Source organism: Lissotriton vulgaris, unplaced genomic scaffold (assembly GCF_964263255.1).
Source record: "Lissotriton vulgaris unplaced genomic scaffold, aLisVul1.2 SCAFFOLD_377, whole genome shotgun sequence".
NCBI classification, from domain to species: domain Eukaryota; kingdom Metazoa; phylum Chordata; class Amphibia; order Caudata; family Salamandridae; genus Lissotriton; species Lissotriton vulgaris.
In genome coordinates this window covers 1,256,090-1,400,268 of record NW_028254531.1, presented here as the reverse complement: position 1 = coordinate 1,400,268, position 144,179 = coordinate 1,256,090, and positions in this window count along the sequence as shown.

The window sequence follows — 144,179 nt, the reverse complement described above, 5'->3', positions numbered from 1 at the left end:
TCAGGCCGTGAGGGCCACATCACCAGCCGACGTGTCCCTGGTCACCTCCTGTATTGCACTGTCCATTTCCGCACGGATAGTGGGCGAGTCAGGCCGCAGGGGTGGAGGTGAGGATCGTCACCTCCGAAGCGTCTGCCAGCCATCCCTAGTGCTGCATCGGCGGCGAGGTGTAGGAGCGTCTTTTTCTGTCACGGTGATCCCTAATACTCCGCAAGTGTCTTGGAGGGACCGAAGCTGATGGAGAGTCCCGTTCCAACGGAAAATGAGCCGGAAAGGGTGGCCCCAGGTGTACTGCGTGTCATGTTCTCGCAGGAAATCCGTAGCTATTTTGAATGTCTTGCGTTTCTGCAGTGTGTTCGCCAATAAATCCTGAAACAGGGCCACTGGGTGACCCCGGAAACGCAGGGCCTGCTGTCGACGTGCCTCTCGGAGAATCCATTCCCTTTGAGGGAAATCCGGCAGGAAGGCCAGGATATCCGGGGGAGGCGCCGAGGCTCTCCGTGGCGGGCCCACTCGGTGTGCTCTATCAATTCTCACAGGGAAGTCCCCAGATTCGCCCAGTATTTCTTGAAACAGGTCCCGCAGGTAGGCGGCCGTGTCCTCACCTTCTTCCTGGGACGGCACGCCCCGGACCCGGATGTTGTTGCGCCTGGACCTGTTCTCGAGATCTTCAGCGTGGGCCTGGAGATCGATCTGTTGATCTCTGAGCCGCAGGACCTCCTGCTGCAGGTGTGCAATCTCCTCATCGCGGGAGTGGCCGGCTTCCTCCACAGTGGACACTCTTTCTCCAAGGGAGTCGACCTCCCTTCTCACCTCACGGACCTCCCCGGCCACTTCCTGCTTCAGCGCTTGGAAGTCTTCCCTGAGGGAGCCGAACAGCGACTCCAGGAAAGATCTGGTCACTAGAGGTCCCCCCCCTCCGCGCCCGAGAGCTGTTCGAGGGGCTCGGGCAGGCTGGCCCCTATCCTGTCTCGAGGCGCCCCTGCCCAGCATTTCTGGCAAGGTGCGGTCTCCTTTCTTACCCCCTCTGTTGCCTGACATTGTGGAGGAGGGGATGTGCGGTAGGTGGGGTGACACTCACAAAGGTCTGCGTGATGTGGTAGTGCTAGGGGTTGAGGTGTTCTGCAAGGCCTGGGCATAGCGGCACTCCCACAGGTATCTCTTCACAGTCACACCCCGCTCAGCGTGCTCGCAGAATCACGGGAGCTTCGACTCAGGGGGCAATTTTGGTCCGTTCTCTGCAGTAAGGCGCCTCCCCCGTGTCATGGAACAGGAGTAGAGTTCCGACGTCGTTGAGGGCAGAGTAATCCTCCCCCTTCCTGCAGGCGAACCACCGCGTGCTCGGGCCACTAACCTCTCCTCCCGACAGTCAGGCAGCGCCACTCCCGCTGGAGTCAGGGTCGACCTCCACAGCACAATAGCGAGAGGGGATGCAAATCAGTCCCCCTCTCAGCGTTCGTCGGCCACTCCAATTACCACGCTTGGAGTACAGCGTTGAGGGGCGTCCCGTGTCCTCGAGGGGCGTCTTGGGGAGTCCCCGTTGCAGCTGCTGGGCTTCGGCCCTGTAAGGAGAGGGCACGCAAACAGGGGCCTACTTCCGGCCCGGGCTGCTGGCTCGCGTGATAACCCTGCGACACAGGCCCACAGGGTAGGGTCACTCGGGAGTCAGGCCAAGACGGGGGTCGATTGTCGCGCCCCCGGCCGTCGAGGTGTCCATAAGAGTTCCCTGGTCCCCACTCGTCTTCACCCTCCAGTTAGGCCGCCTGATAGGGAAGGTCTGGGGGCCGATGCACAGACACGGGCCTTCTAATCCCCCGATCCCCACTCTCGCGTAGCTGTCCTCCGCCGGCTCCTCCCCCGTCTCGCTCCCGCCGGAGCGCCGCACGTACCGCTCGATGCCTCCACCTTCGGGTCCCGCCAGTGGGTCGTGCTGGGTCCGCTGCCGACCCGCAGGTCACCACTGCTTCTCCGGTGCTGTACCCGGCCACTCCGGTGGGGAGCGGCCGCAGGCCCCTCGGATCTCCACTGGCTCCTCAGGCGTGTCTCGCTCAGGGGCCCTTCCGGCGCTGCGCCGCTGGTGTTGCGGGGCTTCTAGGGACTTTGGGCAGTGCCGTTGCTTACTCGGCTGCACCCGGTGTCGTTACCACTCGATCCGGGGGAGATCAGCGCTACAGACCAGTGCAGGAGCTCCTGGATCATGGGAGCTCACAGAGAGAGCGTCCTCTCAGCCCGCCATCTTGGCCACGCCTGGTTGGGTGTTTTAAAATGCTTATTTACACACACACAAAATATCAGCTGTGGGGAAGGCTCAGTAATGTTTATTTATTTAATTTTGCTGCACGATCCTTCATTTTCCCCCTTGACTTAATTAAGCTTAGATATCACAATTTACCAATTATGTTTGTGACACAATGCTGTTGAGGATGTCACTATTGTTCCTACTTTGGTGGCCTTTCTAGTGTGCAGTACTGTTGTTGCTGCTATAGCTGTATTTACAACTCTAATGCCAGCTGCTAATTATCTGCTTATACCCAATATTGTAATAGCCAATATTGCCGGTGTCTCTGCTCTAATCACCTCTGCTGCTGTTGTCCTAACCAGGGTGGCTGCTGTGATATTCACTATTTTACAGCAAGTCCCACCTTCCTAAAGTACAATTAAAACTATGTACAGTTATATGATTTGTTATAATACAAACAAAGCTCTGGGCACTAGCGCTAAGAAAATTAAAGCAAAAACATTCTCAACAGTAGTAAACAACGAGCATTAGCCTATTACAGCTTAACAAATATCTCTGCCAATCTCAGCGCGGCCACCATGACACTACAGCCAATCAAAGCAGCAGCTATGAAGCACTAGCCAATCACAGCGCTGCTACAGTAACCTATACTGCCACTGCAGTCTCTCTTTCTCTCCTTGCGCTTTCTCGCTCCAAAATAGCCCTTTCTTTGTAAAACCATCTCTAATATAATATGATCTCTCTAATACTCCTCGTCCATGCAATGCTACTTATCAATAAATCATATGCATCCCTCGTGGGACACCACAATCACACCCTTATCTATAAATTAATTTTGCCTATGACACAACGCTCGCCGCCAGCCGCTACAACATTTATCAGCTGTCACACTTATAGTGCAGCTATAGCGAGAGGGAAAATCATTTTCAAGACACTCATAAATATAAACAACTATTCGGCATTGGTAACGCGCCTCAGCCAATCACAGCGCGGCGGCCATGACGCACATAGCCGCTGCAGCTTCTAGCTCTCTCCTCGCGCTCCAAGCAGCCCCTCCTTTACAATATGTGCTCTCAATACAGCGTGCTTGCCACATGCATCAGCCTTGACACGCTTCTTCCTTTAAACAATAGCGCGATTGTAGCGAGGGAAACCAAAGCGGGGGCTTAGTTTTATATTCAAGTGTGTTCTCGTTATGTACTGGGGATCAGTTCATGCAGACAGCTGATCCACCAGGACGTGCTCTCTAATATGGAACAAACCACCTACTTAATTTAGCTGGACTACCCAATTTTTTCCTAAAAAAAGTCACTACACGGAGATGCTTGCAAAATACAAACAATTCGGCAGACAGTGGTGACGCGCATCAGCCAATCACGCACCACCACTTCTAAACATTGAAACGCTGTCAGCAAATCACAGCGCAGCTTTGCTTATGACACTACGGACGCCTCAGCCTATCACAGCGCGGCTTTGCTGTGATGCTTCGAACGCCTTAGCCAATCAGAGCGCGAAAGCTCTGACGTATACAGCCGCAGGCTCTCCCCACACGCTCTCTCTCTCAAAACAGCCCCTCCCTTAAAATTTTCGATCGGGACACTTTTGAATAGATTTAAATAGCGCACAATACTTTTAAATGTATTTAAATAGCGCAAAGCACTTTACAATGCTTTAAATAGCACGGAATTTACCCTGAAGGCTCCAAAACCCTTTACAATCACTTTTTAACACAATTAGTGACTACACAAAAACAAATCATTTGCCTGCTTCTCTAAAAAGGACAGTAGCTTTTCAGGCACACAGATTTTTACTCATTCACTTGAAATAGACGACGCTACTTCACTAGAATATTTTTCTACTACATTTACACATACATTCATACAAAGGAAATCCCTATTCATGCATACTTGTTTTTTTTCTCAGGACTCTAACGTCAAAAGTAAACCTCTTTCGCCAGTAAGAAAACGATGCTTATCTCTTCCTTAGGACTCTAACCTTAGAAGAAAAAGAATGCTTACCCTTCACACAAGCTCAGATATGCCTTTTACTCTTTTCACAGAGAGTTTTAAAACGGGCGCTTAGTCCCTATGCTCAAAGTTCAAATTTCTTAGACAATCCTCACTATCATACATACAGTTTATTCAACACACCTAGAACCCTAAACTTGTGTTGTACGTCCACAACACAGTGATATGCGGCGATATCACCTTTTGAAGCAGAACAAATGAACTGTGTAACCTGAAACTAGCGTCCTGATAACAGCATCACACTACTCTTGCCATGGCAAACCAGGAATTTTTCTCACTGCTGGAAAAACCCTTACAACTACATATAACAGTATGACAAAATTAAAAACTCAACATATGTTAGACATTTATCCTATGATTTATACTGACAAGTATGTAACATGTATGTCAAAAAACAACATACAACCGTACGAATGCTACCAAAAATTGATCCAGCGCTCCTACCAAAATTCTGCATAAATGATGTCACTATCTACGACCATACTTACCAATCAATACCAGGCCCATAAAATTACAGAGCAGCTGAATCATGAGGCGAATGAATCTAATATGTTGTTTTAAACTATCTACAATAAACAAGACCAGCTTGTCATTTTAAAAGTTTATTTAAACATATTTATGAAAAACTTAGGCTTTGGAACTTTATCAAACAAGAATTAGAAAATGTCATAAAGAGAAGTTTATTCAGCATTTATAAAGAGAGCTTAATTTAAGACATATTATTCATTAACAGAAATAAGTGAAAAAGAACATTTCCAAACCATAACTAATTCCCTGTCTCTACCCTCATCACCTGAAAACAAAGTCTTTTTAAAAATCTCCTTTCCTTACGTGAATTCATCGGTCAGCAGAACACGACCCTCTGGAATCAAGAAGCGTAGGCCAAAGCTCTGCTCCTTGAGCCAATTCTTATACCCTAAAACTAAGGCTAAACTAACTAATTTCACATTCCAACAGCTAAATTCTGGCTCCCAATTGGCTGAATCACCTCACGCCACAGTAAATTGTGACATCTTCCACCTCGAGTCCGGGCTTTTACACAAAGCCATTGTTCATGCACAGAGTCCTGGCGGCACTTCCTTAGGCTGCTACATTTTGTAGCAAAGATTGTTCATGTAGTGCACAAAAATGCTGCGACTCACATTCCTGACCTTGAGCCTGTCCGTTCTGAGCTTCTCGTGGCACATTAGCAAACCTCTCAACAGTCGCCTTTTGCAGTTCTTTTCAAAAACTTTTCACAGTAAAATTTTATAGGCTTCTCATCTTTTTCAAAATAAGTTTTCTCTCGTGGCTTTACATCAGTAGGCCTCTTTCAGAAAGCGTAAATTTTCGGTGCCACTTTTGCTTGCGTCAACGCGCCACTTTTAACTTGCGTCACTGCGCCACTTTTAGCTTGCGTCACTTTTTCAGAAAACTATTATTTAAACAAACACAAAAAAGCAATTAATTAAAGAATTGACATTTGTTCTGTTACCCACCCCCTTTGCTAAATGTTAACCCATTAAATATGTTACCTAGCAAAAGCACATTTAAGCAGCATATATTACCTTTGTTGTACCAATCCGATCTGGAACTGCATTTATCACAGAAAAGACAAGACAAAAGCACATTTAAAAAGCACATGCTATTATTTTTGACAGCAGCAGTTAGTATATGACAAAGACAATAGACAATAATTATTGTATTATTTCTTTTGCATTTTGCACAAATAAGCATAATGTTAATCCCATATGTTCATGTTGCACAGTTTATTCTAGGTTGATTTAATAACATGCAGCAAACATATTAGTTTTATTAAAACATCATGGAAGTCTGACTTCACAAGCCTAAACAAAATATTGTTCATTAACCCGCTCCATCACCACCAATAAGCCCTCTTTACATTTCATATCTCCTGCAAAATATTTTGTGTTGCTGGACCTGAAGGATGCATACTACCATATCCCGAGGTTTCAAACAAAAGGGGGAGAGAGAGAGTCAGTGGATTCAGTCTCCCTAGTTATGCGAATAAACAAAGTAGAATCCACTCAGAGTGGCGGTGATCCCTAAAGTGATGGGGAACACACAGTGTTGTTTAAATGCCCCTCACACACCAACAGGCCCCTTGGTGTCATGCTTCATCATCGGGGCCTTCGCACCCCTCTACGGGATGCGGTGTGCTACGACTCGCGAATACGCAGGAGCACTAGAAAGTGAACTATGTGAGGGGGTGTGTTACTAAAGTGTGAGTGAGGTGAGGTGAAAAAAGTGAATAGTTAAAAAATACCTGGCACGTGGGTGAAAAATAATTTTATTAAATCCCTGGCTGGTATTATTAAAAGAAGTGCAGGGTGGGGTTGTAAGAATACGTGTTAGGGTATTACAACCACTATAAAGGTGTCAACATGTTTCGGAGCGCGGGGGCTCCTTCTTCAGGACATGGATAAGCACTTACCCCCCCTTACTCACATGTAAATGTAAAAGTGTAAAAAATGATTACAACAATGTGTAATATACCTAACAATGTTATATATGTAGGTGGATGTAGTTGCGCCCAATTGGCGATAGATGAAAAACCTGTGGAAAGAAAGCACAATAAACACACTGGTCTACAGTGCACAGACCAAGGGAGAAGAAACTTCTCTAAGTACAACAAGGTAGACCCAAAAATAAGGGTCAGAGAACCCTGTAAAGAAAAAAAGGAAAAAATATATATATATGGACAAACACAGCACTTACAGACATACATACATAACATTGAAATACTCTCTGCTCAGATGGAAAGAGAGAGGGAGAAAAAACAGGTAATGTAAGGCTTACTTATAGTTCTCAAATATAAGACCTCATGAGCCTATGCGTGTTATTGGGGGATCCTTCCTTACTGCTCAGAAAAGAAACCTAAAAGACATTGATATATGGGATTCAGTTTGTTACAGGCACCGAAAGTACTAAAGCGCCAGAATAATGCTCCTTTTCATGACCCAAACTCACGGTTACTGCAATGGCTAGTTGCCTGCCTTCCCTCAACGCGGCTCCAATGAAGTGAGCGTAGGTCGCGTCAGTAACCCATTTATACTCTACCGATAGGTAATTAGTGGTGGTAGATAGGATAATGAGGCCCGGCGAATGCCCAAATACGGAGTCCATACTCCCAGGGAATCCGGTGCTGCGCGATCGGCTTACGCTATATAACGCGCATGCGCATCCCTGCCTTCTACTGCATTGATTGCGCATGCGCGGCAAACGATGTAACCGCACATGCGTGAGGAAGCGGCACTACGCCGCAGTGGGCAAAACGCATGTGGGAGAAATAGATGTACAGCGAGCATGCGCGCTGGAGCTAAAATAGGCTAACGATGAGCGAGGACACTAATATGGGACAAAAATCTAACAGGTGGTGCTAACACTATAAAGGGCTGGTGTGATAGGGAATTAATCCATATATTGGCCCAATGGGTACTTAAAAAAGAGCAGTGAGTCTGATGGTAGTGAGGGAGACTAGCTCAGTGGAGGCATTATATCCTAATGAAACAACAATATTGGTTATAAATAGCCCCATTAGCTGTGACCTTCCCATATCAAGCTAGATGGGTACTTAAAAAACATACTGTAACAATTGCCATCTTACCAAAAAAAGCCTAACTTTGACTTTTTCAAATGGGACAAACTGGGAACAACGTGCATTTACTAATTGCAACAGCAAGAATGTTGTATATTTGATCACGTGTCCTTGTGGAAAAGAATATGTGGGAATGACAACGAGACCAGTGAAAGTGAGACTCAATGAGCACAAAAGCAACATCAGGTGCAAAAAACTTACAACAAAAATGTCAGCCCACTTTATTGAACACCAACACTGTGTCAACGAGTTACAGTGGACAGTAATTGAACAACTGCCCTCAGAAGTAGGCCTTCTGGAAAAAGAACAGCGGTGGGTGTTCCGTCTTGGAACCGATACCACTGGGCTCAATGACTCCATTCCTTGGAACCTCTTAAGATAAACTGTATTTGGTCATCCCACTCTGAACTCTGCATCCAGCTTGATATGGGAAGGTCACATCTTATAAATAACTTTGGTATTTCATCAGGATATAATGCCTCCACAGAGTCAGTCTCACTGTTCTCTTTTTTTTTTTTTTTTTTTTTTTTTTAAGTACCCATCTAGCTTGATATGGGAAGGTCACAGCTAATGGGGCTATTTATAACCAATATTGTTGTTTCATTAGGATATAATGCCTCCACTGAGCTAGTCTCCCTCACTACCATCAGACTCACTGCTCTTTTTTAAGTACCCATTGGGCCAATATATGGATTAATTCCCTATCACACCAGCCCTTTATAGTGTTAGCACCACCTGTTAGATTTTTGTCCCACATTAGTGTCCTCGCTCATCGTTAGCCTATTTTAGCTCCAGCGCGCATGCTCGCTGTACATCTATTTCTCCCACATGCGTTTTGCCCACTGCGGCGTAGTGCCGCTTCCTCACGCATGCGCGGTTACATCGTTTGCCGCGCATGCGCAATCAATGCAGTAGAAGGCAGGGATGCGCATGCGCGTTATATAGCGTAAGCCGATCGCGCAGCACCGGATTCCCTGGGAGTACAGACTCCGTATTTGGGCATTCGCCGGGCCTCATTATCCTATCTACCACCACTAATTACCTATCGGTAGAGTATAAATGGGTTACTGACGCGACCTACGCTCACTTCATCGGAGCCGCGTTGAGGGAAGGCAGGCAACTAGCCATTGCAGTAACCGTGAGTTTGGGTCATGAAAAGGAGCATTATTCTGGCGCTTTAGTACTTTCGGTGCCTGTAACAAACTGAATCCCATATATCAATGTCTTTTAGGTTTCTTTTCTGAGCAGTAAGGAAGGATCCCCCAATAACACGCATAGGCTCATGAGGTCTTATATTTGAGAACTATAAGTAAGCCTTACATTACCTGTTTTTTCTCCCTCTCTCTTTCCATCTGAGCAGAGAGTATTTCAATGTTATGTATGTATGTATGTAAGTGCTGTGTTTGTCCATATATATATATTTTTTCCTTTTTTCTTTACAGGGTTCTCTGACCCTTATTTTTGGGTCTACCTTGTTGTACTTAGAGAAGTTTCTTCTCCCTTGGTCTGTGCACTGTAGACCAGTGTGTTTATTGTGCTTTCTTTCCACAGGTTTTTCATCTATCGCCAATTGGGCGCAACTACATCCACCTACATATATAACATTGTTAGGTATATTACACATTGTTGTAATCATTTTTTACACTTTTACATTTACATGTGAGTAAGGGGAGGGTAAGTGCTTATCCTTGTCCTGAAGAAGGAGCCCCCGCACTCCGAAACATGTTGACACCTTTATAGTGGTTGTAATACCCTAACACGTATTCTTACAACCCCACCCTGCACTTCTTTTAATAATACCAGCCAGGGATTTAATAAAATTATTTTTCACCCACGTGCCAGGTATTTTTTAACTATTCACTTTTTTCACCTCACCTCACTCACACTTTAGTAACACACCCCCTCACATAGTTCACTTTCTAGTGCTCCTGCGTATTCGCGAGTCGTAGCACGCCGCATCCCGTAGAGGGGTGCGAAGGCCCCGATGATGAAGCATGACACCAAGGGGCCTGTTGGTGTGTGAGGGGCATTTAAACAACACTGTGTGTTCCCCATCACTTTAGGGATCACCGCCACTCTGAGTGGATTCTACTTTGTTTATTCGCATAACTAGGGAGACTGAATCCACTGACTCTCTCTCTCCCCCTTTTGTTTGAAACCTTGTTAGAGACAGCGCACAGCTGTGGGAGCCCCTTCCCATTGTTATTTATCCACCTTTGGACTTACACAGACACTTACTCATACAAAACAGTACATTATCTTGAACCTTCCAGCTCTCCTCATTAACACCATGGAGGACGAACATGGATTGACCTATAGTGAGGATGACATTGACCGTATTCTAGCAGATGTCAATCCCTTTGAAGGCCTCAGCAACACTGACCCAGGCCCAGCTGTAGCAGACTGGGATGAATTGATGAATGCCCGTAAAACACAAATCAGAACAGCTCTACATGGCTTACTGATGAGGGAATACTTAAGAAACAAAATGGCCCCGCAGGGTTTATTGGTAAAAACTGAACCATTCATCTTCCAAGACGACCTTGTTTTTAAAAAAGCATGGTCACTCATTTCATGGCACTGCACCAGGGATTGGCTGGTGCTCATAGTCCAAACTGCCGCAAGAAAATCTGTGGAATTGAAAGTAGAGATCCAAAAACTGGAAGTTCAGTTAAAAGCTTTCATTTCACCAGCGGACATAAAGAAAGGTTTGGAAGAGATGAACCAGCAAATGAAAGAGTTTGAGGCAACCTTGAAACAAAGCAAATTTAACAAATTGAAAAAAGATAAAGATCGATTTACCCCTGAAAGAGCCTACCCATACACACGAGCAGACTATGTTATGAAAGACAATACAAGCGACACGGACAGTGTGAACTCTGATGGTAGTAACTCAAGCACAAGGTCAGGAGGCTTCCCACAAAGAAAGCAAAGAGGAGGGTTTCGACAACAAAGACCTCAATTCCCACGCCAGAGAGGCTGGCGAGGCTTTCAAGGACCTCAATTCAATCCTTATCAGACCCCTTTTCAATTCCCACAGTACCAGTTTGTCCCTCCACAAATGGGACAAATGTACCCCCAATGGGTTCCAGATCAAACCAATGCACCCCAGAATGCACAGTCTTTTTTATCCTGGGGCCAGGGATCCCGCAGGGGGAGGAACAAAAAGGGCAACAGCGTCAATTGGCAGCCCACAGAGGAGGCAGACCCACGGGTGTTGACGAGGAGCATGACGGCGAATCAAGCTTCAACGAGCAACAGGGGGACCTAGTTATTAATATAACCCCATGGCCCCTTACCGATTTGCAAAGAAAGGTACTCAACAAAGGCTTGGGATATGTCCCCACCAACAAACCAGACATTTTTTTTTTTTTTTTTTTTTACTGCATAAGGAAATGCAGGACTTCATCAGAACCATCAAGTTGAGGGCTTTTTTCAAAGATAAGGAACCACCTATAGAGACCTCAGACACAGGTTTAAAACCTAGGTCAACCTTCACACCGCTGGATCACCAACTCCCGGTCGAGGTATTGGCCTTTGAAAAAGCTATAATGCAAGAACTGAAATGTTTGGAAAATAAACACAGGGTGTTTCAGAATATGACCAGAATGGAGAATGAGGCAATTAAAGAATTGAGGTTTAATAAGAACCTTACCATAAAACCCGCTGACAAGGGTGGAGCAGTGGTTGTCCAAACCATCCCAGCCTATGACAAAGAATGCAGGAGACTTCTCTCCGATAATAGGAATTACCAAATCCTAACTGAAGACCCCACTGAGTCACTACGAGTACGAATAGGTGGCATGGTTGAAGAGGCTCTTGCACACGATTGGATAACCAAAAAAGAGTCTGAGTTTTTGACTCAGAAAAATCCACGCATCCCATATTTCTATACCATTCCCAAAGTGCATAAGAACCTCGAAAACCCTCCAGGACGCCCCATTGTGTCCGGTATTTCATCCATCTTGGAACCATTGTCCAAGTTTGCTGATGCCTTTTTGAGACCTCTCGTACAAGCCACTGACACGTATCTTAGAGATACAAAAGCAGTACTACAACTGTTACAAAACCAGACTTTTGATCCTACCTCTCAGATGCTCCTAAGCCTGGCTGTGGAGAGCCTCTATACGAGCCTCCCACATGATGAGACTTTACAAATTATTGAGGAGGTACTGCACTCTACAAATTGGGAATACCATACCCCTCGCAGTGTAGTGTTGGAGTGCATTTCACTGGCCCTCACAAAAAACTTTTTCGAGTATGAGGGCACCCTCTTTTGGCAGAGACATGGGACCAGTATGGGCAGTACTTTTGCCCCGAGCCTAGCCGGACTATATGTCCATCATCTGGAATCCACAAAGATCCTCCATCCAAACAATCCGTACAGGGCGAGGATCCGCACCTGGCGAAGGTATATTGACGACATTTTGGTTATCTGGGAAGGAGATGAGACCTCGGTATCTGAGTTCACTCATTGGCTTAACAACCAGAATGCATTTCTCAGATTTACACACCAAGTGTCAAACATGACCATGGTGTTCCTGGACTTGAGTATTTATCATGAGGCAGGCGTCCTAAAGACAGAGACCCACTTCAAACCGACGGCCAGGAATTGTCTCCTCAGATTTGACAGCTTCCACCCGCGTCATCTGAGGGAGAACTTACCTTATGGACAGTTCCTTCGCTTACGTCGGAACTGTAGTGACATTGCCAAATATAAAACTCAGGCTAAAGACCTCAGCATGAAACTAAGACAGAGAAAGTATCCGGACGCGGTGATCCAGAAAGCTATGAAAAGAGCTAGAAATAACAACCGTGAGGCCCTCCTGGAGGATAATCCACGGAGTGACAATCAAGGGGAGAGAACAGTATGTGTCACCACATACAGCCCAGTAACAAACCAAGTTACAAAATTGGTCAATAAGCATTGGCGCATACTGACAAGTGGCAGTCTATCACTGGAGAAGCCTCTGTTTGCACACAGAAGGGGCAGGAACTTGAGAGACATGCTTGTCCACACAAGACCAAGCCCAACAAAAACTGATCAGCCAAGACTGCAGGGCATACATGGCCACCACCCGTGTGGCAACTGTAACAATTGCCATCTTACCAAGAAAAAAAAGCCTAACTTTGACTTTTTCAAATGGGACAAACTGGGAACAACGTGCATTTACTAATTGCAACAGCAAGAATGTTGTATATTTGATCACGTGTCCTTGTGGAAAAGAATATGTGGGAATGACAACGAGACCAGTGAAAGTGAGACTCAATGAGCACAAAAGCAACATCAGGTGCAAAAAACTTACAACAAAAATGTCAGCCCACTTTATTGAACACCAACACTGTGTCAACGAGTTACAGTGGACAGTAATTGAACAACTGCCCTCAAAAGTAGGCCTTATGGACAAAAATGTCAGCCCACTTTATTGAACACCAACACTGTGTCAACGAGTTACAGTGGACAGTAATTGAACAACTGCCCTCAGAAGTAGGCCTTCTGGAAAAAGAACAGCGGTGGGTGTTCCGTCTTGGAACCGATACCACTGGGCTCAATGACTCCATTCCTTGGAACCTCTTAAGATAAACTGTATTTGGTCATCCCACTCTGAACTCTGCATCCAACTTGATATGGGAAGGTCACATCTTATAAATAACTTTGGTATTTCATCAGGATATAATGCCTCCACACAGTCAGTCTCACTGTTCTCGTTTTTTTTTTTTTAAGTACCCATCTAGCTTGATATGGGAAGGTCACAGCTAATGGGGCTATTTATAACCAATATTGTTGTTTCATTAGGATATAATGCCTCCACTGAGCTAGTCTCCCTCACTACCATCAGACTCACTGCTCTTTTTTAAGTACCCATTGGGCCAATATATGGATTAATTCCCTATCACACCAGCCCTTTATAGTGTTAGCGCCACCTGTTAGATTTTTGTCCCATATTAGTGTCCTCGCTCATCGTTAGCCTATTTTAGCTCCAGCGCGCATGCTCGCTGTACATCTATTTCTCCCACATGCGTTTTGCCCACTGTGGCGTAGTGCCGCTTCCTCACGCATGCGCGGTTACATTGTTTGCCGCGCATGCGCAATCAATGCAGTAGAAGGCAGGGATGCGCATGCACGTTATATAGCGTAAGCCGATCGCGCAGCACCGGATTCCCTGGGAGTACGGACTCCGTATTTGGGCATTCGCCGGGCCTCATTATCCTATCTACCACCACTAATTAGCTATCGGTAGAGTATAAATGGGTTACTGACGCGACCTACGCTCACTTCATCGGAGCCGCGTTGAGGGAAGGCAGGCAACTAGCCATTGCAGTAACCGTGAGTTTGGGTCATGAAAAGGAGCATTATTCTGGCGCTTTAGTACTTTTGGTGCCTGTAACAAACTGAATCCCATATATCAATGTCTTTTAGGTTTCTTTTCTGAGCAGTAAGGAAGGATCCCCCAATAACACGCATAGGCTCATGAGGTCTTATATTTGAGAACTATAAGTAAGCCTTACATTACCTGTTTTTTCTCCCTCTCTCTTTCCATCTGAGCAGAGAGTATTTCAATGTTATGTATGTATGTCTGTAAGTGCTGTGTTTGTCCATATATATATATTTTTTCCTTTTTTTCTTTACAGGGTTCTCTGACCCTTATTTTTGGGTCTACCTTGTTGTACCTAGAGAAGTTTCTTCTCCCTTAGTCTGTGCACTGTAGACCAGTGTGTTTATTGTGCTTTCTTTCCACAGGTTTTTCATCTATCGCCAATTGGGCGCAACTACATCCACCTACATATATAACATTGTTAGGTATATTACACATTGTTGTAATCATTTTTTACACTTTTACATTTACATGTGAGTAAGGGGAGGGTAAGTGCTTAGCCTTGTCCTGAAGAAGGAGCCCTCGCGCTCCGAAACATGTTGACACCTTTATAGTGGTTGTAATACCCTATCACGTATTCTTACAACCCCACCCTGCACTTCTTTTAATAATACCAGCCAGGGATTTAATAAAATTATTTTTCACCCACGTGCCAGGTATTTTTTAACTATTCACTTTTTTCACCTCACCTCACTCACACTTTAGTAACACACCCCCTCACATAGTTCACTTTCTAGTGCTCCTGCGTATTTGCGAGTCGTAGCACGCCGCATCCCGTAGAGGGGTGCGAAGGCCCCGATGATGAAGCATGACACCAAGGGTCCTGTTGGTGTGTGAGGGGCATTTAAACAACACTGTGTGTTCCCCATCACTTTAGGGATCACCGCCACTCTGAGTGGATTCTACTTTGTTTATTTACTACCATATCCCACCTCTCTTTGCCCACAAGCGCTTCTTGCGCTTTGCAAACCATTACCCGTTCTAGTTACTTCCATTTGGGATGGCGTCTTGCCCTGAATTTTATTAGGGTTCTTGTTCTGTTGGTTGCTCACTGGAATGCCAGATGTCAAAATGGTCCACCACTGATTGACTGAGACATTCCTACATCTTTTTCTTCAATCCTGTTAAAGATACTGGTGAAGTGCCAAGTTCACTGCACCTTATTTTGGGGCTGCAATTATTTGAGGAGAGAGAGGATTTACAAGCAAAGGATCAGCATCTTGGGGATGTTCTGGGAACCAGTCAATACTAGATATTGTTTCTCCCCTGAAATGTTCTTTGACACAGGTGCAGACTGGAAGCTAGAACTTAAATCACCTACAGGGCACTCTCAGGCTATCCGTGTCCATCTCAACATACAGGCTGCACTCCATTTCCGGGCTATTAGGCCTTATCAGGTAGTAACTGGAGGCGCTTCGAAAATCTTGCAGGCAAGATAATGCTGCTGCTTGTGACAGGTACTGAGATGCATCACCATCCGGGTGCACCAGTTTATTGCCATGCCACTCTCACTGGTGGAAAGGCACTGATTCCACCCAAGTGGCAGTTCAGCTAGCCTGCTAAAGGGGACCGCATTTCCACAACAAACATTGCTGCCACTCCATCAATGTGTAAGCTGTCTTTGATGCCATGGGCTGTTTCACTGATATGTATGCTGCCTTTGCTTGAAGCTCACATCACAGCTGAATATTCTTACAGTAAACATTTGCACATCACTTGGTTGCAGGGGATTTTGTTTACATGTGGTTTCTAGGTAAGTGAAAACCACCCCACACTGACAAAACATATCTGGGAGATGACATCTTAAACTTAGACATATCACAATAGAGATACATAATTTTAAATGCATGCATGTATATATTAGGCAGTATATCTTTAAGGGAATCGCTACTTAACAAACATCTCATGACTTTTTTGCAGGTCATGCTAGGTATGCCCTCTCTCCCCATCTCCTGATACCTTTGTTACATCCAGCTGTGCAGCCTAACGAGAGATGCAATAGGGCACACATGTACAAAGATGAGGCATCTTTGGACTCACTTTGGAATCCTTATTTTTTATTTTTTATTTTATGCAAAATAGAACGTACAAAAATAGCAGGACACAGTATCAAACACAGCAGGCAAGAGGAGGTAGGGAAAAACATAGAAGGCAAGAACACAATATCAAACACAGCAAGCAAGGAATGTACAAAAAAATAAATGAATAAATATTACGAATTTAAAATGACTGACGAACTTACTGGCGGGGTCTGACAATCCTTAGGTTGTGGTTTAGATTTCGTGACCATATGGGATCTGTGCCTGTACTCCCCAGATGTTGTGTGCAAGACTATTGTAGCCTGCTCTGTGTTGCACAACATCGACATACCATAGAGCTTGCATAAGACTGAACCCCTGAACTAGTGCCCCACACGGATTCCTGAGTGGAATACAGAACAGAGATGGGGATCCTGGTTTGCTAATTTTTCACCCGAGCAGCTGGTTTTGTTGATGCATCACAGTGATTGGATAGTGTCTAGTCAATTACGAATGGTAGATTTTGACACTTTAATATATACCATCCTGACATAATACTGTTGGATTAAAATGATGTCACAACCAGAGTAATAAGTGTAATGGACATATACAACCATAAAACATTACCTCCCTAAACATGTGTCAGAATATATTATATGACACTAAACATAGATTATTTGTTTTTTGGTCGTTTTATATAACGCGAACTCGCCTGAAGGCATCAAAGTGCTTTACATGAGCACCGGTTGTCTAACAGACGGGCACATTCATTGTTAAACACCGGGAGATTAAGTGCTTTCGAGAATCCCCGGATGGCTGGGCTCCCGCCAGACTCCAACGTGGCTCCCCAGTTTCAAGTCTGCCATTAAAGCCTTTAAGCCACATTATGCAATCCTGTGCAAACAGCATGAGTGAGACTCTATATTTATATTTAGAAAGTGTAAATGACCTGAACTGATTCATACTGGGCGAAAATAAGTGTGAATCGAAGAGCGTAAAACATCAAGATCAATATATGAAATTGACTCCTTGAAGCCCTGTAGCACCTCATGGTGCATTAAAGCTCTTCATATTCACATCTGGGAGGTTGAGAAATGTTGACCATGGTGATATAATTGACAGAAGGGAGGTTAATGAATTTTGATCCCGTTAAGTTTGTTATGTGAATTCATAGGACATAACTCGTAAGAACAGAGCGTGGCCTTGGGCAAAAATGCTTTCATTGAATGGAAATTCATCAAGGACCTTAATCAATTAAATGGATTCGTTGAAAATAACATTTTGTGCAAATTCTGGTCATTTCTAGAAGTGTTTCTTCTTCTAAACATAGGATTATCAGCAGGAAGTTTGACATATGCGTAACTGATGTGCAAGTGAGATGGAGAAAAAATATGCTGAGTTATATTTACAGATATATGAATCCTGCTAAATGTATGTTTGTTTTATAAAGCTGTCATTTTCTTTGTTTTTTTAGACTCTCTATTTGTTTTTAATAGGTGTAACTACAAATTGGTGTGCCTCATATTTTTTTTTATGTTTGAAAGCTTTATTGAAAAGCAAAAATGATAAACAACAATAGACATCAGCAAGGAGAGAAAATGCAAAAACAAAGTCTGAAGTAATGTCATTTCTAACGTCATAGCTGAGAAACAAAAGCATTTTATGGGATTTTAAGGCGATAGGGGAGGGGGAGGGAAGGGACGAGAGAACAATTCTAGAACAGAATAATATTATATAGAACAACGCATATAAAGCTATGAAAAGAAACAGACGACCATGCAAAATATACATTGTATAAAAAAGTTACTGATAGAGCGCGCAGGTCACCCGACTATAATTTTACCAATACTCACCAGGGCCCATAATCAATAACACATTTTCCAGTCAGGTAACCTATGCGCTGACTACCAGATATTTTATTCTACTAGGTCCTATACCATTGACTTACCAATCCTTGTCACTGGTACCTATAACCTATTGGATCAGGGAGTTAGCATAAAAGGTAAAATAACATTTGCACTCATATAATAACCACAGACGCGGGAAGTTTTAAAACTCTTTATCTAAATTTCATCAAAGGTCAATGATCCAAACATTGAAAGCAATAAGACTATCAATAATCAAAATCAGAAATAGTGTATAACTATGCAAAAGATATATTATGCCAATCATTTAGCAAAAGAATAACGGGAAGGTAAGAACAAGGAACAAGCTATTTAATTAAACTGACTTCGCACAATTTCTAAGGGTAGGAAAAAGAAGGAACATACTAAATATCACAGCTTTACGCAATTATCAAAGGTTGAGTAAAAATGGGAACATAATGTATAACAACGAAACCAAATTGACCATATAACTAAAGGGAAGGTAAAAATGGAATACACTATTAAATCCAATAAGCAAGTTTACTTACTTTAATGGGAGGGTGAAGAAAAAGGAAACATCTATGCAATCATGAAAAGTATTTTAGCATTCAACTACAAGGAGGGTAAGAAAGTGGAACACGCTATTAAACAGCAAAAACATGAATTTATCATTTATACAAGGAGGGTAAGAAAAAGGAACATATGCAATTAAACGTTAGCAAAATTAGGGAGGGTAAAAAAAAGGACGCAAATTATACTGACAATTACCCACACAGATTTATATTTACCTAGAATGGTGTGCAGACCAACCCTGGCTACGGGTTAGTTGAAAGGAAAGAAGAACTCCAAAAGGTTGCAGGGCCAGTAGGCCAGCAGGTGCAGATCAGAATCAGGATAGGAAAACCCTGATTTGGATCAGGACCGGACCATCAAAGGTTAAGACCAGCACCGCAGTTCAGTTGCAACGCCTGTGCTACTCCCTCTCTGCAGCTGATAGCCAGAACCCCGATTGGGTTATCAATTTTACAGACAAAGTGCTTCGCCAGCACTTCAGCTTCCCAGAACCCAGATTGGGTCAGCAAATCTTCTGACAGAGTGCTCCGCAGCCCTCTGCTTTTAGTCACCTATTGAGTGCGTTGGGTCAGTGACAGGTCAGCTATTCGGACACGTTGGAAAAATTAACTAGCTAAGCCTACTCTAGTTATACTATTTTTCAGGGCAGTGTACCAACCCCCAATGTTGCAAGTGTAAGGATCCCCAATTTCGATTGGACAGAAAAAGAGGACAGGTCATCACACCACCTAAATTCTGTTACTTCAGTGTTGAATATAAATTTTTCGTTCCCGCCCATCAATTTATTTTCACATGACATATTCCTTCCACCTAAAAATGGCAGTCCTATTGACAAATACATTGTATACAGTTTAGTCTTCTTCTAGCAGGGTCAGAAGTCATCTTCCCAGGTGCATCTTGGCTGTGACTGTCTTTTGGCTCAAATTCAATGATAGCGAGTTCAGTTCCTGGCCAGGCTGGGTCATGCGCATAAGGACTTCCAAAATGGAGTAACAGCACCTCCCAGGCCCAAAGAATACGATACATGAAAAGTAGAAGAGAAACAGTTTTAAAACACAGAATAAATGAATACACTGTATACCCTGTATTTCTACTCTGTATCCATTACTTTATAATAAACTATAGCATTAGGATTAGGCGGAACGAACAGCTTAGCTAAAGAACAGTGCAAGCTTCTCGCATGTGAGAACACAGAGCAGCCATATTAGCACTAGTGCGCAGATGCAACAGATTCCCTCCAAATAAAACTTTGTCATGTCACGTGAGTATGACAGACGCATGCGCAATAGAAACATTTGCATAGCAGCAGCCATATTAGATGCAAGCGTATTAAGGTTTATCAAACACATAAGCAAGCTTCTCTCGGACACCCGATGTCGATGTAAAAGGTGCAAAATTAGTAAAACAAACATGTTGGTTCACGAATACGAGCAAGTTGCTTCTTGTACGAATCCTTGCTCCATCATTACAATACAGTAAATTTGCAAAAAAACATCAATTTAGCAAAAAGGAGAGAGTATAGGTCCTTCAAGGGGGTTTAAAATTCTCTGAAGTGGTATGAGTGGGTACCTTACGAGCTAATTGGTTTAGGTGTGTGGTAAGAGGTAACCAATAAAGATCCACATTGCGTTTTGGCTTACAAGAAGAAGCAAAGGCAACATCAAGCCTGTGAAAGTGACATAAGGGTGCCGCTCATAGAGGTTGTTTCTGAATCCAGCTATAGACCCTGACTTTGGGGATATTTACTGCCAGCATCTCTGCTCGGAAGATTGGGCAGTAAGAGGGTCGGGACTGCGAGGACCAGCAGCCCAGAGAAAACACACAGCTGACTGCCTCTTCCCGCCCCCTTTCTAATTGCTTCATGGAGTACTTTACCTCTCGCGGCCCCCCGCTTCGCGGGAGCCGCTCGTAGAGGTTGTTTCTGAATCCAGCCATAGACCCTGACTTTGGTGATATTTACTGCCAGCATCTCTGCTTGGAAGATTGGGCAGTAAGAGGGTCGGGACTGCGAGGACCAGCAGCCCAGAGAAAACGCACAGCTGACTGCCTCTTCCGCCCCCCTGCCTAACTGCTTTGCGGAGTACTTTACCTCTCATGGCCCCCGCTTTGCGGGTGCCTCTCGTAGAGGTTGTTTCTGAATCCAGCCATAGACCCTGACTTTGGTGATATTTACAGCCAGCATCTCTGCTTGGAAGATTGGGCAGTAAGAGGGTCGGGACTGTGAGGATCATCAGCCCAGAGAAAACCCACAGCTGACTGCCTTTTCCCACCCCCTGCCTAATTGTATATAATAGATCCAGATCACCGCTACGCGGTACGCGTGCGGGAGCGCGCCGGGAGAAGCCCGGGTCAAGGGCAGGGCCGTCTGCGGCCATCCTAGGGCGATCAAGGCTGGGCTGGGCCGCCCACCTAACACCTTGAGCATTGAGGCCAAATTCTTTGTATCCTGCGATATTGTATAGAGCTTTTTTTACTTTTGTATACACCCTGTACATATCATTTGTATTCTATTTAGCATTCCCACTGTATTTATAAAAATGGCGATCCTCTCCAGCAAGGGAAGAAAGGTTACGCTATCTACCATGGGGAGGACTGCTACTGGTACACTCGATCATTTTATTAAGAGGGCCACAGTAGTATTGGAAAAAGAGATCGCATTAACAGAAAAACGACTCTTTGGACCTTCTATCTGGAAAGCGTTCATCACAGGGAGTAATAGGGTCTGCGGTTAGCCCAGTACAATCGCGGCCTAAAGAAGACCCTGTAGAACTGAGCCCGGGCATTTATCACTGAGGATAGGAGCAGATAGTTCTGTGGTGTGTTCCTCATTTAACTCTATTAACAGTAGTTCTCCTATTAGTACACCTATTAAAGGCACTACGAGAGTAGAACAAAAATCACCAACCTCCCTGAACCTACCCAGTGTAAAATTCAATTGTCGAACTTCCAGTTAATAAAGACGCTAAGGAGAAACCCTTACCAGGCAAAAGGAAAAGAGCAGGAGATCCCTAGAAAGGAAGATTAGCTAAAGTATCTAACACTTCTAAAAATACTAGATCAAATCCTATTTCTCCCCCCACTGAATATCTTCGCGCCCCATTAACCAACATCCCACACAAAAATCAGCTGCTCAATAAATGTGCTGCAAAATGCCCTAACGAGGGGCTTTTGGGACAAATAGAAAAAGTGGTGAAATCCTTGATGCTTCCCCTATTGGAGAGAAGCAAACTAATAAACGCAAAACTTGAGGAACTGGAGAAAATAGTAATAGCTAACTCTGGTAAGCTGGACAAGGTAGCGACAGGCATTGAGGACTCTACCTATGAAGGATCAGACTGCCGGGCCTCTGGGTGTCGCGGAATCAATATCAAATCTGAGCAAGGCGTAAGCAGTGGCACTGAGACCTAGAATGTTTTACCGCATGGCGAGACAGGTCTGGTATGGAGTACACTTACATGCAGTGAGAGGGCCCCGTTAGAAGATAAAGCCAAAAGCTCTTCCTGTAAAAATAATTTAACTAAGGGGAATGACGTACAAAAAGCGGCAGGGGACAGAGGTCTAATTGAAGGGAATGGTATTATCGAAGGTAAACAAATGGGGGGTAAAGTCTTGTTTCTCCCAATTATTAACCTACCCCCAGAATCTGTCCCATATGTAGTAGTACTGACAGGTGTTCCAGAGCTGGGCAAAGATAGTCATGAATCATTCACGGAATTAAAAAATAAAACCATGCATTGGCTCAATACCGCACTATATTCAAAGTAAAATATTGCTTGTACACAGAGTTAAATGGATCGGAAATTTAGGAAAGAACATCAAGAGAGACTGCGTGATTGTTAATATTCAAGACAAACGAGTGATACGTCATATATGTGCTGATTGGCCTGTTTCTTCTGATACTGACATACACCCTGTAAGATTAATGTATTTCTACCCCCCGGAAATGCCCAAGATAAGACATGGTCAATACAGAAATATTTGGGCTGAAAATTTTCAATCAAGTGGAGCAGGGAGAGAGTTTGGTTGTGGGGATCTTGGTCTGGAATTTGACTTTGTAACTAATAATCGTACTAGTGCCCTTGAAATGGTCGATTGACGCATCCCAATAATTGGGAAAGCGATGTTATCAGACACAGAATGGAGAAAAACAAAAGTTGGACAGCAAGCGGATAATAGACCAACCCTTGCATCTGGGGGGGACCAAAATGGATTCACTGTGGTAGGAGTTATTAAACCAAAGAATAACGTGAGATGTGTTAGGGCTAATACAAACACCCCCTGTAATCCGCTAGTACCTCTAAGGGACGATGGTACGAGAATAATACTGCTGGTAATCGATATAACAGCGAACCTTGTGAGCCTCCCGCTTCTAGCCACCGTCTTGAAGCAGGTAAAGTTGATAAGGTTATAAGTAGAACTACAAACAAGGGTGACATTATCACGTTTTCATCGTGGAATGTCGCAGGGCTATCTAACAAGTTTAAGGACCCTGGTTTTTTACCCTTGATATAAAATTTTGATATTATTTGCCTACAGGAATGCTGGGGCAGAGGACAGAGGCAGAGGGCATTCACATAAATGGCTTCCGTACTTTTCACACCCCTGCCGTATTGTCAGTAAGGGGCAGAAATAAAGGGGGCCTTTGTGTTCACATTTCTAACAAATTAAAAGTTACGGATGCCAAATTTAGAGCCGTCTCTGAATTCTACCAGCACTTGGAACTGAAAGTGGGAAAAAACCAAAATCATTCTACTAATGTGATTCATTTTTATAATAATATTCCAAAAGCAGAGTTGGGTAAAGTTTTAGAAGAAATTCTGCAAAGCCTAACAAATTTGGATGACAATGGGTTTGCGGGGAGATGCGTATTATGGATGGGTCATTTTAATTGCTCTTTGTGCCCTAATGGCAATACCGGTGCTTGCGGCCTGGTTAATATAAGAGGTGATCCCTGTACCCATATTTTGCAAACACCTACTGGGAATTGTTTTAATAATCTGTTATGCCATCTAGACTTGGGTTTCGCAAATGAACTTTGTACTCCACAAATTCCATTTGCACCAACTTTCAGCGGGAGAGGTTGTAACTCCCTGATAGACTTTGTACTAATTTCTAATAGTCACTCTCGCAATACTCTGAATTTTACTACAAGGGATATGTTGATGAGTGATCATTTCCCTATTAGTTTTTCATTTATTATTGTAGGAGGTAAAGGGATGAACTCTGAACTAATTGATAACCTACATAGCCACAGAATTCGTTTGGCTAGGAAAAATGGTTATTCCAATAAATGGAACAAAGTAGAGCCAGTCACCTTCTTCGAAACCCTGTTAAATTCTAAGTATAAAGAAATTAAAATATGCCTCACAGATAACGATGAGTTTACGGCAGTAACCATGGCCTTTTTAAGTATTACAGTAGAAATCTGTAATACCCTTACAGAGAGGAAGAAAAATAAAATACCCAAGGAGCACGGTTGGTTTAATGCATAGTGTAGTAAAACTCACTCGCATTTAAAGAGAACACTTAAGCGTATACCCAAAAGTACTGAGGAAGTAAACGACACTAGATCTATGTACTATACAGCGATAAAAAATCGTGAGAAGGAATTAAAGCAGGAGGCATGGGAGGCTCTACATCAAGCCTGCCAGACAAAAGATAACATAGAATTTTGGAAGGCGGTTAATGCCCCTTTTTTATAGACAGGAAAACTGATAGTATAGGAAGTGGCAATAGACGAGGGAACTTGGGTTAACCATTTCACAGAATTATATAAAAAAGATGCCCCACTAGTGAGTCTGAACAACGAAACTTTGGGGATGGAGGGGATTAGTGCCAAGGGATCGTTTCCGATAGCGATTGCCTTTTCACCTTCTGAAGTCGAACTTGCAATAGCAGAGAGTGCTGCAGGAAAAGCTGCGGGCCCGGATGGGGTTCCAGTAGACATATATAAACATAAAGTTAAGATATGGGCGCCCCTCTTGACAAATGTTTTAAATGCCTACAATTAAACTGGGTTCCCCATTATATGGGAAGAGGCTATCGTGGTCCCAATATTTAAGAAGGGCGACCACAATGACCCAAAATGTTACAGACCGATTTCATTGCTGGACTCCCTGATGAAGGTGGCAGGCAGGATTGTTTTAAATAGATTGCATACATGGGCAGACGAGGCAGGCAAACTTTCAAAATTTTCAATATGGGTTTAAAAAAGAACTGGGCACGGTTGAGCAAGGATTTAATTTAGCAATGCTTACAGGTAAATATGTGAGTGCAAAAAGGGACAAAGTATACTTGACATTTGTTGACTTAAGTTCGGCGTTCGACTGCTTGGACCATGACATTTTATGGGTTACATTACTGGATCTTGGTTTGGACGTAACTGTGGTAAACTTTATCAAAGAACTATATCGGGGGCTGGTGCAAAGGTACGGTACGGAAATAATGGTGAATGTACTACCAAATTCCCTATTAATAAAGGAGTACGGCAGGGATGCATACTTGTTCCACTTTTATTTAATTAATATATTAATAGTGTGGCATCCCACCTTATCACTGATAGACAGGACCACCCCCAAATTGGAGAACACCCAGTGTCCATTTTATTATACGCAGATGATGCGGTGATTATGTCCAGGACGCAGGAGGGTCTGCAGAGAACACTTACCACTTTTCACAACTACATGACTACAAGAGGTCTAAACATTAACATCAGTAAAACCTTTAGCATGTGCTGTACGACCTAGAAAAAATCACAGTGTAACATGTTCTTATCAAATTCAAAAATTGAGACAACGCACATGTTTTCTAATCTGGGAATTGTTTTTAATAAAAAGGGGACTTGGTGCTCAGCAGTTCAGTCACAGAAGTTAGCGTTTTCTTGTGCTATTGGAGCAGTAGGAAGCTTTGCTAATAGGTTGGGAGGATTCTCTGTGCACGTTCTGTGCACAGCTACATATGGTGCCGGAATCTGGGTGGTTGCGGACAGTCGCAATATCCGACTCTACGAAAACGCATTCCTTAGGTATCTCATAGCGGCCCCCAGGTCCACCTCCTCATGCGTGTGCCATAAAGAACTGGGCGCAGTTTACATCTCTGACCTTATTAAGGTTAGCCCAGTTCTGTTGTTTCACAAGGTATGGACGTCTGAGGAGACTGGACTTAATAGGGAGATAATTCAAGACTGTTTGAAATTACAGGGGGCACTGAGCTTAACTTGGCTGAAATATGCAAAGGATTTTTTGATAGATACTGGCCACCCCAAATTTTTTGATAACCCAACTAGCTTAGCTTCTATATCGAGGAAAAAACTGAAAGAATCCTGTCTCCATATTTTAGAAAATAAACGTTGGCGACAGGAGGGCAAAAAATCATCAGTCTTGGAGAATCAATTGATCCTACAAGGACAAGGCCTGCAGCAATATCTCGCTTTAATGCAAAGTAGCTATGCACGCATGTTATCAACTCGCTTCAGGGGGGGAAGTTTCTTTAGATTGCTAACCTTCCCAGAGGTCAATTTATGGTCGACAAACTTGACCGTGTGCCCATGTGATGCTATTTCTGTACAATCTACGTTACACTTTACCTTGTTCTGCAAATTTTATAGTCTCCGCAGAGAAAAATATTTAATATTTCTACTTAGAAAGTGGGGATCGAAACAGTGCAGACCAGCGCTTCTAAGATTGCAAATGCTAGAAGATGAAATGACCATGCATTTGATGTATATGTTTTAAAAAAACACAATTAGACATAGACTATCAATGAATTAATGAAATATTGCACAACTCATCTTTAACTGCATTGCCTTGGATTTTAACGTTAATATGGTCCATATGTTTTTAAATGGTTCTGGCTGTATATGTTTTTGCCCTTTCTCTAATGCACTTGAAAAATAGAATATTAAATAGCTGATTAATCCTGCCCGATATTGCACTTTAATACATTGCTTCCTTGCACTTTTGCGCTAAAGTTTTTATTTCTCTTGGTATCAAAATGTTCCTTTAAATGGTTAAGTATTTCAAGTTTTAAATGTATGTTTCTTTGTGCTTTTGTGATTTTCTTGTAAATGGAATCGAATAAAGCTATTTTGATTGATTGATTGATTGACATAAGGAATTACACCAATTTTGTATTGAAATGTTTATAAGTGATTTCCAGTTGGAAGAAATGTGTTGAAATGCGAGTGCAAGCATGAGATCATAAAGACCATGTGAGTGTGGAGGAAGATCTAAAGATTCTGAAAGACTGCCCAGAAAAAGATGAATGATTGAAAAAGGAATAGAAAATGTGAAAATGCAAGCAGGATAAGAACAAACTCTTTTCCAAAAAACGGATACAGCAGGACAGAGGAAGAATAGATGAAGGAGATCAGCATTAAAAGAACCACAGGTCCAGCATTTAGAATCGGAGGAAGAAGTAAAGCTGGATAGTGAAAGAGGAGAAAGAGAAAGTCTGTGATATAGAAAAAAAGGGGATTGAGTAGGAGAGGCAGAGCGAGAGACTTTCAAAGATCTGGACCAGAGTTTGTCCCAAAGAACAACAGGCCGCGTTCAATCAAAATCCTTTTCCCAAGAAAGTTCTACTTTAGTTTTGGCACGGTCTGGGTTAGGAGAGGAAAATAATTTATAAATTAGAGATGCTTTAGGAAGGATAGAAAGAACAACAAGAAGAGGGAATTGAGGAGTTGGCGAAGTCAAGGAAGGAAGAGAACAAGAACGATAAAGAATTAGCTCCATAAGGATAGTCAATTTTATGTAGAAAAGAGTGAGGACATTGGAACAGAAGTTGAAATTGGGGAAAAGACTGAGGTGCGGTACCGTCAAAGAGATGATTGAACCATATGATACCTCCTAATCACCAAGATGTCCAACAAATTGGCCTATTATGAAAAAGTATAAGAGAGTTATACCAAATGGGGATGTTTAGAAATGATTCCCGCAAGATGTCGTGCGAAAAGATCAGAGGTTTTAGAAGAGTAGAAGTATACTTAAACAGAGGAAGGGAAGTATAGGGAGTTTTGGTAGAGAATCCCAATATTTTCTCAAAGGAAAAGGGTAGTTTTGTTCAATATTGAGCCAAAGAGGAGAAAAGTGGGAAGGATCTGAAGAGAGCCATCTGGAAGCTTGTCGCAGAGAGATGGATTTATGGTAAATCCAAAAATCTGGAAAATTAACGCCACCATTCCATTTGAATTTGCGGAGAGCAACAAGAGAAATTCTAGCTTTTTTTTTCCAAAGGAATTTTAAGAGAGAGGAATCAATACGTTTGAAATAGAGAGCAGGGATATGAACAGGTAACATGGAAAATATATAAATAAGAATAGGGGCAACCATCATTTTGATAGAGTCGAGTCGACCCCACCAGGAGAGGAAAGGAGGATTCCAGGAGGAAAACAATTGATCAATTCGGGATAAAACTGCGGACATATTCAGTTTGATGGAAGAGGAAATTGAATTGGAAAACCATATACCAAGATATTTGATCTTTGTGCTGTTCCAAGCAAAGCAAGTCAAGGAGAACATATGGGGAAGACAAGTTTTGGGACAAGGGGAGAGAAAGAAGAATTACAGATAGGAAAAGAAAAAGGAAAAGAGAGAGAAGGAAAAGGAGATAAGATAGAAATAGGAAATGAGGAATGAAAAAGAGAAAGAGAAAGGAAGGATAATAAGAAGGAATAGGGATAGGAAAAAGGGATAAGAACTAAGTAACAGGTGAGTGAGAGTATACATATGTAGTAAAGGGTAACCAGTAAAAATCAGATGTAATCTTTTGATAAACAGATAATGGAGAAACATTGACTTTTCTATGTTCATCACAGATAAAATTCCACCATGTTGATATAGATAACTCAGAAGCAACCTTTCAACAGGAAAGTATAACCTTAAAAGCAAGTCCAATGAAAAGATCAGATAGCATAGGTTTAGGTGAAAGATACTCAAAGTCAGATGTTAAGGATCCAAGGAAAACATGTATTTGATAATTGGATATTACTTTGAAAGATCTTTGAACATTTGGACCAAATAGCTTTTCAGAAATTAAACACATGAGAACAATAGTAGAGCAAATGAGTTAAAATACCAGTAGAAGTCGAACAAGACCAACATGATGGAGAATACTTTGGAGCAAATTATTTGATAGATTTGATGGTAAGGCCTGCTCTACTATAAATAAAAATTAGAGATAGTGTGATATGAGCAGCCTTTGAAATTCTAAAACTTTAAAGCCATATTTTGGTAAATATATGAACAGGAAATGATATAGAGAGGTCAGTTGCCCATATCAATCCAGTAGACGTTTTCAATCTTACAGTAGTGAGGGACAATAAAATATTATAAAAATATGCAGCTTTGGGAATAGAATTGTGAGCAATGTTACCTAATGGAGTGAAGGGTGTGAGAGATGCAGTGTTAGAAGTAAAATTATCAGTTTCTTATCCGAGTAAATTTTATAACCCTAGACTAGGGAAAAAGCTTCACATTCGTAAAGTAAGGGGAAGACAGATGATTCTGGGTTGGAAAGAAACAAAAAGATATTGTCCGCATAAGCAGAAAGCTTTAATTGATCATTACCGTAGGGAAAACCAAGGATGGATATATTATTCCGAATGGAAGACAGAAACGGTTCAAGAGCTAGAATAAACAGAAGCGGGGAAAGAGGGCACCCTTGACATACACCTCTTTGAAGGTTAAAAGATGAGGAAAGTTGACCATTCACAAGTACTGAAGCTCTGGGTGCAGAGTATAAAAAAGATATAAGAGAAATAAATGTGGGGCCAAAACCGTGCCATCGTAAAGAGGCAAACAAGAAGGACTAATCCACTCTATCAAAGGCTTTTTCCGCATCAACAGAAATACCAGCTAAAAGAACTGAGAGAGAAGAGGCCTTATTCAAAACATGAAGAAAGAGCCTGGAGATATTGGAGGCGAGTCTACCCTTAACAAAACCACACTGCTCCTTACCAATAAGATGAGCCATAAAGGGATCTAAGCGTAGGGCAATGAATTTAGCAAATAGTGTATAATCTACTTTAACTAATGAGATTGGACGGTAGTTTTTACAGAATTTGGGATCACAGCCATCTTTAGGAATCAGGCAAATGATAACATCCTGAAAGGAGCCTTCAGCTTTGCCAGAGGAATAAAATGATTGAAAAAGTGACAGAAGTTTGGGTAATAATAGGTCAGAGAAGTGTAAATAAAATTCAACAGGAAAACCATCAGGACCTGTTGTTTTACCTTCAGTAAGGGTAGACAGAGCTGCAGAAAGTTCATGTAATGAGAGATCAAGTTCAAGAGCTGGAAAATTTAGATAGGAAATAGTAAGTCTGGGTAATTTCTCGAAGTAAGACTGAATAAGAGAGGGAGTAGTAGGAGATTCTGGAGTATATAGCTGTTGATAAAACAATTGGAATTGATCCAGTATATCTTTATCTATATGAAAAAGGGTATCATTAGAAGAATAAATGGAGTTGATAAGGGTGCGTTCTTTATGAGATTTAAGATAGTTAGCCAAGAGTTTACCAGATTTGTTACGACCACCATCGTAGCGTGCGCTACTTCGGAGAAGAATTGAAGATGCATTATCAGTAGTGAGTTTATTTAATTCAATTTTTGCTCATAGAAGCTCCGGTGACATACATTTATCTGAAGATGTGTAAAATTGATTTTCAATTGTTTTATATTTGCTAGAGAAAGTTTACGTTTCTGAAGAACCTGCTTCTTTTTCCTGGAAACAAAATCAATAATGAATCCCCTTGCAGTAGCTTTAAAGGAATCACAGAGGATATAAGAAGAAGTGTTAGGATCAGAATTAAGTTGAAAGAACTCATTAGTAAAAGAGCAAAAAGAGGAAGAAAAATTAGGTTCAGAGAGAAGAGTACAATTGAAACGCCAACGAGATGGTTTGGGATGAGGTGGGAGCAAATCAAGATCTGTTACAATGGGAGCATGGTCGGAAATAACTATAGGTTCGATTGAGGAAAAGAGTAGGTTTTGAGATAAGGATTGAAAAAGATAAATATAATCCAATCAAAAGAAAGAGGTATGAGGAGGAGAAAAGAAAGAATAGTCCAAAGAATCTGGATGTAAGAGTCTCCAAGAATGAGTAAGATGTGATTGTAAAATGGTGTCTAGAAATTGTTTATGGGATTTGTGAGGAATAAATCGAACTGTGGATTTGCGGTCAAGTAATGGGTCCATAGTCTGATTACAATCTCCACCTAAGAGGAATAAGTCATCTTTATGTTGAATGCATTTGCTCGTAATTGAGGGCCAAAAAGAGCAATTAGGTTGGGTAGGACCATAGACATTAAAAACAGTTAAAGGTGTTGAATTAATTAGTAGTTTAGCTAGGATCCATCTACCATCAGTATCTTTTTCTTCTGATAGAACCTCACATTTAAATTTTTTATGAAATAAAATGGCAACTCCATTTTTCTTGTTCTTAGAAGGGGAAAATAAGACTGTACCAACCCAATTTCTTTTTAATTTAAGGGATTCAAGCTCATTAAGGTGAGTTTCTTGTAGAAGGACTATATCAGGGGTATAAGAAGCTAAATGAGAGAGAACTCTCTGCTGTTTAATAGGATTAATAAAACCTTTTACATTCCAAGAAACAACTCTAAATGTTAATTGACGTGAGGTTGATAATATAAAAAAATGCAAAACGATATGTATACATCATATAGCCGAAAAAAGAGAAAAATAGGAAAAGAAAAGAAGCGCATGTAACAATTTCAAAAAGAGGATAGGGTTGAAAGAGGGGGGATAGAAAGAAGGTTGCAAGGAAATAGAATAAGAAGAAAAAAAAGAGACAGTGCATATCCAAGGGGACGACTGTAAAAAACATACCTGAAGGGAAGATACAAAAGGAAAGCTGGGTAGTGGTGACACTTAACAAGAAGGACCATATGAAGAGTAGGAATCCAACTACACCAGGACTTCAAAGACTACGGTGAGGGAGCCACATATGAAGTAGAGGGTAAACACCGTGAATCTATGTAAGGGAATGAAAAGAAGAAAAAAATGTCAACATAGAAGAAAACAGGAGGAATATGGTATCAGGTATGCAACAAATCCATAAAACTTATCATCAAAATATTGAAAAGTAGAGAATACATTTAAGTACAGAACACCAACAAGACCGTTGTGAAAAAAGACAAGAAGAAAACTGACAAATATTAACGACGAATTATTCAGCCAGTAGGAGAAGTGGAGGTATCCATGCCACCATTAGATTGAATATGGATAAAGTTCTTAAGTTCTCCAGGATCTTGAAAAGTCCATGTTTGATTTTGGTGGGTGACCTTGAAGGTGCATGGATGAAAAAAAACATATCGAGCTCCAAGGGAACGCAAAGACGGACGGAGAGATAAAAATTATTTTCTTCTTGATGCAGTGGCATTGGAAACATCTTGAGAGAGGAAGACTCTTTGACAAAGCCAGGAAACTTACCACTTAGATCTAGCCGCTGAAAGGACTGAGAGCAAATCCTTAAATTTTAAAAAGAGAATGATGACTCCGCGGGGTTTCGTTGAGGTGGTTGAGCCAGGACCAAGTCTATGGGCTCTTTGAATACTGAGAGAGGTAGTAGATGGCATGTCCAAAAGTTTTGTAGGAAGGATGTGAAAAAAGTCGCAGGGTCATCACCTTCCAGGGATCCTGGCAGGCCATAAATACGGAGATTATTTCTTCTATTTCTATTTCCTAGGTCCTCGGTATGCTGTTGAAGAGAGAGAACTGACTTTTCTAGGGAGGAGATGCGCTGAGAATTGGTTTGTATCTCCAATACCTGCTGGTCCACAGAAGTGATCCCGGTATCCATAGACGACCATTTCTCTTTCAAAAGTTGAATGTCTTTGTTAGTTTCCTCTATAAATGGACGCAATGCACGTATTTCCTCCAATATGGGTCCCATAGAGATAGGAGAGGAAGATTTGTCAGGAGAAGGGGGGTCGTGCTTCATGCATTTAGTCGTAGTAGGAGGAGAAGATTTGTTAGAAGTAGCTTGGGAAGCAGAAGACCGATTAGGCGCAGCTCCTGCCATTGATATTACAGCTGTAGAGGAATGTAAAGATGAAGAGGAAGAGACCTGGACCTCTGTAGAAGATACAAAAACGAATTTTGGCTTGTGCAATCGAACCATAGGAGACAAATGTCTTCCAAGACGTTGAAATGTAACAAGTTAGAGCCAAAACAACAACTTCATATAAGCGCAATATTACAAAATTGCAGATACTCAAAGCAAATTTGAAAAATCAATATGCACAAATGTAGTTCAGAAGCAGAGCCCATCCAAACCGATGCAATCCTGGCAAAACATCAGAAGGTAATGATATGAAGCGCAGAAAAACATCATATAGACTCTTAGATATGATAATGAGAAATGTTCCCAAAAAGACTCCAGAAGAAAGTATATTTAAAGCGCAGCATTCATGTTGGTCATCACAAGTGTGGGTTCGTAGGTAGGAGAACAGGTTTGTAGAAAACAGTAATTATTACAAAAATTGCAGACATACAGAGCAAATTTGAAAAGTCAATCTGCATAGATGCATTTCAGAAGCAGAGCATATCCAAAGCAATGTATTCCTGGCAAAACAGCAGAAGGTAATGATAAGAAGCGCTGAAAAACAGCATATAGACTATTGCTAAGATAATGAGGAATGACCCAAAAAGATTCCAGAAAAAAGTATATTGAAAGCGCATCATTCATGTTGGTCGACACAAATGTGGGTTCATAAGGTAGGAGAACAGGTCTGTGGAAACCAGTAATTATGGAGCTGAAAACCAAGCGTCTCTAAAATGGTGGCATTGTGAAGGAATTCGAATCATTCCCCTGTGAAGGCAGGAAGAGCTGCAGTGAAAAAGGACAACTCCTCCGCAGTAAATCACTGAAAACGTGATTAAAAAGCAGCGTCGGGAGTTCCTAGCATTTTGAAATGTGGCAGCTTAATGAGTGTCCATACATCAGAGGAGTCAGACGCGCGCGTCTGAAATGACGGCAGCGGCGTTCGTCATGAAGAGAACGAACCACCGCGATGTAATGCAAGCAGGCAGACGGTCGCTGAGAACAAAAGGGCATTCCGACACGTAGTGCAGGAGGCAGACATCGGGAAAAATGCCGGAGAGCGCATTTGAGGTGGAAAGACCGTTCCGGTGCAACAGAGGAAACACTCTAGGCGGCCATCTCGCTCGGCGCTGTAGCCACGCCCAATGGTGTGCATCATACTTGATTTTGCAGAAGACATGTAGAAATTATTAGTGGTGAATAAAACGGAGGCAACCATATAAGTCACCCAAATTGTACTTTGCCATTAGCCTTACACTGTACAAATTCAAATGAAATATTAATTATTGTATAGAGATAGTATCGACGATGGTGAGCTTTGTTAAAGACCTATACATGGGTCAATTTTATTACCTCATGTAATATTTTTGGATGTACCATGTTACAACGCATACCATTACAACTACCTACTGTTACAACGCGACCATTACAACGCATACCATTACAACGCATAGCGCTTTGAGGTGCTGGATAGTGGTAAGTATAATTTACTATTCTAACTCCAGTCCCCGTGGACCCTAGGGAAGGTGTTGGATAGTAAATTATACTTATTCCCTATCCTAGAGCGCCCCCCAGCGCAATGCATTGTAATGGTATGCGTTGTAAAAGTCGCGTTGTAACAGTATTGCGTTGTAACAAATGCGTTGTAACAGGTGTATACCAATATTTTTGGTTATGCTAAACACGTTTTCTTGTATGTCTATATCTATTGTAATTAATGTTTTAATACATTTATATATTGAGTATATGTGAGAAAATACGTTGTGGTTGCTTTGGATTACACAATGTTGTTCATGGTCAGTTTCAATCTTGATCACAATGAATATAGCTTTATTATTCAAAAGTGATTGTATGATGAGTCTTTCAACATATGCACCCATCATTTCTTTATTTTGGCTCCATTCTGTTTAAGCAGAGAAAGCTGATGAAGTAAGAGGAGAGCAGGAGCTGGGGCAAATATTGTTAAAGGTCTCTGCTGCTAGGCAGACTCAAGAAATTACTACCACTAGTGAGGAGGAGGTGCCAAGCACCAAAAGCGAGGGTCCACCTTTTTGGAGACTCCCATGCTTTGCTGCAAAAGGACTCCATGTGGAAGGCGTTGAGCACACTTTGGACAATTGGTATCATCCTGGCCCTTTAGGCGATCCAATAGTGGATCATAGGAGCAGGCCCCAATATATTCTGGGCCTGATGCCTCCCTCCTCACCACTCCAAAGGCCCCATATCAATGAGGCTTCCAGCTGCATACCCTGCCAAACCTCCTCTTTTAAGGGCAGCAGACGGAAGCAATCTCCTGAGACACCTGAAAGCCCCTAAGTGTTGACCACTCCTGCTCGGAATATATCACAATGGCTGCTTTCAAGGAGGTTATGAAAGAGATAGTCACTGCTCAATAGTGATACCACCAGATATGACGGAGCTAGGTGAGAAAATAGATGCTATCTGAGAGATGCTATTTGTCCAGTGTGAAGAACTATGTTCCCTTCAGACCCCTTTCGTTTTTTTTATTGCTATATAAAGTCAGACATGATCATAAAAAAGGTTGACCCACCCCCATATGAATTTAATGGGCTAGGGTTTAACCCAAACTCAGAACACTTAATTATAATATCTCAAATGTACAGGATGGTAAAAAAAAAGTATAAATAAACAGATAGGTGCATAACACCACATCAGATCTGTAATAATGCTAGCATAGCTATCAAGCATTAATATGTGAATCCCAGCTGACTCTAGCCTAAATATGGTCACATTTTCTAATAGACCGAGGCCCCCTTAATTTTGCCAATGCCGGGTCCAGCTCAAATATTTTCCAATTCTGACCCCCTTAATAACAGGTATGATGTCTCGCGTATCTTTCTATGTCAACATATCTGCTATTGTCATATGTCCCTGTTTGTCTATACAAACTTCTCCACCTCCACCCGACCCCAGTGCATCAATTTCCTATATAAGCCACCTGTTTCTATCTGAGGAGGACTTTTATATTGTGATGAATTTTTGACCCCGAAGACCACCAGGAACTTTTCCATAAACGCAGAACACCAATTCAAACTCTTCAACTTGATTGGGACAGTGTTTTTACTTATTATTTGAAAATGTGACTATTAATTTATGCTTTATCTTTATTTAGGACATTTATACTTTGATTTCGAACTGTTTAGGTTGACTATATTTATTTAATTTTCGTTTGTTAAACTTCCCCAGTCAAACAGACTTTGGCTTTGATATTCCTGTCATGATTTGTATAATTTCCCAACCCCCCTCGAGTTTATATTTTCTACCTGAACTCAGGAACTATTTTCTTTACATGCCCATTCCCCACTACTGACCCCAAAATCAATGTTTTAAAAAACGTATCCTTTTAAAAATAGAAATGTTAGTATAGAAAAATAATATGAGTGATCTGGAGAATATTTATTTTTAATTAAGTGACTATGATTTTTGTTGTATACAATTGTTTGACATTAGTGTGAAATGCCAACCAAGACAGAAATGTAGCACAAAGCATCAATCATACATTTTTCACAAGTAGCTTACATACCTACACATACATTAAAACATGCACAAGTTGATGTTTCCTGCAATTGTGATTTGATTTTTAAGACACTGACAAGAAACCTTTAAGGAAAGATATGTGGATGCGTAAAAAGTTAGGTTGAAAATGTGTTGGTAAGTATCTGTTAAGATTAAGGGTTGGGGTCTGATGTGTAAGCAACCTCAAATAATTTGAAGGAGCTGGGTCACCCAAATCCTCAGCTACAAAAAACAGCATCAGTTGGAGGAAAACAGTTGGTACACTGCGGCCTCAGCCATTTGTGTTCCCGACATCGCAAGCATTGCCACACTTGCCTTAACCACGTATATGTCGTCTAGTTGCTGGCTGGTGGAAGCAGGAAGAGGAAGGTTTGGGAGAGGACCTGACGGAGTGAGGTAAGAGGGGGTTTGACTGGGTGGAGGGTAGTTTGTATGGATTGGGGGGTAGGTTTCAGGGCTGGGGAGGTCAGGGTAGTTTTCAGGGCTGGGGGTCGGAATTTGTAGGGCTCAGGGCAGATGACAGAAAAGGGGCAGTTTTCAGGCAGAGGGGGCAGATAGGCTGGGGCAGGGGGAGGTGAGAGTCGGTTTTAGGGGTTTAGAGCTGGTTTTAGGCCTCAGGGAGGGGGAGGGGGCCAGAGTAGTTTTTACGGGCTGAGCTTTAGTGCTCAGGGCAGGGGAAAGAGAAGGGGCATTTCTGAGGCTGAGGGGACAGGTGGGTTGGGGCAGGGGAGGAGTTGGGGTAGGTTTTCGGTGGTGGGGGCTGGTTTTAAGGGCTCAGGGAGAGGGGCTGCAGTCAGAGTAGGTTTTAGGGGGCAGAGTTTTAGCACTAATGGAAGGGGACAAGAAAGGGCCAGTTTCAAGCCGAGGGGGCAGTTGGGCTGGGGTAGGGTGGAGGTGAGGGTCGGTTTTAGGGGTTTAGGGCTGGTTTTAGGACTCAGGGAGGTGGAAGGGGCCAGAGTAGTTATTACGGACTGAGCTTTAGTGCTCAGGCAGGGGAATGGAAAGGGGCATTTCTGAGGCTGAGGGGACAGGTGGGCGGGCTGGGGCAGGGGAGGTGTTGGTGTACATTTTAGGTGGTGGGGGCTAGTTTTAGGTCTCAGGTAGGGGGTTGGGGATCAGAGTAATTTTTTGGGGCTAGGCGATCAAGTTTTGAGGAACAGATGGGGGTTGGGTCGTTTATAGGGCTGTGTGGTAGAACAGACTGCAGGAGGAACGAATTTTAGGGCACAGAGCAGAGGGGCAGGAGTGTGATCTTTACCACACATGCCCCTGTACCAATCATGTCTTTCCCATGAAACTGTGTGGTAAAGGCATGCGTGGTAAAGACGCAGTCGTGGTTAAGACTGCGTGGTAAAGACGCAGTCATGGTTAAGACTGCGTGGTTGAGGCATGTGTTGTTGAGGCATGTGTTGTACCATCACACACCCCAGTTGGAGGTTGAGGTTGTAGTTGTGGCATTTAAGGAAGTAGGTATTTGGGTGTTGCAGGTGGGTTGTTGTCGGGATTTGTGGAATGTACACGTATATTTTTGTCAGAGTTAGGGATTGTGCAAGGGCTTTTTGTCAGGATTTGTGGGTGGTGTCAGCCTAACTGGTTCTGAGTTCCTACATATTGATATTGTCACTTATTTGTTTTCCCCTCTATCATCTCTATGGACATGGCATTTCGCATGCACTCTCCTTCCTTAACAAACAATGATGGGCCTTTTTGAACTTTGGCACGTCTTGGAAATATTTATCAATGTTGTCCAAGACATGGTAGATCTTCTCAATCAACAGAAATAATTCTGGTGGGCCATATTGTTATATACGCTTACAGCCATGTCACAGATTTCCCTCCACACAAATGACTGATGATAAAAAACATGCCTTCCCAGAGGACAGGTTTAGGACATGCCAACCTCTTTGCATTCTTGGCCATCTGACATGGCAAGTAGGTTGTCCATCACAGTTAGGGTTGACATCCAGGATGTTGTGTTTGGGGGGAATTGTTGAATGAGCGAAAGCTCATCTTCAACAGACGAGAATTAGAGAAGACGTCTCCCTCAGATGAATAAGAGAAGACTAGTGCTGCATCTGCATGGAAGCAGTGTGCAGAGGCCTCATCTGAGATGGCTAGTTGAAGACGAGTCCTGCATCGTTGGGACACACATCAGTGGTTGTTTAGCTAGTGCCTGGGGACATGCAATCCTCAGGAGAGTTATTGGAGAAAGACTGCTTCCTGGCTACATGTGGATTTGGAAAATGGATCCTGGGTAGGACCAACAATGTCCTCCACATCCTCCTCTTCAGCAGTGGTGGTTATTGGGATTGCACTTTGAAGAAGAATTGGATTTCCTCTTTTGAAGTGTCTTCCTTTTGGATGATGCATCATCCTTGAAAAGCTCTCTGTCCCCATGACATGCAAGAGGAAGATGAAATAAATTGAAAGTCAGACAATAAAGATTGTGTTATGGCCATCACTAGGCACATTTTATACTGGCTATCAGAAAAAGTCACTGTAGGAGAGTAGGGTCTGCTATCCTATGGTCACCCCAAATTTTTGCTTTTTGCTTCACTGGTTTCTGACTTAATGTGGCTGTGGGCCTGCTAATCAGACCCACAGCCTGCTGTTCTCTCTCTAAATTGATGCCAATGCACTTTAGGTGCATTACGAATTGGAACTGGTTCACCTTATGAGCCCCTGTAATAGTGCACCCTAGGTGCCCAGGGCATAGGTGTATCCAAGGCCTACCAGGGGCTGCAGCACATATTGTGCCACCCCTGGCCTGGCCTCCATCTTTGACACAACTGGCTGATCACTCAGCTGGGGTAAGTCGGTGTAACCACCTCTTACTTAGGTACAGTATGTCTGTGCCTAACCCTAAACTGGACACATATGTTCCTATCAGCCACTCCTAAGGAAGGCCTCATCAATCCTGGAGGCAGAGTGCTTGGAAATATGTGAGATGGTGCTCTAGCATGAGCTGAGCCTGTCTGCAGCTGTCGGGAACCACTCCCTAAGCTGTTCCGGGATATTGCCATACCATATACTCTTAAGTGCATTATAATCCTCGCGGTTAAATGCTATCTTTGGTTTGGCTTTATCAAAACATGTCGAGTAAGGTGTCATACGAATTGGAATACTATCCCCTCGCCAATTCTGGCGACGGGGATAGCATTCCACCCTTCTAGAGGGACACGACATGTGTGTAGCCTTAACCCCGGTTAAAGTTAAACAGAGCCTCAGCTTCACAAAATGGACGCTGCCACCACAGACACAAGTCTGGCCTCCTGCTGCTGACCGAAACTCGGCAGATGGTGGCCTGGACAAAGGGTTTCCTGCCTTGGGAGGTGCGAGCACCACCCCAGACAGGATTTTGTGTATTAGGTAGGACAGGGCTGAAAAGAATCAGACATGCCCGGGGCACACAAGGTGTCCCCGTGCATAGGCCAGTCCAAACCGGTTCTGGGGCCTTCCAGCCCCAGTCCTGGCGCGGAGCTGGACAAAGGAAAGGGGGTGTAACCGCCCCCCTTCCTGGTTCCTCCCAGAGGAGGGACCTAGTAGGTGATCCACCCCCAGTTTGGGAATAAGAGGGGGAGCAGTGCCATTGCACAGCAGATCATCCCGAAATCAACTTAAAACTAAGAAGAAGACTGGACTTCGACATTCTGCTGCACAGAAGACTGAAGAAGAATCTCCCTTGTGGCCAAGGAGTGACCACCCTGTGAACACAGGTAACAACCAGCGACTCGACGTCTGCTTTGCCGCCGCCTCCCGCCGGAGACCGAGCCCAGAGCCCGACAAGAACCAGACTCCCAGACCTCTCAGAGCCCGATCCACAGTCCCTGCGAAGAAGGGACCCGTGGAGGCACCGAGTGACGTGGGACCGGACCTCTTGGAAGACACTCGACAAGCTGACTGCGCAGCTTCTGAGGTATCCTCGATGTTGTGCTTTGGGGATTGAGAACCCCCACCACCGAGCAGCCCTTGCACCGAAGATCAGCCCTCCAGCATCTCCACGATCTGCGTGGGGCCCTTTTGCATTGTGCCACTTGACGCGCCATCCCGGCCACTAGCCACGCGGCCAGCGGCCATCTTGGTGACGAACCCGAAGATTTAAACAGCAGGTCTGATTGCTCCAGACCTACCCAAGCTCCTGTGAAAAGGAGCACCCGCTCTGACCTTGCTGGTCCGAGTGAACAGCATCTTTCCACTTCTGCGTGGCTTGCATTTGCCAAGGCCTGTTTGCTCCGATCAGGTCGCCGACACCGCCAACAGCGAGAAGCCTACGTGGGACAGCTCGTGACCGACTCCTGGACGTCCTCGACCCCGGGTATCCACGTGGCTGCAGAAAGAAGCTACCCGACAACGCCTGTTTGCACCCGACATCGCCTGGTTCCAATCTGGTTCCACGGTAGTCACTGGCTAGTGACTTTGAACACTGTCCCCTCTGCTTTCAGGTCTTCAACTCTTCTGATCCACCCTTGGATCCACCGGAACTCTTCTCATCGAGCCGCCTGCAGCATCTTCAGCTCCAAGCACCATCGACCAGCGTGACGAAACCCGACACATCTTCGACCCTGTGCACCCGCTTCCTGTGGGTGAGGTAACTCAGCTCCGCCAGTGCTCCTGCACTGGTACACATCCTAAGGGCCTGTGTTTTAAGTTTCAGCTCCGTAGGTCACTCGGAAGGTTCCTAACTTTCTAACTTTGTGCTTTTTACGCACCATAGACTTTGTATTGAGAAGTGCGTGCACTTTGAACACTGCACCCGAGTCCCGTGGGCCTTTCCCGACTTAGTTAACTCCAGTCTCGAATAGCTCCAGCGATTCCCAAGGCCCTAGGCCTCTTCACTTTCCTCTAGGTATCTCTTATACCACTTTTTTAGTATATGGTTTAGGTGGCCCCTAGGGCTCATCCATATTGTGCAACTTTTGTGTATTCTAAACTGTCTTGTGATTTTACGCTTGTGCTTCTGTGCTCATAAAGAGTCCAGGGGATTTTAATAGTTAATAAATCCATATATATTTTCAATATATATCTGTGTGGTGTCCCTTTCATTTGGTATTCAAGGGGGTTGTGTATGGTATAACAGCTGGCTTCACATGCCTTTCAGAGTTTAGCCTAAGACTGCTTTGTCCACGTTACCACTAGGATAACTGGTCTACGAGGTTGAATTACAACCATCATCATAAGGGTTGCTTGGCATGGTACAAAGTGATCACTAGAACTAGTGAGCATTATATACCAGGCCAACTTCTCACATTGGTGAGCAGCGGATTGGGATCTGAGCTTGCTGTTGTTTTACCATTACAATCTTTGAGATTATCATTTGAAAGATCATACAGGTACCTGCTAGGTACATATAAAACAAGACTAGTATACATAAGTTCTACTGAACTTAGTTGTTGTAGAGCAAAGGGAGTAGCACACCCTAGCTACAACTACTAGATAGGTTTAGTAGGTAAACACCAGTGTAGGTAGATTGCAACACATCCACCCACACTAGAGCAATGTCTGGAGCAGAGGGGTCCAGTGGACTTACTCCTGTTGAGAGTGACCCTCCAAGGGCACCATCCAAATTTGCTATTTTTTCCTTTAAGGAATTAAGACAGCTTTGTGTCTTAAGGGGTCTGAAGACAGGGCCTTCCCCTACTACAGACCACCTAAGAGAGCTCTTGGACCAGTCTGAGACTCTAAAGCCCTCTAAGGCAAACCCCACAGGGGATGCTGAAGGAGGCCATCCTTCAGAGGATGACACTGTAGACACCCCTACCCCTATCATCCTAGTAGATGAGGAAGCCTCCACCACTGGAGCTCCTCAAGTAGATGTAGAGGAAGAGGAAGAAGAAGAGGAGGAGGAGGTGGAAAGCAGTGAGTCAGATGATGACAGAGATAGTCAGGTGCTGGTCAGTAGACTGAACCAGGCTAACTTAAGTCAACTTGGGAATGAATCAGGTAACAACCCATTCAGACCCCCAGGTGGACTTAACCAGGGCCATAGGAGGAGAAGGCATCACTCAGGTGAATCCAATACCTCCCATGTCTCTAGAGGCTCTCATGGTCACTCCAGAAAGGAGATGACTAGCCCTCAGAGAAGGGAACATGAGGCCAAGATGAGAGAGGCTGAGCTTAGGATCCAGAGGCAAGAGTTAGAGGTTGCCCTGGCTAAGGAGAAACTTGCTAGAGCAAGACAGCCTAGAGAGAGTGGGGTAATAGAACCCACTGGTGGCAGCAATATCCACAAGGATAAAGACAGGTCTTTTGATAATAGAAACCTGAGTAAGATCGGGCCCCCCTACAAAGCTGGGGATGACATCCATAAATGGATTACTGCAATGGAGAGAGCCTGCAGAGTACAGCAGATCCCTCAGGAGCAGTGGGCAGCAATCTTGTGGCTCTCCTTTGAAGGTAGAGGCCGAGACAGACTCCTCACAGTTAGTGATGGGGATTCTAGAAACTACCTGGTCCTGAAGAGTGCTCTGATTGATGGGTTAGGCTTAACCACTGAACAGTACAGGTTAATGTTCAGAGATACCCAGAAGACACAGACTCAGGACTGGTCTGAATTTGTTGAGTGTGCCACTAAGGCTCTGGAGGGATGGTTGCTGGGAAGCAAGGTTACAGACTATGAAGGATTGTACAATTTGCTGATGAGAGAACAAATTTTAAATAATTGTCAGAACCAGCAGTTGCATCAACATTTGGTTGACTCAGATTTGACCTCTCCCCAAGAATTGGGAAAGAGGGCAGATAAATGGGTAAGAACCAGAGTTAAGCAAAAGAACCAGAACCAGAACCAGGGTGGTGACCAGAAGAAAACAGACCAGAAGGGTGGGGAGCAGAAAGCTAAAGACCAGAAGTCTTCAACAGGGCCCCAAACTGAGACAGAGGGTGGGTCCCAAACTTCCAAGAAGAAGAAGAAAGAAGGTCAGAAGAAACCCTGGTGTAAAACTTGTAAGAACACCTCTCACTGGACAAGTGAGTGTAAAAAGGGTGGAGCCCCCAGCACTGCAGCCCCTAAGGCACCTGCACCCACTAGTACAGTTAGCAGTGTTGGTCCTCAAGCCAAGGGTTTAGTGGGAATCACTTTGGGAACTGAAGGAGATTCTGACCTAGTCAGAACCCTTACACAGGCTGTTCTGGTTTGTGAAGGGGACATAGATTTGACCCCTGACATAAGTCCCAGTAACCTGGGCAAATACAGACAGACACCTTTGATTAACAACAAAGTGGCTCAAGCTTACAGGGACACATGTGCCAGTGTCACTATGGTGACACCTAACTTTGTGGACCCTGGACAATACATGCCAGGCGATGATTACCTGGTGACCAATGCCAGCAATGTCACTACTACACATAGTGTGGCACTTGTTAACTTTTCCTGGGGAGGGGTAACTGGCCTAAAGAAAGTTGTGGTTAGTGCTGATCTCCCAGTAGAATGTTTGTTGGGCAATGACCTGGAGAACTCTCTATGGTCAGAAGTTGAGTACAGGACTCATGCAGAGATGTTAGGGATATCATCACATGTCCTTGCTGTGACCAGGTCACAGGCCAAAAAGTGCCTCTCTGAACCTCAGGTCTTGGATCCTGGAACAATGGACCAAGTACCTCCCAAGAAGAAGAACAGGAGGGTTAAGGCTGCGCCTTCCCAACTGCCTACAAGTGAGGATCAGGCTTCACAGGAAACTGATCTTGAGACCCCTGAAGGAACTGTCCCTGAAGAACTTGAACCTGATCAGGTTGAGTTTCTGGGGACAGGGGGACCTTCTAGGGCAGACTTGGGGCAGGCTCAGTTAACCTGTCCTTCTCTTGAACCCCTCAGACAGCAGGCTGCTGCTGAGGCTGCTGGGAATGCTCAAGGTGCCCATAAAGTATATTGGGACGATGGACTCCTTTATTCAGAGGCTAGAGACCCCAAGCCTGGTGCTACCAGGAGGTTGGTTATACCTCTGCAATTTAGGGGCTTCCTACTCACCTTGGCCCATGATATTCCTTTAGCAGGACACCTAGGCCAGAACAAGACTTGGGACAGGCTTGTCCCTCACTTTCACTGGCCTCACATGTCTGAAGACACCAAGGAGTTTTGTCGCTCCTGTGAAACCTGCCAAGCCAGTGGTAAAGCAGGTGGAACAACAAAGCCCCCCCTGATACCACTACCTGTGGTGGGGGTTCCCTTTGAGAGAGTGGGGATTGATATTGTTGGTCCAATGGATCCCCCTACAGCATCTGGGCACAGATTCATACTGGTGGTAGTGGATCATGCCACCAGGTACCCAGAGGCAATTCCCCTTAGGACCACAACAGCTCCTGTTGTGGCCAGGGCCTTACTTGGAGTTTTCTCCAGAGTGGGGTTTCCTAAGGAGGTAATATCAGATAGAGGTACCAACTTCATGTCTGGATATTTGACAGCTATGTGGAAGGAATGTGGTGTAAACTACAAGTTCACCACTCCTTATCACCCACAATGCAATGGGCTTGTTGAGAGATTTAACAAGACCCTAAAGGGCATGATTAAAGGATTACCTGAAAAGCTCAGGCGAAGATGGGACATCCTTCTGCCCTGCCTTTTGTTCGCTTACAGAGAGGTCCCTCAAAAGGGGGTTGGCTTCAGCCCCTTTGAATTGTTGTTTGGGCACCCTGTAAGAGGACCCCTGTGTCTTGTGAAGGAAGGATGGGAGTTACCTCTCAAAAAGCCTAAACAGGACATAGTGGACTATGTACTTGGTCTCCGCTCCAGGATGGCAGAGTACATGGAAAAGGCATCCAAAAACCTTGAGGCTAGCCAAGAATTACAAAAAGCTTGGCATGACCAAAAGGCTGTCCTTGTTGAGTTTCAGCCTGGACAGAAGGTATGGGTGTTGGAGCCAGTGGCCCCAGCAGCACTCCAAGACAAATGGTCTGGACCCCATACAATTCTGGAAAAGAAGGGAGAGGTTACCTACTTGGTGGACCTAGGAACTCCCAGGAGCCCCCACAGGGTGCTCCATGTGAACAGATTGAAGGCATATGTCAGCAGGGCAGACATGGGCTTGCTCATGGCTACAGATGAGGGACAGGAGGAAGAGAGTGACCCTCTCCCAGACCTGCTCACTCAGAACCCTGAGGATGGCTCAGTTGATGGTGTGGCCTTAGGTGGCAGCCTCACTGAACATCAGCAACATGACTGCAGACAAGTTCTACAGGCATACAGGCATATGTTCTCATTGACACCCAGTCAGACTAACTGGTGTACACATGTGGTGGACACTGGTGACAGTCTTCCTGTAAAGAGCAAAATTTACAGGCAACCTGACCACGTCAGGGACTGTATAAAGACTGAGGTGCAAAAGATGCTGGAATTAGGTGTCATTGAGCCTTCAGAGAGCCCCTGGGCTAGCCCAGTGGTTCTGGTCCCCAAACCTCACACCAAAGATGGCAAGAGAGAGATGAGGTTCTGTGTGGATTACAGAGGACTCAATGCTGTCACCAGGACAGATGCACACCCTATTCCAAGGGCAGATGAGCTCATTGACAAGTTGGCTTCTGCCAAATATTTGAGCACATTTGACTTGACAGCTGGCTACTGGCAAATCAGGTTAGCTGAGGAGTCTAAAGCCAAGACAGCATTTTCTACCCCTAGTGGGCATTATCAGTTTGTGGTGATGCCCTTTGGTTTGAAAAATGCACCTGCCACCTTCCAAAGGTTGGTGAACCAAGTCCTCACTGGGTTGGATGACTTTTGTGCAGCTTATCTGGACGATATTGCTGTCTTTAGCTCCACCTGGGAGGATCACCTGATCCACCTGAAGGAAGTGCTTGAGGCTCTGCAGAAGGCAGGCCTCACTATCAAGGCAACAAAGTGCCAGATAGGGCAGAGCAAGGTTGTATACCTGGGCCACCTTGTAGGTGGAGGCCAAGTTCAACCACTGGAGAGTAAGATCCAGACCATCAAGGACTGGTCCCCTCCAACTACCCAGACTCAGGTCAGAGCTTTCTTGGGCCTGACTGGGTACTACAGGAAGTTTGTTAAGAACTATGGGTCCATTGTGACTCCTCTTAATGATCTGACATCCAAGAAGATGCCCAAAAAGGTTCAGTGGACAGAAATCTGTCAAAAGGCATTTGATGACCTGAAGAAGGCCATGTGCTCTGCACCTATCCTGAAGAGTCCTGACTACTCAAGAGAGTTCATTGTCCAAACAGATGCTTCTGAGTTGGGAGTGGGAGCAGTGCTTTCACAGCTTAATGTAGATGGCCAGGACCAGCCCATTGCTTTCATTAGCAGAAGGCTGACCCCCAGAGAGAAACGTTGGTCAGCTATAGAGAGGGAGGCCTTTGCTGTGGTGTGGGCCCTGAAGAAGTTGAGACCATACTTATTTGGCACTCACTTCAAGATTCAGACCGACCATAAGCCCCTCCTATGGCTTAATCAGATGAAGGGTGAAAACCCCAAACTACTCAGGTGGTCCATTTCCCTACAGGGGATGGACTTTACAGTGGAGCACCGCCCAGGGACTGACCATGGCAACGCAGATGGTCTCTCCAGGTACTTCCACTTAGAACATGAAGACACAACTGGTCAAGGTTAGTCTAATGTCCCTGCGTTTGGGGGGGGTTATGTAGGAGAGTAGGGTCTGCTATCCTATGGTCACCCCAAATTTTTGCTTTTTGCTTCACTGGTTTCTGACTTAATGTGGCTGTGGGCCTGCTAATCAGACCCACAGCCTGCTGTTCTCTCTCTAAATTGATGCCAATGCACTTTAGGTGCATTACGAATTGGAACTGGTTCACCTTATGAGCCCCTGTAATAGTGCACCCTAGGTGCCCAGGGCATAGGTGTATCCAAGGCCTACCAGGGGCTGCAGCACGTATTGTGCCACCCCTGGCCTGGCCTCCATCTTTGACACAACTGGCTGATCACTCAGCTGGGGTAAGTCGGTGTAACCACCTCTTACTTAGGTACAGTATGTCTGTGCCTAACCCTAAACTGGACACATATGTTCCTATCAGCCACTCCTAAGGAAGGCCTCATCAATCCTGGAGGCAGAGTGCTTGGAAATATGTGAGATGGTGCTCTAGCATGAGCTGAGCCTGTCTGCAGCTGTCGGGAACCACTCCCTAAGCTGTTCCGGGATATTGCCATACCATATACTCTTAAGTGCATTATAATCCTCGCGGTTAAATGCTATCTTTGGTTTGGCTTTATCAAAACATGTCGAGTAAGGTGTCATACGAATTGGAATACTATCCCCTCGCCAATTCTGGCGACGGGGATAGCATTCCACCCTTCTAGAGGGACACGACATGTGTGTAGCCTTAACCCCGGTTAAAGTTAAACAGAGCCTCAGCTTCACAAAATGGACGCTGCCACCACAGACACAAGTCTGGCCTCCTGCTGCTGACCGAAACTCGGCAGATGGTGGCCTGGACAAAGGGTTTCCTGCCTTGGGAGGTGCGAGCACCACCCCAGACAGGATTTTGTGTATTAGGTAGGACAGGGCTGAAAAGAATCAGACATGCCCGGGGCACACAAGGTGTCCCCGTGCATAGGCCAGTCCAAACCGGTTCTGGGGCCTTCCAGCCCCAGTCCTGGCGCGGAGCTGGACAAAGGAAAGGGGGTGTAACCGCCCCCCTTCCTGGTTCCTCCCAGAGGAGGGACCTAGTAGGTGATCCACCCCCAGTTTGGGAATAAGAGGGGGAGCAGTGCCATTGCACAGCAGATCATCCCGAAATCAACTTAAAACTAAGAAGAAGACTGGACTTCGACATTCTGCTGCACAGAAGACTGAAGAAGAATCTCCCTTGTGGCCAAGGAGTGACCACCCTGTGAACACAGGTACCAACCAGCGACTCGACGTCTGCTTTGCCGCCGCCTCCCGCCGGAGACCGAGCCCAGAGCCCGACAAGAACCAGACTCCCAGACCTCTCAGAGCCCGATCCACAGTCCCTGCGAAGAAGGGACCCGTGGAGGCACCGAGTGACGTGGGACCGGACCTCTTGGAAGACACTCGACAAGCTGACTGCGCAGCTTCTGAGGTATCCTCGACGTTGTGCTTTGGGGATTGAGAACCCCCACCACCGAGCAGCCCTTGCACCGAAGATCAGCCCTCCAGCATCTCCACGATCTGCGTGGGGCCCTTTTGCATTGTGCCACTCGACGCGCCATCCCGGCCACTAGCCACGCGGCCAGCGGCCATCTTGGCGACGAACCCGAAGATTTAAACAGCAGGTCTGGTTGCTCCAGACCTACCCAAGCTCCTGTGAAAAGGAGCACCCGCTCTGACCTTGCTGGTCCGAGTGAACAGCATCTTTCCACTTCTGCGTGGCTTGCATTTGCCAAGGCCTGTTTGCTCCGATCAGGTCGCCGACACCGCCAACAGCGAGAAGCCTACGTGGGACAGCTCGTGACCGACTCCTGGACGTCCTCGACCCTGGGTATCCACGTGGCTGCAGAAAGAAACTACCCGACAACGCCTGTTTGCACCCGACATCGCCTGGTTCCAATCTGGTTCCACGGTAGTCACTGGCTAGTGACTTTGAACACTGTCCCCTCTGCTTTCAGGTCTTCAACTCTTCTGATCCACCCTTGGATCCACCGGAACTCTTCTCATCGAGCCGCCTGCAGCATCTTCAGCTCCAAGCACCATCGACCAGCGTGACGAAACCCGACACATCTTCGACCCTGTGCACCCGCTTCCTGTGGGTGAGGTAACTCAGCTCCGCTGGTGCTCCTGCACTGGTACACATCCCAAGGGCCTGTGTTTTAAGTTTCAGCTCCGTAGGTCACTCGGAAGGTTCCTAACTTTCTAACTTTGTGCTTTTTACGCACCATAGACTTTGTATTGAGAAGTGCGTGCACTTTGAACACTGCAACCGAGTCCCGTGGGCCTTTCCCGACTTAGTTAACTCCAGTCTCGAATAGCTCCAGCGATTCCCAAGGCCCTAGGCCTCTTCACTTTCCTCTAGGTATCTCTTATACCACTTTTTTAGTATATGGTTTAGGTGGCCCCTAGGGCTCATCCATATTGTGCAACTTTTGTGTATTCTAAACTGTCTTGTGATTTTACGCTTGTGCTTCTGTGCTCATAAAGAGTCCAGGGGATTTTAATAGTTAATAAATCCATATATATTTTCAATATATATCTGTGTGGTGTCCCTTTCATTTGGTATTCAAGGGGGTTGTGTATGGTATAACAGCTGGCTTCACATGCCTTTCAGAGTTTAGCCTAAGACTGCTTTGTCCACGTTACCACTAGGATAACTGGTCTACAAGGTTGAATTACAACCATCATCATAAGGGTTGCTTGGCATGGTACAAAGTGATCACTAGAACTAGTGAGCATTATATACCAGGCCAACTTCTCACAGTCACACTTTAACATAGTGAAATGACACACATATTAAACCTAATGAAATTAATATCTGATCCATACGAGGCCCTACAAATTATACAGGATGGTATGTCACCTGATGCTATCATGTAGCCATTTACGAATGAACTCCTCAAAGTCAGCTCTTGAACAGTGTGCTGGAAGACAATTGGGGTGATGCTTCCCCTGACCCAGAAAATAGACAGACCAGTAATGTTAGCACTGAATAATATAAGAAGAAAAGTGAGGAGACAAATGTTAGTTGACATAAATTATGTAAATGAAAATCGATTTACTTGAAACGTGCCATATTTCATTGACACGGATTAAAAACTCAAAGAACGAGTACATTGTTATGAAATTGAAATGAGGATGAGAAAGTATAATTAATGACATACAGTAGTGGATGTAAGATTCTCATAGACCTACTTGACTGATGGATGGTAGGGGTTCTAATTGCTTCTGTTATGCTGTCCCTTGATTTCAAATGAGAAGTTGATCACTGTGTGGATACTAATAGCTGTTGCATCATTGTTGCTGACAAGAGAGAGACATACAGACTAATGAGACAGCTACACACAAGCAGTATGAAGGTATAGTGGCACGCTCATGGTATAAACTAGGACAAAAATGTCAGTATTGTGCTGAGATTTCAATGATGTGTCAGGGCTTTAGGGCTAGATGACATAATACATAAACATATCATTCTTCATGAGGTTGAAGAATCTACAGATGCACATGTTGCCTTGAGGATACAGATATGTGGACTATCATTTTGACCATATCACGTATTGTTATAACTAGAACAATTTATTGTTCACATAGTGTTAAAATAAAATGTATGTATTTGATTCTTATGTCTAAAGAAATATTGTTAAACAAAATGCAAAAGAGCACACAGTAGACTTACCACTCACTACCATCTGTCTGCTGTCGGTCGCGGGTCCAAGTGTTAGTGTAGTATTAGGAACAGAAGTAGAGGTGAGAGCAGGTGGTGGATGGGAATACAAAACATGACTTTCAAAGTTGATTAAGATACAAATTGGATAAACATATTGTAGAACCACTACACAGCACTGTCATCTAGATTTGGGTGAACTGGCTCAGCAAATTGAAGTGTAACATAATTTACATAGTCATGGTTGGAGAAAAAAGTCCTAAACATTTTAATATAGTGTGGTGCTGAGATTAATAGAATTGTAACACACACATTTGTGCTGCAGGAACATATTTGAAGAGATTCCATGTATGATTATCCCACTGCAGTTGGAAGCACACTAGTTTCAGCTGTTGAAACTAAAGTGCTTGTAACAGGGATGGTATGAGTTAAAATAAGAGTGCATGGAGAATAGAATAAACATATTGCTCTATAAAGCATGTGTGTGTGTGTTAGAAGCTGTATGTAAGGGGTGTGTGTGATGTCTGTTGACTGTGTAGGTTGTGTCTAAGACAGAGCGGGATGAATGGTTACAGGAAATAGATCCTGTTGGAATAGAAGGGGTAGATTTGGCCTTAATAGCAGGTGCATGGTGGACAGGACTTGTTAAAGGAAGGGTGAGTCAGAGACAGCAGACAGGTCCACCCCCAGGAATAGCCTTTGCCACCTCAATTCTGGTAAATGTCTCCTTCACCAACTCCTCTCATTGTGCCTTTTTTTATGTCCTCCATGGTGCGTGTTTTTCCTCAATGTACTTACAGAGTCTGTACTGCCACATAGCTACCTGCTCCACTCCACAGAGGTTGTAATGATGCAGAACATGCAGTTGCCTGTAGTAACCTACCAAGACCTGTTTCTCCATCAGTGAAATTTCTCTTCCTCTTGAGTGGCGCTGGCTGCATAATGGAAGCCAGCAGCTGGCTTGTGGGATCCTGATAGAGGTGTATCCCAAGTTGAAAAAGGCAGGGGCTAGGGGTAGAAGTGTATTTATGTATTTGATTTGGTAATTCATGTGAGGCAGTCAGGTGGGTGTGATATTGCTCAGATGACACTATTTCCCTATTCTCTTAGATTTTGAGATTTCCACCTGGTTAACGATTATGTCCTAGTTGGCATCGGAGAGCTCCCTAAATAGGCATATTGTATTGTGTTGTAATTGCATTTATATAGCGCTTACCAATCCTGACGAGGCGTCAACTCGCTTTTTTGGTGAGTAGCACGCTACTCTGGAACCCATAAAGCCTTAGTGTTGAATTAGTATAGTGAAATATAAAAGTAATTTGAGTGGTAGATAGTAGAATTACTATCAGAAACTGTACAGCCATAAATCCAGTGGAAGGAGACGTAGACAGATATTGCCACACACAGAAAGATCCACATAGCTATTACACACAATATTTGTACTGCCTATACAGGATTATTGCTTTAAAAATATATACAATATTTATTACTGTTGCGTGCAATTGCATAGTAATAATATTCTCTAAACTTCCAACTGTTATCTTATGTTTAAAAAATAATGTGAAATAACCTAAATGTTTTGTGCAAATTAGGAGTGACGGCATAATGACCTTTATCTTTATATTGTATCCTAATAATGATGTCTCTCCTCTTTGTTCAGTTCAATTGTTCAGCATTGAGCTTCTCGGGTCTGAAGCACATGCAGGTAAAGCAATGTCTTTTCCAGTCAGTCACGGTGGTTCACTGTCCACCACAGTTTTTTTCCAACTGTCATGGCCGCAAAAGAAATGCTGGTATTCATTTTTTGGATATTGATAGGCGAAACCATCGCATTACAAGCTTAACAGTACTCTCTTTACTGCTTCATGTAATACAGAGCATTAATTTGGGGATTTATTTTTTTTAAAAGAGCATCACAGAAAAATTCCATATGTTATGTCAATATCATTGGCCTTAATAATATTTTCAAAAAGCATGTCCTCAATTTCAACCGATCCCAGAAACGCAAAGTTTCGTTTAATATTCTAGAGTCAGCTTTAAGACATAGGTCCATATTTGAATTATTTCATGCAACGCAGCAAGACAACGTGCTGCGCTGCGTGAAAGGGAGAGGGCAGGGATGCACCATATTTCCCATTATATGGCACACTCAGTACTGTCTAGCACAATTGCAGGCACCCTTGCATCATGGTGCAATAATGTCTGTGTTGCAGGCACGATTGTTTGTTTGCAGGAAGGGACACCTTCCTGCACAAAAACAAGCCTCAGAAGCAATTTCCTCCTTAGGTCTCGCCTACGCAGCGTGCATGCGATAGGAATAGGCAAAATAACCTATTCCTATTGCTTCGGCTTTTCAGCCAAACCCGTGCACGTGTTCCATTCCCTTCAATCAATCAATCAATCAATCACAGAAATTTATAGAGCGCACTACTTACCCGGAGGGTCTTAAGGCGCTTGGGGGGGGTGGAGCCAACGCATGCACGAGAGGTGATTTCCATGCGGGAGCGCGAGGTGCCATATGGTGGCGCCATATGGTTGCACGCTCCCGCAATGGAATCACGCAGGCCCCCTCCCTCCATGCGCTTGTTTATCAAGGTGTTTCCTTACTTGACATGAGAACTAGGAATCAGTGGAACTCAGTATCCCAGCAGGCACTGTCCGCGAGAACATCTCCCCCCAATCCATTCCTAAAGCTCGTAGACAAATATTCCCTTTACGGACCTTCGCGTCACAGAAGGGGCGAAGCTGAGAGCTGCAGCTAGCGCAGAGGCAGGCGTGGTTTGGGAAGGGGTTGTTCTGTCAGATAGCACATGTAGAACTGCCAGGAGCTGCTGCATAATCCGGCCCGTTATCTTCTCAGTGGAACGCAACCCTAACAGTTAGTCTCTTCAGCCGGCGCAAGCTGCGGCAGCGGGAAGTGTCAGGGCACGAGGTGCTTCGGGTGACGGAGCATGAGCCGTCTCCCCCGTCAGGCGCGAACGCCTCAGTTGCCCGAACACCAGCAGCGAGCAGCGAGAAGGCGTCAAGGGAGGCAACCAGCACCCGTCCAGTGCCCCCACCTGAACCACGCACGCCGCAGCAACAGCCCCTGCTACCCTGCAGCCTGAAGATGGTGGACCGCAAGCAACTGGTGCAGAAAGCCCGGCTGGCCAAGCAAGCCGAACGATACAACGACATGGTGGCTGCAATGAAAGCCGTAAGTATGGGGTTCTGGAGGTCGCCCTGCTGCCCCAAGGGATATCACACTCTCCTCCACCGGAGCTAAATAAATAAATATTGTTTAATTATACACCTTCAGCGAGTGCGGGCCGCATGTATGAGCTCGTCCCCAGGGAAGGGATAAGTATTTGTTACCCCAAGTCGCCCACCACCACCGACAATATTGGGGTGAATCAAGCAATCTCAATTTGTGTATGTCTGCCTCCCGCACCTGAAACTGAGGGCTCGGATGGCAAGACCCTCTGAACCCAGGAGAGGTTGCTGTTATTCCTCCTGAGTCTGAGGGTCATGGTGCAAGTACCCTTAGCGTCAGACTCCCCTTCATTCTGTAATGAGACAGGGCAAGGATAGTCTGCCCCCAACATAGGAGTACTTCCCGATCTAGGTTGGGAGTTTATAGATCCATGTACACCCACCCCATGGTGTCAAAAAGGTATCCGAGATTTTCCCATTGACTATAATTTGGGGATTTTACATGCATTGTACCTGGTCTCATATTGTGCATCTCCTTACCCAGAGCCTTTAAGACTAAATTGTCTAAGTTTAGGCCTCTTAGTTATAATAAGTGACAATGCTTGGGAAAGGCAAACCTGCATGAATTATGGTGGTTGGTGGAGGAGTTGCTCTATACAAGCCCTCTCCCATAATTGTGAATATTTGGGCAGTTGTGTGAGCAAACTTACACGTTTATTCGCCATCTATTATCTTAGGTCATTGCCGGAGGGGGGAAGCAGGGTGTCACATACCAGTCTCTATTCCTGGAGGGGAGGGGTATGGGTGCCATCAGTCCAGCCCCTCCTTCCTTTAGTATGGGTGTTGGCAGAGGGCAGGGCTATCCGCCCGCCCATTTAGCTGTTTTGTAAGTGGGCTTATTTGCCTTTCTGGCAAATGAGAACATGTCAGTTGTAATTGTCTGATGGCAAATGAGAACATGTCAGTTGTAATTGTCTGATTGAAGTGGTCCTAATAAATAGCACACATTCGACTTTCCCTAAACTGGAGCAGGAGGGTAGAGTGTATATTTAGGTGTGATCCATAATGGCCCATGGCATGGACAGCTGAATGCAGTGTCTATGGTTAGATGTGGCTGCAAAACACATGTAGGACTCATTTTCACTCAGCTGTTCATGAAGATGGAGATTATGCAGAAGGATAGCCTTTCCTTAGACACAGATGTTACTTCTCGTTGTAGTATGTGGCAGTGCTGCAGGAAACGTTGCATTTGACGTGTGGATGGTAGGGATTGGGAGCACTAGCAATAATACTCCCTGTGCCCAACTGTGCGGCTCCAAGAGTCCTGCCTGTGTTTCAGGTGTGGGTTTGAAGCAAGACCACTGGAGTAGAATAGTATTTTGGGAGAATATAGCGTGGTATACTCTCTTTACTGTTTCTCATCGGATGCACACTTGCATAGCATAGTTGTGTGACATTTTGTCTCGGAGGCAATATTAGCTGTAATAATCGGTAAGCTTTTGATTGAGACACTGTTGTAGTACACCAGGTACTCGCTGAATGGTCACCATGGAAAAGCCTAGTGGACGTGTGTGTCATCAACACGGTGGGGGCGTCACCCGTTTGTGTCTATGGTGAGGTGACAAGTGATATTCGAGGTAGAAAGAAATACCTCTGTCTAGTAGATCTGCATCTTTATTGAATTACACCCACCCCTGCGCACTAAGGGGCAGATTTATGTGAACTGGCGCATCCCCAGGGATGCGCCAGTTAACGTGCGCCACAGTGCGCCACAGCTCCGCCACCCATGGTGCGCCGCATTTATAATGCGGCGCACCATGGTGCAAAAACGGCACAGATGCGTGACGCATCTGTGCCGGAAATGTGGCGCATTGCTGGAGTTGCGTCGCAAGCGCATCTCAGCTCCAGCAAGGCTCGGGGGTACACCATCTGCACAATGCTGCGTCAAGACCTACGCCTGCTTCAAGCAGGCGCAGGGTTTTGACGCAGCATTGCCCTAAAAGTGACTGAGTGAAATCTCATAGATTTCACTCAGCCACTTTCAGGAGGCGTTCCTGCGCAGGAACGTCCCCCCTGCGCAGGAACGCCTCCTTATGGCGCAGTGCTTTACAACGTGACGCATCTCCTAGATGCGTCACGTTGTAAATAGGGCGCATTGTTTGCGCCGCAGTTGCGTCAAATAAAGTGACGCAATTGCGGCGCAAAGAGGCGCAGCGGCCTCATAAATCTGCCCCTTTGCTTTTATGCCCGCTTTCCATATGGCTTTATATGACAAGATTCCCAGTAAAAAGGCTATACCTTTAACAGACCACGGGCTCCTCCTGAAGGTGTCCAGGAAGCATTCATTACACAGGCGCCTACTCTTCCCATCCATCCGGAAACCTTGTCCTTTTTTTTCCTTCTTGGCTACATCTCACGAGATTTCTAGTAATTAGTTTAACTAAATATTTATGGGCTGGGATTGAGAGGAAGATGGAGACTCCCCAAGGAGTGAATGTTATCGTAACTAGCCGATGTTAACGCTACCGTATACCGCCTGAGTTTTCTTCAAACACCACAATTGGATGTCATTTTCGTTTTAGTGTGACCTAGCTTCAACTTTGTTACCATTATCTTATGATTTGAAGCAGTTCCTTAACGTCTCAATATCAAAGTTTTTCGAGGATTCCGCATTAGAGACAAAGGGAATAACAATTTGATAATTAATATGTATTTGGAAAGACCGTTTTGTCCTTTCTGGCTGACATAGATCTTAGAAGCAACAACTCCTTCTAGGGTAGAAAAGATGTACATTTACAGTGACGTAGGTTTAAAGGCATAAGTGTACTTCTGGAGAGTGGAAGTTAGGTAAATGAGTTGACTTTCACACTAGTTGTCTATGAAGGAAGAGACTCTAAAATGCAATTTTCGTCTTCACTCTTATCTCATTCTTTCCTGCTCTGATGCCATCGAACCTCCAGAAATGACCAGAGCCTGGATATCTATAAGAGAACAGCTTTTATATCGAGATCATCCTAAACCTGCCTACCACGCTCAACAAGCATTGGCATAGCCAATAGGTCTCGCCTTGGAGACCTTGTTTTTATAGCGTGCTACTTTGCTTAAGCTTTTGAAATGTAATTCACTAAAAGAGCAACCTGAGCCAGAGTCTCTGAAGAAAACAAACACAACAGGACAGTGTCTCAAGTGCTGATGTTGAAGAGACTATCTGCGCGTGCACCACTTGCAATAGACTCGCAACAGCAATGTCTAGTAAGTGAGGCCTAAAAAGAAAAGTGCCTCACTTCAAACATCTACGACTTTCACTTTTCTCTACCACTCAGTGCCACATAATTACATGCTACATAATTATACTGCACTTAATGCCACATACACTCCAAATACCACTCAGTGCCACATAATTACACACCACATAATTACACTCTACTGAATGCAACATACACTCCACACCATACCACTCAGTGCCACATAATTATATGCTACATAATTACACTGCACTCAATGCAACATACATTCTAAATAATACCACTCAGTGCCACATAATTAAACGCCACATAATTACAGTCTACTGAATACAACATACACTCCCCATAATACCACTCAGTGCTACATAATTACACGCCACGTAATTACACTCTACTGAATGCAACATAAATACACTCCACATAATAACACTCAGTGCCACATACTTATATGCTACATAATTACATTGCACCCAATGCGACATACACTCCTAATAATACCACTCAGTGCCACATAATTACACACCACATAATTACACTCTACTGAATACAACAAAGAAGCGGGTCGGTTATCCCGGGGGAACACTTCGTCAAAATATCACAAAGGCTCAGGAACTCGAACTAATGTAACCACTTCATTAGTACATCTTACCCCCAGAATGAAGTAATTCGGGCAGTAGGCCCAGGAGCAGCGTAGTACGAAGAAATGAAGAGCGGATAACTCTATGGTCTCTCTTCTGTAAAGAGAAAGGAAAACACACAAAAAATGTGGTCCCTTAGTCTTGCCAAACTGAAATGAATGAGAGAATATTAGTAACCTCAAATGGTCAAAGTGACTGTCGAAATCCCTTAAGCAAATCAAGCTAGCGGGGGTTCTCTAGTATCCTGGGTTTCAATTTACTCGGCAGATGCAGAAAGTAGGTATGGTTCAGCATACTCCCGGGTCGCAGTGTTCCTCGTGTGGACACGTGACCCGGAAGTGAAGCAAAATAAATAGCCACGGGTTGTGTGCGCGATGTGGCAAGCTAGAACGCCGACCAATGAAGGCGTAACCAGCGTGCCGGCAACAAGAAATGGTACCGACTCTCCCGAAGAAGCCATTGTGTTAGGGAATGGATTCAAGTGTCTTCCAAATAAGATTACGGAATGTAATGAAATAAAATGAAACTATTTATGTGAAAAAAAGGGAACAATTGAATATTGAAAATAAACAAGACAATCACAAAACCCGATAATAAGAATGCTACAGTGAGGGCATGCATGACTACGGTGGTTAAGACGCTAACATGCGTGTAGGTCCGTTTCATACGTGGCATCCTTACATTTATAAGTTCAACAGAGCCATAATGGGTCCATAGTGTAACCCCTTGTATCACATATATTGTGCATTGTGATATTATCAAGAAGTGGAATCAATACCAGGAAAGTAAAACTATTGTTATTTCTCATTTCCATTTCCTCAGAGCGGGGCCTCATTACCTGAGCGAGTGCCAGGCGAGGTGAGGCCACTCCCAAGTAAATTTTGGGTGAGTGATAACTTTACTAAATAATGAATGAACAATGTCTTGTTGGCAGATATATGTCTTTTTGCTTTCATTTGATACAATATGTGTTTGTATGTACTGTTTCTCTTTCAGGAGAGGTGTTTGTACAACCATGACCATTCAACTTACCATATAACATATCTTCAGATGGTAGGTTATTCATGCATGGTATGTAGTCTTTATTACACTTCTTTTTTCACAGTTGCAGTAGTGTTATTATAGGTCCTGAAGAAAGCCATTTTTGGCTGAAACATGTCGACCATGTGATATTCCATCACGATAGTTGTATTTGTTAAACACTATCTACACTCTGTTTTTAACCTTGGCACCATGATGACCGCCATACTAAAATTCAGTTTTTGGCATCATGATAGTCAATTTTAATACATCACTCTTCTTGTAGCACATATACATTTTTAGAGCACTGCAACTCTCTCTTCCCACAGCTTCATATACACCACCACTCTATGGCTGCTCATCGCTGGCGGATCCGTAACTAGAGCTGACTCACAATAACAACAGTGAGCAACCTAGTGGATACCAGTTTGCCCCTTAAAAAATCCCAAATTATGAAGCTCCGCCAACGGGTGGGCTGATGGGGTTTCTTTTCTTCACCCTTCATACTTTACAGTACATGCACACATTTCATACATGAGAAAGTAGACACTCTCTAGCCCTTTTTGACTAGTAGCACCCATTTCTGTGTTTTTTATAAGTAGGATTAGGGGATAGGGTGCACTCGGGTCATTAAACCATTTCCCCTCCGGACCCTCCTTAAGTTTTGTGTTTTTGGCATTGAGTAGAGTGTAATTATGTGGCGGGTAATTATTTGGCACTGAGTGGTATTATGGGGAGCTAGCACAGAAAGGTTTTTAGTGTCGGAGAATCAATGGGCGCTCTGCCGTAAGTAGACGCAGAAGAATTGTGGCGTGCTGTAAGTGGGTGGTGCAACTGGGTGAGTGGAAAAACCCTTGTAACCACTCAAAAGTTAGTCAGCCGCGCTGACCTACCAACTGAAAAAGAATACCCTATGCACTCACATGAAAAGTCATTATGTCGTATATTAGTTGATATAAAAAAGATAAAGCAACAGAAATGCAGGGATCTCCTGTACAGTATTAGTCCAATGGAGTTATTTAATTTTCTTTAAAAAAAAAACAGCCAGCCGACACGTGTTTCATCGCTTCTGCGAATCCTCAGGGCTGGGAATAACAAAAGATAACAATGGAGCATCCCACATGTTGACAAATGCAGGACATTATTATCTCATGCTAAGTACATATTAACTGTTACATCCACTAGTATCTGGCAACCAGTGGTCATTAACAGCATACAGTATACGCGATGATCGTGAGAAATTACGTCGCCTCAAGGTATGTGCCGATGGTGTTTGTGTCCAACGCAAATCGGTATTGTGTGAAAGAAAAGAACACCATTTCACCCACAATGCAAAAGAGCAAAATGGCAGGAAAAGGGATGATGAGCTCGAAGTACAGGTAAATGTCTACAAGTGATCAAGTGATGATAATCGTGGTCAGTTCATTCAAACTTATAGTGTTATGTGAGGTGGAAAATTTCTTTTTACGTGAATATCAGATCATGGTGGCAAATCGGAACATACCTTTAAAACGGCTGTATCTAGAAAAGAGGTCTAAGGAAACACAGAAAAAGGGGAAACAAGGAGAAAGGCCTCGTAAGTAGTGACCTCCAAGAGCAAACCTTAGGAAGAGCAACAAAGGAAAATTTTATTTGTTGTAAGGAAAGCAGCTCACTGCTCCGCCGGTGATACTTCCGACCTGGCAGGGCCCGAAACCTGTTCAGTAATTATCAAGGAAGTAGAGACGGCACTGGAGCAAGGGTAAAAAGAAATAAAGATATCAAGGGAGAGTAGAAAACGTGGAGAGTATCCAGCAGTAATTGACCCCTCGGTAAGAAAAGGGTCATGACACCAGTCTATCAATGAAACTCCTGATAAATAAAGGGGTCACGACTATCATCTATCTCTATGGAGCAGAATACCTCTCGCTCCATATAAACGGCCTGTGACATCGGGTGACAAGAATCCCAATGTTAACCCACATTAAGGGCCTCAGCACACCCGTATAAGTGGCTGGTAACTAGAGGCGTCCACCCATTCTATGTACGGGACCAAAGTATCTGCCTACAGAAGTCCCATGTCCCTTCAGATTTCTCTATAGTGCATCGATCATCAATTGGACTCACTTGTAGAAAGCAGAAACCCACACAGAGCTAACACCTAATACCTGTAGGTGTACATTCCTAAAGTAGTGCTTACCCCTATGATGAGAAGTCAGAGATCACAGTGTTGAATAAAAGAAACTGCATATAAATATTTGGAAAGATGGCGTGTATATCCCTCACAAATCTGCAAGGTAAACGAAGAAACGGGTCCGTAATCCCGTCTCAAGGGGGAACACTTCATCAAAATATCGTAAAGGCTCAGAAACTCGAACTAATGTAACCACTTCATTAGTACATCTTACCCCCTGAATGAAGTAATTCGAGCAGTAGGCCCAGAACAGCGTAGTACGAAGAAATGAAGAGCGGATAACTCTATGGTCTCTCTTCTGTAAAGAGAAAGGAAAACACAAAAAAAATGTGGTCCCTTAGTCTTGTCAAACTAAAATGAATGAGAGAATATTAGTAACCTCAAATAGTCAAAGTGACTGTCGAAATCCCAAGTAAATTTTGTATGAGTGATAACTTTACTAAATAATGAATGAGCAATGTCTCGTTGGCAGATATATGTCTTTTTGCTTTCATTTGATACAATATGTGTTTGTATGTACTGTTTCTCTTTCAGGAGAGGTGTTTGTACAACTATGACCATTCAACTTACCATATAACATATCTTCAGGTGGTAGGTTATTCATGCATGGTATGTAGTCTTTATTACACTTCTTTTTTCACAGTTGCAGTAGTGTTATTATAGGTCCTGAAGAAAACCATTTTTGGCTGAAACATGTCGACCATTTGATATTCCATCACGATAGTTGTATTTGTTAAACACTATCTACACTCTGTTTTTAACCTTGGCACCATGATGACCGCCATAATAAAATTCAGTTTTTGGCATCATGATAGTCAATTTTAATGCATCACTCTTCTTGTAGCACATACACATTTTTTGAGCACTGCAACTCTCTCTTCCCACAGCTTCAAATACACCACCAGTCTATGACTGCTCATCGCTGGCAGATCCGTAACTAGAGCTGACTCACAATAACAACAGTGAGCAACCTAGTGGATACCAGTTTGCCCCTTAAAAAAATCCCAAATGATGAAGCTCCTCCAACGGGTGGGCTGATGTTTTTTTTTTCTTCACCCTTCATACTTTACAGTACATGCACACATTTCATACAAGAGAAAGTAGACACTCTCTAGCCCTTTTGACTAGTAGCACCCCTTTCTGTGTTTTTTTTATAGTCTACTCAATGCAACATAAATACACTCCACATAATACCACTCAGTACCACATAATCACACGTCACATTTACACTCTATTCAATTCAACATAAATACACTCCACATAATACCACTCATTGCCACATATTTACACACCACATAATTACACTCTACTCAATGCAACAAATGCACCCCACATACCACTCAGTACCACATAATTACACGTCACATAATAACACTCTACTCAATGCAACATAAATACACTCCATATAATACCACTCAGTGCCACATAATTACATGCCACATAATTACTCTCTACTCAATGCAACATAAATACACACCTAACAATACCACTCAGTGCCACATAATTACACACCACATAATTACACTCTACTGAATACAACATACACTCCCCATAATACCACTCAGTACCACATAATTACATGCCACCTAATCACACTATTCAATGCAACAAAAATACACTCCACATAATACCACTCAGTACCACATAATCACACGTCACAATTACACTCTATTCAATGCAACATAAATACACTCCACATAATACCTCTCAGTGCCACATAATTACAAACCACATAATTACACTCTACTCTTTGCAAGAAATACACCCCACATACCACTCAGTACCACATAATTACAAGCCACATAATTACACTCTACTCAATGCAATATAAATACACTCCACATATTACCACTCAATGCCACATAATTACACACCACATAATAACACTATACTCAATGCAACATAAATAAACTCCACATAATACCACTCAGTGGCACATAATTACACGCCACATAATTGCACTGTGCTCAATGCATCGTAAATACACTCCACATAAATGCACTCTATACCACATACCACCAATAAACATAAATTCACTCCACACCATGACACAATTTCACTAATCATAATTTCACTCAACACCATAGTTCCAGGCCAAACAATTCAACTCCACACATTTCCAATACACACCGCATAATTACACACCAAACAACTTATTTGAACTCTACAATCCACAACATACCTCTAATCTACACCATATAGTTTCACCACCTGAGCACCAAACATCATTCAGCACCACCATTTTGCATCAGCGCACCACCTAAGCATCACGTCAGTCTGCCCTTGGAATCTGGCACCTGTTTATTCTCCCCGAGTGTCCGTCCGCTAATCGTGTTCTAATTAAATTACTGTTTTCCAACCTCCACTCCCCCTTTATTTATGTCCCGCTCCCCCATAACAAAAACAATTATAACAAACAAGCATGAGAACAGCCTAGAAGAAGTTGCCAGCAGTGCAAGAACAAAAAAAGTAGAAGACATTTTTTATGTTACCATCTTTTTTTAATCAGGTTTTTCAGTTGTATATAATGTCGTCTTTGTTCGTATAAAGGTAACAAACTTGCTTAACACTTTTTATTATAACTTTTCAACATAATGCACAGCAGCCACAATGCTCTTCAACATAGCCAAAAGTTCTGGCTAAACACATAAGGTCCCAAAGGCGAGACCTATTGGCTATGCCAATGCCTGTTTTAAGTTTGCTGCACACAAAGTTATCATATCTTCAAGGGCTAGGTATATTGCCTTGAGGTTGAGGATGTCAGACACAGTAAAGGCAGTCAGGTTATGTGATGGCTTTACATCCACTACCCTGTCTTTTCTTCACCTACAAAATTTGGAGTTCATCTCTGGTCCTGTGGTGGACTATAAGGGTTTGTGTGAATGAACTGGGTGCCTGCATGTTCATGCAACGCCATTTGAAATGTTTGTGTGCATCCGTCCTTTGTGACGGATACTTACACACATATACTAAAGCTTTTCCTTTCTAAAAATAATCTCCCAAACCAGGAGTTTGTTTTTGGAAAGTGAAAACTAATGGGCCAACACCAGAGAAGTTCTCCAATGGCGTGCTTTTTTTTTTTTTTTTTTCATTTTTACTGTCTCTCACTATCATTTATCCCTGGCGGTGTCATACAGTAAAACAAAGCCATGTAACTGCCAACCCAAAACAAGCTTTGGCATTGCCAATAGGTCTCGCCTTTGGGGCCTTATAATTGTTTTTCCATGCCACGCTAAGTCCTGGCTTTATCTTGAAATTTGTGAGAAAGTATGCAATACTATAAGAGTAAGACCCGTCGGCATGTTTGGTAATCCTGCCCTAAATGTTTGAATAGAGGACTGCATGCACCAGTGTGTTTGCATGCAGCGCATTGATGGCAGTTCTTAGCTCATTGTGCTAGATTACTATTGTAGATTGTGAACTGCACAGTAACAAAAGGATCCCTGTGACAAAAGCAGAAACTCCAGAGCTATACACATAAAATACATTGCTGTGATCTGTGTGGTACACATTCTTTGCTGCAGTCATATTAACCCTTAAAAATGGTTACAAAAAAAGGCATAAAACAACTAGTTTGTAACCTGGAGAAAAGGGCTAAACAAGCACTTTAAATTCATAAGGGGAAAATCACAGCAGAGAAAACAAGAATGTGTGGCACTGCATAGAAGTTTCCAATTTAAAAGTCCTGTGTTTTATCCTCGCGAGCTATATTTATTTTCGTGTGCCATGCCAAGCAAGGACATCTGCAATCTTGATTTAAGATATCGGTGACTTCTTCATTCAAAGGAGTTTACTTGCAAACTAAATGGTAAACCCACAGATTTCTCCTTACACTGTGGAAAAACTAAGTTACAGGATATATAAAAAGTTTTCCAAGACACACTCCTTGCAGGAATAAAGAAACACGCACACGCCATGCCCAGAAAAGCTACCCTAGGCTGATGAGCTTTCCAGACCTTTGCTCAATGAAGGGTGTGTCCACTAGGACTATTCCCTGCCAGAGACAGTGTAAATGCAGACTGCACTTACAAAGTTGCAAACCCCCTGATGTGAGTAATCAAACAGAAGCTGACTGGCTGCCTAGTCATGTGACTGCTGCCCCGCGGCAGCATTCCTTCCCTATTGCAAATCAGGAGTGAAGCTCATAAAAACAGTGCACCATATATCCCTGTTTATCCACGGGTCATTCAGAATAGTAAAGTTGTAGTGAAGTCATATGAAGCAGCACGTGGGACCACAGAGGCGATGGAAGGTCAAGTCAATCAAATAAGCCTAAATGAACGTTATAAATTAGAACTCAGAATTTTAAGATGTATACCATGCACGTGGTGTGGGGGGGGGGTTAAGGCTGGTTCACACCATTGACAGGGAATCTAGGCATGCTTATTAAGATGTGTATTTCACGAACTGTTCGAGGCATCAGAATCAACATGCTTATACGGTATTGTATTTCACATTTGTATAGCACCCTGATTCCACTAGGGTGCCTCATAGCGCTTTATGCGGGATCAAAATGTAAGGTAAAGTGTAGCACATTACTAACTACAATTACCACAATCCACTAGATTTAGCAAGCACGTAACTGATGGACTGTGAACACTGACTATGACTTTGAAACAGTGTAGCGAGGATTTCAGATTTAATAACAGCCTGCTGTAACTCAGGAGCAGTCCACCCATTCAAGTCCTATCTGAAAGACGAAATGTGTCAACGAGTCTCCCACAATCACAAGTGTTCCTGCTACCCTTAATAAACAAATGAATCTATAGGAGCCACGCCTACAATAAGAGAGCATGAGGATACAGGGGATGGTAATGCCAAGGAAAGGCTTGTTTGCAGGCACAACACGGGCTTTTGAGTGGTAGTATGCGATTCCCTGGTGAGGGCGTATAGGCATCGCAAAACAGGCTATTTGGACAGTTACAAAAGCAGTACGTCCTATTACAATTGAACTACTTGTAGAGAGTAAAACTCATTTTCTTCCTCCCCCCACACAACCCTCACCCCGCCAATCGGGTCACAAAGGTTAAAGCAATAATGCATTCCCTGGGGGTGGACAGGCTGAGGGAGCATTGCACAAAGCTTTGCAAATGTGCATATTTCATATCATCCGGTTAACTGCTTTGCTACTTAAGCTCTTGACTGCATCTATGTTTACAGCTGTGCATCCCTACTCACATCCTTGCTACTCAAAGACCTCCCTCAGTCGTAGCTCCCAACTCTATCCACTTCGCACTCTATCTTCATTTGCCCCCAACCTCACTCACAGCCCAGCTCCAAGGACAGTGAGGGAGGGGGCGGGAACAGAGGGATAAGTACCTGGAATGGGAGGATGCAGGAAGAAAGAAAACATTGTCAAGGGGGGAGCAAAGGGGATGCACACAACAGGAGGGTAACCATTACGAGAATGGGGTAACCCTTAAGGTATGGACCTGGGCAATTAGAGATATAAACAAACAATGGTCCTAGACCTATAGATTGAAGTACATGGATCAAATCAGAAATTGAATAAATGTTCAAAAACCAGAGGCACCTAGAATTAGTCTGCTGTCTGTAAATCAAAGACTAGATCTTTGGAAAGAGCCTTACACCACGGTATTTAGAAAAATATTCTTGTTTAATTTTGTGTATTCATATTTTTTGCATGATTTTTGTCAATAAAAACATATAGGTTGCCGCAAGACGGGAAAGTGCAAAGGAAAAGTGTGATTCAAGGGGGTGAACAAGTGAGGTGAAGAAAAGGAATTACACAATAGTGAAAAAGAGATAAATTTGTAATTATAACAATCAATCAATACCGGACACAAACATTCAAAATTCGCAGTATTGAGCACCTGACCAACAATGATAAATTCATTTAAATTGCAGTCGACAACATTGTAGTATTCATGTATCAATGTCCACAGTCTTGCACTGTCTACAATGTTGGAGGGACACTGGTCTAAGGTGTATATATTGAAAATGTCGACGTTTCGACTCGACTTATTCCCAACCAGTGATTTGGACCTGGGGATTGCGAGTCTTCATCAGGACAAGGAACAAAAACGAGGCAACCAGGGAGTAATGAATAACCGTAAAAACAAAAGGAATGCGGAATTACTATCCGTGGTGTAAAGATGCAGCCTATCCCCACATGGGGTATGGCGGTTCCTCTTACTCTTTGTAGTAGAGAAAACGTTGTTTGGGTGATCTGAATTCACCACATCTCAACAGGGTACCTGCAGAGACAAAATGGAATGGGATCTAGAATTTATCCAAATCAAGTGGTGTTTAATTCCACCAACGGTAGCTGATATTGCAAAGGTATCTCTTTACCTTGAAATCATATCTTGGTCCAAGTGATGGAGACGTTATTTCTTATTTGGACCTGGCAGGTGATACCTAAAATTTAATTTAAGGCAACATCAGTGTAACCAGTGCAGACTATCCGATAGTTACTAATATGTACCCATGTTAAATGTTTTAAATACCTTGATAGTGTCTGAACACTGCCTCCAAGGTGGGGAAAATGCTTTCCGGAGGAGCTGTATTAATGGAGATACAAATCAAAGATTCGGGTCTTACTAGGGGTTAAGCATGGTCGGGTCTGGATACACAATCTTGTCATAAACAGTAAATATGGACGGATTCCACACCTACCCGCTGTATTCACGATTTCAGCGTAACCATCCGAGCCTCACGGTGCTTCAGGATGTCCAATTAATATAGAAAAACTCCCTCCTAGTTGGAACCCTGTTTGGGAAACACATATGGAAGGGGTATATTTTAGTGGTCACTCGAGAACGGAGGTGGCATAATCAAGCGGTATTCTCTAAGTGATCTCCACCTACCCGTGCTTCCGTACGCGAAATAGTCTATATCCGAGCCTCACGGTGCTACAGGATATAGTCGGTGAATACAACTATCCTTCCGCGTTAAAAAATACCCAAAATGCGTTGCGCAGTCTGCATAGAAAGAGGACTAATTAGGTTGGTGTTTGCAGATGCGAAGGGGTATTTTTAAAGGGTTTGTTTTTTTAAAAAGATTGCAATAATTCGAGGGAGAATCATTAAGGTTAACTGAGCCAATTGCCTCATGTTTGGCAATGTGTGGTTTAAAGAATTCAAATTTCGAGCGACATCAGAACGATGTTGGGTAGAAGTAAACAAGGGACTAAACCTAATGCGTTGGACACATGGCACCTACAGTAAACACAGTAAACAGATTCAACTGTAGCAGTTAAAATATTATACAAGTTACATTGACATCTAACATACGATTCATATAACTATTTACTAACCATAAACAGTAACATTTATCGTGTTCGGAATTATGCAAACATATAACACATTTATGGATATAGATGACGAACGACATCGGATCGATGTTGGGTAGAGGTAAACAAGGGACTAAACCTAGTGCGCTGGACCCATGGCAACTACAGTAAACACAGTAAACAGATTCAACTGTAGCAGTTAAAATATTGCACAGGGTACATTGGTACCTAACATAAGATTCATATAACTATTTCCTAACCATAAACAGTAACATTTATCGTGTTCGGAATTATGCAAACGTTTAACATATTTATGGATATAGATGATATAGTACAAATTTGAATTCATATTACCAACAGTGACACTTGTTTGTTCATCTCCTCTAATTCATTTAGCCCCTTATTGACAGTATTGAGAGTGTGTATCCATTTGCACTCTCTTCTGTTCAAGATGTTATGCATGTCACCTCCTCTGGGGTTAGCTGTTATCTTTTCTATAACCCACCATCGTAAGCTGTTTTCATGGTGTTCAAATCTGTTGAAATGATCCACCAACGGTGCACCCTGAACTTTACATCTTATGCGGCTCATATGTTGTAGGATCCGACATTTGATTTTTTGTGTGGTTTGACCCACATATAAAAAACCGCAGGGACACATAACCGCATAGACCACCCACGATGTATTGCAGTTGGTATGTTGGGTGAGTTTGTATGTTCGCTCATTGTGATCAAAGTTATCACACTCTAGTGTGAGAGGACAGGCTTTACAGCTCCCACATTTTCTGTGGCCTTGTACTGGTGGTGCTCCCCAAATGGTGGATTGGGCTGAGGGTAGTCTGTGTGGTAGAAGTGCTTTTACCAGGTGGTCCCGGATATTTCTACCCTTGCGAAATGCATGTAGAGGTGGCGACATCCCACCCAGTTCACTACTAATCAGATGCCAGTGGCGATTTATACATTTTTTGATGGTGTTACTTTTTGTGTTGAACGTTGTAACACACACTAGCCTGTCTTCTTTAGGTTTATGAGTGGTGCTGAGTAAGTGCTCTCGGTGGTTATGCCAGGCCCTTTTTCTCGCTTTTTTGAGGAGCCTGATGGGATAGCCTCGCTCGCTAAGTCTTGACATCAAGGCAGCCGATTCCTCTAGGTAATCATCTTTCCTAAAGCAATTTCGGCGCAACCTCAGGAATTGCCCAAAGGGCAAATTGTCCCTGAGATTGCGTGGGTGGTGACTCGTATACCTGAGGAGGGTGTTACGCTCACTGCTCTTTCTATAAAGAGTGGTATATACTTTTCCATCCGCAGTTTTTATTTTTAAATCTAGAAAGTTGATGGACATTGGGTCACATTCCAAGGTGAACTGAATGTTTTTACAGCAGGTGTTAATCCAATTGTGGAAATCCCTAAGATTAGAGTCACCACCATGCCAAATTAACAGAACGTCATCAATATACCTTACCCACAATAAAATATTATTGAGGTAAGGATTACATTGATTTTGAACGAATCTGTTTTCATACTCACTCATGTAGATGATGACAAGGTTCGGAGCAAAGCTTGCCCCCATAGCCACTCCACTAGTTTGGATGTAATATTCATTTTGGAAAACAAAAAAGTTTTTAGTCATTGCAATTTCCAAAAGTTTGACAATGAAGTTGGTCGGTACTCTATGAGGGGCAGATCTCCTGTTGACGGCACGCTCCACACAGGACAATGCCTCATTTTGAGGGATATTCGTGTATAAGGATGCGATATCCATCGCAGCCAATATACACGTGGTGGGATCATAAACGAAACCCTCCACCAATTGAATGGTATGTGTGGTGTCCCGCACATATGTTGGGGTAGCTATGGCTATGGGTTTCAGAAACACATCAATGTATTTGCATAAAGGCTCCAAAAGGGACCCGCACCCTGATATTATAGGTCTTCCCGGGGGGTCATTTAGCCTTTTGTGCACCTTGGGGAGCGTATATATGGTTGGCATTCTAGGATTCTTATTGTTAAGGAACTCATGCTCGTGTTTGTTAATGATCCCTTGTTCCAACGCTCCTTTTGTCAGTTTTTGAATCGAGTCACTGATGGTTTTAGTTGGATCCTTCCTCAAACGTACATAATTACCAGGTGTGCCCAATTGTGTATATATTTCTGATTTGTAGCTTTCCAAATTCTGTACAACAATAGCTCCGCCTTTATCGGCGGGCTTAATGACGATGTTGTTGTTGTTTTTTAGGGATTGTAGTGCAGATTTTTCATCCCTGCTTATGTTGTACGGAACGTACTGTCTTGAAGTTAAAGTGACATTGATATCCCTTAATACTACTTGTTCGTAAGTTGTTATTTTGTTGTCGATCAGGTGTGTAGGGGGATTAAACTTCGATGGAGGTCGTAATCCGCTGCCTGAGAATGTGGGATTTAATGGGATTTTTTGGAAGTAATGTCTGAGGCGGATTTTTCGAAAAAATTGTTGTAATTCAACTCTAAGGTTGAAGTCATTAGGCATGTTAGTCGGGACAAAGGACAGTCCCTTTGATAGAACTTTTTGTTCAATGGGGGATAATTGGTAATCCGAAATGTTGATTATTGGGTTGTCTGGTTCATTTCTCACCACTTGTCTTGTTGCCTTCTCGTGTTTATTTCCCCGTGTGAGTTCTGTTGAAACTGAGTTTGCTTTTTCCCTCGTCCTGTTCCCCTGTTCAATGGACGGGATCTCGAGCCCCTGGGCCTCCCCCAGGGGCGGCCTCTCGTAGATGAACCCCACCATTGGTCCTCCTCTAAAAAAGGCTGTTGATCCTGGTAGTTCTGGTTATGAGAAGGGTTGGTTGCTGAACCAGTGCTCGTGCTAGGGCGTTCAGAATCACTATCTGAACCACTTCCTCCCGATGACCCGGAGAAAGTATTATACCTCCTATAGCCACCTCTACCCCTACTAGTCCAACCTCCGCGTTGGTCTTTTTCAGAATATCCCTCCTGAAGGTAGGGGTACGTGATCTTTTTGTCGTATGCTTTTATGTCCTTTGCAACTTTTTCTAACTTAATGCCTTGTGTGTATATTTCGAAATCCTTGATTGTTTTTTCTAGTCTTTCTAGAGCTTCTTTGGCATTCACTAAGGCCTTATCATCAATGATCTCTCTACGTAGGTCTGCAATTTCCTTTGTAAGTCTCTCGACTTCCTCGACAGTAGTCTCTATGCCCAACACCATCTAATGTCTTGAACACGTGTTGGACACAAAGCTGAAGTTCTCTTTAAATTTGGGATTTTCCAGGAAAATTGCAGGCTCGTTTTTCACCTGGAGACCAATGGGAATTACATTCGATCGTAAATATTTTGCCAAAGTGTGGCCATGCAGTCTAGTTCTTATTAACTTTTTTTCTAATCTCTCCAATTTCGAGATTTTTTCATTGAGAGAGAGGTCACCAGAGACTGCACTACCAGCTATGAGGGTACCCCCTCCCTCTTCTTCCAATAGTTTGTCAATATAATCTTCACTATATGTGAGGGTTTCCTTCTCAGACATAGTCTGGTATAGATATTATAGTGAATGGCAGATTTCCCTGTGACTAGTTGTAACACATTTAACACAAAACTTTAGACACAACATAAGTACAAGAACAAAAACAACCCTCGCAGTCGTGCTGCACAAAGGTAACCATTACGAGAATGGGGTAACCCTTAAGGTATGGACCTGGGCAATTAGAGATATAAACAAACAATGGTCCTAGACCTATAGATTGAAGTACATTGATCAAATCAGAAATTGAATAAATGTTCAAAAACCAGAGGCACCTATAATTAGTCTGCTGTCTGTAAATCAAAGACTAGATCTTTGGAAAGAACCTTACACCACGGAATTTAGAAAAATATTCTTGTTTAATTTTCTGTATTCATTTTTTTTGCATGATTTTTGTCAATAAAAACATATAGGTTGCCCCAAGACGGGAAAGTGCAAAGGAGAAGTGTGATTCAAGGGGGTGAACAAGTGAGGTGAAGAAAAGGAATTACACAATAGTGAAAAAGAGATAAATTTGTAATTATAACAATCAATCAATACCGGACACAAACATTCAAAATTCGCAGTATTGAGCACCTGACCAACAAAGATAAATTCATTTAAATTGCAGTCGACAACATTGTAGTGTTCATGTATCAATGTCCACAGTCTTGCACTGTCTACAATGTTGGAGGGACACTGGTCTAAGGTGTATATATTGAAAATGTCGACGTTTCGACTCGACTTATTCCCAACCGGTGATTTGGTTCTGGGGATTGCGAGTCTTCATCAGGACAAGGAACAAAAACGAGGCAACCAGGGAGTAATGAATAACCCTAAAAACAAAAGGAATGCGGAATTACTATCCGTGGTGTAAAGATGCAGCCTATCCCCACATGGGGTATAGCGGTTCCTCTTACCCTTTGTAGTAGAGAAAACGTTGTTTGGGTGATCTGAATTCACCACATCTCAACAGGGTACCTGCAGAGACAAAATGGAATGGGATCTAGAATTTATCCAAATCAAGTGGTGTTTAATTCCACCAACGGTAGCTGATATTGCAAAGGTATCTCTTTACCTTGAAATCATATCTTGGTCCAAGTGATGGAGACGTTATTTCTTATTTGGACCTGGCAGGTGATACCTAAAATTTAATTTAAGGCAACATCAGTGTAACCAGTGCAGACTATCCGATAGTTACTAATATGTACCCATGTTAAATGTTTTAAATACCTTGATAGTGTCTGAACACTGCCTCCAAGGTGGGGAAAATGCTTTCCGGAGGAGCTGTATTAATGGAGATACAAATCAAAGATTCGGGTCTTACTAGGGGTTAAGCATGGTCGTGTCTGGATACACAATCTTGTCATAAACAGTAAATATGGACGGATTCCACACCTACCCGCTGTATTCACGATTTCAGCGTAACCATCCGAGCCTCACGGTGCTTCAGGATGTCCAATTAATATAGAAAAACTCCCTCCTAGTTGGAACCCTGTTTGGGAAACACATATGAAAGGGGTATATTTTAGTGGTCACTCGAGAACGGAGGTGGCATAATCAAGCGGTATTCTCTAAGTGATCTCCACCTACCCGTGCTTCCGTACGCGAAATAGTCTATATCCGAGCCTCACGGTGCTACAGGATATCGTCGGTGAATACAACTATCCTTCCGCGTTAAAAAATACTAAGCATGGGCGAATTTTGCAAATCTCGCGTTCGGGAATTTTGCGGATTTGCGAACTCGCAATCCGCAAAATCCGCGAATTCTCGCGAATTTGCGGATTTTTTTTTTTGTGTGTTTGCGCGGGTTTTTGCCAGTTCGCGAGGGTTTTGTACAATTTCGCAAATTGCGAACTTACCTGTCGGGTCGCAAGTTTCGCGAACTTGTTGTTTCTACGTGTCCAGCCTGTTTGGGACACTCTTCTTCATCACTGCCACTCTCTGTCACCACTGCCACTCTCTGACTACTCATGCCACCCTCTGGCCCACCCATGCCACCCTCTGTTTCATCACAGCACCCTCTGGTTGTCCAGTCAGTGTACATTATTGTGGCAACGCAAGCACACCTTCCCTGCCTCAAGTGACCTGAATTAATTTGGGGCTGATTAATGTGTCACAGAATATTTTTTTAGCTGGCACCTGCTTCCTTAGTGCTTCCTGATTAGTGATCTTTTGAACTTGCTAAGTGCTTTCATTGTTGCAAAATTAGTTACAACACCTGCCCTGCCCCAACTGACAATAATGAATTAGGGGCTGATTAATGGATTTGAACCTCCAGCCTGGCTCCTGCTTGTCTCCCTTAGCTGTAATTCAGGACCTTTGTGGCATATGTGTAACTATTCTGAGGTTCAGAGCAGGGTCACATAATAGTTGCAACTGGCAACTGAACTCTGGAGGGGCCCCTCAGGAAGCACTACAGGAAATGGCTACTAATGATGAGCCTGAACTTTTGAACCTGGTAAGTAGTTTCAGTTTTGCTAAGATCGTATTTCTGCAATTTTGCACTTATTCGCGGGGCGCGAAGTTGTACTGGGAAGCCGCGAACTCACGCGAACAGTGCGAGCAGTGCGAGCAAAATCCGCTGCTCGCGGATTTGCGGATTTTGCGGGAGATTCGCGAATCTCGCGGATTGCGAATTTACCGAAAATCCGCAAAATCCGCGAGCGAAACGGATTTTCCGCCCATGCTTAAAAAATACCCAAAATGCGTCGCGCAGTCTGCATAGAAAGAGGACTAATTAGGTTGGTGTTTACAGATGCGAAGAGGTATTTTTAAAGGGTTTGTTTTTTTAAAAAGATTGCAATAATTCGAGGGAGAATCATTAAGGTTAACTGAGCCAATTGCCTCATGTTTGGCAATGTGTGGTTTAAAGAATTCAAATTTCGAGCGACATCAGAACTATGTTGGGTAGAGGTAAACAAGGGACTAAACCTAATGCGTTGGACACATGGCACCTACAGTAAACACAGTAAACAGATTCAACTGTAGCAGTTAAAATATTATACAAGTTACATTGACATCTAACATACGATTCATATAACTATTTACTAACCGAGGTGCCATATGGTGGCGCCATATGGTTGCATGCTCCCGCAATGGAATCACGCAGGCCCCCTCCCTCCACGCGCTTGTTTATCAAGGTGTTTCCTTACTTGACATGAGAACTAGGAATCAGTGGAACTCAGTATCCCAGTAGGCACTGTCCGCGAGAACATCTCCCCCCAATCCATTCCTAAAGCTCGTAGAGAAATATTCCCTTTACGGACCTTCGCGTCACAGAAGGGGCGAAGCTGAGAGCTGCAGCTAGCGCAGAGGCAGGCGTGGTTTGGGAAGGGGTTGTTCTGTCAGATAGCACATGTAGAACTGCCAGGAGCTGCTGCAGAATCCGGCCCGTTATCTTCTCAGTGGAACGCAACCCTAACAGATAGTCTCTTCAGCCGGCGCAAGCTGCGGCAGCGGGAAGTGTCAGGGCACGAGGTGCTTCGGGTGACGGAGCATGAGCCGTCTCCCCCGTCAGGCGCGAACGCCTGGGCTGTCCGAACACCAGCAGCGAGCAGCGAGAAGGCGTCAAGGGAGGCAACCAGCATCCGTCCAGTGTCCCCACCTGAACCACGCATGCCGCAGCAACAGCCCCTGCTACCCTGCAGCCTGAAAATGGTGGACCTCGAGCAACTGGTGCAGAAAGCCCGGCTGGCCAAGCAAGCCGAACGATACAACGACATGGTGGCTGCAATGAAAGCCGTAAGTATGGGGTTCTGGAGGTCACCCTGCTGCCCCAAGGGATATCACACTCTCCTCCACCGGAGCTAAATAAATAAATATTGTTTAATTATACACCTTCAGCGAGTGCGGGCCGCATGTATGAGCTCGTCCCCAGGGAAGGGATAAGTATTTGTTACCCCAAATCGCCCACCACCACCGACAATATTGGGGTGAATCAAGCAATCTCAATTTGTGTACGTCTGCCTCCCGCACCTGAAACTGAGGGCTCGGATGGCAAGACCCTCTGAACCCAGGAGAGGTTGCTGTTATTCCTCCTGAGTCTGAGGGTCATGGTGCAAGTACCCTTAGCGCCAGACTCCCCTTCATTCTGTAATGAGACAGGGCAAGGATAGTCTGCCCCCAACATAGGAGTACTTCCCGAACTAGGTTGGGAGTTTATAGATCCATGTACACCCACCCCATGGTGTCAAAAAGGTATCCGAGATTTTCCCATTGACTATAATTTTGGGATTTTACATGCATTGTACCTGGTCTCATATTGTGCATCTCCTTACCCAGAGCCTTTAAGACTAAATTGTCTAAGTTTAGGCCTCTTAGTTATAATAAGTGACAATGCTTGGGAAAGGCAAACCTGCATGAATTATGGTGGTTGGTGTTGCTCTATACAAGCCCTCTCCCATAATTGTGAATATTTGGGCAGTTGTGTTAGCAAACTTACACGTTTATTCGCCATCTATTATCTTAGGTCATTGCCGGAGGGGGGAAGCAGGGTGTCACATACCAGTCTCTATTCCTGGAGGGGAGGGGTATGGGTGCCATCAGTCCAGCCCCTCCTTCCTTTAGTATGGGTGTTGGCAGAGGGCAGGGCTATCCGCCCGCCCATTTAGCTGTTTTGTAAGTGGGCTTATTTGCCTTTCTGGCAAATGAGAACATGTCAGTTGTAATTGTCTGATGGCAAATGAGAACATGTCAGTTGTAATTGTCTGATTGAAGTGGTCCTAATAAATAGCACACATTCGACCTTCCTTAAACTGGAGCAGGAGGGTAGAGTGTATATTTAGGTGTGAGCCATAATGGCCCATGGCATGGACAGCTGAATGCAGTGTCTATGGTTAGATGTGGCTGCAAAACACATGTAGGACTCATTTTCACTCAGCTGTTCATGAAGATGGAGATTATGCAGAAGGATAGCATTTCCTTAGACACAGATGTTACTTCTCGTTGTAGTATGTAATGTGGCAGTGCTGCAGGAAACGTTGCATTTGACGTGTGGATGGTAGGGATTGGGAGCACTAGCAATGATACCCCCTGTGCCAAACTGTGCAGCTCCAAGCGTCCTGCCTGTGTTTCATGTGTGGGTTTGAAGCACGACCACTGGAGTAGAATATTATTTTGGGAGAATATAGCGTGGTATACTCTCTTCACTGTTTCTCATCGGATGCACACTTGCATAGCATAGTTGTATGACATTTTGTCTCGGAGGCAATATTAGCTGTAATAATCGGTAAGCTTTTGATTGAGACACTGTTGTAGTACACCAGGTACTAGCTGAATGGTCACCATGGAAAAGCCTAGTGGACGTGTGTGTCATCAACACTGTGGGCCTCACACGTTTGTGTCTATGGTGAGGTGACAAGTGATATTCGAGGTAGAAAGAAATATTGTTTGCCTTTCTGTCTAGTAGATCTGCATCTTTATTGAATTACACCCCCCCACCTGCGCACTTGGCTTTTATGCCCGCTTTCCATATGGCTTTATATGACAAGATTCCCAGTAAAAAGGCTATACCTTTAACAGACCACGGGCTCCTCCTGACGGTGTCCAGGCAGCATTCATTACACAGGCGCCTACTCTTCCCATCCATCCGAAAACCTTGTCCTTTTTTTCCTGCTTGGCTACATCTCAAGAGATTTCTCGTAATTAGTTTAACTAAATATTTATGGGCTGGGATTGAGAGGAAGATGGAGACTCCCTAAGGGGTGAATGTTATCGTAACTAGCCGATGTTAACGCTACTGTATACCGCCTGAGTTTTCTTCAAACACCACAATTAGATGTCTTTTTCGTTTTAGTGTGACCTAGCTTCAACTTTGTTACCATTATCTTATGATTTGAAGCCGTTCCTTAACGTCTTAAATCGTTTTCTAGGTTCTGTTCTGGCATCAATCTGAACCTTATGAAGATACATTTTGGACACATCTCAATATCAAAGTTTTTCGAGGATTCCGCATTAGAGACAAAGGGAATAACATTTTGGTAATTAATATGTATATGGAAGGACCGTGTTGTCCTTTCTGGCTGACATAGATCTTAGAAGCAACAACTCCTTCTAGGGTAGAAAAGATGTACATTTAGAGTGACGTAGGTTTAAAGGCATAAGCGTACTTCTGGAGAGTGGAAGTTAGGTAAATGAGTTGACTTTCACACTAGTTGTCTATGGAGGAAGAGACTCTAAAATGCAATTTTCGTCTTCACTCTTATCTCATTCTTTCCTGCTGTGATGCCATCGAACCTCCAGATATGACCAGAGCCTGGGTACCTATAAGAGAACAGCTTTTTATATCGAGATCATCCTGAACCTGCCTACCACGCTCAACAAGCATTAGCATAGCCAATAGGTTTCGCCTTGGGGACCTTGTTTTTATTGCGTACTAAATAGCTTAAGCTTCTGAAATGGAATTCACTAAAAGAGCAACCTGAGCCAAAGTCTCTGAAGAAAACAAACACAACAGGACAGTGTCTCAAGTGCTGATGTTGAAGAGACTATCCGCGCGCGCACCAATTGCAATAGACTCGCAACAGCAATGTCTAGTAAGTGAGGCCTAAAAAGGAAAGTGCCCCACTTCAAACATCTACGACTTTCACTTTTCTCCAACACTCAGTGCCACATAATTACATGCTACATAATTATACTGCACTTAATGCAACATGCACTCCAAATACCACTCAGTGCCACATAATCACACACCACAGAATTACACTCTACTGAATGCAACATACACTCCACACAATACCACTCAGTGCCACATAATTATATGCTACATAATTACACTGCACTTTATGCAACATACAATCTAAATAATACCACTCAGTGCCACATAATTACACGCCACATAATTACAGTCTACTGAATACAACATACACTCCCCATAATACCACTCAGTGCTACATAATTACACGCCACGTAATTACACTCTACTCAATGCAACATAAATACACTCCACATAATAACACTCAGTGCCACATACTTATATGCTACATAATTACATCGCACCCAATGCAACATACACTCCAAATATTACCACTCAGTGCCACATAATTACACGCCACATAATTACACTCCACATAATTACACTCTACTGAATGCAACATACACTCCACACAATAACACTCAGTGGCACATAATGATATGCTACATTATAACACTGCACTCAATGTAACATACACTCCTAATAATACCACTCAGTGCCACATAATTACACACCACATAATTACACTCTACTGAATACAACGAAGAAACGGGTCGGTAATCCTGTCTCAAGGGGGAACACTTTGTCAAAATATCATAAAGGCTCAGAAACACGAACTAATGTAACCACTTTATTAGTACATCTTACCCCCAGAATGAAGTAAACCGGGCAGTATGCCCAGGACCAGCGTAGTACAAAGAAATGAAGAGTGGATAACTCTGTGGTCTCGCTTCTGTAAAGAGAAAGGCAAACACAAAAATAATGTGGTCCCTTAGTCTCGTCAAACTAGAATGAATGAGAGAATATTAGTAACCTCAAATAGTCAAAGTGACTGTCGAAATCCCCTAAGCAAATCAAGCTACCGGGGGGTTTTGTAGTATCCTGGGTTTCAACTTACTCGTCAGATGCGGAAAGTAGTTTACCTTGCAGATTTGTGAGGGATATATCCGCCATCTTCCCAAATATTTATATGCAGTTTCTTTTATTCAACACTGTGATCTCCGATTTCTCGTCATATGGGTAAGCACTACTTCAGGAACATACACCTACAGGTATTAGGTGTTAGCTCTGTGTGGGTTTCTGCTTTCTACAAGTGAGTACAATTGTTGATCAATGCGCTATAGAGAAATCTGAAGGGACATGGGACTTCTGTAGGCAGATACTTTGGTCCCGTACATAGAATGGGTGGACGCCTCTAGTTACCAGCCACTTATACGGGTGTGCTGAGGCCCTTAATGTGGGTTAACATTGGCATTCGTGTCACCCGATGTCACAGGCCGTTTATATTGAGCGAGAGGTATTCTGCTCCATACAGATAGATGATAGTCGTGACCCCTTTATTTATCAGGGGTTTCATTGATAGACTGGTGTCATGACCCTTTTCTTACCGAGGGGTCTATTACTGCTGGATACTCTCCACGTTTTCTACTCTCCCTTGATTTCTTTATTTCTTTTTACCCTTGCTCCAGTGCCGTCTCTACGTCCTTGAACAGGTTTCGGGCCCTGCAGGTTCGGAAGTATCACCGGCGGAGCGGTGAGCTTCTTTCCTTACAACAAATAAGATTTTCCTTTGTTGCTCTTTCTAAGGTTTGCTCTTGGAGGTCACTATTTACGAGGCCTTCCTCCTTGTTTCCCCTTTTTCTGTGTTTCCTTAGACCTCTTTTCTAGATACAGCCGTTTTAAAGGTATGTTCCGATTCGCCACTATGATCTGATATGCACGTAAAAAGACATTTTCCACCTCACATAACACTTTCAGTTTGAATGAGCCGACCACGATTATCAGCACTCGATCACTTGTAGACACTTACCTGTACTTCAAACTCATCATCCCTTTTCCTCCCATTTTGCTCTTTCGCATTTTGGGTGAAATGTGGTTCTTTTCTTTCAAACGATACCGATTTGAGTTGGCCACAAACACCATTGGCACATACCTTGAGGCGACATGATTTCACACGATCATCGCGTATACCATTGGGTGCACTGTATGCTTTCAATGACCACTGCTTGCCAGATACTAGTCGATATAACAGTTAATATTTACTCAGCATGAGATGATTATGTCCTGTATATGTCAACATGTGGGATGCTCCATTGTTATCTTTTGTTATTCCCAGCCCTGAGGATTCGCAGAAGCGATGAAACACGTGTCGGCTGAAGAAGATTATTACAGAACTCCATTGGACTAACACTGTACAGGAGATCCCTGCATTTATGTTGCTTTGTTGCTTTATCTTTTGTATATTAACTAATATACGACATAATGACTTTTCATGTGAGTGCATAGGGTATTCTTTTTGTTTCAGTTGGTAGGCCAGCGCGGCTAACTAACTTTTGAGTGGTTACAAGGGTTTTTCCACTCACCCAGTTGCGCCACCCACTTACAGCACGCCACAATTCTTATGCGTCTTCTTACGGCAGAACGCCCATTGATTCTCTGACACTAAAAACCTTTCTGTGCTAGCTCCCCATAATACCACCCAGTGCCAGTCAGTCAGTCAAATTATCTTTATTCGGCTTATTAAAAACCATACAAAGAAGTAAACTGTAAAATACATTTCATACAGAGTTAATATAATGTACATGATACAGATATCTGACAACAATTATAAAATTTATAAAAATCAGTTTAAGAGGAAAAATGTACTTGACATTTATAATTAATCCTGGCAGGCAGCTTTTGCCCTTGTGGCTGCTACCAAAAATTTAGCAACGCAGTAAGTAATGTAAGGGTTAGGTAGTAATTGTAAATAGAGTAAAGCCGGCCTCACCTGTGTGAAACCAGCCTCCTTGAGGATTGGCAACAGGAATTTTTTCCTAGACTCTATATATAAATCACAAAACATGACGAAGTGCATTGTGTCCTGCACTGAGAACTGGTCACAGCTACAGGGCGGAGCTGATTCTGGTTTCTGCCAGTTATTAAAAGTACCTAAATGATAATGCAACAAATTACCATGCCACATAATTACACGCCACATGATTACACTCTACTCAATGCAACATAAATACACTCCACATAATACCACTCAGTACCACATAATCACACGTCACAATTACACTCTATTCAATGCAACATAAATACACTCCACATAATACCACTCAGTGCCACATAATTACACACCACATAATTACACTCTACTCAATGCAACAAATACACCACACATACCACTCAGTACCACATAATTACATGCTACATAATAACACTCTACTCAATGCAACATAAATATACTCCATATATTACCGCACAGTACCACATAATTACTCTCTACTCAATGCAACATAAATATACTCCTAACAATACCACTCAGTGCCACATAATTACACACCGCATAATTACACTCTACTGAATACAACATACACTCCCCATAATACCACTCAGTACCACATAATTGCATGCCACATAATAACACTATTCAATGCAACAAAAATACACTCCACATAATACCACTCAGTACCACATAATCACACGTCACAATTACACTCTATTCAATGCAACATAAAGACACTCCACATAATACCACTCAGTGCCACATAATTACAAACCACATAATTACACTCTACTCTATGGAAGAAATACACCCCACATTCCACTCAGTACCACATAATTACAAGCCACATAATTACACTCTACTCAATGCAACATAAATACACTCCACATATTACCACTCAATGCCACATAATTACACACGACATAATAACACTATACTCAATGCAACATGAATACACTCCACATAATACCACTCAGTGGCACATAATTACACGCCACATAATTGCACTGTGCTCAATGCATCATAAATACACTCCACATAAATGCACTCTATACCACATACCACCAATCAACATAAATGCACTCCACAACATGACACAATTTCACTAGGCATAATTTCACTCAACACCACAGTTCCAGGCCAAACAATTTACCTCCACACATTTCCAATACACACCGCATAATTACACACCAAACAACTTATTTGAACTCCACAACTCCACAATCCACAACGTACCTCTAATCCACACCATATAGTGTCACCACCTGAGCACCAAACCTCATTCGGCACCACCATTTTGCATCAGCGCCCCACCTAAGCATCACATCAGTCTGCCCTTGGAATCTGGCATCTGTTGATTCTCCCCGAGTGTCCGTCCGCTAATCGTGTTCTAATTAAATTACTGTTTTCCAACCTCCACTCCCCCGTTTTTTATGTCCCGCTCCCCCATAACAAAAACAATTATAACAAACAAGCATGACAACAGCCAGGAAGAAGTTGCCAGCAGTGCAATAACAAAAAAAGTAGAAGACATTTTTTATGTTACCATCTTTTTTTAATCAGGTTTTTCAGTTGTATATAATGTTGTCTTCATTTGTACAAAGGTAACAAACTTGCTTAACTCTTTTTATTATAACTTCTCAACATAATGCACAGCAGCCACAATGCTCTTCAACATAGCCAAAAGTTCTGGCTAAACACATAAGGTCCCAAAGGCGAGACCTATTGGCTATGCCATATCTTCAAGGGCTAGGTATATTGGCTTGAGGTAGAAGTTGTCAGACACAGTAAAGGCAGTCATGATATGTGATGGCTTTACATCCACTACCCTGTCTTTTCTTCACCTACAAAATTTTGAGTTCACCTCTGGCCCTGTGGTGGACTATAAGGGTTTGTGTGAATGAACTGGGTGCCTGCATGTTCATACAACGCCATTTAAAATGTTTGTGTGCATCCGTCCTTTGTGACGGATACTTACACACATATATTAAGGCTTTTACTTTCTAAAAACAATCTCCCAAACCAGGAGTTTGTTTTTGGAAAAGTGAAAACTAATGGGCCAACACCAGAGAAGTTCTCCAATGGCGTGTTGTTTGTTTTATTTGTTTTTATTTTTACTGTCTCTCACTATCATTTATCCTTGGCGGTGTCATACAGTAAAACAAAGCCATGTAACTGCCAACCCAAAACAAGCTTTGGCATTGCCAGTAGGTCTCGCCTTTGGGGCCTTATAAGTGTTTTCCCATGCCACGCTAAGTCCTGGCTTTATCTTGAAATTTGTGAGAAAGTATGTAATACTATAAGAGTTAGACCCGTCGGCATGTTTGGTAGTCCTTCCCTAAATGTTTGAATAGAGGACTGCATGCACCAGTGTGTTTGCATGCAGCTCTTTGATGGCAGTTCTTAGCTCACTGTGCTAGATTACTATTGTAGATTGTGAACTGCACAGTAACAAAAGGATCCCTGTGACAAAAGCAGAAACCCCAGAGCTATACACATAAAATACATTGCTGTGATCTGTGTGGTACACATTCTTTGCAGCAGTCATATTAACCCTTAAAAATGGTTACACAAAAAAGGCATAAAACAACTAGTTTGTAACCTGGAGAAAAGGGCTAAACAAGCACTTTAAATTCATAAGGGGAAAATCACAGCAGAGAAAACAAGAATGTGTGGCACTGCATAGAAGTTTCCAATTTAAAAGTCCTGTGTTTTATCCTCTCGAGCTATATTTATTTTCGTGTGCCATGCCAAGCAAGGACATCTGCAATCTTGATTTAAGATATCGGTGACTTCTTCATTCAAAGGAGTTTACTTGCAAACTAAATGGTAAACCCACAGATTTCTCCTTACACTGTGGAAAAACTAAGTTACAGGATATATAAAAAGTTTTCCAAGACACGCTCCTTGCAGGAATAAAGAAACACGCACACGCCATGCCCAGAAAAGCTACCCTAGGCTGATGAGCTTTCCAGACCTTTGCTCAATGAAGGGTGTGTCCACTAGGACTATTCCCTGCCAGAGACAGTGTAAATGCAGACTGCACTTACAAAGTTGCAAACCCCCTGATGTGAGTAATCAAACAGAAGCTGACTGGCTGCCTAGTCATGTGACTGCTGCCCCGCGGCAGCATTCCTTCCCTATTGCAAATCAGGAGTGAAGCTCATAAAAACAGTGCACCATATATCCCTTTTTATCCACGGGTCATTCAGAATAGTAAAGTTGTAGTGAAGTCATATGAAGCAGCACGTGGGACCACAGAGGCGATGGAAGGTCAAGTCAATCAAATAAGCCTAAATGAACGTTATAAATTAGAACTCAGAATTTTAAGATGTATACCATGCACGTGGTGTGGGGGGGGGGGGGTTAAGGCTGGTTCACACCATTGACAGGGAATCTAGGCATGCTTATTAAGATGTGTATTTCACGAACTGTTCGAGGCATCAGAATCAACATGCTTATACGGTATTGTATTTCACATTTGTATAGCAGCCGGATTCCACTAGGGTGCCTCATAGCGCTTTATGCGGGATCAAAATGTAAGGTAAAGTGTAGCACAGTACTAACTACAATTACCACAATCCACTAGATTTAGCAAGCACGTAACTGATGGACTGTGAACACTGACTATGACTTTGAAACAGTGTAGCGAGGATTTCAGATTTAATAACAGCCTGCTGTAACTCAGGAGCAGTCCACCCATTCAAGTCCTATCTGAAAGACGAAATGTGTCAACGAGTCTTCCACAATCACAAGTGTTCCTGCTACACTTAATAAACAAATGAATCTATAGGAGCCACGCCTACAATAAGAGAGCATGAGGAGACAGGGGATGGTAATGCCAAGGAAAGGCTCGTTTGCAGGCACAACACGGGCTTTTGAGTGGTAGTATGCGATTCCCTGGTGAGGGCGTATAGGCATCGCAAAACAGGCTATTTGGACAGTTACAAAAGCAGTACGTCCTATTACAATTGAACTACTCGTAGAGAGTAAAACTCATTTTCTTCCTCCCCCCACACAACCCTCACCCCGCCAATCGGGTCACAAAGGTTGAAGCAATAATGCATTCCCTGGGGGTGGACAGGCTGAGGGAGCATTGCGCAAAGCTTTGCAAATGTGCATATTTCATATCATCCGGTTAACTGCTTTGCTACTTAAGCTCTTGACTGCATCTATGTTTACAGCTGTGCATCCCTACTCACATCCTTGCTACTCAAAGACCTCCCTCAGTCGTAGCTCCCAACTCTATCCACTTCGCACTCTATCTTCATTTGCCCCCAACCTCACTCACAGCCCAGCTCCAAGGACAGTGAGGGAGGGGGCGGGAACAGAGGGATTAGTACCTGGAATGGGAGGATGCAGGAAGAAAGAAAACATTGTCAAGGGGGGAGCAAAGGGGATGCACACAACAGGAGGGTAACCATTACGAGAATGGGGTAACCCTTAAAGTATGGACCTGGGCAATTAGAGATATAAACAAACAATGGTCCTAGACCTATAAATTGAAGTACATTGATCAAATCAGAAATTGAATAAATGTTCAAAAACCAGAGGCACCTATAATTAGTCTGCTGTCTGTAAATCAAAGACTAGATCTTTGGAAAGAACCTTACACCACGGTATTTAGAAAAATATTCTTGTTTAATTTTCTGTATTCATATTTTTTGCATGATTTTTGTCAATAAAAACATATAGGTTGCCCCAAGACGGGAAAGTGCAAAGGAAAAGTGTGATTCAAGGGGGTGAACAAGTGAGGTGAAGAAAAGGAATTATACAATAGTGAAAAAGAGATAAATTTGTAATTATAACAATCAATCAATACCGGACACAAACATTCAAAATTCGCAGTATTGAGCACCTGACCAACAAAGATAAATTCATTTAAATTGCAGTCGACAACATTGTAGTATTCATGTATCAATGTCCACAGTCTTGCACTGTCTACAATGTTGGAGGGACACTGGTCTAAGGTGTATATATTGAAAATGTCGACGTTTCGACTCGACTTATACCTAACATAAGATTCATATAACTATTTCCTAACCATAAACAGTAACATTTATCGTGTTCGGAATTATGCAAACGTTTAACATATTTATGGATATAGATGACATAGTACAAATTTGAATTCATATTACCAACAGTGACACTTGTTTGTTCATCTCCTCTAATTCATTTAGCCCCTTATTGACAGTATTGAGAGTGTGTATCCATTTGCACTCTCTTCTGTTCAAGATGTTATGCAAGTCACCTCCGCTGGGGTTAGCTGTTATCTTTTCTATAACCCACCATCGTAAGCTGTTTTCATGGTGTTCAAATCTGTTGAAATGATCCACCAACGGTGCACCCTGAACTTTACATCTTATGCGGCTCATATGTTGTAGGATCCGACATTTGATTTTTTGTGTGGTTTGACCCACATATAAAAAAATGCAGGGACACATAACCGCATAGACCACCCACGATGTATTGCAGTTGGTATGTTGGGTGAGTTTGTATGTTCGCTCATTGTGATCAAAGTTATCACACTCTAGTGTGAGAGGACAGGCTTTACAGCTCCCACATTTTCTGTGGCCTTGTACTGGTGGTGCTCCCCAAATGGTGGATTGGGCTGAGGGTAGTCTGTGTGGTAGAAGTGCTTTTACCAGGTGGTCCCGGATATTTCTACCCTTGCGAAATGCATGTAGAGGTGGCGGCATCCCACCCAGTTCACTACTAATCAGATGCCAGTGGCGATTTATACATTTTTTGATGGTGTTACTTTTTGTGTTGAACGTTGTAACACACACTAGCCTGTCTTCTTTAGGTTTATGAGTGGTGCTGAGTAAGTGCTCTCGGTGGTTATGCCAGGCCCTTTTTCTCGCTTTTTTGAGGAGCCTGATGGGATAGCCTCGCTCGCTAAGTCTTGACATCAAGGCAGCCGATTCCTCTAGGTAATCATCTTTCCTAAAGCAATTTCGGCGCAACCTCAGGAATTGCCCAAAGGGCAAATTGTCCCTGAGATTGCGTGGGTGGTGACTCGTATACCTGAGGAGGGTGTTACGCTCACTGCTCTTTCTATAAAGAGTGGTATATAATTTTCCATCCGCAGTTTTTATTTTTAAATCTAGAAAGTTGATGGACATTGGGTCACATTCCAAGGTGAACTGGATGTTATTAGAGCAGGTGTTAATCCAATTGTGGAAATCCCTAAGATTAGAGTCACCACCATGCCAAATTAACAGAACGTCATCAATATACCTTACCCACAATAAAATATTATTGAGGTAAGGATTACATTGATTTTGAACGAATCTGTTTTCATACTCACTCATGTAGATGATGGCAAGGTTCGGAGCAAAGCTTGCCCCCATAGCCACTCCACTAGTTTGGATGTAATATTCATTTTGGAAAACAAAAAAGTTTTTAGTCATTGCAATTTCCAAAAGTTTGACAATGAAGTTGGTCGGTACTCTATGAGGGGCAGATCTCCTGTTGAGGGCACGCTCCACCCAGGACAATGCCTCATTTTGAGGGATATTCGTGTATAAGGATGCGATATCCATCGCAGCCAATATACACGTGGTAGGATCATAAACGAAACCCTCCACCAATTGAATGGTATGTGTGGTGTCCCGCACATATGTTGGGGTAGCTATGGCTATGGGTTTCAGAAACACATCAATGTATTTGCATAAAGGCTCCAAAAGGGACCCGCACCCTGATATTATAGGTCTTCCCGGGGGGTCATTTAGCCTCCATCGAAGTTTAATCCCCCTACACACCTGATCGACAACAAAATAACAACTTACGAACAAGTAGTATTAAGGGATATCAATGTCACTTTAACTTCAAGACAGTACGTTCCGTACAACATAAGCAGGGATGAAAAATCTGCACTACAATCCCTAAAAAACAACAACAACATCGTTATTAAGCCCGCCGATAAAGGCGGAGCTATTGTTGTACAGAATTTGGAAAGCTACAAATCAGAAATATATACACAATTGGGCACACCTGGTAATTATGTACGTTTGAGGAAGGATCCAACTAAAACCATCAGTGACTCGATTCAAAAACTAACAAAAGGAGCGTTGGAACAAGGGATCATTAACAAACACGAGCATGAGTTCCTTAACAATAAGAATCCTAGAATGCCGACCATATATACGCTCCCCAAGGTGCACAAAAGGCTAAATGACCCCCCGGGAAGACCTATAATATCAGGGTGCGGGTCCCTTTTGGAGCCTTTATGCAAATACATTGATGTGTTTCTGAAACCCATAGCCATAGCTACCCCAACATATGTGCGGGACACCACACATACCATTCAAATTGGTGGAGGGTTTCGTTTATGATCCTACCACGTGTATATTGGCTGCGATGGATATCGCATCCTTATACACGAATATCCCTCAAAATGAGGCATTGTCCTGTGTGGAGCGTGCCCTCAACAGGAGATCTGCCCCTCATAGAGTACCGACCAACTTCATTGTCAAACTTTTGGAAATTGCAATGACTAAAAACTTTTTTTTTTCCAAAATGAATATTATATCCAAACTAGTGGAGTGGCTCTGGGGGCAAGCTTTGCTCCGAACCTTGCCATCATCTACATGAGTGAGTATGAAAACAGATTCGTTCAAAATCAATGTAATCCTTACCTCAATAATATTTTATTGTGGGTAAGGTATATTGATGACGTTCTGTTAATTTGGCATGGTGGTGACTCTAATCTTAGGGATTTCCACAATTGGATTAACACCTGCTCTAATAACATCCAGTTCACCTTGGAATGTGACCCAATGTCCATCAACTTTCTAGATTTAAAAATAAAAACTGCGGATGGAAAATTATATACCACTCTTTATAGAAAGAGCAGTGAGCGTAACACCCTCCTCAGGTATATGAGTCACCACCCACGCAATCTCAGGGACAATTTGCCCTTTGGGCAATTCCTGAGGTTGCGCCGAAATTGCTTTAGGAAAGATGATTACCTAGAGGAATCGGCTGCCTTGATGTCAAGACTTAGCGAGCGAGGCTATCCCATCAGGCTCCTCAAAAAAGCGAGAAAAAGGGCCTGGCATAACCACCGAGAGCACTTACTCAGCACCACTCATAAACCTAAAGAAGACAGGCTAGTGTGTGTTACAACGTTCAACACAAAAAGTAACACCATCAAAAAATGTATAAATCGCCACTGGCATCTGATTAGTAGTGAACTGGGTGGGATGCCGCCACCTCTACATGCATTTCGCAAGGGTAGAAATATCCGGGACCACCTGGTAAAAGCACTTCTACCACACAGACTACCCTCAGCCCAATCCACCATTTGGGGAGCACCACCAGTACAAGGCCACAGAAAATGTGGGAGCTGTAAAGCCTGTCCTCTCACACTAGAGTGTGATAACTTTGATCACAATGAGCGAACATACAAACTCACCCAACATACCAACTGCAATACATTGTGGGTGGTCTATGCGGTTATGTGTCCCTGCGGTTTTTTATATGTGGGTCAAACCACACAAAAAATCAAATGTCGGATCCTACAACATATGAGCCGCATAAGATGTAAAGTTCAGGGTGCACCGTTGGTGGATCATTTCAACAGATTTGAACACCATGAAAACAGCTTACGATGGTGGGTTATAGAAAAGATAACAGCTAACCCCAGAGGAGGTGACTTGCATAACATCTTGAACAGAAGAGAGTGCAAATGGATACACACTCTCAATACTGTCAATAAGGAGCTAAATGAATTAGAGGAGATGAACAAACAAGTGTTACTGTTGGTAATATGAATTCAAATTTGTACTATGTCATCTATATCCATAAATATGTTAAACGTTTGCATAATTCCGAACACGATAAATGTTACTGTTTATGGTTAGGAAATAGTTATATGAATCTTATGTTAGGTACCAATGTACCCTGTGCAATATTTTAACTGCTACAGTTGAATCTGTTTACTGTGTTTACTGTAGTTGCCATGGGTCCAGCGCACTAGGTTTAGTCCCTTGTTTACCGCTACCCAACATCGATCCAATGTCGTTCGTCATCTATATCCATAAATGTGTTATATGTTTGCATACTTCTGAACACGATAAATGTTACTGTTTATGGTTAGTAAATAGTTATATGAATCGTATGTTAGATGTCAATGTAACTTGTATAATATTTTAACTGCTACAGTTGAATCTGTTTACTGTGTTTACTGTAGTTGCCATGGGTCCAGCTCACTAGGTTTAGTCCCTTGTTTACCTCTACCCAACATCGATCCGATGTCGTTCGTCATCTATATCCATAAATGTGTTATATGTTTGCATAATTCCGAACACGATAAATGTTACTGTTTATGGTTAGTAAATAGTTATATGAATCGTATGTTAGATGTCAATGTAACTTGTATAATATTTTAACTGCTACAGTTGAATCTGTTTACTGTGTTTACTGTAGGTGCCATGTGTCCAACGCATTAGGTTTAGTCCCTTGTTTACCTCTACCCAACATCGTTCTGATGTCGCTCGAAATTTGAATTCTTTAAACCACACATTGCCAAACATGAGGCAATTGGTTCAGTTAACCTTAATGATTCTCCCTCGAATTATTGCAATCTTTTTAAAAAAACAAACCCTTTAAAAATACCCCTTAGCATCTGCAAACACCAACCTAATTAGTCCTCTTTCTATGCAGACTGCGCGACGCATTTTGGGTATTTTTTAACGCGGAAGGATAGTTGTATTCACCGACGAAATTCTGTAGCACCGTGAGGCTCGGATATAGACTATTTCGCATGCGGAAGCACGGGTAGGTGGAGATCACTTAGAGAATACCGCTTGATTATGCCACCTCCGTTCTCGAGTGACCACTAAAATATACCCCTTCCATATGTGTTTCCCAAACAGGGTTCCAACTAGGAGGGAGTTTTTCTATATTAATTGGACATCCTGAAGCACCGTGAGGCTCGGATGGTTGCACTGAAATCGTGAATACAGCGGGTAGGTGTGGAATCCGTCCATATTTACTGTTTATGACAAGATTGTGTATCCAGACACGACCAAGCTTAACCCCTAGTAAGACCCGAATCTTTGATTTGTATCTCCATTAATACAGCTCCTCCGGAAAGCATTTTCCCCACCTTGGAGGCAGTGTTCAGACACTATCAAGGTATTTAAAACATTTAACATGGGTACATATTAGTAACTATCGGATAGTCTGCACTGGTTACACTGATGTTGCCTTAAATTAAATTTTAGGTATCACCTGCCAGGTCCAAATAAGAAATAACGTCTCCATCACTTGGACCAAGATATGATTTCAAGGTAAAGAGATACCTTTGCAATATCAGCTACCGTTGGTGGAATTAAACACCACTTGATTTGGATAAATTCTAGATCCCATTCCATTTTGTCTCTGCAGGTACCCTGTTGAGATGTGGTGAATTCAGATCACCCAAACAACGTTTTCTCTACTACAACGGGTAAGAGGAACCGCCATACCCCATGTGGGGATATGCTGCATCTTTACACCACGGATAGTAATTCCGCATTCCTTTTGTTTTTAGGGTTATTCATTACTCCCTGGTTGCCTCGTTTTTGTTCCTTGTCCTGATAAAGACTCGCAATCCCCAGGTCCAAATCACCGGTTGGGAATTAGTCAAGTCGAAATGTCGACATTTTCAATATATACACCTTAGACCAGTGTCCCTCCAACATTGTAGACAGTGCAAGACTGTGGACATTGATACATGAATACTACAATGTTGTCGACTGCAATTTAAATGAATTTATCTTTGTTGGTCAGGTGCTCAATACTGCGAATTTTGAATGTTTGTGTCCGGTATTGATTGATTGTTATAATTACAAATTTATCTCTTTTTCACTATTGTGTAATTCCTTTTCTTCACCTCACTTGTTCACCCCCTTGAATCACACTTTTCCTTTGCACTTTCCCGTCTTGGGGCAACCTATATGTTTTTATTGACAAAAATCATGCAAAAAATATGAATACAGAAAATTAAACAAGAATATTTTTCTAAATACCGTGGTGTAAGGTTCTTTCCAAAGATCTAGTCTTTGATTTACAGACAGCAGACTAATTATAGGTGCCTCTGGTTTTTGAACATTTATTCAATTGCTGATTTGATCAATGTACTTCAATCTATAGGTCTAGGACCATTGTTTGTTTATATCTCACAACAGGAGGGGGCAGGAAAAAAGATCAAATGGACAACAGAGGAGGGGGCGAGAGCAGAGTGGATGTGGACAACAGGAGGGGGTGGGAGCAAAGAGAACAAGGGTGAAAGTGAGCGGGAGGAAAGTAAAAGATGACAAAAAATTACTAAAATAGGTGATGCAAAAGAAACCAGTAAACAGGTCGCCATTCATTGAACAGCTTCCTAGCTTGGGTGGAAGGGGTAAGGAGGGGAGCATATCTATAACCATCCCCCCTCTGCTGCTGCTCCAGCCTGAGTGTCCCTCGTGAACAAAGTAGCATTTCTTAGAAACGAGACATCACTTGAGCAGACTGGTGTCAAACCAAAGGTTGTTTCCTGGCGTGAAGGATGTTTCCTCTACGACACTGCAAGCATTTGTTTCTGAGGCCGGGGACACTGAGACGATGAAGTAGTCCCAAAACGAAAGAGATACCGACCTACAGCATAACTAAACTGTAGTTGGTCGGTGCTGCTTCCCACAAAACGGAAGTGACTAACCGTATCGCTAGCCAATAATGAGCTAGCTAAGCATTGCAACGCCAGAGTGAACCAATGGCAAGTGGCAGGCAGGATTACCCTCTTTATACTGTTTACTACAGGTCTTGCAGACAGCGCATGCGCTGTCCAGGCTCGACCTATAAAGGCAGATGTTATGCTGGCTTACCTCCCACCGCCTGTCCTCCTTGCACAGTCGTAGGAAGATTTATGCACATTTTATACATTTTACTTTATTGGCTTACACTTGGTGGTCCATCCGATTCACAATTGGGCAGGCAGCGCCAGGGTTTGGCAGATAGGTTATTTTGTTGCCCTTGCAGCGGAGTACCCTGTCTGTCAAACTCTAAATTGGGCCCTATATTTTCACCTTCTATATTCTCCCAAAGCTTAGGTATGCCACTCCCTTAATATCTAGCGGTTGGGACCTCTAGTGAAGAGTTTATTGAGATGGTCCTCTGCATAATTTTACAATTTATATTGTTGACATTATAGGCTAGTAGGATACTAAAAATGATTGAAAATGCCCTCCGTTGGTTTTACCAGACTCTCAATTTTATATGTAGATGTAATTAAATAATCAGCATATAATTTAGATTTAACAATCAGCTCTTAATAGCTAACACGGTAAATGCTCTCCTCCATTTTGATTTTATAAGTTAGGGGCTCCGCAAAATAAATCGGGGTGGAAGACAGCTTTGCCTTGTCGCTCTATGCAAAATACCTTTGACTCATAGCCCTCTATCAGATCCCTGGCATCTTGATTTATATACAGAGCACCCATGTCCTTTGCATGAATCTTTCAGACAACCAGAAATGGGATTGAGTTTGTCACAAACACCTTCAGACCACAGTCAAATGCCTTTTCCGCATCTACTAAGTAGAAACTGAGAGGGACTGTTTCCTAGATTGCAGTGTCAAACACTAAGATTAGGGTTTCTGTTATGGTGAATTGCCTAATTTTAGAAATAAAACCATGTTCATCTAGATGCATAGGGGTCCCAACAACCACCTGGCCTGATCCATGAATCAAAATCTTTGTGAGACTTAGCATCACAATTGAACAACAACATCTGGTGGTAAGATGAGGAGAAGCAGGGATCCTTATCAGGTTTAATAATTACAGAAATCAATGCAGTTTGCCAAGAATTGGGAGTTATTCCTGTCAGGAAAGCTTGATTGAAAAGAGAGTTAAACAGAGATGCAAATACAGCTGTCAGATTTGTGTAGATTTCAGAGACGACCCCGTCAGGGGGGCCACCTGCCTTTCCACTGACCTGCTTCAGAAGAGATGTGTATATCTCCTGGTAGGTAACTGAGGATGACAACAACTACAAATTACATTTCCCTAATTTGGGAGTCACACTTGAGCGAGATATGTTCTGAAGGACTCCACCTTCCTTTTTTATAGAACTGATTGAAATAGATTTCAAAAGCACCCATTATATTCTATGTACCGGATAACGTTGAATCATCATAAAAAATGTTCTTTAATCTACTATATGCTTATGTTTTTTTCCATTTTGAGGGCTGATCACTTTAGACACCATACTCAAATGCTCTAATTGAGTTACTCTAATTTGGGTAAGTGTTGGAGTGTGGTGGAATAACTTCAGTTGCCACAGTCAATTCAACGTGTAAATTAAGACTGTTTATTGCTTCCTAAGCCTTCAAGAGTATTCTCCAACTGTGAAATGGATGCCCAAATGTGGGTCCAGCTACTGTGCAACTGGGACCAAGTTTAAGAGGCCCAAATAGGCTGAAACCGGTCTTAGGTTGATAAGGTCCTGGTTTAGAGAGGACCTGACTTTGCAGTTCAGGCTTGATAGTGTGTTCCAAGCAGGAAGAAGGCTGACTTAGATATGACTGGAACGAATCTGAGGTGGCAAGGCAATACAAGGAGACCAGACACACCCCGTGAATGTGCCATATATGGAGATGCAGTGAATGAAGGACACTGACATAACTTATGCCTATAAACGTGATGACGTGCGAGTGGATGCGGGCACTGGGGGTGACATGAAAGTGAGCGAGGATGCTTGGGACTTTATACGGGAAAGTAAAGTAATGGGAAATTAAGACAGAATAGAAGGCTTGTCTTGACGGCCAAATTAGAATATGCTTGTGTGATAAGAAATAGAAATACAGCAGCATTAAAACAATTAGTTTACAGTGATGAATGTTCGACTATATTAGAATAGGCACATGTGATAAGAAATAGACATACATCAGTGTCAAAACAATTAGTTAACAGTAATTAAGGTGCGGAATATGATCAATCGGCAAAATGACTTGTATCAACGTAAAACATAACTAAAAAATGGGAAAATATATTACGAAATGCGTAACCATATGTAATGGGTCAATGGTGCTTACACTCAGTGTGTAGTGATAAAACCTCGAATCAATCGGTATTTACACAAAATGAAAATAGGGGACTCACAAAATGAACATAACAAGTGTATGAAAGTACTAGCTAAAGGCAAATACATATGCCATTGGCACGCCCCTGGTCTCTTCCTAAAAAAACAGTGGTGAGTGTATTAGTGAAAGTACTGGGACCCTCTGCTAAGTCACAGTTGTCAGATGAATCTCCTGATGTGTCCGAAAAACCGACAGTGGTGTTTTCTTTATTGTACTCCCCCAGGGGCATACAAAATTAGGATTTGTGTAAGCCCTGTTGTTATAAATGTCTTAGGTCAAATAGGGATATCTTCTCTCAATCTTATAGTTTCTAAAGTCCCTGTTTACTTCTGTACTTTTCTTACTTTGTTCAATTCTGTGGAATTCAGCCACTGTCTTTTCAACTTTCTCAAGAAGAGTTTTGGCCTCTGAGCTAGTACTATTCAAAATTAATTTGTTTCTCTAAATCACTGATTTCTTCTGTAAGTACTTTGATGCGTTCCACACCTGTATCGATACCAAGCACCATCCAGTGTCTGGAGCATGTGTTTCCGATGTAATCAAAACCATTCAGGTAGCTTTTGCTATCAATGAAAACACCAGGGATGTTCCTCACTTGAAGGGCCACTGGGATAATATCTGCCATAAGATACTCTGCAAAGCTCTACCAAAGGAGATGATGGACAGAGCGCTTGAGCTAATCAAACACTCACCCCCAGTCAACTGACCAGGGTTTAATCCATCATCATTATTTAGCTCACTCCACCACCCCAGTTCAGACATGGCCATATGCAAATCAGTCTGACCCTGTGCCTCATGGGAACAGACCAGCCCGAACTGCCAAGCCATGTCTTCCCTGGACCGGAAACAAGCCTCCTGGGACTGGTTACTGGCTAATCAGCCGTCATCAGCCAGGCTAGCTTGAATCCAGTGGCAAAGTGAGCAAGGGACCCACGTCTGGGCATACCCTTCCAACTTAGGGCGAACAAAGCGATACCAAAGGGGATGATGGACGGAGCGCTTGAGCTAATCAAACACTCACCCTGAGTCAACTGATCTGGGTTTAATCCATCATCATTCTTTAGCTCACTCCACCACCCCAGTCCAGCAAGCATGCGTATCATTAGTTGTTGCCTAAAGTGTTTTTTACTGCATTTTTCTAGTTGCTAATATAACAAAATGTTACCCAGCTGTATGGGCTCTGTAGTATCTGAAAAGAGGGGCGGACCTTTTCAAAATATTTCTAATATAATCGTCAGAATACATAGGAGCAGGATCTGACATATTATAAAATCTAAGGAAAGGGAGGACAATCCGAGTGATAGAGAGATCAAAGAGGGAGAAGAAAAAGCAACCCACTTAGTATAGTAAGACAAATATTTATAGCCCTTGCAATCCAGAGATTGCGCTAAACATACTTTAAAGAGACAAGGGAACCCAAGTAGTCTAGACGGGACCTGGGGTGCAAGTACTAATAAAGGAACAATGGTCCCTCACAGCATAAGTCAAGAACAGTAATGAACAAAGAAATACAACAGTCACAACTTCAGGCCGACCACAATGGAGCGTGGGCTAGCTAGAAGGACCCACTTAGGCCCGCTGAACAAGAGTACCTTCAATCCTGGTTGTGGAGAGATGCTGAATACCATGTTGAGGAAGCGTCACGCAGCAGAAACAGTGCGAGTTCTGGGTGAGGAGAGGTGTCATACAGAGGCAGTTCCAGGGAGCTGCAAAATGTGAGGCAATGTCCTTGCATGGAGGTGCATCACACATCAGTGGTTCCACAAGCTGCTTTGGGCAAGGCGATATCCGTACATAGAGGTGCGTCGTGCAGCGGCAGTTCCAAAAGGGTACATTGGGTGAGGCGATTTCCTTGCAACGAGGTGCACCATGCAGCAGTGGTTCCAATGGGCTGCAATGGCAATGCGATGTTCTTCTTTTAGAGAAGTTCGCGATGCAGAGGCGATGCATTTATTTCAACGGCATCACTTCTGCTGGATCCACAGGCCCACTTCAAAGGGTCCATGACTCGAATGGCACCACTTGGGAGAGCAGGACTCACAGATCGCAGAGTCCAAGTGCTCTGTTTAAGGCTGTTAGTAGCCTGTTATGTCTCTGAGACTTCTGGTCAGAAGGCCAGGTAAATAGCCCTGTGTGTAACTCTAGGGTCCTGGGCTCAGAGATGCAGGCCCAGTAGTAGGGCAGTAGGTCATCACAGTAGGGCAGTAGTTGTTCAGAGCAGTAGTTCAGCAGAATGGCAGTCCTTTCAGCAGAACGGCATTCTTTCTTGCTGGCAGAGTCCACTGGTCCAGAAGTGTTCTGAAGATTTCGGTTTAAGGTCCAATATTCATACCAGGTGCCTACTTTGAAGTAAAGGAAGCTTCCAGAGGTTTCCAGACCCCGGAGTTCTCAAGTATCCCCTTCTTCCATGTCCTGGCCTCAGCTTGTCTGGGGCCACAAAAGACCAGAGTCAAACCCAGCTTTTGTGATGTGCAGTTGTGGTAGGTGACAGCTTCTTGCCTCGTTAACTCAGTGTGGCCCACCCTGCATACACCTATCTTCCCTTTGTCTCACTGTCTGGGAGCAATACACAAAGACCAACGGCCAGCTACATCCAGTTATGTGAGTCAGGAAGAGGCCAAATGTTACCAAATGGTTAGGACAAGAAAACACCATCTTTCTAAAAGTGACATTTTCAGAATTGCGACCAAAAATTAAACGTTACCATTTAAAAGATGTTTTAATGTCAATTATTTAGACACCAAACTCGCCCTGTCTACCAGGTGTGAATTGAAAGATATCACTTATTAAATATAATACGGTAACTTCAATGTTATCCTATGGGAGAGGTAGACCTTCCAGTAGAGAAAAACGAATGTAAGTGTTTTTCAATTCTAGGTCATGTAAAACTTAAAAGTACATGTCCAGCTTATTAAATACACTGCACCTTGTCCTCTGGGCTGTTCGGGGTCTACTCTAGGGGTTACATATGTATTAAAAAGGAAGGTTTGGGCCTAGCAAAAAGTTTATAATGCCAGGTCAAAATGTCAGTTTCACAACTGCACACACAGGCTGCAATTGCAGGTCTGAGACTTCATTAAATGGATTCTTAAGTGGGTGGTACAATCAGTGATGCAGACCTACTAGTGGCATTTAATTTACAGGCCCTGGGCACACACAGTACCACTTTACTAGGGACTTGAAAGTGAGCTAAATATATCAATTGGGTGTAAGCCAATTCTACCATGTTTAAATGAGAGAGCACAAGCATTTTAATACTGGTTAGCAGTGGTAAAGTGTGCAGAGCCCTAAAAGCCAACAAAAATGCTTTAAAAACAGGAGTGTGAAAGAAAAAAGGTTTGGAGATTGCCCTGCAGGAAGGGCCAAGTCCAACAACCTGCTTCCAACTGCTAGTAATGTTGAGCATGGTCATCAGTAGGCTAATCACAACTGTTAAAAGAAGTATCTATTTGGGTGGAACCAAACTGAGTAAGAAAACATATTCACAAAAAAGTAGTAAATCTACAATCAGAGATTTACTTCTACATCTGTATGTAAATGTATTACTTTTTGGAATTCACAAACATTTCTGGGAATTGGCACAGAAAGCTGTGCACAAGTACAACTATGGATGCCAGCTTTATTATGCAGACTGTGTATGCAAGTTGCCTTCAGAGGTGCCCTCCGTATTTTCTGCCAATGTTAGCAACTTTAGCATGTTCTTATAGAAAAGTCTCACACAATGTATATGTTTTAAGGCATGAGGCAGACAACAACTTGATGGCTGTGCATCTCTCAGGGTTCCAGTAACTCTGAAGGCTACAAAAACATCCCCCTAGAGGTCCATTTGCTGTGGCTGTCTAGTGGTTACTTCATCACCATCCTTGCTATCAAATACTCCTTCACCTAGACCATAAGGGATGGGGAGGTTGTGAGTAGAACACATTCAACGTGTGTGTTACTTCATCAATTGGACTGCTGTTCCACACTGTTTCACTCAATTTCCACAAATATTAAACATAAACCAATATTTGTATACCACAGTTTTCAACTGGATACTATTTTGTTTAATAATAATTAATATTTGTGGAAGAAAGTCATTTAATGTTGCCTTTTTTTCATTAGCCCTATTAAGCTACTAAATGAGGCTAAAGATAATTCTTAAAATTATAATATTCAGTTGCGAAATCCATGTGTGGCGTCTTCCAGGCTCTCTGTCCAATAGTTATAGCTATGATGTGCTAACTCATGTAAACACAGGCATGCACAACTGGGCGCTTACTATATGTGCTTGCCATTGTGTAATCTGGTTTATGACACTGAACGTTTGTTTTAATTGGAAATAGTCTATCACATGGCTCATCTCTGTTGCCTGACACTCTCTTTACACTTCCAGAAAAAATATTAAATTGATTAGGCTTTCGTTCTGCGAAGCTCACTTTGGGACATTTTCAAAGAACGTTCAAGTAACATGGTTTCATATCACACCAGCCGTAGATCAGTTCTTGGAATGACAGCAGCCAATCCGGTGGTTCCTCTCAAACTGAAAGAATACAAATGTAAATGGAAATGACTCTGTTGTTCTGCCAGCCTCTCTAAACAAGCATTTACAATGCAATGGTTTTGCCTTTGTTAAAGTTTGAGCTATTGGCAATGCTCTTGACATTATTTTTATATGTTTTTTTAACATAAATAAATGGCATTGTCATTTGCAATGCCACTAGCTTTATCTTTCACAAATGACACCCACAAACACTATGAAATCTGAAGGCTTTTTTATCAGTTTAGACTCGGGTGCACTGCCTGTTCATGCGCACAACGGTTTCAAAATGATAGTATTACAGGTGCAGATCGGCGAGTGGACAAACCTTAAACCACTCAGATTGAGTAGACAAATTGCCACTTATCTAACTGAAAAGGTTGCCGATGCACTCAAAACACAGTGATTAGATTGTTAAGTAACAATACAACAACATTATAGCAACATAAATGACAGAAGTAATCCAACAGAACTCCAATGAAGGGTAACTCGTGGAGTCTTTATTGCAGTATACAGCCAGCCGACACATGTTTCATCGCACTCGCGATTCCTCAGGGCTAGATGGCTGTGTCAAAGTCAGAAAGTCGCTCAGCTGATGATAATTCCGACCCAGCTGGGCCCTTGACCGATGATACTCGGTGTGAGTGTATACGATGATGAGTAAAATTCACGATTCTGTAAATGTCAGTACTAAAGCCGTTTCTTTAAGGCTCGGAGGTCTCAGTATTTGATAGCTCCAATGTTGTGGGAAACGTCGAACAGGGTACTGTTCTATTAATTGGTTCAATCCTCGTGTTAATGCCGGGTATGGCTCAAAAACGACGGGATACCCCAGGCTGTGTAGAGATCTGGAGCGGCGTGTAGCGCTTCCTGACCTCCGAGCTGTGTTCCTGTCCAAACCAATTAATAGAACAGTACCCTGTTCGACGTTTCCTACAACATTGGAGCTACCAAATACTGAGACCTCCGAGCCTTAAAGAAACGGCTTTAGTACTGACATTTACAGAATCGTGAATTTTACTCATCATCGTATACACTCACACCGAGTATCATCGGTCAAGGGTCCGGCTGGGTCGGAATTATCACCAGCTGAGCGACCTTCTGACTTTGACACAGCCATCTAGCCCTGAGGAATCGCGAGTGCGATGAAACAGGTGTCGGCTGGCTGTATACTGCAATAAAGACTCCACGAGTTACCCTTCATTGGAGTTCTGTTGGATTACTTCTGTCATTTATGTTGCTATAATTTTGTTGTATTGTTACTTAACAATCTAATCACTGTGTTTTGAGTGCATCGGCAACCTTTTCAGACACCCACAAACACCTACAGAGATCCCCCCCAACACACACCCACACAAAGCCTCCCCCCACACACTGCGAGCCCCCCCACACACGGGCCATCAAACTAAAGAGGGTTTTATGTGCGTACTGGGCTATTTACACCATTCAATCACTTGTTAGCTTGGTTCACACCACAGAAGTTCTAAAACATAAACACAAACATAACTGATGCCAAGGTGTAGATGTGTTAAAACTAAACAATGTTTTGAAATTAACTTTTGATCCACTTAAAAATGTAAATACATTACAGTTAATATGTACGAATAATATTTTTTATTCATGTACCCAACTATGCGTTATTTATGAAAAAGACTAACAAAATGTAAGGAAAAAAAAAGAATCTAGTGCTAGTCGTGACATAAAACAGGACTAATACAGGAAAAAATTGTCATCAAGAGGAAATGGTCATTAAGCTACAATAGGAATATTTAGCCCAACACACGTATCAGCAAGCAAAGCTGCACTGTAAAGTTAACTCTTCAAAGAGCATCTCTTGCCAATAACAAAGAACCTCATCTCTGTCTGCCCTCAAGAGCAACGCTTTTGTAAATGATATTGAATCGTTCCCACTCTGCTACTTCTCAAAACAGCACGCTTATGAATGTCAATATAAACATTCACAAACATACAGAGAATAATTCCAAAAAGAAGCCATTCTCATCTTTCATTCAGGAAAAATGTAGATTTGCACAATGACAGGGAACAGTGCTCACAAACAATAGGTACTTGCAAACGAATGCGTCCCCAACCTAACAGACTGCACAACTTTTTCTCAAATACACTTGCTTGGAAGAAGCCACAAGTTATTACAGGCTAGCAATACGTCTGTACAGGCAGGCAGAACAGTCAGGAGTTCAGTTGACCACAGATATCACAATCCTCAACTCAGCATTGTCTAATCTTTCCGAAGGATTTCTAGCCACCCTCTGCGCATGGTGATTTGGCATTCCCAACTTCAGCACACTTTGTTGTATCTCGAGGTTCTGGACAAGTAAGTTCTTTGGAATTCATGGGAGTGCAACAATTTGTTTCTTGAGAACCTTACTTTTGTGCAATAGTATTTTGATACAGTAAAGTGAAAATTATTTTGTTTAATATTAAATATCCACCTACCTGCACTGGGCTCTAAAACGGTTACGCTCAAAATAATGTTTTTTTAAAAGTGTGTGTTATTTTATGGAACTGTCAGTGTCAGTCTTACTAAAGCAGACAAAGTCACTCGATTCTAAGTGGTAATTTATCCATTCTGGCACACTTCTGGAAACTATTTATTCTTCAACTATTGCTTTGGGGTAAATGTGGCAACTTACCATGCTAATTTCTCGTTTGGCCACTCAGGGATACTGGCTAGCTTCATTTAGGAAACACTACTCGCATCCCGGGATGCATAAAGCTTATTAGGGGCATGACATGGGTCTTGTACGAAACAAATGGAGAGCACCACTTATACCAAGGGTTTTGTATGCAGGCAAGGTAGTCAGAGTTGAAATTATGTATTATGCAAGTATACAACAGTTTTAAGACCTATCACATTCCATGTTGCAGCAACCTGACAACTCCCTATCCCCTATGAATATTGCTGGGTCCCCCTTCACCCTGAGACACTGCCATTGGCTCTTACACCTGTGCAAAGTAAGTCTCTGATACTAACCTTTATTCACAAAGCCTGGTGGATGTCTGAGGCCAACTGTCCTTTCCACCAATGTGGCTCCAGCTCCATTCTCCCATCCAGGGTCAAAGCACCTCCGAGATCTATAGAAATTGAGGATTGAGGTCATTAAGGGATCCCGCAACATTAGAAATCCAGAAGTGGCTCTATCAAAACTACTATCAGGGAAGAGCATCCAGATGTCACTAACCAGAGAATCCCAAAATCCTCTAGAGGTTCTCCCACCCTTTTCTTACATCTTTCAGCGGATAGCCCTAGGGGTTGCTCCACCTCCAAACACCACAGAAAAAATACCAGCGGGTCTCCCAATCCCAGTTAAGATACCGGCGTTGTTTCTCATCAGAGGACCATACAGTATTGTTCCCCTTCCCATTATAAGCATTTCCAGAGGTAATAAGCTCACCTGTTCCAGCCGATTATGAATCCATAGTTAGAATTGTAGAAGACCCTACTCTCCCTCTCGGACTCCCGTCCCAAAGTACACCTTCCAGAAGTCCCGTCCTGCAGGCTAATGCTTTCCTTCTGATTTTACCAATGCCCCTCTCTATCCCTTTCAGACTCCTGCTCCTCTTCCCAGGACCTAGCGTCCTAAAGTGGCTGCCTCCACTCAGTCTCCTGCTCACCCACTCCTGATCAGAGTCCCAAGATACCCTTCTCGAGAGTCAGTTATAGCGTATAGAGACTGAACTTCAGTGTACGCTCACGATCACTAAGAGTCTGCGTCGAGTGAAAGGGATCATCCGCCTCCTGCTTCATTATCCATTCTCTACAATCACCTTTCCTCAGCCTAACTCCTTACCAGCCCAGACTCCTCCTTTTCACTTCCCTCCACCAGCCCAATTTCTTGTACTCACTCTCTTCCACGCTTCCCTAACTTTGCACTCCCATATTCACCGTATTGTCAGTTCCCTCTCATCGCCCGCCCTCCCTCCTCACTCAGACACTTCTATCCACCTCTCCCTTCCGTGGGCCTCTTCCAGCCTTTCTCCATCGCTCGCTCAATGGGAGCTTCGGGCACCAGTCGCCGCGCAGGCGCGACGCTAAGCACTCTGGAGATTGAAGTTTTTTTTCTTGTGGACGAAGGAAGGAAATTAGAAAAAAATCACGAAACAGAAAGAAGACATGTCGTGAACTCATGTCCTGTAATACAAGGCGTTGCTATAGCCATCTTCAAAAAACCTCAACACTGCAAAGAGAAGGCCAAACAATTGTCCTTAAAACTGCTTAACGCCGAAAAAGAATAGGCAGCAGGGCCTGCTTAACTCTGACTTTACCTTTTTGTTGTTGAAGACAAGAGAAATCCGCCAGAAGATGTTCAATATAGTACGTTTCATGGAGATTCTTCCCGTTTCAAGATGGCCGACGCCAGGCATGAGGGACGTTCAAAGTTTATAAAACCCGGGAAAGGGAGGCGTAGTCGTATGACGAATATGCAAAGACTGAAGTAAGTGTTAGCACGTGCCCCTTTCGAAACGGCTGATTTTCGTTGTAGCTGTCTAGTTGCCAGGTCTTTAAAAAAAGACAAGCACAACTCCCATTTAAACAAGGGATCTAGTAGCCGAAGGCAGGTGCCGGCAATGCCGGACCAGATTCAGGGGCGTTCCAGAGAATTGGCTTTCGGCTGACGTAGCGTGACGTAGCCAAAAGCCAAAAATTCTCGGGAACGCCCCCGAATCTGGTCCTGCATTGACAGACAAACGTGTCTTCCAATGCATAGCCTCCATTTATGGAGCTAGCCAATGGAAGACGGGGGCGGATTCCAAGCCCCATACTATACTCATTAGGTTTTCGCCTGCGCGAAAAAGCTGCGCAGTGCACAGCTTTCGCCAGCAAAACCTAAAAACACTACTATGGGTCTCTTTACTTACGTGAAAGTTTAGGTAATCCGTCACATAGCACACTAGGACACCCATGAAGGCCCCCGCCAATGTGCCCTCATGTCTGTTTTCTTTCTTTCTTTTTTTTCTTTTAATTTACATTCTTCGTGTTGGCATTTTTAACGGACAACAATGTCCTCTGGTTTGGAAAGTAGGTTTCAAAGGCGAGCGCCAAGATACGTTTGAGGTGAAATATGTGCTTCCATAAATGTGCATAATATGCTTCGTTTTGTAACAGTGTAGTTTTACTTTACTTTGTTCATGGATATTATATCCTGGCGTAGAGTGCATATGCCGCTACAGCAATAAACTGTCTGATATTGCCACACAATGGTATAGAGGACACGAACATCAAATCCTATTAGACCATGCTAAGATAAAACATACAGCTGTGGTTTATAATATATTGACATTCCTGCTATTCAACAGTGTGTACATAATAAAAACAGTTTTGTAATGCAACCATTAAGACAATGGGGTGACCCAGAACGTCAAAGAGACCCGGGTAATAAATGTTATTCAAAGACAGTGGTCTCAGACACTTATTTCTACTCAATCCTAATCAGTAAAAGATAACCTTCTCTTAGTCATGGGGCATGTCCAGTGGATCAGCCCGGGTACATTCAATGATTATTTGTATACAATCAATCCAAAAAGCAACAGCAATAAATATGAATCCAGGGCAATTTTAATTCATGGCAATCATGGCTATCTCAATATATAAAAAGAGAATTTTGGTTGCCCAAACGGAATATATGCAGGAAAATGAATATAGAGTGCTAGAATAGAAAGTATGGAAAGAACATAAAGGTTTGAGTAGAAATAAGTGTCTGAAAAGTTTTGTAATGCAGGCATAGGGTACATGGTACAAAGGGTGTGAAAGTATGTTTATGTATAGCGTTCATACACAGGAAATTTAATTAATAGACCCCACACTAATACAAATATTTTAGTATTTATATATTTGATTTTCTAGTACAGCAATCACGCCTGTTTTCAATATTTTGTTAATTGTTCTAAATTTGTAATTCAAGACAACACTTGTTTCAAATGTTTGAACTTCAGACCCATTTCCCTCCGCCCCTTTTCAGCCAAGGTCATCGAGAAGGCCATCAACTACTAAATCTCAAAATTCTTTGAAGAGAACCACGTCCTGGACATCTCTCAATCTGGCTTCTGAAGTAACCACTACACCGAGACCGCACTCCTTGCTGCCACCGATACATCCACTCTCTCCTTGACCATGGCAAAACCGCAGCCCTCATACTACTGGACCTCTCAGCCGCTTTCAATACCGTCTCACACCACACCCTAATCACGAGACTCCATGATCCTGGCATCTGCCACAAGGCCCTGGACTGGATCCACTCCTTCCTTGCCAGCTGAATATAGTGAGTCAGACTTCCTCCGTTCCTCTCAGAACCTTCAGAGATCAGTGCCACGGGCTCCTCCCTGTGCCCCACCCTCTTCAACGTCTACATGGCCCCCTCATAGCCATCATCAGAAACCACAGACTCAACATTGTCTCCTACGCCAATGACAGCCATCTGATGCTTTCCCTCACCAATGAACCCGCAACTGCCAGAATCGATTTTCACAGATGGATGAAGGTCGTTGCCACCTGGATGAAAGATAGCTGCCTCAAGCTCAACTTTGACAGGACCAACCTACTCATCCTTGGACCCACCCCCTCAGCATGGGATGACTCCTAGTGGCCTGCCACACTGAAAACCCCTCCAAGCCCCACGGACCACGCACATAACCTCAGCATCATACTGGACTCCTCGCTCAAATGAACCACCAGATCAATGCTGTACCCTCATCCTGCTTCCACATACTCCATCTGCTTTGAAAGACATTCAGATTGATCCCTACAGAATCCAGAAGGGCGGTCACCCATGCACTCATCGCCAGCAGTCTCGACTACTGTAACACACTCTACGCCAGCGTCACCCAGAAACTGCTCAGAAAACTACAGATCATTCAAAACGCCACAGCCAGACTGGTTCTCCACATACCCCACCTCAGCCACATCACTGAACACCTTCAACAACACTACTGGCTCCCAGTCAACAAGAGAACCTCCTTCAAGTTCTTCTGATATGCCTACAAAGCTCCCCACAACGTAGGACCAGAATATCTGAACCACCACCTCTCATTCCACTTAACTGCCAGAAAACTGTGCTCTGCCCAACTTGCCCTGACCACATCCCACGGATTCACAAGACCAGAAACGGAGAACGATACGTCTCCTACCTCACCCCCAAGACCTTGAACACCCTGCCCCTTCACCTCAGGTAATGCCGTCACTGACCCATTCAGGAAGGATCTCAAGACCTGGCCTTTCGACTGAACCTCCACCCCAGACGGATCAGCAGCCCCCCTCCTAGCACTTTGGGACCCTCACAGGTGAGTAGGTGAACTATGCAAACTCCTGATTGATTGATTGATTGATTGATCAAAAAAATAAATACTTTTTTACATAATTCTTGTAATAAACATTTCATTTAGAGACTATGGATCATAAGCCTAACTACAAACAACCATTTCTTTTTAAACAGCCTGATTTAGAGTTTGGCAGACAAGGCACTCCATCATAAATGTGACGGAGTACCCTGTGCTCCAAACTATTGGTCCAACAGCTCTACTCTGAGAAAGGAGGACCATCAGTTTTATTATGGTGAGGACATCACTGGCTTCACCCTTAGAAAACTTACTCCAATGACCCAATGCCATAGGAGAAAGCAGTACTTAACTTAACTAGTGGTTTCCGGTACCAGCACTTAATCATCACGACTGGTGCTTTTAATGAGCACTAGTCAAGGAAGCAATCATTTACGAGGAGATTAAGTGATTTACCCAGAATCACAAGATGTTAAGTCGACTCGAGACCCGAACCTGATTACCCAGCTCCGAATTTTGCAGCTCTGGTCATTACACCACATCCTCTCCTCACTTTCATGTTTAATAGTTTGTTCTGTGTTAGGCAGCGCTAACAGGAGAAAATGGCTGGTGCAAGCTGCCTCCTGACAAGCACTCATTTAAAAAAAAATTAACCACTCAGAGAATGGAAATCAGACGGCTGTCCTTTTTAGAACAGACAGTGTGAAGTCTTTTGTTTTTAAGTTTCGCCTGCCCAGCGTTTGTGCTGGGCTTGTAGAGTCTATTGTGTTAAATATATCTTAAAAGGGACTTACAACCTACCTTCACTTCAAATTGGGCCTTGTGCTTGTCACTTTACTTTTCCTCATTTCTATGAGGTTGTAGGCTTCTATATCATGTTCTTCCTTGCCTGCTTCTCTTATAATTTTCCCATCAGCTAAGTACTATCAGCCTGATTCATCATAGACCCTTTTTGCGAGTCTATAATAGCGATTCATAAGGAATCGCTAATACAGCCTCGCAAAACGGGATTCATGTAGGAATCGCAAAAAGATTTGCGATTCCTACACAATCCTTATTTGCAATTACCAAATTGCTAATCGCAAATAAGGAATAACTCCCCATTCATTCCTAAGGGCCAAAAGGCCCATAGGAATGAATGGGGAGTATTCCTTATTTGCGATTAGCAATTAGCTAATCGCAAATAAGATAGCGATTTAAAGGGTGCCAGGGGTGTCCAAAGGACACCCTGTAGCACCCCTTAAATGCAAATTTAAACAGGAGTTGCGCACACACATGTCCAAAGGACATGTGTGTGTGCAACAAGCAACTTTAGAAAAATGCTTTTAAAAGCATTTTTCTGAGTTTTCGCTATTTACCACGAGGTTTGACCTTGCGGTAAATAGCGGGCCGAAATTGCGAATTCGCAATTTTTAAATGGATGATGAATTGCATTTAAGGAATCTCAAATAGAGATTCCTTAAATGTAATTCCTCGCAAAATAGCCAAATCGCTATTACCGATTTTTGCATTTGGGATGATGAATCCCAAATGCAAAAATCGCACTCGCAAAAGGCCAGATTCTCAGAATCTGGCCCTTTGCGAGCGCATATCAGCTTGATGAATCAGGCCGCTGGTTCATTCCCTTTAAAGGACCTTCTTTTAAACATCTGAAAGCAAGGATCGGCAAAACAAAATAAAAAAATAGAGCTTCTCCTTTGTTTTAAAGTTACAGCACTGCACGATTGCCGTGGGTTCAGCGCGCAGTAATTACCTTCGTGGAGATCTTCAGACGTGCCTTTTATTCCTTATTCAGGCTCTGGAGGAAGCACACACTACTTAGTGCCCCCGGGGCATAAGCAGGCATCCACTTGAGTTTGTTCCTCCCATGGATTTCAATAATTTGTTCTCTTTTTTTTTTTTGGGTGGCCATCTCGAGCTGGTATAGAGCAAACTTTATTCAAAATATTTACAATAGAACCAAGTAAGTTACACAAGGTACATGTGAAGGAATTTCCACACTACCAAGTTACGTATACAATCAGGATTAAAAATAATAATGAAAATTAAGGTGGAAAAATTAAGTACATACAGGTATAGCATACATATTTACAATGTTGATCACAAGTGAATGCCAAGCAGCCGTGAGGGTCTTGAAAATAGTTAAAATATTCCTGGAAGTGTCTTTAGAAAAGAAGAGTTATAAGAACTGTTTAGAAAGTCCGACAAGAGGCGGTGGTTTGGAGTATTGGAAGATGCGAGTTCCAAATTCTTGCCACGTTGCCTGAGAAGGATTGATCCATAAATCTTTCCCTTTTGAAATTTGGCTGTTCAAGCAGTACATTTTCTGCAGTTCTGAAGGTCTATAGCTGCCTGAAATTTTGAGCTTATTCACCAGCTAGCGAGGGGTGGACATGTGCAAGGCATTGTGGGTGATACAGGCAGTCTTGTAAATTGACCTAACTTCGATGGGAAGCAAGTGAAGAAAAGACAATAAGGGTGTGATGTGATCATTTCTTTTGGCCCCTTATATGAAACGTGCCGCTAAATGGAGGAGAAAGGTTAGAGGGGAAAGGTGGGTTTTGGGGAGGCCAGCAAGCAGAGAGTTGCAGTAATCCATTCTGGAGAGACCAAATGATTGGAACAGCATTTTTAGGGCTTGTTCAGGAAAGAAACGCTAAACCCCCCCAGAGAAGGTGCAGTTGGTAACGTGCATGCTTGGCGATGGTATTGATATGGGGATGTAGGTTGAGTCTTTTGTCTAAGATACTAACTAGGGATTTTGTGCTATCAACAATGATAGGTTTATTGATAAGTATATTCAGATTGTCCATCCATGATTGACCAGGAGCAAGAGCGAGTGAAGTAGAGAGAAGAAGAAATTCTGCATTGGAAGGTTTCAGAATTAGTTGATGAGTTGATATCCAATCTTGAATAGAGTTGAGTGTGGTGTGGAGGATTGAAATGTCATGTGCGGAAGAACCTTTTGGTAGATTTGGGTGTCATCAGAATAAAGGAGATAATGGATCCCAGATTTTTTAAGGAGATTTCCCAGTGGTTTCATGTAGAAATTAGACAGGGTGGGTGCAAGGATCAAGCCTTGAGGGATACCTTGTCCTACAGCTATTGATGTAAAGAGACAGTTTGCTATTTTTATCATCTGATATTCTCCCAAGAGGAATGATTCAAACAATGTGAGCACTGTGCCTTTGAAACCCATCCTTTGAATTAAAGTGTTAAGAAGAATGTAGTGATTAACAGTGTCAAAGGCTTCCAATAAGTTAAGAAGGATCAGGAGACAAGACACCAGAGTCAAGTACTCCCATGGCATCATCGATCACTTGTAGCAGGGATGTTTCAGTGCTGCAGCCTTGAGTGAAACCAGATAGGAATTTGTCAAGAAGGTTGTTGACCTTGATATGTTGGCTAAATTGCTTAGCTTAACAACTTTCAGTAATTTCAGTAAGAAAAGGGAGGTTGGTGATAGGGCGGAAATTGTTGAGGTCGTTCACATCCGCAGAGAGTTTCTCAAGTAGTGGGGTAATCTGTCCTGTTTTATGGGCAACAGGAAGGGAACCTTGGTTGAGGAAGAGGTTTACCAGACTGGCCTAGGCAGAGAGCGTGTAGGTGTAGAAGTCAATGGCAATGTTACCAGAGATGGGGTCCATGGAATGATTAGAAGGTATTGTGTCTAGAATGCTTTTGAGTAGGGCATCTTCGGTGATGACGTCAAAGTTCCATAACAAGACTATGGATTTGCGGTAATCAAGAGGGGTAGGATGGGTGACCTAATCCACAAGCGATTTTACTTTTTCACCGAAGAATGTGCAAATTCTGCCGCTTTCTTGGGGGGGTCATCAAACTTGATGGCTGAGGTAGAGTTATTGGTACTTTTGATAAGGTCAAATAGCTTTTAGATCTGTTTTTGGCAGAGTCGAGGAGGGTTCTGAAGTGTATTGATTTTTCATGGAATATGTGTTTGTGGTAGTGGGATCTTGCTTAACGGAGCTTGGAGGGGTTAATGGCGTAAGGAGATTGCCTACATTGTTTCTCCAGGTACCCCAAGTTCTTTCTTTCTTGATATAGGGATTTATTGAACCATATTGCAGAACGAGTGGGCCTTTTCTTTTTACTTTGTAGTTGAGCAACATTTTCAGTTACTACTGAAAGACTGGTGAGACATTGGGTGGTAAGATCGTTGACATCAGAGCTGGTGTCTAAGACTGGCATTGATCTCATAGCTGTGTTGCACAGAATGTCAAGGTCTTTGTTTTTGGTGTCACAGAACCAGGTAGTAGTCCTTTTAGGTTGGCCAAGCGTTACAGAATGAGATAGGTGCAGAGACAAGGGCTTAGGAAGTGGTCAGACCAGTCTACTGGTATAGAATCAACAGAAGTTAGGATATCCTCTTTGGAAATAATAAGGCCAAGAAGGGAGCCCTTAGAGTGTGTCGGTTTTGTTCTATATTGAACAAGATCATTTCCCAAGAGAAGTGTGGCAAGCCTTTAGGCAAATGAATCTTCCAGAGTGCCCCAGTGAAGATTAAGTCTCCAAGAAAAATCAAATTGTCACTTTGTGAGTATTGATGGCCAGTAAAGTCAGTGAATTCCTCCTTGTGGGCGTAGTGGTCACCAGGTGGATGACAAAGGGCATGAAGGTTGTTGACCTTGATATAGCAGGGATGTTTCAGTGCTGCAGCCTTGAGTGAAACCAGATAGGAATTTGTCAAGAAGGTTGTTGACCTTGATATGTTGGCCAAATTGCTTAGCTTAACAACTTTCAGTAATTTCAGTAAGAAAAGGGAGGTTGGTGATAGGGCGGAAATTGTTGAGGTCGTTCACATCCACAGAGAGTTTCTCAAGTAGTGGGGTGATCTGTCCTGTTTTATGGGCAACAGGAAGGGAACCTTGGTTGAGGAAAAGGTTTACCAGACTGGCCTAGGCAGAGAGCGTGTAGGTGTAGAAGTCAATGGCAATGTCACCAGAGATGGGGTCCATGGAATGATTAGAAGGTATTGTGTCTAGAATGCTTTTGAGGAGGGCATCTTCGGTGATGACGTCAAAGTTCTATAACAAGACTATGGATTTGTAGTAATCAAGAGGGGTAGGATGGGTGTCCTAATCCACAAGCGATTTTACTTTTTCACCGAAGAATGTGCAAATTCTGCCGCTTTCTTGAGAGGGTCATCAAACTTGATGGCTGAGATAGAGTTATTGGTACTTTTGATAAGGTCAAATAGCTTTTAGATCTGTTTGTGGCAGAGTCGAGGAGGGTTCTGAAGTGTATTGATTTTTCATGGAATATGTGTTTGTGGTAGTGCGATCTTGCTTAACGGAGATTGGGGGGGTTAATGGTGTAAGGAGATTTCCTCCATTGTTTCTCAGGTACCTCAATTTCTTTCTTTCTTCATATAGGGATTTATTGAACCATATTGCAGAACGAGTGGGTCTTTTCTTTTTACTTTGTAGTTGAGCAAAATTTTCAGTTACTACTGAAAGACTGGCGAGACATTGGGAGGTAAGATCGTTGACATCAGAGCTGCTGTCTAAAACTGGCATTGATCTCATAGCTGTGTTGCACAGAATGTCAAGGTCAATGTTTTTGGTGTCACAGAACCAGGTACTAGTCCTTTTAGGTTGGCCAAGCGTTACAGAATGAGCTAGGTGCAGAGAGAAGGGATTAGGAAGTGGTCAGACCAGTCTACTGGTATAGGATCAACAGAAGTTAGCATATCCTCTTTGGAGAGAATAGGGCCAAGAAGGGAGCCCTTAGAGTTTGTTGGTTTCGTTCTATCTTGAACAAGGTCATTTCCCAAAAGAAGTGTGGCAAGCCTTTTGGCAACTGAATCTTCCAGAGTGCCCCAGTGAAGATTAAAGTCTCCAAGAAAAATCAAATTGTCACTTTGTGAGTATTGATAGCTAGTAAAGTCAGTGAATTCCTCCTTGAGGGCGTAGTGGTCACCAGGCAGATGACAAACGACATGAAACCTGGAAGGGGTGCTGTGCTGTACTTGAAGCTCCTGAGAAAGGCATTTGAAGGCGCGGAAATAGCTACTGGGAAAAACTTTGAATTGAAGTGAGTTTCTGAAGATAACTGCCACGCCTCACCTGTCTTTATCCTGTGTATAATTTCTTATAATGTAATAGTAGGTGGGGAGCAGAAAATCAGATGTAGCATGAGAGGTGTTGTTGAATAAGGTCTCAGTATGAAAAGTATATCAAGATTGTAAAGGCTGATGATGTCTGAAATTTCCAGCTTGGGTTTATTTGCAGATCTACAATTGTGAAGCAAACAGTGCAACTCTGAAATGCCTGTTTTGGTGGAGGGGTGTAAGGGCTTTTAGGGGCAATAGGGATAATATTTCTGAATGTTGGTGCCTGGGTCAAAAATTGCTAATGTTTGGTTCGGGCAGGGAAGATGGTCAGTATAATGCAATGATTAGTGTTAGCTGGAGAGGAGACGGTGTGGGGTTGGAGTTAGAAGTATTGTAGCCAGCCAATATATTGGAACTGTCTGTTGGAGACCGAATATGTGCAGCTTTTTTGGGGGGAGGGAGCAGGCTACTACTCCGGAGTTTGGGGAAGTGAGTGCTCACCAAAGGGAGTAGAGTGTTGGGTACAGTGGATATTTTAGCACTTAGGTGGGAGATGGTAGCTTCAAGCTGGAGATAGAGGAGATGACATAACCTAGTTTTTTTCTAAGGAGGGCAGAGCCGGGCATGGAATATTAAGTTGCTTAATGGTTTAAAGAGGGATTTCAACCTGAGAGAGAGAGGAAGGGGGGAGAAAGTGTGCTGGGGTGGAAGAATATAGAGTGGATGGAGACTCATCAGGTGATGTTGATTGATAGAGATTGTATGTGCAACTGGGGTGGAGAGAAAATTATCTGGGTATGCATTGAACAAAATAGAAATATTGAGTTCTAACTACAGAAGAGAAGGGTGAGGGCTGTGGTGGGAGGACGGAATGAGGGGAGGGGATAAAAGGGACTCACACAAAGGCTGGGTGTTGGGGAAGGAGAGAAGAGAAGAGAAGAGAAGAGAAGAGAAGAGAAGAGGAGAGAAGAGAAGAGAAGAGAAGAGAAGAGAAGAGAAGAGAAGAGAAGAGAAGAGAAGAGAAGAGAAGAGAAGAGAAGAGAAGAGAAAGGGGTGGAGAAGGCACACGGACTGGGTGAAGTGAGTGTATGGGTCCGGAAACATGCAAAATGAGGAAGATTAACCCAGACGGTAGTTGTAGAATGTGTATGGTTCTTATAGACTAAAGGAAGGGGAGGGGAGGGGTAGATGTTGCAATCAGGGGATAATGGGTCAAGCAGCAGCCCTAAAGTGGTGGGAGGGTGAAGAGAGATGTAAGGGGTTTGTGCAGAATTCAGATTAAAGGGAGAAGAAGTGGGGGGAGGAGGGAGGCACGGTTAAGAAGGGAGAGCATAAGGTGGAAAAGTCGCTATGTGAGCTGGGAAGTCAGGCTGTTGAAAACACAGATTGGATAAGGGGGTGATTAACCCGGTTGAGGGGATGTATCTTTGGAATTCCAGGATGGTACAGAGGGGTAAATGAGAGTGCTGGCCATTGGCTGGGCTGGTGTGTTGAGGGTAACATCCCAGTTGGAGAGGGGTAGTTTGGGAAGATGGGTTACAGGGGTGAAGGAAGGGAACAGGTCTGCCAAGGGGAGGCCTGTGCCTCTTGAAAGAGCTGCCTTCTGGTGTGCTGGTGGGTAAGGGGAGGCGAGAGTGAATTGAGGGGGGAGTCAGTAGGAGAGTCTGGAGGGATCGGAGTGCCAGGGATTCTCCATCCCTGGCACTCCGATCCCTCCAGACTCTCCTACTGACTCCCAGGGATAGAAATTGTTGGTCAAAAAGAGAGAGACAAGTGTCTTTAGCTTGAATCAAGACCTTGCCATTGTTACAGAGTGCGATAGTGAGTGAGCCATTAATACAAGCACAAGGGGAGATTTTTAGTTGGTGCCCATGTGGAATTGGGGAGGAGAAAGTAACGTCAAATGAGTTATTAAAGATAGTGGTCCAGGATGAGATGTTATAGGTGAAGAAAATTAGGTTAGTTTTTAGCCTCCCATATCGACCACTATGGTATTGGTCAGTGAAAAGGGAATTAGGAAATTAGGAACTCAAAAATTACCGCCCCATCTCGCTCCTTCCATTCCCGGCCAAAGTCATCGAGAAAGCTGTCAACAACCAGCTCGCCGCTTTCCTCGAAGCCAACAAATCCCTCGACTCCTCACAATCTGGCTTCCGAGCTAAACACAGCACTGAGACCGCCCTCATCGCAGCAACAGACGACATTCGAACTCTACTGGACAATGGAGACACAGTCGCCCTCATCCTCCTCGACCTCTCTGCAGCATTCGACACAGTCTGCCACAGCACCCTTTTACAACGCCTCAGCAACATCGGAATACATGGTAAAGCACTTGAATGGATCACCTCATTCCTCACCGGAAGAACCCAGAGAGTCCGCCTTCCACCATTCAAGTCCGAGGCCACCGAAGTCATCTGTGGCGTACCACAAGGATCCTCTCTCAGCCCCACCCTCTTCAACGTATACATGAGCCCCCTCGCGACCATCGCCCGCCAACACAACCTCAACATCATCTCTTACGCAGATGACACTCAACTGATCCTTTCTCCCACCAAGGACCCCAGCACCGCCAAAACTAACCTACACGAAGGAATGAAAGAAGTTGCTGAATGGATGAAACACAGCCGTCTGAAACTGAACTCAGATAAAACAGTAGTCCTCATCCTAGGCACATCCCCCTCCGCATGGGACGACTCTTGGTGGCCGGAAGCCCTTGGAAAAGCACCCATCCCGACAGACCACGCACGGAACCTAGGCGTTATCCTGGATTCTTCACTTTCAATGAACAGACAAGTCAGCGCCATATCCTCATCCTGCTTCAACATTCTTCGCATGCTCAAAAAAACATTTCGATGGATCCCCACCGAAACCAGGAAAACAGTCACCCACGCTCTAGTCACGAGCCGACTGGACTACGGAGACACCCTCTACGCAGGCACTACCGCTAAACTCCAAAAGAAACTCCAACGAATCCAAAACGCCTCAGCCAGAATCATATTAGACATCCCACGCAACGAACACATCTCTGGTCACCTGAAAGACCTCCACTGGCTACCCGTCAATAAGAGAATCACTTTCCGACTGCTAACCCACGCACACAAATCACTTTACGACATCGGACCGGAATGCCTCAACTCAAGACTGTCCTTCTACACCCCCTCCCGCCAACTACGCTCCTCCAGCCAGGCCCTCGCCACTGTACCTCGCATCAACAAGACCACCATGGGAGGCAGATCCTTCTCTTACCTGGCTGCTAAAACATGGAACTCACTCCCCGCTTACCTTCGCCTTACCCAGAACCACCTAGCTTTCAGAAAGCAACTTAAAACGTGGATATTTGACAAGTAATCCTCCCCCCCCCTCCTTAGCGCCTTGAGACCCTCTGGGTATGTAGTGCGCTATATAAATCTTCTGACTTGACTTGACTTGTTTAAGCCTTTTTACTGATGCTTCGGACAAATTGGGGGGTAAATGATCTTGAAGCAGTTGGCTCCAATCTTCACTTGTTTGGTCGACATAGTTATGAAATGGAGAGGGTGAGGAAGGTGAAGGGGAGGAGGAGAGTGCCGTGAGTGTAGTGACGGCGTGTAGAAGCAGAAGGAGGAGAAGGCACATTGCTCTGGGGGGAGCCTAAGTCAGAAAGGTAAAAGGAGAGGACAGGGCTAGGAGTAGTAAACCAGTTAAAGGTAAAGACGCAGCTGAAACTCCGGCACAAGATTGTAAAATATATCCTTCATGCTCCCTGTAGTGCATGAATACATAAACATTGGTATCCTACGATATCACTGCATGAGTGCTTCCGGTTCACTCTAGTGGTGGTGAAGTTGCCGTACTTCTAACTTTTAAACCACTGTGTGCATTGGGCATGTGAAAGTGGCAACTGTGAAGGAGCTATTTGTTAAGCTTTTCAGCACGAAACCTTGTAGAGTGGTTATTGCAACGAAACGCTAATTTTCATACGGAGATTTTAGCTACTTGCATATGATACTGTTCCTCTTCAAAAGATGATTTGAAGATTGACTAAAGTCCTAAGTACGTAAGTCTTCCGTCTGGAAATGCTTTTCGCGCACTCTGTCATCACTTGAAGGTGCCTGAAAGGAAATCATTGCTACCACTCTGTTCAGGCTGTCATGCCGTTCTGCTGCCAAAGCTAATTTGTGTATTTATGATGGCTGAGTGGAATGTAAACCTTCTGTCAAGAAATACTCTGCGCGCACTCTTTCAACTCGAGTCATGGCTGAAAGAAGATCGTCAGTAACTTATCTACTGCTTCTCGGAAGTGCGTCTCATTTGATGAAATATTCACACAAGGCAGACAATCGAGGACTATTATTGCTCTCATGTGCAGAAGTTAGTTACCTGACATTGTGAAGATATTCGCACAAGGCAGGAAAACAAGGATAGGCATCTCTCTCATATTATCTCACTAAAGTCTGTGTTGTCCCACATCAGGGAGCCGCCTGTCCCTCATTGAGGTCTGCACTGACCCACAGCAGGAAGCCACCTGTCCCTCATTGAGGTCTGCACTGACCCACAGCAGGAAGCCGCCTGTCCCTCATTGAGGTCTGCACTGACCCACAGCAGGAAGCAGTATGTCCCTCACTGAGGTCTGCACTGTCCCACACCAGGAAGGCGCCGGACCCTCCCTGAGGTATGCACTAACCCACACCAGGACCCAGCATGTCCCTCCCTGAGGTCTGCACTGCCCCACACCAGGAAGCAGCATGTCCCTCACTGAGGTCTGCACTAACCCGCACCAGGATGCAGTATGTCCCTCACTGAGGTCTGCACTGTCCCACACCAGGAAGGCGCCAGACCCTCCCTGAGGTATGCACTAACCCACACCAGGAAGCAGCATGTCCCTCACTGAGGTCTGCACTGTCCCACACCAGGAAGCAGCATGTCCCTCACTGAGGTCCTCACTAACCCACAACAGAAAGCAGCATGTACCACACTGAGGTCTGCACTGCCCCACACCAGGAAGGCACCTGTCCCTCACTGAGGTCCTCACTAACCCACAGCATAAAGCAGCATGTCCTTCACTGAGGTCTGCACTGCCCCACACCAGGAAGACTCCTGCCCCTCACTGAGGTCTGCACTAACCCGCACCAGGAAGCAGCATGTCCCTCACTGAGGTCTGCTCTGCCCCACACCAGGAAGGCACCTGTCCCTCACTGAGGTCTGCACTAACCCGCACCAGGAAGCAGCATGTCCCTCACTGAGGTACTCACTAACCCACAACAGAAAGCAGCATGTCCCACACTGAGGTCTGCTCTGCCCCACACCAGGAAGGTGCCTGTCACTCACTGAGGTCTGCACTAACCTACACCAGGAAGCAGCATGTCCCTCACTGAAGTCTGCTCTGCCCCACACCAGGAAGCAGCATGTCCCTCACTGGTATATGCACTGTCCCACAGCAGGAAGCAGCATGTTCCTCACTGAGGTCTGCACTGTCCCACACCAGGAAGCAGCATGTCTCTCACTGAGGTCAGCACTGTCCCACACCAGGAAGCAGCATGTCCCTCACTGAGGTCCACACTAACCCACAGCAGAAAGCACCATGTCCCTCACTGAGGTCTGCACTGCCCCACACCAGGAAGGCTCCTGTCCCTCACTGAGGTCTGCACTAACCCACAGCAGGACACAGCATGTCTCTCACTGAGGTCTGCACTGTCCCTCACTGTGGTCTACCCTGCCCCACACCAGGAAGCAGCATGTCCCTCACTGAGGTCTGCCCTAACCCACACAAGAAAGCATCATGTCCCTCACTGAGGTCTGCTCTGCCCCACACCAGGAAGCAGCATGTCCCTCACTGAGGTCTGCACTGTCCCACACCAGGAAGGCGCCAGACCCTCCCTGAGGTATGCACTAACCCACACCAGGACGCAGCATGTCCCTCCCTGAGGTCTCCACTGCCCCACACCAGGAAGCAGCATGTCCCTCACTGAGGTCTGCACTGTCCCACACCAGCAAGCAGCATGTCCCTCACTCATGTCTGCACTATCCCACACCAGGAAGCAGCATGTTCCTCACTGAGGTCTGCACTGTCCTACACCAGGAAGGCGCCAGACCCTCCCTGAGGTATGCACTAACCCACACCAGGACGCAGCATGTCCCTCCCTGAGGTCTGCAATGCCCCACACCAGGAAGCAGCATTTCCCTCACTGAGGTCTGCACTGTCCCACACCAGGAAACAGCATGACCCTTACTGAGGTCTGCACTGTCCCACACCATGAAGCAGCATGTCCCTCACTGAGGTCCTCACTAACCCACAGCAGAAAGCAGCATGCCCCTCACTGAGGTATGCACTGCCCCACACCAGGAAGACGCCTGTCCCTCACTGAGGTCTGCACTAACCCGCACCAGGAAGCAGCATGTCCCTCACTGGTGTCTGCTCTGCCCCACACCAGGAAGGTGCCTGTCACTCACTGAGGTCTGCACTAACCTACACCAGGAATCAGCATGTCCCTCACTGAGGTCTGCTCTGCCCCACACCAGGAAGCAGCATGTCCCTCACTGGTGTATGTACTGTCCCACAGCAGGAAGCAGCATGTCCCTCACTGAGGTCTGCACCGTCCCACACCAGGAAGCAGAATGTCTCTCACTGAGGTCTGCACTGTCCCACACCAGGAAGCAGCATGTCCCTCACTGAGGTCCGCACTAACCTACAGCAGAAAGCAGCCTGTCCCTCACTGAGGTCTGCACTAACCCACAGCAGGAAGCAGAAATGCCCTCGCTGAGGTCTGCACTGTCCCTCACTGAGGTCTACTCTGCCCCACACCAGGAAGCAGCATGTCCCTCACTGAGATCTGCACTGCCCCACACCAGAAAGGCACCTGTCCCTCACTGAGGTCTGCCTTAACCCACACAAGAAAGCAGCATGTCCCTCACTGAGGTCTGCTCTGCCCCACCCCAGGAAGGCGCCTGTCCCTCACTGAGGTCCACACTAACCCACAGCAGAAAGCACCATGTCCCTCACTGAGGTCTGCACTGCCCCACACCAGGAAGGCTCCTGTCCCTCACTGAGGTCTGCACTAACCCACAGCAGGACACAGCATGTCTCTCACTGAGGTCTGCACTGTCCCTCACTGAGGTCTACTCTGCCCCACACCAGGAAGCAGCATGTCCCTCACTGAGGTCTGCACTGCCCCACACCAGGAAGGCACCTATCCCATACTGAGGTCTGCCCTAACCCACACAAGAAAGCATCATGTCCCTCACTGAGGCCTGCTCTGCCCCACACCAGGAAGCAGCATGTCCCTCACTGAGGTCTGCACTGTCCCACACCAGGAAGGCGCCAGACCCTCCTTGAGGTATGCACTAACCCACACCAGGACGCAGCATGTCCCTCCCTGAGGTCTCCACTGCCCCACACCAGGAAGCAGCATGTCCCTCACTGAGGTCTGCACTGTCCTACACCAGGAAGGCGCCAGACCCTCCCTGAGGTATGCACTAACCCACACCAGGACGCAGCATGTCCCTCCCTGAAGTCTGCAATGCCCCACACCAGGAAGCAGCATTTCCCTCACTGAAGTCTGCACTGTCCCACACCAGGAAACAGCATGACCCTTACTGAGGTCTGCACTGTCCCACACCATGAAGCAGCATGTCCCTCACTGAGGTCCTCACTAACCCACAGCAGAAAGCAGCATGTCCCTCACTGAGGTATGCACTGCCCCACACCAGGAAGACACCTGTCCCTCACTGAGGTCTGCACTAACCCGCACCAGGAAGCAGCATGTCCCTCACTGGTGTCTGCTCTGCCCCACACCAGGAAGGTGCCTGTCACTCACTGAGGTCTGCACTAACCTACACCAGGAATCAGCATGTCCCTCACTGAGGTCTGCTCTGCCCCACACCAGGAAGCAGCATGTCCCTCACTGGTGTATGTACTGTCCCACAGCAGGAAGCAGCATGTCCCTCACTGAGGTCTGCACCGTCCCACACCAGGAAGCAGAATGTCTCTCACTGAGGTCTGCACTGTCCCACACCAGGAAGCAGCATGTCCCTCACTGAGGTCCGCACTAACCTACAGCAGAAAGCAGCATGTCCCTCACTGAGGTCTGCACTAACCCACAGCAGGAAGCAGAAATGCCCTCGCTGAGGTCTGCACTGTCCCTCACTGAGGTCTACTCTGCCCCACACCAGGAAGCAGCATGTCCCTCACTGAGATCTGCACTGCCCCACACCAGAAAGGCACCTGTCCCTCACTGAGGTCTGCCTTAACCCACACAAGAAAGCAGCATGTCCCTCACTGAGGTCTGCTCTGCCCCACCCCAGGAAGGCGCCTGTCCCTCACTGAGGTCTGCACTTTCCCACTGCAGGAAGCTGCATGTGTCTCCCTGAGCTCTGCCCTGCTTCACACCCGGAAGCAGCATGTCCCTCACTGGTGTATGCACTGCCCCACACCATGAAGCAGCATGTCCCTCACTGAGGTCTGCAGTGTTTTTTTCCCAGGACCACAGTGTCTCTCAATGAGCTCTGCAATATTTTTGCACTTAGAGCTTTAGAGCTCCTCATTAGGCGCAGCATACCAGCGTCCCCAATGCACTTTCCCTATCAACCTCAATGTGCCTGAACAACCCTAGCTTTGAAATTTACTGTGTACTCCCCTAACTTTTGAAATATCCTTCCATCGCTACCCACAAAGTAATTCACCCATCTGTTCCACCATTTTTTAAAAATATTATTACCATGTATGCCTTTTTTATTTTCCTTGTATATTGTTCATAAAGGTTGATATGCATACTCTTTAAAGCGCTCAGATACCCTCTGGCCAAGTTTGCGCTATATAAAACTCGAAAAATAGATACATAAATAAATATTACCATTTATGTTCACAAGGCAAGCAGTGATTTACATTGCTCCATTGGCAGCCTCACTGAATGCATTATTGCTGCTTATGTTCGCTGTCTACAGAGCTATTCATACAAATACATCATCGGGTTTTAACACTTCAAAGCATCTTACTATTTATATCCATGATTAGTCAATCTGTATTCTTTGCGGTTGTGCTTCCGCATATATTAGTCCATGGGTATGAGAACACAAACATATGAGCAGCTCTTCGACGGGCCAAATGAGGTTTTCTTCTCTGAATAATTGTGAGAGATAAAGCTATCTGCATTTTTTTTGTTGATAATTGTATTATATTGGAATTATATAGAATGTACTACCCTGGCAAGGGGTCTACACACTTTACTATGTTTATTATGCCCCCGTTTACATGGTTGTGAGAATTGCCCCTCACTCTCATTAATTTATATCGACACGTTGGGAGTTATTCTGATGGCATTACAGTACGTGCAGTCAGAGTTAGCATGCAGAGGGACGTAGGGATTACAAAGTCCGTTTGGGCATGCCCTTTCATGGCGGTTCACCCGCCATGAAAAGGCAGGCAGAAAGTGACTTTATGTTTCCTAGCAGGGCCCCCTCCCACCTGGTCCACTGCCAGGGGCGTAGGAGACACTACATTTCTGGGGTGGACAGGGACAACCTTGTGGACTTTCCAGCGTCCCTATACAAATCGCCCATTGCATGAGACCCGTACGCCCCGTAAACGAATATAATCGGATAGTTTTGAAGAAAAATATTGAGAAAGGCAGGAATACAGTCACATTATGCTTTATTGTTATTTGCATTCATAAAGTACTTAGACCAAATGTGGAAAAATCATGTCTATTGTTCATAGTGCTACTCATAGTTCACTCAGTTTTGTGATCTGCATGGTACATGTTCTTTGCAGCAGCCACATTAACCCTCCGCACTACTTTACGATGAGCCAAAACTTTCACTAGACAACATTTCGAACTCTCACTAGTAGGAACATTAATCACTAGAGTTATCTTGACATTTTTATTGTTGCCTGAAAACTGCCTGATACACAAGGAAGTTCATTTGCTTTTAAACCAAAAATTATTTTTAAACTCAGTGTCCCTCACCAAAGTCAACGCGAGGTGTGGCTGCAACAGGTCCCACCGCCCTAAAGCCGGTCAAGCTCCCAGCAATGGGGAAGCACAAGCATTTCCTGAAACGGGGTCAGACCTAACCTTATAGCCATTATATGAGGAAAAACATCCATGTAATTGGTGGGGTGGGATACTTTCTCCAGATTGCAGCAATCAAAAAATTTTCCAAGTTTCTTGTAGAAGATTTAAGGGAGAGTTGACTTCTTCCTTGACAATGTTTTGAAATTTGTGGGATCAAATTTCTAAAATGTGGCAGACCCTTATGGGGCATTCATAAAATATTCCAGTACTTTCAAGGTGCACCAAGGAGGCCTGGCTTTTTAGGAGTAAATCTGATTTTTTTCAAATGTCTTATGTCAGAAATAACTTCCACTATGCCAAGGTCCTAATTTTTTCATGGTCGAGCCCCATATGCCAATGAGTACATTCAATATGACAGTGCCAAAAAGTTACCATGGATACTGCAGCAATAGTCTTGGGTACCTCTAAAAATCCCTCTGTAGGTATAGCATGCATACACTCACACACACACACATTCTCTCACACACTTTCTCACTATATTTCTTGCACTCTTGTACCTTTGTACTCTGCCACACTCACACACACTGCCACTCACACTTCAATTAGTACATTTGCTTTTATTGTGTTAGAAAATCTTGCCCTGCTGCTACTGCTTTACCTGCCTTACCCTTTGGGTAAACTTAATGAAAACAGATTTTCTATACATTATTCAAAATAGTAATATATTGCTTTGTAAATGTTTGTTACAAGTACGATATGAATGAAAAATGCACTTCCTTAAAATAGCTCTGCATGGCTTAAATTTGGTTTCACTTGTGGATCAAGCAGTTACACTATTAACATGTAGTATCACAGCATCCAACTGACCTAATGAAATGCTTGACTTCTTCGACAACCATGGATTTCATCCAGATTTCATCCAGTAACACTTTACATTTTTGTTTTTTTGAGAACCAACTTGCAATGTAAAAACAAAACCAACATGTCTCGGGATGGAGCATTGTAGTAAATGGAAAGCCAGGAATGGCTAAAGCTGTCACACTTTTTTCAATCCAGCACCATACCCCAAAGCCTCCACCCTAGTCTCCCTCCTCGTGCCATCCCCAGTGGTTGAAGTGGGCGGGAACGGCAGGGCACGGCGTGCCCCTATTTCTTTAATTCTGTAGATTCCGTCCCCCTACTTTTTTATTATGAACATGCGTCCCTGGACGTCAGAAATATTCTGTTCGTGGACGGGTGGGGAGCAGAGAAGGAAAAGGTCTCTGTCTCTTACTTACTGCCCAGACAAGACAAGGAAGGTGTCCGCTTCTGCTCTGCCGCTGGCAGCTGCCCCCTCTTTCTTACTCCTATTCCCTCTCGTTCTGTCTAACTCCTTCTCACTTTTCCGAAAATCATGAATCAAGAAATGGTTCTCACCGTCTCTTCCTGTCGTCCATTTGTACCCATGTGAAATGGATGCAAAAAAGAAAACCACTTTTGCTGGAAATGCCGTTTTGACATTTTTCTATTCCAAAGTGCAGCCTCGGAAATAAAATGTTCAAACTATGAAAAATAATTAAATAAAATAAAGCAAGATGGAGTGTTCTTAAAGTGGCCAGATAATTTTCTTCAAACCCCAACACATTAGCGCCACTTTACAGAGTTTGCCAATAAAGCGCTACTTTTGCTTTCTTGTCTTTCTTTGAACAGCATTGTTTTCCTCCAGTACCTCCTACCTGGAGGCAGGGCCGGCGCTTGGCCTGGGCAGTGTAGGCAGCTGCCCATTGCTTGGCACTCTGCCTGCCAGGATGGGGGCCCCCACAATGGCAATTAACACCCCACTAGTACTCATGTAAGTGCAGGGTGAAAAGAGTGAGTGATGTGAGTGCAGCACGATCACTGTAAGTACAGGGTAAAAGGTGTGTTCATGTGACCACAGGGTAAGTGGAGGTAGAACAGCTTGAGGGACATGAGTGCAGTGTGGTCGCTGTGAGTACAAAGTGAGTGGTGTGCTTGTGTGAGCGCAGGGTAAGAGGAGGATGCATGCGCGAGTAGACAGTAACAGTGTGAGTTCAGTGTGATGGCTGTGAGTGCAGGGTGAGCAGTGAAAGTGACAAGTGAGTGGAGTGTCATGTGCATACAGGGTAAGAGGTATGCTTATGTGGGTGCAGGGTAGGAGGAGGGTGAATGGCGTTAGTGCACGATGAGCAGTGTGATCGCTGTGAGTGCAGGGTGAGCGTGAAAGTGAAGGGTGAGTGATGAGAATGAGGGGTGAAGTGTCTGAATGCAGGATGTATACCCAGACAACCGTAGTAACTCAGCATTGTATTGACGTGTGGGTTGTATATGCACAGTATAGAGCCTGGCCACAGACTAAAACCTTTTAGTTACATTTGTGCTAGTAGAAGTAGGGCCCACAAAATGATCTTTGGTGCGGTAATTAATTTAAATTACAGTTACAAAGGTGCTACATCGGTGACAAAAAAACTGTTCAGTTTGCAATTGCAAATTTTTCAGGAATCCCACGGCAATCAGAGGTTACCAGGCTCCGATTTCATCAATGATAGGCTTTTATCACTGATGTTCTGGGTCTTTACCTTTCTGTTGAAAACAAAGTTAACTACAAAAAGAGAGAAAGAGAAAGGGGGGTTTGGTGTGTATGTGGGTGAATGTGTGTGTGTGTGTTGGTGGATGTGTGTTTTCAATAATTGTCCATCAAGGGTGTTTACTTAGAGGAAAAATCACTTTATCTCTACACACAATTCAATACTGCACATAAATGTTAGAGGGCATTAATATGGCATGCAAATAGTAAGACATTTTTCCATAAGCAGAGGTCAGCCAGTACTGACTTGTGCTATTTAAAAGGCACTGGCATCAATGTACTCTTGCAGGAGGGAAAGGCCGGTGAGTTGTACTCTGTTGACCCCTCGTGTTCCCTGTAGACCCTCTCCAATGGATAGTAATATAGAGTGATGTGTTCCAAAGTTATTGCTGCAATGCCTCGCTTTTGCACTGTACCTTGTTTCCGTCTTCGCAGTCATCTGCAGGCCAGGACTGCTGTTTGCAAGCGAGGTTGAGAGCCATGCTGATTTTAGTGGTGTGTCATCCACACAACACAAGGCAATCCCACTCGGTGACTGTGCACTGACTTGGCCAAGACAGACTAGGTTTCTGGAGCGCATACTTGTGCCTCTGAAGGAAGGCTGCCATTGAACTCTGGTAGATGAGGAGGCTCTGCTTCACTGTATCTTATGATGATCGGGAGTTCTTCAGTGTGAGATATTGCTCAATCCCAAGCAGGAACCCAACACTCAAAGTGAAGATCCCACCTTACCTCACGGTGATCCAAATGGGGGTCAAAGCAACCACTGATTGCTGTAAGAAATCCGGGTTTATGGCCAGTTTTCTCAAGGTGTTTTGTTTTATTCTGTTGAGACTGACAAATGTTGTCAGACTTTCTAAACATCAAGCCTCCCTTTTGCATCCTGATACACTTCCACTGTCTGGGAAAACAACTCCACCCACGACTTGTGCACAGAAACATGCTTGGGACGTCCAAATGGAACACATAGGCCTTAATCACTGCTTTCATACACGTATACTGTATGTACTACAATAGTTACACACAATATACACTTGGACGGGATTAGGTGATTAAACAGGGTATAAATATGTTTGCATACTGGAGAGGCAATCTCGACCAGTGACAAAAAAATTATTTTTATTGAGTAAGCGAAAAATCTATTTACAGAAGAGTGAAGAACGACCTTTACATGGGAACTTCTCTTTTGTCTGTGCCAGCTCCCATGTGCAGTGTACAGACCATGTACCAAGGTTGGGATACTCCAGACTATGCTTAAAAAGGCTACCCAGGGCTTGGCATTCAGCAGGATTGAACTCTTAATGTTTAAATGATGTCTGCACTCAGAATCACATGTTTAAGCTATCTTCCTCAGATATGAAGCGCTATGTATAATGTTGATCTTGCTACAGCCTACATTCTCTGACTAATTGCTAACTCAGAAAGCCTTCTCCCACTATATTCCTCAACCCTGCATGAAATATTGACATTAAGTTACTCTTGCTTGATTCCTCTCCTTTCTTTCTCCAGAGTGACCCTCTTCTAGCCTTGCATCCTTTGCATATCTTCTATTTCTGAGAATAGCCTTCTCTGTCTCATGCCTGTCTGTCTCAATCCTTCTTATTGTAATTCAGCAATTGGCTGATACCTCATGTCATCAATTACAACCTCTCCTCCTTAAGACCCTATCCCTGTAATGCAACATTAACTAATCTCTACCAGCCTATCTACCTCACCAACCATTCACCTAAAAGCACACCACCTGTTATTATTATATCACAAAATTATTGGCGTAAATGCATGCACTTTTCCTTGAGAGCACAGTACTAATCACAATAACTAACAATAACCACTGAACTAACCACTAACCTTGTGTTCCAGAGTAGCATTCTACTTGTCGTAAAGCACTCCTCGCCTTGCCAGGGGGAGCAAGCACTATATAAATCCAATTACAGCTACTGGTACGTTGGCTTTTATTGGAGGGGGTAAGGGGCAGAATCACAGGATGAAATGATTTTGTGAGTACTTAGCCGTCACAAACACTTCTGCTTCTGGGCACGCTGCAGGGACAGCAGTGTATCGAAACCTCACAACACAGCCTGAGAGTGCAGGTGGCAGAACTTTCCAGTCTCTGTTCCCAGCACCTAGCAAAGTGGAGTTGTCAGTCAGTGACTCCATACCGTGGAGCACAGAAAAGTTTCTCGTTCTCCACTGGTACGGGACCTCAGATTCTGGTTCCAGGGAAAGCCTAGCACATTGGCTAGTGGTTTCTGCCCCATACTACATTCTACAAGTCAGACGAAAAACTCAGCTCTGTGAGCTGTTTCAGATAATCTCCGTCTTTGGTGTATTTCTTACAGCCATAGCCTTTGCTTCAGTGCCAGCAGGAAGGCAGGGTTATGTTGGGTGCTTCATATCAGGGAGGTTTCTTATCTGGGAGGTTTCCTGTAAGAGGGGACCTACAGCCATAGCCTTTGCTTCAGTGCCAGCAGGAAGGCAGGGTTATGTTGGGTGCTTCATATCAGGGAGGTTTCTTATCTGGGAGGTTTCCTGTCAGAGGGGACCCAAAACTAAGGCTCAAAAGATGGAGAGGCTTCTCCATTCAATTTCCCTCAACTTGCTTTCTCGAGTGGCATGACGGCGGTCACCAGCTGGATGGCCAAAAACTTTCTCCAGTGTAATGTGGGAAAGTCTGAAGTCATGTTGTTCGGGGAAGCTAAGATCTTGTGGACTCCTGACTGGTGGCCCACTAGTTTGGGAGAGGCCCCCTCCCCTAAACAGGTGGTGAAAAATCTGGGGGTCCGCCTTGACCACGACCTCACACTTGTACATCATGTCAACATTACAGTGGGGTCCTGCTTCCATGTCATCAGCCTCCTTCGGAAGGTGTTCCCTCTTCTCCCCGACAGCTCGAGGAAGACCTTGGTTCAGGCCCTCGTGTTGAGTCGCCTGGACTACTGTAACGGTCTTCTCCTAGCGGCCAATGAAGGAGTGTTAAACAAACTCCAAGTGGTACAGAATATCGCTGCACGCCTGGTGGCAAATGCTCCCCCCAGAACTCCCTCCCGGCCCCTTCTTAAACTGCTCCACTGGCTGCCCATCCGGAAACGGGTGGAATTTAAGACCTGCTGTGTGGTGCACAAAAGTCTGCATAATCTAGGGCCATCCTATCTAGCCGAAAAATTTGTCTATCATCGCCCCTCACGTAACCTGCGTTCCAGTAACCATCTCCTACTGCAGATTCCCCGTTTCAGCAAGACCAGACAGGGAGGACGTGCCCTCTCTGTTATGGGTCCCCGTCTGTGGAACAGCCTTCCCTATTCCCTTAGGCAGTGTACCAGCCACTCATTATTCAGGAAGAGTCTTAAGACCACTCTGTTCCAGTACTAGAGCTTACCTCTCCCTGCACCCTCAGACAGCACTGCGCTGAGATACACCTTCGGGTGTGATTCCGGCGCGTTACAAACCCATAAATAAATAAATAAATTGCTGTTGGTAACACTGTTAGGGAAGAATGGAGATGGATGGGGAAAGGGTTTCTCAACACTACAAAAGGACCTTTGACTCCTTCATTCCAATCCATAGAGTCTGGTCCACCTTAGAGGACTTCAGTAATGCATTGGAGAAACCCTTAATTCAGAATGATGTTTAGGCTCTCTACAACCACTACTTATCCACTTCGCCAGTACAGGAAATCAAAATGAATCCCTGGGATACCACAGTCTCCTCTAGCATTTAAACTCCACACACATCCTATTTGACATACATGAGCTACACACTCATAAGTCATCCATGTCCAGGGTCCCGGCATCCCGGGACAATTTTGAGGATTACCTTCACAGGGGGAAACACGCACCTCTAAACGGGAGACCCCCCCCCCGAATTCAATCACTTGAATTCCTCCTCCATCTCTGCACATCGTCAGTAAAACGGCATCAGATCCAAATAACCCTCCACTCTGATGTTGTCATGCTGAGTGCCTCACTGCCTTTATTTTTTATTGTCTTCAAGCATCCTCTAGCATACCTGTTGCACCATTGGTTGTCTGGATGGGCTTTTGAACACAATTCTTGAGCTTCAATTGGAGAGCACAGTATGAATCATCCTAGTAGGTGCTCCTTGCTTACTTCTGAAAATCTTCATTTACTATGGATTTGTAATCGCTCCGCAGAGTTTGGGGTGTGTTGTACATTGATTCTTCATGTAATGTGGTTGTCTGTAGTCTTAGTCCTTTCTTAGTGTTCTCTCATTCTCTGTCTACCACAATACCTATGTATGTTCTTTCTTCCACCTAAGAATTCTACTAGTGTCAGTTGATGGTCTGGTCAGCTGGCGAGGTTGTGTACTCAGTTGGTGTAGGGAAGTCAGAAATCACACAGGAAGATTGTAGTAGATAGACGGAGTTTATTTAGTTCCTCTCGTCTCAAGTTCCAAGTCAGTAATACAGATAACAGTCCCCAGCCTTAACTCCCCACATTCTACACATTCAAAGAATAACACAGTGTCCGCAAAGCACGAGCTTGTCACGAGCTGCCAGACACACCTGAGCGCTCGTGACAGCTCACATGAACATATGTACATTCCCAACACACCTTCCCCCCTAAAAAGAAAACCAAAAAAAAGAAACAACAAAAAAAAATTAGTTCATCACAAAATCATTAAACCAAACAGGTAAACGATGAGAACGTATAGCTCTAGTATTGTCCGAATTACATTCAGCATGAAAACGTTCCCCATTGTCTCTCTGTTCCCCAACATCCAAAAAAACATTGCTCTCAAAATCATCCACTGATTGACTAGTCCCATTAAACAAAGAAACTCTGCTCAAATTCCACACAGAACCACCATCAACCCTGACCGCATTTCTAAAAACTTCAATAACTTTCCTTGGACTTGACCAAACAGGAAAACCTTTACTCACACCCTCTTTCTTTTTAATGCGAACAGAATCACCCACCTTAATAGAACGACTGGACGTAGAACCAATTCTTTTGACCATGTCATGTTTCATCTTATCCTTGTACAACTGAACCCTGTGTTGAACAGCTTCAAAATCTACCTTCAAACAATTTTCAAAACCAGCTACGTTTTTTTTTAACCACCAAGGAACTAACTTTGTGCTAGGCTTCCGTCCTCTTAAAAGCTCAAAGGGAGTGACCAAAGTCACTGAGTTGGGTGAAGTCCTGTAAGCCAACAACATAGATTGCAATGCATTCCTCCAATTCAAATTACCCTTGATAGAAAGTTGTATGGCTTCTTTGATCACACGGTTGAACCGTTCAACCTGGCCATTTGCTTCAGGATGGAAAACTGCAATCTTCCTATGAATGATACCGCATTTAACAAAAAACTGTTCCATTTCCTTGCTCACGAACTGCGGACCATTGTCAGTCACAACTTCCTGAGGAATGCCCTCTCTGCAAAAAATCTCATCTAAAAACTCTATCACCTGATGAGAAGTGACCTCTTTAACCATCTTGACCTCCGGCCATTTGGAATAAAAGACTCCTTTAAACGTCTTCTGGTGAAAGATATCCCCAAATGTCCCTCATGGGCAATTTCAAGTAGAGTGTTTCTAATAGAAAAGGGTGGAACAATCTTGTCACCCCGAAGAATTAAATCATTTTCCACAGCAAGTTCTTCCTGAACCTTAAAAAAACCGATCATATTTCCAGATAACTTCCTCTGTTCCGGCCAACCATGAACAAGATACTTCTTGACACTGCACAATTCCAAATCCTTATTCATCTCTTCCATCCAAACATCCTCCTGCAAGGAAAACCGTTCACCGCACACTAAGTTGACATCAAGAAAGGTGAAAGCAACTTCACACTCCTCTTCGTTAACCACTTCAGAAGGATTCGTATCAGAAATCAGTCTGGACATACAATTAGCATGTACATTGGCCTTACCCTGAACATATTCAATACTGCACTGAAAAGATTGCAATCTTGAAGCTAATCTTGCAAGACGTGCCGACATAGTTTTGCCTCCACCTGGGGCCATGAGATACACCAAGGTTGACCCGTTCAGGTGTTTATTGAAGAAAAATGCCAAGTTCGTTTGGACTGATGAAATGACACATGCTTTTCAGTCTTTGAAAATGTTTGTTGTGAATGCTCCGTGTCTCAAACCTTTTGTGGTTGGCGTGAAATGTATCATTATGGTAGATGCAAGTTCTTCTGGTCTGGGTGGAGTACTTCTGCAGAAGGATAGTGAGAAAGAATGGGTTGTTGCATATGCGTCAAGAGCCTTGAGAGATGCCGAAAAGAATTATTCTGTCATAGAAAGAGAGTTATTGGCTTGTGTTTGGGGAGCTGAGCACTTTAGACCTTTTCTGTGGGGTACGAGATTCTTGATAAAAACTGATCATAAGCCCTTGGTGTATCTCATGGCCCCAGGTGGAGGCAGAACTATGTCGGCACGTCTTGCAAGATTAGCTTCAAGATTGCAATCTTTTCAGTGCAGTATTGAATATGTTCAGGGTAAGGCCAATGTACATGCTGATTGCATGTCCAGACTGATTTCTGATACAAATCCTTCTGAAGTGGTTAACGAAGAGGAGTGTGAAGTTGCTTTCACCTTTCTTGATGTCAACTTAGTGTGCGGTGAACGGTTTTCCTTGCAGGAGGATGTTTGGATGGAAGAGATGAGTAAGGATTTGGAATTGTGCAGTGTCAAGAAGTATCTTGTTCATGGTTGGCCGGAACAGAGGAAGTTATCTGGAAATATGATGTTTTTTTTAAGGTTCAGGAAGAACTTGCTGTGGAAAATGATTTAATTCTTCGGGGTGACAAGATTGTTCCACCCTTTTCTATTAGAAACACTCTACTTGAAATTGCCCATGAGGGACATTTGGGGATATCTTTCACCAGAATACGTTTAAAGGAGTCTTTCTGGTGGCCAGGTATTGACTCTTGTGTGGACCATTTTGTGCGTTCCTGTTCTTATTGCTCTAACAGTGACAAAACAGCTGTTGCTTTACGCCCAAAAAAAAAATAGAATTGAAATCTTGTTCCGCTGTAGTCCCTCTGATGCAGGTAACGAAAATCCCGCCCGTCGCCAGTGTAGGGAAGTCAGAAATCACACAGGAAGATTGTAGTAGATAGACGGAGTTTATTTAGTTCCTCTCATCTCAAGTTCCAAGTCAGTAATACAGATAACAGTCCCCAGCCTTAACTCCCCACATTCTACACATTCAAAGAATAACACAGTGTCCGCAAAGCACGAGCTTGTCACGAGCTGCCAGACACACCTGAGCGCTCGTGACAGCTCACATGAACATATGTACATTCCCAACAGTTGTGTCCTACAATAAATCTACATGTAATCAACTAGAAGTATCCTGTCATCAATAACCATCCTATTTACAACATTTTGGCGATGAGGATGGGATACGAACTCGTCGCCAAAATGTAAATAAGATGGTTATAGATGACAGGATACTTCTAGTTGATTACATGTAGATTTATTGTAGGACACAACTGAGTACACAACCTCGCCAGCTGACCAGACCATCAACTGACACTAGTAGAATTCTTAGGTGGAAGTAAGAACATACATAGGCATTGTGGTAGACAGAGAATGAGAGAACACTAAGAAAGGACTAAGACTACAGACAACCACATTACATGAAGAATCAATGTACAACACATCTCCCTCCTTTATAGAAAAGAAATGAAATAAAGCAAAAACAGAGATTACAACACCTACCCCATGTAGTACAAAAATGAGATACACAAATCTAATTAAGTACCACACGAGGTATCAACAACACGAACGGAAAACAAGAAGATAGTAGACATTTTGTACTACACACTCCATCCCCCTCCCCTGGTGAAACCAAAACACGGTTTAGATGAGTGAAAATCAATGCAACAAAGAAAAGGTGTTTACGCCCACAACCTCCCCAAACATGGGTACACCAGAGGGTAGGTACACTTTCCACACTGACCCCCAAAACCCACAATAAGTTAAACAAACCAGGTAAAATTATATGAGGTCATTTAGATAGAGTACATCAGGGGTATTGACCCTTAAAACAAGAATGAGGCACTGAACGTCAGCACAACATAGGGTATACCATGGGTACTGACTGGCCCCACACCCTCCCGAAAGAAGGGTACACCATTGGGTAAAAACAAAACAGCGCCCTAGGAAAGTACAGCCACAACAGCTCTTCTTACACTTTCCACAATGACCCCCAAAACACACAGGTAGGTGTAGACACAAACCCATGGGAGAAACACACCATACCCAAAGAAGGGTACACCATTGGGTAAAGACACCGCTCTAGGAAAGTACAGCCACAACAGCTCTTCTTACGCTTTCCACAATGACCCCCAAAACACACAAGTTCACACCCTGGAACTAAAACTACAACATACCCTACATAGGGTATACCATGGGTACCGAAAGGCCCCACACCCTCCTCAAAGAAGGGTACACCATTGGGTAAGAACACCGCCCTAGGAAAGTACAGCCACAACAGCTCTTCTTACACTTTCCACAACGACCCCCAAAACACACAAACTACAACATACCCTACATAGGGTATACCATGGGTACCAACAGGCCCCACACCCTCCTCAAAGAAGGGTACACCATTGGGTAAGAACACCGCCCTAGAAAAGTACAGCCACAACAGCTCTTCTTACACTTTCCACAACGACCCCCAAAACACACAAACTACAACATACCCTACATAGGGTATACCATGGGTACCAACAGGCCCCACACCCTCCTCAAAGAAGGGTACACCATTGGGTAAGAACACTGCCTTAGGAGGACAAAAGTTCCAAGTGAGTGTTTGGACAGAAAGTCCACGACAGGAACTGTCAGAGTTTGGACAAGAAGTCCACAACGGAGGCAAAGTCTGGGACAAAGGTTCCAAGATTTACAACAAGGATGGACGAATCCATCTTTTGAAGTGAAAGCTTCAGGAAGGAAAATGAATTTCTTTGCATTGCTTATGATACTGGGAGAGGACGAAGTATATCAAAGGACAAAGATTCTAGCATCTAAACAGGAGAGGGCAAACGGTGTCAAGGAGAAGTGAAGGAGTCCGGAATAGTGGCGTGGGGCCCGATTCACAGAATGAACTTAAGACTCAATCCTAAACTTACTACTATTTTGGTATTCACAGAATGCACTTACTACTTTTGGCATTCACAGAATGCACTTACTACTTTTGGTATTCACAGAATGAACTTACTACTTTTGGTATTCACAGAAGTTAGGGTTTTGTCTTAAGTCTGTCTTAAGTCTGTCTTAAGTTTGTCTTAAGTCTGTCTTAAGTCTGTCTTAAGACAAACTTAAGACAAAATCCTAACTTCTGTGAATACCAAAAGTAGTAAGTTCATTCTGTGAATGCCAAAAGTAGTAAGTGCATTCTGTGAATGCCAAAAGTAGTAAGTGCATTCTGTGAATACCAAAATAGTAGTAAATTTAGGATTGAGTCTTAAGTTCATTCTGTGAATCGGGCCCGTGGAGTCTAGAGACTCCGAAACAGGAACAGTGAGTTCTGAACTGGGTCGGTGAATAAGGTAGAGTCTAAAACCTATGTTCAGGACTGAGAATGTACAGGATAATTGCTGTAAGTGTGGTGACTCCAAAACTTTAAGAAAAAGATCAGAAATGGGACAGTGAATCCAGAAGGAGGTCAATGAATCTAGGAGAGGATTGAGCGTCTGAGCGATTGTGACTGAGAAGTTTCCAGATGAATTAAGAAGAAGGTTTTGAGTCCCGGAACCTTGAGGAAATTTGTGACAGTGAGGCTTACAGAAGTACCAGGTCTAAGGTCCCAGATTCACGACAGAGAGTTGTGACAGAAAGGTTCTGAGAGGAACCAGGACTAGGTTTGGCTCCCAAAACATATGTTGTGTGTGAGTTGTTATGTTGTTTGTGGCCATCCCTGCTTGGTTGTGTGTTGTATGTGATTAAGTCACCAAGTGCGTTGGTAAATGGTGCATGAATGAGGTATGAGAGTGCTCGTACTAGATCAACACCAGGTATACGATGACAGTTTCAATGTTACTTATGAGACTTGATTGGTCTTGCCTGCTGCAGGTCACGATACTTGTGTCTATAGTTGGGTTGACTTGTTGATAATGGTAGAGGACAACCTTCATGGAGCCACATAGAGCTACTTATAACGAACTTCGAACCAGTTTCATATTAGTGATTACTTCAGGTTGTATGAGCGTTTCCCTCTTCATCCAGTTTCAAGGGTCTGTTCTCCTTTTGTTTTCTTCATGGAGAGGTTGTTTTGACATTCAGTGCCTTATTCTAGTGTTAAGGGCCAATACCCCTGATGTACTCTATCTAGGAGAGCTTATATAATCTTACCTGGTGTGTTTAACCTATTGTGTGTTTTGGGTGTCATTGTGGAAAGTGTATTGAGAGCTGTTGTGGCTGTACTTTCCTAGGGCGGTGTTCTTACCCAATGGTGTACCCTTCTTTGAGGAGGGTGTGGGGCCTGTTGGTACCCATGGTTGCATTGATTTTTACTCATCTAAACCATGTTTTGGTTTCACCAGGGGAGGGGGATGGAGTGTGTAATACAAAATGTCTACTATCTTATTGTTTTCCGTTCTTGTTGGTGATACCTCCTGTGGTACTTAATTAGATTTGTGTAGCTCATTTTTGTACTACATGGGGTAGGTGTTGTAATCTCTGTTTTTGCTTTATTTCATTTCTTTTCTATAAAGGAGGGAGATGTGTTGTACATTGAGTCTTCATGTAATGTGGTTGTCTGTAGTCTTAGTCCTTTCTTAGTGTTCTCTCATTCTCTGTCTACCACAATGCCTATGTATGTTCTTTCTTCCACCTAAGAATTCTACTAGTGTCAGTTGATGGTCTGGTCAGCTGGCGAGGTTGTGTACTCAGTTGTGTCCTACAATAAATCTACATGTAATCAACTAGAAGTATCCTGTCATCAATAACCATCCTATTTACAACAGGGTGCCTGTACATTATCTTCATGGACAATGTGTTTTGTAACAGGCATCAACGACAGCACAACACAAAAAAAGCTCTTCACTCTAGAGACACCAAAATGATGGGTCATATTTTATTAATTGTTAGAAGGCTTAAAACAGAGTAACAATCACATTTGACTGCAAACCTAATGTGAACATTGCTTTACGTGCCAGTAGATAGGCATGTGGAGCACTGCCTTATTGCCCTAAAGAAATTACTAAACTTGTATATCTTATAAAAGCAGCTTCAGGTGTGACCTAAAATCCATTTGTCAGGAGTTCTCTCAACATGGCAATGGATGCCAAATGGGGAAATCAAAGGGTTCATTTACAAATAAAATGCTAATGTCCAGTCCCAACAGAGTCCTCCTTTTGCCTGTTTCCTCTGCTCTCTCTGAGGACCATACCCTACTCACCGATATTCAGTTTGGGGTGCCATCCTTTCCTCTCTCTGCTGTATCAGGTGGGGGATGGGACCTTCTCTCCGTTCTGTGCCACAGTAGAGGAGCCTCCATACAACTTCATACATAGACTGCTGACCTTGCACCCTTTCTCCGGCAATCCCCCTCCATTCTTTGCCTGCATTGAATCAGCAAAATCATTTACTCTGTTATGCTGAGTGCAATAGAAATAGTCTTCTCGTCTCCAACATGTTACAGGCACTCTTGCCAGCTCCAGACGCTGTAGCCCCTGCACTAGAAAACTGCAAAGCCGAACAGGAGTTCAAGCATCAATCGCAAGCTGGTCACCACTGTGGTAAACATGGTTTCAGGTTCACATATGCCTGGCTGCATCCTAAGAAAATCGTTGGTCAATAAAGTTTTCCCCTTTGAATTTACAAAATGCAAGCCTTGCTAGCAACAGATATCCACTTCAGAACAAATGTTGCACATAACTGAAAGTAATCAAACTTGTGTCAATGAAAAATGTACTGCATGTTTATAACTGATCCACAAAATATTTTCTGGTTTAGTAGAATCTTTTAACAGTGCTCACACATGCTTGTGGTAACTTCTGAGCTATTATCAACAAAGTGTGACTGAAGTCGGAAAAAACTAACCTTAACAGAGATCAACAATGAGAGAAATTATCCTGATTCTAGCTGGTATTGTTGCAGAAGTTGTCAAGTCCCCCCCACCCATGGTTTCCAAACTTTGAGACTGTAATGTCAAAATATTGGGGTATTGCCTGAGGTTCATTAGTCAAGGTATGAACTCCAAGCTGCAAATCCCAGAGAGAATGCCCGCACTTCTTTAAACTGCATTGTCTATAAGGCACTGAAAACCAGCATAAAATGTGACAGCGCTTTGCATGTGGAAGAGCTAGCACTTCAACGGATGAACACTGATTTTGAGGCTAAGCAATAATGATCACAGTATGCAAGTAAAACAAAAGCGTGTACATTTTTAAAACAGTTAGAATTGCACTCAGCGTTTAAAAATGAATGCCCCCATAGGAAAATAGTTATTCAGGTTTAAAAGATTCCAACAAAGCAGTGTCATAGCTCTGAAAAAACAACATTAAAGACTAAGGGGCATATTGCCAAGCAATAGCGATAATTATCGCTATTGCTTGGTTAGAGACAAAAATTTACAGCAGCGCTGCGGCGATTTTTACCGCAAATAAACCTTGGTATTACCAAGGTTTAACGCAAATGCAGTAAAAATCGCCGCAAAGCATAAATATCGCTGAAAAGTCAGCGATATTCATGCATTAGCGAGCTAATGCTCTTAGCCATGTTATCCACCTCCCATTGGATAACATGGCTAAGAACTGCTCAGGGCAGGTGTTAGCTTTTGGAGATATTCCCGCTAAGAGCGAATATCTCCAAAAGTTGGTAATAGGAGATAGCGAGGTTAGCGACTGTTTTCAGTCTCTAACATCTTGGCACACCCACTTTGCATCTCATTAGTGATAAATATCACTGATATGCAAAGTGGGGCCCAAGATGGTCGCTATCTCCTACTAGCTGTCGCTAACTGGTGTTAGCGGCAGCTAGGTAATAGGGAGATAATTTTATCTCCGCTTTCTTGGCTTTTAAAGCCAAGAAAGCGGAGATAAACCCCCTTGATAATATGCCCCTAAATTACAACAAAAAATAAAATTAAGCAACAATATATTCTCAAAAAAAAGTTCTCTTGCGGACTCTGCAAACAACAAATGGTAGGTATTTTTCTTTTGGAAAGGTGGCATCCCTACTTGCGAGATGCCTGTTCATTAAATGCATTCTCCTACTGTGACAGTAAAAATAACATTAAGTAAGTAAGGAATAGAGAATAGACAGAGTGGGGACACCGGGGGTTCTGGAATAAGTTAACAAAACAACAAAGCCTTCTTAGCCAGTTCCAAATGAATGTAAATGGTCTTTTAAAGACCTGTGAAAAACGGGTGTGGCAGAGACCGAGGCGGACACCAGACACTGTCCAGCCGAGCGCACAGCAACTCGAGCTGCAGCAGCCCCTGATTGAGACACACAACGAGGGAGAAGGGGGTTGAAGGGAGGGGGGGTGTTAATCCCTTTTAGCCCTATCAGGCATGAAGCTGATCACAGGTAACTTGAGGCAGGTCACAAGTCAAGTGCAGGGCCATTATGCGCTTTCGTGTGCTAATGGCCTTGCGATTCACAGGAGAAGGAAATTCCTTTGTCCCCTCGTCCCCCCCACCCCTGTCCCCCGTGTCCCCCCACTCCAAAATCTGGGGGGGATATGTCCCCCGCATCCCCCACACTTCCTACGCCCATGTCCTCTGCTATGGAGCCTGGGAGGCACCTATGGGGACCCCCTGAGCATCCCTGCACCGTGTGGCAGGCACTACATGGTGCCTGCCACATGATGCAGGGATGTTTATAAAGTGCACAGTTTCTATTGTGGCATGTGCTGCAGCCACCAGTACAATCCGCAATGGAACAAAAAGCTGTTGCATTGTAATAAGCAGGACCGGCTTTAGTGCTGGTGGCCCCCGGTGCGACAAGCTTTTTTAGCACCACTCTCCCCCCCCTCCAATCCATGACCTCCTACTCAGATTTCCTGACTACCAACTGGCAAAAGGGTCCCTCACTCATAGCCCGCCTCTCGAATACATTTGATGTGTTTTAAACTGCTGGTAAAGGCTGGCTTTACTAATCCAGTCAGCTATCCACTTTATTTACAGATCTGTTCTTTGCAGCAGGCATATTAACCCTCTCTGCTACTTCATGTGGAGTAAAAACTACCACTAGACAAAACTCCGGTCTCTCTCTAGCAGGAACATTAATCACAAGAGTTATCTAGAACTTTTTGCTGCCGAAATCTGGACACACAAGGAACTCTGCATCAGCTGCTTTTAAATCGTATATTGATGCTAAACACAACACCCCCACCCAGAGGCGCAACTAGAGCCAAATTTCGGGGGGGGGGGGGGAGGGCTAAGAAAAAAATTCGGGGGGGGGGCTGAACCTTTAATCAGTAGGCAGAGTGGAGCTGCAGGGGCTCTTAGAAGGGGTGAAACAACTGCAAGGCCTAATTAACATTCAAATGGTCTTTTAAAGACCTGTACAACTTTCGTGTGCGGCTCTGTGTGTGCCCGGGGTCGGTCTCATCCCAGGCTGCCACACACGACGGGGGGGGGGGGGCTGAAGCCCAGTGAGTCCAATGGGTGTTGCGAGCCTGCCCCCACCTAAGGTAAGTGTCCCCCCTTCAGGTCAACGTCAACGTTCAGTGCGGCCGCACCAGTTGCAGTGCCCTAAAGCCGGCCCTGGTAATAAGGGCAGCAGAACCACCGACTCCTTGTCCGGCAGTCCCGCGTCTGCTAAAGTGCTGGTCTGACAAGAGTCTGACCGGCATTGTAATGATGCCTTTGTGTGGGAGCCACTAATGCGAGCAGGGACCCAGGATAATGTGCTGCATTGCTAAACACCTTGATGGCTTTGTCTTTTATTTAGTATGTGCAATTACATGCATGATTTTTTGCAAAATAGCCTAGAGTACAAGTCCCTTATAAAGGACTCTATGACCACAACTCCCATGGAGTTTTTTTCCACCTATGTGCATGCACCCGGGTCCGGGCCTCTCACAAGGCCAAAAATAAAACAACTCCCATGGGGTCTTTCATTCTCCAATGCGCATGCGCTGGCAAGCACTCTGTGGAGTGATGCAGAAACGCCACTGAAACTCCTTCCTTTCCAGCAACTCTATGAAAATAGACATCTGGTCCCCTCCCTTTACTTTTTTTTCCTATGTATATAGAGATAACTCTAATCACTAGTATATGCAGTAGACCGTTGTGCTCTCTACCATTCCTATGTGACTCGTAGAGTATATCCATTTGTATCTCTTCCTCATGTATATAGAGATAGCTCTAATCACTAGCATATGCAGTAGTCCTTTGTACTATCTACCATTCCTATGTGACTCTTAGAGTATATCCATTTGTATCTTCTCCTTGTGTGACTTTACATCTTGTACATTTGCAATTTTTTTCTGTTTGTATCCTTTCTGTAACGCATGTAATCCTAAGTCCTTATGTTTTTCAACTGGTTCTTATGTAAAGTGCTCTGACACCTTCGGGTAAAGTTCGCGCTATATAAAATCGCATAAATAAATAAATATGATGAGGTATGGCTTTTGACATGGCAGCATTGACAAAGTGAGTAATTTGGCATCCAATACTTTTTCGGACTGGTCTCTGTGAGTGCATTTGACTTCCTGTCTGCTCTTGATTTCCTAACACGTATAACGCTGGGTTCCTGGCATCTCTATTGGATATGATAATATGCTCCCCCTAGACATTACAGTGTGTGACTGCAGGGCCATGTACTCCACTCCTCTAATGGGACATACTTGTTCCCTACATGTTAGGGAAGGTAGCTGACTATGTTGCTTTTGCACTTGTACATCATGACTTATAGCCTTAAAATGTGTAATGTTATGGGTGAAACAATACGAATAATTCCTCAACTCATTTGACCGTAGTCCTTAATTCATGCACCACTCACCCTGCAAAGAGAGCACTCACACCATTCCCCCTGCACTAATACACTGCTCCCACACCTCTTAACGTATTATTAATTCCTTAGGCGAAACCCAATTCATTTACCAATCCTTGTTTCTGTTTGTCACTGGCGCTCACATTCAGAAAAAGAAAATAATGACCCTTACACCCTAGGAGAAAAATACCAGGCTGCCAGGGTCATTATTTATTTGTTTTTCCAATACAAACTCATGCTTTGGTAGTTAGAAAAACAAAAAGATTTAGAAACATGACGGACTCTTGGCTGTGGTCGAAGCTGCTACGAACACACAGAGACATGTAAATGATGATCTCTAAATATGGTGGTCCTCTGCCACTCTGACCAACAGAGGTAAAAAAGCAATACTTTTAATCAGAATATTTGTCCGTATTTCTGAAGACATAGGGGCATATTATCAAGGGGGTTTATCTCCGCTTTTTTGGCTTTAAAAGCCAAGAAAGCGGAGATAAAATGATCTCCCTATTACCTAGCTGTCGCTAACACCAGTTAGCGACAGCTAGTAGGATATAGCCACCATCTTGGGCCCCACTTTGCATGTCAGTGATATTTATCACTAATGACATGCAAAGTGGGCGTGCCAAGATGTTAGAGACTGAAAACAGTCGCTAACATCGCTATCTCCTATTACCAACTTTTGGAGATATTCGCGCTAAGCGCGAATATCTCCAAAAGCTAACACCTGCCCTGAGCAGTTCTTAGCCATGTTATCCAATGGGAGGTGGATAACATGGCTAAGAGCATTAGCTCTGTAATGCATGAATATCGCTGAATTTTCAACGATATTCATGCATTGCGGCGATTTTTACCGCATTTGCGATAAACCTTGGTAATACCAAGGTTTATTTGCGGTAAAAATCGCTGCAGCTCAGCGGTAAATTTTTATCTCTAACCAAGCAATAGCGATAATTATCGCTATTGCTTGGTAATATGCCCCATAGTTATTTCAAAGAAATTAAAGGCTGGTATTTCGAAAGCACATGTTTAAAACGGATCACTGAAAAAATATCGAATACAAAAATATAGACAAAAAAAATATCAAAGTAAAAATATAGAAAGGCAAAATATTGAAATCCTAACTACAAACAGGTAAGTACAAAAATATCAAATCAAAAATATCGAATACATGTATATACTTAGTAAAAATATCGAATTTATTAAAATAACTTAAAAATAATTTAAAATTGAGGAAATAATAACTATAATTATTTAAAAAATACTTAAAAATACTTAAATAACGGAAAAATTATTAAATATTTAATTTAAGTTAAAAAAATAAAAATTCAACTTGATTTGTTAACACAAACATATATATATATTAACATAATATTAATTAAAAATATACAAAAGTTTTACTGTTGCATAGCAAGAGGTTAAAATTTACTATTACCCCTCCAGCAACTGCAACAGTAGGGTAATCTTTGGATAGCATAGGGGTAAACATTACTAATCCCACTCAAGAGAGTGCAACAGTAGGGAAAGCGTTGGATAGCGTAGGGGTAAAAATTACTATTCCCACTCCAGAGAGTGCAACAGTAGGGAAAGCGTTGGATAGCGTAGGGGTAAAAATTACTATTCCCACTCCAAAGGGTGCAACAGTAGGGGAAGCGTTGGATAGCATAGGGGTACAAATTACTATTCCCACTCCAGAGGGTGCAACAGTAGGGAAAGCGTTGGATAGCGTAGGGGTCAAAATTACTATTCCCACTCCAGAGGGTGCAACAGTAGGGAAAGCGTTGGATAGCGTAGGGGTACAAATTACTTAATTACAAAAACTTTGGGCGGTAGTGTTCCCCTAGCGGAGAAATGTCCGCACCTTCGTTGAATTTCTCTAGGGTATTATCAACACGTGAATTGCGTCTATTGTGAATTGTGTTAACAACAGAACATGGGTGCTCAAGTAGCCCTATTAACACCCACCACCCCAAGGCGTTGCCTAGCACACAGAGTGTGCATCCAACCAATTAAAGAAAAAGGGCTCGGTCAGCACACCAATAATAATATCAAATATACCAATCCTAGACAGTACTAGATCTCCACAAGGTGACTCAAAGTTTCACCTATTAAGTAAGGAGGTACAGGCTAGCTATCACAATTTCCATTTCAACAGTTGCACTTTATGTAGATATAGAGATCCGAGGCAGAAAGTGGTCTTCAAATTCTTTATTCCAAAAGTTCATAGTACATAAAAACTTCTCAGCTCACAACGCCAACATGTGTTTCGTCTCAATCCTGAGACTTTTTCAAGGCATATATTGTGTTAGAATCCTTCTGTTTACTAGTTGTGTGAAGTTGGTCAACCTATCCGTTGACACAAGAATAATCAAAAAGGGGCGTAGTGGTCCACTCCAGGTGACAGGCTGTCTGTGACACCGTAGTCACACAGGCTGCTGTGTAATAACTCGGTGTCAGTATTAATAAACACCCTCTTCTCCTGCTGCTGAAGTAGTTGTCCTTGCGCCTTCAGCAGTATCAAGTAAAGACCATAAGAGGTCAAAAACTCTCACGTAGCAACAGGGGGACGACAGGCGTATAGCGTTACTATTCCCACTCCAGAGGGTGCAACAGTAGGGAAAGCGTTGGATAGCGTTGGGGTAAAAATTACTATTCCCACTCCAGGGAGTGAAACAGTAGGGAAAG